The following is a 144,179-nucleotide window of genomic DNA, read 5'->3' as shown; positions in this document are numbered from 1 at the left end:
ACGTTTAATTCTTCAGCCGACCCAGCCCAAAACAATATTCAATTCAACCCATTATTTTAACCCAATAACCCGGCCCACTACCCGGACCCGACCCCGACTCGTTCAAAACAAATGAAACCACTAGGGTTTCTATTCCTTTCATCCGTCGCACACCCCACTTTCTCTCTCTTCTCCCTCTTTCTTCACCCGCTCTCTCTCATCGACGGTCTTAGCAAATAGCAGCGAACCTTTCGCGATTACAGGCCGTGCATGGCCATCTTAGGAAAGAAATTAATGATCGGTTCAGAGGTCAACGGTTGGAGGTTTGGATCTTTGTTCTCTTTTCCTGCCCTCTGCTTTCAATTTGAGAGCATTTTAATAGACTTCGTCCGTTTGCAAAGCAAAAAAAATCTTTTCCTGTTAGTTCTTTTTCATGTTCGGGTATGAAATTTTAATGAGGTTTGTCTTCTTCTTTCTGATTCGAATGACATAGCCAGCATCTCAACGTTTGATTTGAACGAACTTCAATTTAAAATCCCGCTCATTTTTTTTGAACCCTAGAGGAACCCTAGACATTTTTCCTATAAATAATCGTTTTCCAGTCATTTAGGGCAAGTCTTGAACCGCTGAAATTCTCTAAAAAAATTGAGTCCTTTTAGCCGCGGAAATTCCCTAAAAAAGAAAAACAAGTTTGAGCCGCTTTGAATACCCCGAAAATACAAGTCTTTAATCGCTCAAATTCCCCTTTAAAAATACTAGTTTTTAATTTTATTGATATCGTCTCAAAATATTAAATCCTGTTTTGTTTTTGCCTTTGGTATTTGTTCGAATCTGAGTGCCTGAGAGCTCGGAGTTTGTGGTGATTCGAGGTAGTTCGGAGATTCGAAGCCTCACTTCGCTGTACCCGAAGAAGGTAAATCCCATTCCTTTCCCTTCATTTTTAGTTTCGTAGGTTTATATGCTCATATGGTTTAGTTTGATGTTTAGCTTAGTTATTGTTGTTAGATTAGTCATTATTATGTTTTAGCTCAGTATGGATCTTGTTGGATGCGGCTTTTATTACTTAGTTTAGGCTATTAGCATGATTGATTTAGTTTGAATATTGTTCATTTGTATGTTGATAATTCAATCCAGTAAGTTTTATAGATTTATTTAGGTTTCATTCTCAGTTAATTTGGTTGATGATCAGTTAAGCATGTATAATCACTTGTTGTTTATAGTCGTTCATGTCAGTTTAATTGAGTTAAATCTAGTCCAATATGACCTAGTCAATCTAGTATGAATCGGTGAAACAATCATGTGGTTAGCTTAAGGGTATGAAATAACTTGTGTATTAATCTGTCCTTGTGTTAGTTAAATTCAAATCAATTAGTTATTGTAAGTGACATGCTAAGTAGTCTTCTTCCGTGTTTATAAGGTTTGACTGGTGGAATGTGTTCTGAATCTCGTTTGCGATGCACTTGATGATTCACAAGTATGATTAAAGGATGTTATGTCTGATTGCGTCTATACTTATAAATGTGATAATATGAAAAATGAGTCTGTCAACTTGTTTTACAAATCTGTAGGTGTTTACTGATGAGTCGTGAAATTACGCGATATTCGATGCTAATTCCTTAAGTTTTTGTGACTCTTTAAGCACTTTTCTTGTTACTTTTTGTGTTTTTATGTTGTTTTGTAGGAAAAGATGCCCGGAGAGCATAAAAGAGCAAAATGGATCAAAATGTACCAAAATGGAACAAAATAGAGCAAAACAAGCCAAGATAGCTGAAATGAACCAGAGCACCACCTGCGAATCGCAGGTACTGCATGCGAGTCGCAGGTGGTGCAACATCTGTTGACAGAGAATGGCCAAACAAAATAAGACAATGATGCAACACATGCGACTCGTATGTGGAACCTGCGAGTCGCATACTGTGTCGCAGATGCTGCACCTCGGCTGATTTATGAGATATTGGTGCTCTATCCAGTTTTATGTGATTTAGAAGTGATCGGAAGAAACAAGTGAAAAGAAAGTCAAAAAGAGGCCAAACTGGACATTTTTGCAAAACTGTCAAAAGTGGACAGTTTTGCAAAAACGGGACAGAACTGCAAAAAATGGGCAGAACTGCAAAAACTGAAAGTTGGGGCATATTTTGTCATTCTTTTGAACTTGGAAGAATTAGAGGAGCTACAAAAAGAGAGCTTGGGGCAAAACAGTATAATCTTTGGCAGTTTTTCATTAAGTTTGGAGACTAGGTTTTTCTACAGCACACTTTGGGGTTGAAGATTTGGTTGAAGATTTGGTTGAGCATTTCTTAAACCTTTAATTCATTTCTTCAATTCCTTGCTTTGTATTGTATATCTAAGTGTGTATCTTTCTATTCCATGACTTGAATCTTGTTTATGAAAATATTCTTGATTAAAGTTTGGTTTGAAACTCTTGTTATGCTTATGTATTGAATGATTCTTATTGCTATTGAAGTGGGTCTTTGTTGATTTAATTAATCTCGTTCTTGAATGTTTCCAAAGGGATTAGCTAACCCTAGGACTCACCCATTTACTTAGATTGAGCTCGGAAGAGGAAATCTAGGTTGTGAAAGATTAATTAACAAGAATTTGGGTCATTAAACTCATCTAATAACTTGAGCTCGGAAGAGGATAGTTACTTGAGGTTAAATTGATTGTGCCTAATATCACACTCTAAGGCTTGGAAAAGCTTAGAGTGAAATTCATTGATTTGGTTGGAAGACTTTTAGATATCATTATCTATCAACACAAACCCGCTCTTAGTTGTAAAATCGTAAAATACGTTGGATCGTTACTTGAGTGTAATCTCCTATTATCCATACTTGTGGCCATTGATCATTTTACTCGCTTTTTAGGTTAGTTTACATTTCCGCATTAGTTATAATATTCTCAAACAAAAACCAAAATATCATCTATCGTTTGACTTTAGCGTAGTTGGTGAAAGTTCCTTACTTTCTTAATCGCCTAGCATATTGTTCCCTGTGGGATCGACCCCGACTCATAGTTGGGTAAATATATTGCATACGACCATGTACACTTTCTCTTTGAGGAGTGTATTTGGACGTTATCAAAAAATGACGCCGCTGCCGGGGAACAATTTGGCGTATTTGGGTTAGTTTGAGATTTAAGCTAACTTTCTTTGGTCCAAACTTTCTTTGCTTTATTTAAAAAAAAAAAAAACTGATCAGTTTTTGCAAAACTGTCCAGTTTTTGCAAAACTGTCTAGTTTTTGCTTTTGCTAAAATAAATTAAAAATAAAATAAAATAATGGCATCATATAATGAAAATTGGTCGAATGGTAGTTGTTCATACTTTGATGACCCTTGTCTTTATTGTGGAGGACCACACTCATGGCAAAATTGTTTGAATTCTCCCGGGGGCGGATTGTGCGCACAATCCCAAACCTATGAGTGGAGTATTTGTGATAGGTGTGGTGGTCAAAATGGTCATTGGGATAATTGTGCTTATTTGTCCTTCCCTTCCCCGAACCCCCACTATGACTATTCTAGTTTTGATTTTGATGATAGTAGGGATATGGAAGTGGAAGAGGCCTCAAATGCTCAAAATGAGAGGATAATGCTCATGTTGGAGACCATTCTTGAAAAAGTGGAAAAACAGGACTTAGCAGTTAAGGACTTGAGGCAACCACTTGATGACTTGAGGCAAGCAATTAATTGCAATGACAAAGCTATTCACACCTTGGAGGATCAAATGAAATCATTGGTTCATACTCATAATGCTTAACAACTTGAGGGTGTTGAAAGTAGGCAAGAAAGGGGCCAAAACATGAATGTCTCCAAGGGTGAATTTGTACAAGCTTTGAATGACCCTCAACTTGAAGAAAGCCTTGAGAAAGTGGAAATTGTGAGCCAAGATTGGCTTATGACTCAAGCTCAACAACTTGGAGCCTATGGAGATCATCGTAAAGGCATTTCAAGGATGATGGAAGAATTTTTAAAAATCCATGTTGAGCAAAGTCAAGAGTTGAAGTAACTTGAAATTGCTATCCGTGACTTGAATGCCGAATTGAATGCAAAAGTTGAGGTATGCAATACTCAACATCAAATAGTCATGGATAGTAGTTTTAAGTTAGTTTCCAATGAAAAAGTAGTCAACATTGATTTTCAAGAGCTAATGATGAATTGCCAACCGACCAATCCAAAAATAATGCAAGATGCCGAGATTGAATAAATGATACTAGAGTTTCATAAAAAAGTTCATGAAATGGTTTTTGAAGACTCTAATTCATTTTTGGGTGAGGATGTCAAAATTCATGCAAATTTGGAATTTGAGCGCGTTGAACCTCATTCCAACCATTTTTCAACATTATGCTTGGTTAGTGAAATGGAAGTTGAACTAACCGAGCCTAAGGAGAATTTTGGAGATGAAGATCAAAGCGCTTTCATTTTGAAGTTTGCTATGCCAAGAAGACAAAATGACATGCCTCACTTAAGGGCCAAGAAGTGCAAAATGTGACACCCGAGAGTTGGCCTCCTTGTTTTTCTACCACCGCCCCATGAGCGTCATCATAATCTTGATTCAATGTTGGAGCGCAAATTCATATCTTCCAAATGGAAGGAAAAGTGGTAAAGGTAACCGTCGTGCCGCGACATTAAATCAAGCGCTTGGTGGGAGGTAACCCATCGTTTTAAAAGTTTTAAATCGTTTTTGAAATTTTATTTTTTAGAATAGTTTAGTTTATGGTTTTTGACTAATCTGCAAAGTTTCAAAATTTTTGGAGTTATTTTGAGCATATCGGATACCCGGACAGCCCCCAAAACCAGTAAAAGTTGCGATTTTATTTTTCTGGTGTCATAACATGCAATTCGCATGTCGCGTCGCATGTGGTGACAGAGAGTAAAAAAAAAAAAAATTACGGGTGACATCACATGCGACTCGCATGTCATACATGCGAATCGCATGTCACGTCGCATGTGGTGACAGTGAGTAAATTTTTTTTTTTTCCTTTTCTTTTTTTATGTTTTGTTTTGATTATGTGCAGCGAGGACACTGCAATGTTTATAGTTGGGGGTGACACGTGGTAGCGCATTATATTTTGAAACTTGCTCAAAAATTTTGTTCTTTTGACATGTTGTGGATTAGTCACTTTTATTATTTTATTTTCTTTGAGGAAAAATATGAAAACTCTTGGCTTGTTTGGTACTAATAGAGTTAGTCTCTTGCATGTGAAATTGAAATGCGAATACCCCTCCAAATTGTTTGTGAAAGTTAAAAAACAAGGTGCATAGGAAAGAATGATCTTTGTGACAACTTTTTGGCTCATTTGGTGACTCTTTACCTACTAGTTGTGTTTACTTTGGATTATGAGATATTGCACTAGTTGTTCTTGCTTGGGAAGTGAAATTGATCCATCTTAACTAGTTCATATGCCATGTGTGTGAGTGTTTGTTGAATAAATCTTGTGTTTACTTTTATCATCTAGAACTTGCTCGGTTAGTCGTTCAATGCTAATTTTGATTATGTTGGTTGGAGAGATGACCTTGGGCTATCTTTGTGATTTTTGAAAAAGCCTCTTTAGCCTTTCTAGCCTACCATTGCATAAATAATATCACTAGTAACCCCATTTGAGCTTATGACCTTTTCTTTGATTGCCACAGCTTTTACCCTTTTTGATGAAAAGTCTCTCTTTTGAACCTTTCCCTCCTTGAATATGAAATTGTGAATTTGAGGCCAAAAGCCTAAGTTGGGGGTGTTAGTGTTGGTTGAGAGTGGTGAAGGTTGGTGTTGTGGAAAAATCAAAAGAAAGGAAGAAAATTTGAAAAATACAAAAAGGTTGCAAACTTTTTGTGCAAAAATAAAAATAAAAATTGAATAATTGGGGAAACTAGTATGCAAAGGAAGGAGTGATGTTTTGAAATGAAGAGGAAAGTGGACAAAAAGTATGTGTAGTGTTCAAGGAGGGCGTAGTCACTTGTATCCCAAATACTTATCCTACCCTTCCCTAAGCCTACATTAGATGCTTAAAAAGTGCCTATGTGATCTCCAACCGAATGTTCTTGAGTTAGTGATGAACGAAAATAAAGGCAAGCTTATGGTGTGATATTTGTTAGCACTAGAACTTCTTTGTTTAGTGTGAGTGACTTTTGTGTATTTGTCCCTTGCGTTATTGATGTGAATATAGTGATTTTGGGACTTTCTTTCTTGTGAGGGCATATGGATTACGATAGAGTGGTGATGTTCAAAAATTCCAAGTTGAGTCAATTGAGCATATCTAGTAAACTAGTGATTTTGAGTCACTTGTTGAGACTTGAGTGTTGTTGCTTGATAGTTTTAAATCTCTATTGCATTCTTGAAATTGTATTTTGAAATGAGGGAGTTATTTGGTTGAAACTTCACATGCTTGTAGACTAATTGTTGGTACCAACCAAAGTCATGTTTTTGTGCTTAAAGAGATTCCTCATTGAGATTTTTGTTTTGATTTGCTTGAGGACAAGCAAAGACTTTAAGTTGGGGGTGTTGATGAGTCGTGAAATTACGCGATATTCGATGCTAATTCCTTAAGTTTTTGTGACTCTTTAAGCACTTTTGTTGTTACTTTTTGTGTTTTTATGTTATTTTGTAGGAAAAGATGCCCGGAGAGCATAAAAGAGCAAAATGGATCAAAATGTACCAAAATGGAACAAAATAGAGCAAAACAAGCCAAGATAGCTGAAATGAACCAGAGCACCACCTGCAAATCGCAGGTACTCCATGCGAGTCGCAGGTGGTGCAGCATCTGTTGACAGAGAATGACCAAACAAAATAAGACAATGATGCAACACATGCGACACCACATGCGACTCGTATGTGGAACCCGCGAGTCGCATACTGTGTCGCAGATGCTGCACCTCGGCTGATTTATGAGATATTGGTGCTCTATCCAGTTTTATGTGATTTAGAAGTGATCGGAAGAAACCAAGTGAAAAGAAAGTAAAAAAGAGGCCAAACTGGACATTTTTGCAAAACTGTCAAAAGTGGACAGTTTTGCAAAAACGGGACAGAACTGCAAAAAACGGGCAGAACTGCAAAAACTGAAAGTTGGGGCATATTTTGTCATTCTTTTGAACTTGGAAGAATTAGAGGAGCTACAAAAAGAGAGCTTGGGGCAAAACATTATCATCTTTGGCAGTTTTTCATTAAGTTTGGAGACTAGGTTTTTCTACACCACACTTTGGGGTCGAAGATTTGGTTGAGCATTTCTTAAACCTTTAATTCATTTCTTCAATTCCTTGCTTTGTATTGTATATCTAAGTGTGTATCTTTCTATTCCATGACTTGAATCTTGTTTATGAAAATATTCTTGATTAAAGTTTGGTTTGAAACTCTTGTTATGCTTATGTATTGAATGATTCTTATTGCTATTGAAGTGGGTCTTTGTTGATTTAATTAATCTCGTTCTTGAATGTTTCCAAAGGGATTAGCTAACCCTAGGACTCACCCATTTACTTAGATTGAGCTCGGAAGAGGAAATCTAGGTTGTGAAAGATTAATTAACAAGAATTTGAGTCATTAAACTCATCTAATAACTTGAGCTCGGAAGAGGATAGTTACTTGAGGTTAAATTGATTGTGCCTAATATCACACTCTAAGGCTTGGAAAAGCTTAGAGTGAAATTCATTGATTTGGTTGGAAGACTTTTAGATATCATTATCTATCAACACAAACCCGCTCTTAGTTGTAAAATCGTAAAATACGTTGGATCGTTACTTGAGTGTAATCTCCTATTATCCATACTTGTGGCCATTGATCATTTTACTCGCTTTTTAGGTTAGTTTACATTTCCGCATTAGTTATAATTTTCTCAAACAAAAACCAAAATATCATCTATCGTTTGGCTTTAGCGTAGTTAGTGAAAGTTCCTTACTTTCTTAATCGCCTAGCATATTGTTCCCTGTGGGATCGACCCCGACTCATAGTTGGGTAAATATATTGCATATGACCGTGTACACTTTCTCTTTGAGGAGTGTATTTGGACGTTATCATTTACTTATGGATTTTGGGATAAATATGGGTCTGATTTAGGTTATAGTATCTGTTGCGCTATGTGTTTAAGGGATATGAACCTGTCCAGGTCATTCGAGTTTATTAAAGGCTTGTTTTAGATGACTTCAGTCTAGTATAGTTACAACGTGGTCGTCTACACTTGTTCATTTCATATTTCACCCATACGATGCTTCCCATGCGCCTTTTAGTATTTCCTGTGTTCTTTAAAAAATCTGGTTTAAATGAAAAACTTGTATCATAGCCGGGATTAGTAAGTGCTGGATTTGGGAAACTAAAATGAGGTTAAGTCTGTTTTTACTTCATCATAGGGGATTTAGGTCTACTTTGTCCTTCCTACTTATGTCAAGACTTTCACTAAGGCTAAATCACTTAGTTTAAATGTTCATTTATTTAAAAAAGATCTGAAAGGGCTGCTGCACTCATTGAAGTAATGCTTGTTTGGAAGCTGTTAATACACTAACTAGAGGCAGTCCACTGTGATTAAAAGTTATCAAGTTGTTCATAGATTGCTATACTTAGTAAATATTCTATGGAACATTGGGTTGCTATCTCCTTGTCCCTGAACTGTCTCGTGAAAATTCAGGAGTGTAGGAGCAGATCTGTAGAGTCTGTTTATGCTTTGTTTATTCGATCCTTACGATTCTTACATTGCAAGCATGTTCTGTTTGATTAGGTATATGTACGTATATGACTGGTATATCTTAGTAAATACATTTATAAGGAGATTAGCGGGTCATTATGGATTAAGCTTGAACCTTCCCCGGTGTTAGCCATGCGTGAGATTCATGAAATCCTTTGGAACTTGTGCGACATCGGGAAGGCGGGGGCAAAAGCTTTCCGATATTAACCCTCTAAGTATCCGTATGAATGTATATATACGAAATATACTCAAATATACATATTATATACATAATCCACTGGTCTGTTTTTATTTATATTATACATGTTTAGCCTTGTTTATTGATTGCATACTAATCCTTATCTTTCGTTTTTATGCATGACCACCGCGTGCGAGTCCGAGGGACTCGTCTTCTTCCGCATTCGATGTTGAGCTAGAGCCCAACGAAACTCTCTTATCGAGTCAGCCCCATCAGTTGTGTAAAATGATTCTGGGCCGAAGCCCAACAGCAGCAACAGATCGCAGCATCCTAAAATGGGCCAAGCCCATTTGAACTTCTTTATATTTCCGCCATTTTACTATCTTTGGGTATTTGATTGTTTGACTAACACTTCATCTTATTTTTGTTTTTACTTAGCTTAGATGAATTATAGGGGAATTAGTATGGATAGTTTTAGAAATAATGGGTAGTTATTTTAAGGGAAAACTATTAGTTAATTCTACCGGTTTTATTCTCTTTCTTTTGTTTATTTATTTCTAAAAATTATTTATAGTACCTATAATATTCACTTTTATTAAAACAATTGAATTTCAAGGACGTAAAATCATGATTTTATCCAAAGTTCAAATTTGCTAAGTCTTCTCTTAAAAGCTATTACTTATATGCAAATTATTATATTTTCTGCAAATCTTATTTTGAATAGCATTATTATATTCTCATTTAAGGCCTTAGCAACATCTATAAGTCTTATTTTAAAATAGCATTTAAAAGTTTTCTTTTATGCAAATTATTATATTTTCCGTAAGTCTTATTTTAAATAACATTATTATATTTTCCTTTAAAACCTTAGCAACATTTACAAGCCATTTTCTTAAAATTTAAATGCTATATTTGCATCTTTAGCCTTAATTAATTAACCTAAGTTTGGATGGTAACCATAATTAATGAATTCTAAAGGATGCCTAACCCCTTCCCTTTAGGATAATCTAGCACCCTTACCTAGAATCACGCTAATTAAGCAGACCATTAACGGAAGTTTAGTTTAAACTTGGCCTTAGTTAATATTTAGGTGTCCTAATTCACCAATAAACTAATTAGGTGGCGACTCCTTAAAATAAACAAAATAGGAATCACAAATATGTTGTACTCCTACTTTAACCCGTTTAAATAGGATATAACAGGTGCTGTCTTCAAAGTAGATTTTCGTCGCTAATAGCATAGCGACGTTCTAATCCCAAGATACAATGAATCACTCAGAAATCTTCTAATGTGCACTTAAATAGAAGTTCCAGAGAGTCCTTTTAATCTCTTGATTGCTTTTGTGGGAATTCAGAATAAGAAGGAAACATGGACTCTAAAAGAAAATGAAAGATACAAAATTTAAAGATTTTGATCTCAGGATATATCATTTTTCAAAGTGGGATTATAGGTATTTATAGAAAGTAAAACACTTTTTCATGAAAGGATATACCTTTTCACGATGAATAAGTGTATCCTTTAAAGAATGGATAACACCTCTTCATAATATATTTTGTCTTTTCAAATGGTGCTTTTAAATCTTGAATCACTCCTAAAATTGTTCCAACACGTATAACATATCAAGATATTATGTTTCAATTGTGCATCAACTCTGCATCTGTGTTTTATTGTACTCACAATATTAAAGAATGGGACATTTATATTTGAATCACTCCTAAAATTGTTCCAACACGTATAACATATCAGGATATTATGTTTCAATTGTGCATCAACTCTGCATCTGTGTTTTATTGTACTTACAATATTAAAGAATGGGACATTTATATCCTTTGGCAATGAGGACCTATAAATAATGGTTTACGTGATGTTGATTCGTACTTAGAGCCCGTTTGGATTGGCTTATAAGTTGATTATAAGCTGTTTTCAGTTTTTTTGAGTGTTTGGTTGATCAGTTTAAAATCATTTTGTGCTTAAAATAAGTTCAAAAAAATAATTGGGCCCATTTGACTTAGCTTATCTAAAGCAGCTTATAAGCTGAACAACTTATAAACCAAAAACAAATAAGTCAGATTACCCAATTTATTTTTTTTAGCTTATAAGCTGCAAACAGCTTATAGGCATAAGCCCATCCAAACAGGCTCTTAGATGAGTTTGGTTTCAAGGATAATTGTGATTGCAATGTATTTTTTTAAAAAAAAATCAATAAAAACCAAAATAACCAAATCATAAAAATCAACATAGTTTGGTTTGGTTTGATTTGATTTCCCCATCTGAATAACCCACTTAATTGGTTTAGTTATATTTTACATAAAAACCGAACCGTTATGAAACACGTCTAGTAGTGTATAGAATTCTCCAGAACTTACCAGAAGCGAAAAGCAATTGGCTACTTCTCCAAACTCGAAACGTAATTTCAAATTCAAAGCAAGAAACTTCTACAGACTCATCAACTATATATACCCTTTTCACTTTTCTCCTACACATTCAATCAATCTCTTCTCAGCGTTCTTGAAAAACTTGCTTAGTACCCTGTTTTTGTTTTTTATTGCTACATTTGTGTTGTGAGGTTATAATATGGCTGGAAAAGGTGAAGGACCGGCAATTGGAATTGATTTAGGAACAACGTATTCGTGTGTGGGAGTATGGCAACATGATAGAGTTGAGATTATCGCAAATGATCAAGGGAATAGGACTACTCCTTCTTATGTTGCGTTTACTGATACGGAAAGACTTATTGGTGATGCTGCTAAGAATCAAGTTGCTATGAATCCTATCAACACTGTTTTTGGTAAGTTCTTGAATTCCATGCTTGTAATTGGCTTCTTATATCTATTATACTCTCTGTTTTGTTGAAAAAATCGAGCCAAGATTTTGAGTTTATAGAGTTTATGAGTTTTGAATTCTAGTAAAGGTAGCTTATTGAGTATTATTTATATATATTAAGATGATTTTTGAGAACACAAATACAAGGCAAATAGAACTGTAAATCCGCTGAGGGTTTGCTAACTTCATAAATTCCGTTATAATTAAGAGTGTGTAATTTAGCTCTAAGACGTGGTATCTGTCAAATTAATCCAGCATTAGACATATGAGGCTTAAATTGTCGATGAAAAGCTATTTTTTGTAGTATCAAACTCATGGTATGTCGATGTCGTAACTGTAGCTTTGTCCCTTTTTTTTTGTCTTATTTAATAAGATAAAAGGGTCAAAAACACACTTTAAGTATTACCTTTTTTTAGTTTCCTACCTGAATTAACAGGTGTAAACTAACAGGCGTGAGAGTTTTCTACCTTAACTACAACAACAACAAGCCCAGTAGAATCGAAAACTATCACCAATTAATGCAAAACACACCAAACTATAGTTGGTGAACATAGTTCAGGTAGGAAAAGTGAATAACTAATAGTTGAGTTGTGTTTTGCAAATTAATTGATGATAGTTTAGGTAGTAAAACTCTCATACCTGATAGTTCAGGTAGGAAACTCAAAAAAAGTGATACGTGAGGTGTGTTTTTGACCCTTTAAATCTAATAATTAGGAGTATGTTTAATCTTAGCTCAAAGAAGTGGAATTTGTTGAATTTGTCCAGCCTTAGGCATGTTAGGCTAAAATTATCAACAAAAGAACTCTTTTTTTTTTTTTTCGTATGTTGTTCTTTTCTCTGCAGTAGCTACACTTTCAGCTTTCTCTAATTATGTTTCTAAAGGTATTTTCAGCAATTTTCTTGAACTTCAACTTAGATACTGGGTTTTTACAAAATATTGTCTAAACATATGGTTTTGGATTAATAATCCTTATTGCTGGTATCATTTTGTTGAATTTAGATCCACTTTCTGGTGAATTATTCCTCAGGGATATGTGGATAATAATTTGATGATACTACTCTTTAATTATATGTGTATTCATGCTAAATTCATTTATATTTGATTGCAGATGCGAAGCGGTTAATTGGTAGGAGATTTAGTGACCCCTCAGTGCAAAGTGACATGAAACACTGGCCTTTCAAGGTTATTCCCGGTCCTGCTGACAAGCCGATGATTGTTGTCAATTACAAAGGTGAAGAGAAGCAATTTTCTGCAGAAGAAATCTCCTCTATGGTCCTTGTTAAGATGAAGGAGATTGCAGAAGCCTTTCTTGGTACAACAATAAAGAATGCTGTAGTTACTGTGCCTGCTTACTTCAACGACTCTCAACGACAGGCTACTAAAGATGCTGGTACTATTTCTGGCCTCAACGTTTTGCGTATTATCAACGAGCCTACTGCTGCTGCAATTGCATATGGACTTGATAAGAAAGCAAGCAGTACAGGGGAGAAAAATGTGCTTATTTTTGACTTAGGTGGTGGTACATTTGATGTGTCTCTTCTTACCATTGAAGAGGGTATTTTTGAAGTGAAGGCTACTGCTGGTGATACACATCTTGGTGGAGAAGATTTTGATAACAGGATGGTTAATCACTTTGTTCAAGAATTCAAGAGGAAGAACAAAAAGGATATTAGTGGGAATCCTAGAGCTCTTAGGAGACTGAGAACTGCTTGCGAAAGGGCGAAGAGAACACTCTCGTCCACTGCTCAGACAACTATTGAGATTGACTCTCTTTATGAGGGTATCGATTTCTATACAACGATTACTCGTGCTCGGTTTGAGGAGCTTAACATGGATCTTTTCAGAAAGTGTATGGAGCCTGTTGAGAAGTGTTTGAGGGATGCTAAACTGGACAAAAGCGGTGTTCATGATATCGTCCTTGTTGGTGGCTCTACTAGGATTCCAAAGGTGCAACAGTTGTTGCAGGACTTCTTTAATGGAAAGGAACTTTGCAAGAGCATTAACCCGGATGAGGCTGTTGCCTATGGTGCTGCTGTGCAAGCTGCAATCTTGAGTGGTGAAGGGAATGAAAAAGTTCAAGACCTTTTGCTGTTGGATGTTACCCCACTCTCCCTTGGTCTGGAAACTGCTGGAGGTGTTATGACAACTTTAATTCCGAGGAACACCACGATTCCAACCAAGAAAGAACAGGTGTTCTCCACCTACTCTGATAATCAGCCTGGAGTCTTGATTCAAGTTTATGAAGGGGAAAGAACCAGGACCAGAGACAATAACTTGCTTGGTAAATTCGAGCTCACTGGCATTCCTCCAGCACCAAGAGGGGTTCCTCAAATCACTGTATGCTTCGACATTGATGCAAATGGTATTCTGAATGTCTCTGCTGAGGACAAAACAACTGGCCAGAAGAACAAGATTACCATCACCAATGACAAAGGAAGATTGTCTAAGGAAGACATTGAGAAAATGGTTCAAGAAGCTGAGAAGTACAAAGCTGAAGATGAAGAGCACAAGAAGAAAGTGGAATCCAAGAACGCCTTGGAGAACTATGCATACAACATGAGGAACACCATCAAAGATGAGAAGATCGCTTCGAAGCTTTCTCCTGATGACAAGAAGAAGATCGAGGATTCGATTGAGCAGGCCATTCAGTGGCTGGATGGGAATCAGTTAGCAGAGGCTGATGAATTCGAGGACAAAATGAAGGAGCTTGAGAGCATTTGCAACCCCATCATTGCAAAGATGTATCAAGGGGGTGCTGGTGGTCCTGACGTGGCGGGTGGTATGGATGAGGATGGTCCTTCTGCCGGTGGCACCGGTGCAGGTCCCAAGATTGAAGAAGTTGATTAAGTCCATTAACCTGATGAAATCTAGTTCTAGTAGTTAAATATAATAGTAGAACTCTTCAGTTGGTTGTATGCTGCTTGTGTTATCCTTGAGATTTACTCTTTTGTCTAGCTCTTTTTGTGACCCTGTTTAAGTATCCCGTACATCTGCCTTTGCCGGTGCAGGATTGGTAGATGGGTTTGTTTTGTGTGAAAAACTCGCAAATATTAAAATCTTATTGCATTTTTGGTTTCAGCACACTGCAACAATCTGTTTCTATGCTATGGTGCTCAGTTGATGGGTAGGAAAGGCTATAGCGGCAATGACATCAGTTAATGCATAAGGCAGAAAGACATCAACTAAGTTGTGCAGAATTTGTTCTTGCTGCAGTCATGTGAAAAAGTAGATGAGCATGGTGTAATTTTGTCGATAACACACTTATGCTTGTTTTAGATAACTTTAAGCAATAAAAGAACCAGATTTGATGAGAGAATTAGTACAAATCCATGGTGTGCTCGAAGCTTAATTAGTTTTTTCTTTTTTAGAGTGTAGACAAAAATGGGATGAAGTGGTAAATCTTCACTTATGAGCATAACGGACAGGAACTTTGTTCCAGATCAGTCAGAAACTTTGGTCTAGCAGGCAGCAACGGGTGCTGTCACTTTGCCCAGAAAATTGAATTAGACAGCTTATTACTACATGAAAAAAAAACAGGTTGAAAGGCAAAGGCAAAGGCTTGAATGAAAAGAACATCTAGCTTGAATGTACTCAAGCTCTTTTTGGTCTTTTGCAGATCACCTAGGGGCGTAATTGGTATGAAGGAAAATGTTTTAGGGGAACATCTTTTTGATAGAACTGTCTCACTATCCAAACACCAAAATTTAGAAGAACTGTCCCACTACCCAAAGAGCAAAAAATTTAAAAACTTTTTCAGATGTATGAAAATATAAGTGAAAAAATCATCCCTTTATGTTTGGTTGACGGAAGACTAAATCTCCTGGATGCAGGAAATGTTTTCCTTGATACTAGAATACGCCCCTAACTTTTTTTAATTTTACATGACGAAACCACAACCAGTAACGCTAATTGGAATCTAAAACTTTTAGCCAAAGTTGCAACGGCACAAAACTCCGCTATCACAAGAGAAGAAATTTGCACTGGCATCATAAACTACATATAACTAAACCAATATGAGGCAATGAAGAAGGGGTCAGACTTGAATGCATACTTAAGACTCTAGCATGCTCTGTTAGATGTGGTAGGACCGTAGGGAACCAAGTACATTCGAAGCTTCAATGAGGTTTTAATCTGATGTTATGAACAGAAAAGCTATGTGCATTGCTGCAGTTCGAGTGATAAACATTGAACATCACCCTCTCAGGTTATGAGAGATGTAACAGATGACAATCTTTCTTAATGCAGTACATTAGTCAATACTCAATAGTCGATAGTGCCAAACAAAAACTAAAGGCTGGATACATGCATCGGTCAGTATGTGCTAAGTAACCAAAAGCAGAACACAAGACATGAAAAGTTGAGACACAGATTGAAACACAAATACAATCCAACGATAAAAAAACAATATGAAAATGTTATTAAATTTTGGTTAATGTTTCATTATTTAAAAAAAATTGAGAAAGTATGATTTCATGTTCAAAACAAATGACAATTTGAAAAAATAAGATTATTTTCCCCATCTGAAAACAATTGATATGATTTGTGTGCATATGCAAACAGTAAGAAAAAAAAAAGGAGCCTTAAAAAGGACTCAACTTCCCGGCACCTTCTAATGGCCTTTTGACAGTTTTAAAGAGGCGATCTGAGTAAAATGAGTTGGGGATGTGAGGTGGCAATGCCACATGGTATCCACCTCACCAAAATGTCAATGCCACATGTAACTAAAAGTTCACTTTGGACAATTTAACGGGGGAGGGGTATATTTGCGCCTAAAGTATAACGACAGGGGTATATTTGGACCCAAAGTATAACGAGGGGTATATTTAGCCCTTTTCCGATAGTACAGGGGTATATTTGACCCTTTTCCGTTTATAAAATGTATTACTTTATATTTTCATTTCAGAATTAAAATTTGGTGATTAATGATATAACATATATCTTTCTAATTTTGATTTCTTTGTAACAATTTGTTTTATCTATAATTGTTAATATAAAAAATTATAATATATTTTTTAATTAATTTAATAAAAATATTTTATTAGTTTTGCTTTTAAAAAATCCAATATATACGACAATGGTTCTTATTTTGGATCTGAATAATTACTTAATTGAAATGGATACCAACCCGTCGGTATACATATAAAATATTAAAGAATTTTTTAAAAAAAATTAGAATCAAAATATTAATTTTTCCTCATATTCTTACTAATTTTCTTTTATAACTAAAGTGATGGTACATAAAATATATTTTGTATATGTTGCTATATATAATAACAATTAGAATATTTTTTAAAATTATTTTCAACATACGAACCTTAAAGACTGGCTAATTAAAGTGAATAGACATGTTTAGTCAACGCATCGCACGAGCATGTATTGCTAGTATATATATAAAAGAGAAAAGGAAACAATATAAGGGGTGAGAATTTGTACCCATCCGCTTTTTGAGATTTGTATCCTTCCTTTTGTTTCGGTAAATATAAGGGCAATGAAACTCTGTGAGCTTCTGGAGTATTTATGACGCATAAAGTTTATAGCCTGTTTGGCTAAGCTTTTAAAAGCGGCTTATTTGAAAAGTGTTTTTTTCAAAAGTGCTTGTAAAAAAAGTATTTTTTGTCAAAAGCAATTTGTGTTTGACCAATTAATTTAAAAAGTACTTTTGAGCAGCCATTTGTATTTGACTAAGCTTTTAAAAAGTGATTCTAAGTGTATTTTTCTCAAAAGTGCTTTTTAAAAAAGTATTTTTTGGGCAGAAACTATTTTTTTTTAGCTTCTTAAAAATTGTTTCTGCTACTCCTCAGAAGCACTTATTTTCTCCCAAAAGCTTGGCCAAACACCTCACTTTTTTTAAAATAAGCATTTATTGAAAAAAAAAAAAGTACTTTTGGAGAAAAATAAGCTTGACCAAACAGGCTATTAGTTTCACTCCTTACTACTACTCCCATCTGGATCAAAACGAATGTCCACCTAGCCTTTTGTTTTAGTAAAAAAAAGCATTCACTTATCAAATTAAGAAAGAATTAACCAGATTTGCCCCTATTAAGTGCTATGGGTGTTACACCTTGGAAAGTTTCCCCGTTAGCGTACAGTGAATAAGCTAGCGAAGGGCTCGACATACACGATGATTCGATAAGTAAGAGATAGCATTTGATGATCTTAATCGAGACTTGAAGACGATAGACGTAAGGAAAGAAGTTTGACGAAGGAAGTAAGGGATATGTTATGTATCGGGTAGGAATTATGGACGACGAGCCAATGAGGGCATAATGATGTCTTGGAGACAAGTAATAACGTCCCTTAGATTGGTATTGAGGTGCTAAACAAGTGTTAAGAAGGTTCCATAAGGATCGGAGATCCAACGAGCCGACAAAAACGAAATCGCTTCAGTTGGCATTATACGGCCAAACATACGGCCCGTATAAATTATACTGGCCGTATGTTGGACCGTATAATTGGCCAAGAGGAGGATGACATTCTGGACCAAACATACGGCCATACATACGACCGTATAAATAGTACCGTATGTTGGTCCGTATAACATGGTCGGGCCAGATTTCAAGTTTAAGTATAGGGACCCCTTTTCATTTCATTTCATTTTCATTCCATTCTCACTCCACACTTCAAGAAACATCTAGAATCCTCTATACTCTTCAACTACAAGAATTCAAAGGAAAATTAGCGGTCAATTACATGAAACCCACGAAATCAAGTGTAAGAATCACACTAAAGTTCATCCAAATCAAGAAAACCCAAGGGAGGTGAAGTAGGGTTTTGGTGCTAGAGGAGTAATTCCATTCAAGGCTTGTTCAACCATCATCTAAGGTAAGTTTCATGACTAAACCATGTTGTTTAAGGTATTGGAAAGTTAAGATACTTGAATTGTAGAAAGACATAGGAAATGGGTCATTAATGAGTGAATAGTGTCATGTTTGGATGGTAGTTGGATTGAATCATAAATGTTGGGGTGTTGTGATTATGAATACGTCATAAATGACATTTAGACCATGAAATAGGTGTGATACATGAGAAAACGCGATAGTGAGCTATAACCATAAATGTGGGGAAAATGAAGAGAAATGGTGGATTGTCGTCATTGTATATAAATGATAATTGTTGGTTGCAATATCGTGAATGTTGTTGTGAGTGTTGGGAGTTGATATAGAATATGGGGAAAGTAGTATAAACGAAGGAAGTGCTGCCCAATTTTCCCTAGAAGTAGTAGCGCGTTCTTATAGTCGATTAACTAACGTTAGTGCGAATTCTCTCTTGAAGGTAGAAACGTGATATCAAAGGAGAACAAGAAAGCGATAGCTTAGTTAAACGTCAAAGGTATGTGAGGATAGTTCTTTCTTTCTAATGGCATGAATCCTATAGCATGATTTTCTTTCCTCTTCATGAGTTCCTATATTTCGGAAAGCTAAAAGCCTATGTCTATGAGTAACTATATAAGATAAGAGATATGATATGGTGATCATATAACGATAATGATGTCATTTATTTCTTACACTCACCTTATGCACTAATTCCTTCAAGGTGAGACAGAATGTTAATGATTGCTCCATAATGAAATCGGGGGATCACGACCTTACGTCACCCCGATAAAGTATAGTTGATCTTGAGCCTTATGCATGTACTATGATAAGATAAGCATGTCATGATGAGCATATGATGGTTTTACTATTACACCGCGCCTATTTGGCCGGGCAGTCACCGCCAAGGCGGGCAGCTATACACCATGGCCAGATGGCATGGGCAGACACCACTAGTGGGCGGCATGAGATGATACCCCGGACGCGGTAGGCCTGGACGCAGGCTAATCTTATGATTATCACACCGATCCTATATGGATGGGCAGCTTATATATTTATGCATACATGACATGATGATGATTATGAGTAAGCCAGCATGCACTATTTCTTTTATCCTTGACAGTCAGATACAGTTATTCCATATTGATACTTATTTTGCATCATTGCCTTATTTCATTGTTTATTCCTCTCATACTCAGTACAATGTTCGTACTGACGTTCGTTTTCTTTGGACGTTGTGTTCATGCCCACAGGTAGACAGGGAGGAAAGCTCGACCCAGATCCGTAGTAGCTGTCAGCTGATTGAAAGCACTCATTTGTCACGGAAGTGCTTGGCTATTCTTTTGCGTATATAGTCATGTACATGTATTTTTGGGCATGACGGGGTCTTGTCCCGTCCTTATGTTTAGCACTCCAGTAGAGGCTCGTAGATACGCAGTATGGGTTAGATGGTCTCACGAGATGCTATTATATGTATATATTATTTTGATAGCCTAAAATCTTGTGTATATAAAAGTATTTTTACGTTCTCAAATGAAAAGATGATTTTCTTATGTCCTGAGTATAAATTGATAAAAGAGCATTAAATGAGTAAGATGAGTAGTGGAACGAGTGGTGCTCGGTGGCTAGCCCCGGGTACCCGTCGCGGCCCCTAGCTGGGTCGTGACAAAAGTGGTATCAGAGCGGTCCAGTCCTAGGAAGTGTCTACGAGCCATGTCTAGTGGAGTCTTGTTTATGGTGTGTTGTGCGCCACATCAATAAACAAGAGGCTACAGGGCATTTATGAAAGATGACCATATTTCTTCTATGAGATCGTGCGATAGAGCCGTGTATAAGATTTTTATCCTCCCTAATAGTGTGTTGTGATTTCAGAATGCCGCCAAAGGGAAAGGCTACAGCTGCTTAGAAGGGCAAGACTACGGCAAAGAGACGGGTAGAAAGAGAGCCTCTGATGAATATAGAAGAAGGCGAATCACACAATGAGGCCTTGTCTAATACTTCTTCTACCCCTCCTAATGTGGAAGAACAAGGAGGAGCTCCAGCTCCAATTCCTCCACCGATTGCTTCGGGTCAACAAGTGACTGAGGCCATTCAGTTATTGACACAATTGGTTGCCGCACAGGCACAACGACAAAATGCGAGTTCAAGTGATCGGGCATCAAGTACCAAAGCCCGTGATTTTATGAGTCTAAATCCTTTGGAGTTCTTCCGGTCAAAACCAGATGAAGACCCGCAAGGTTTCATTGATGAGGTGTTGAGGACATTGAAGATTTTCCATGCCTCCGAAACTGAATCCGTGGAGTTGGCATCTTATAGACTCCGGGATGTGGCATTTTTATGGTATAATAATTGGGTATTATCAAGAGGAGAGAATGTGCCTCCTCCGGTTTGGCAAGAATTCGTGGATGCTTTTATTCATCACTATTTGCCACCCGAGGTCCGCCGAGATAGAGCGGATAGATTTCTAAATTTGAGGCAAGGAAATATGAGTGCCCGGGAGTATAGCATGCAATTTAATTTCTTGGCTAGATATGCCCCGGCTATGGTGGCCGACATGGGAGACCAGGTACATAGATTCGTGAGTGGCCTAGGGCCACATTTATTCAGAGATTGTTTGATGGCTTCCTTGCAAGACGGGATGGATATTTCCCGAATACAGGCCCATGCTCAGAATCTAGAGGGGCGACAACAACCACAAAGAAGTGACCGCGATAGTGATAGAAGGCAAAGCAAGAGGGCCAGATCTATGGGAGCAGACAGTGATTATAGAGGGGGATCAAGGCAGACATATTCTAGGTACTCAAGCCAGTCAGTGACCAGTGCACCTCCGCGATTCGCAGGTAGGAGATTTGATCGCTCCTTCTGTTCAGGACAGGGCCAGAGTTCGAGGGCCTCAGATTCCCAGTTCAGGGAAGATTATAGCCAGAGGAGACCCCCAGTACCGCGATGCAGCCAGTGCGGTAGATTACATTCCGGACAATGTCGCCAGGGTTCGGATGCTTGTTATACTTATGGCCAGGTTGGGCACATGATGAGAGATTGCCCGTCGACGAGTGGCCGAGTTGGAGTTCAGCCTACAGGTTCAGCAGCTGGTTCTTCCTCAGCGCGCCCGGTAGGGCAGACTTCCCAGATGTCAGCAGGCCGAGGTAGAGGTAGAGGGGCAACATCTACTTTAGGTGCTACTCAGCCCCGTGTATATGCTTTAGCCGGACGACAAGATCTTGAGTCTTCCCCGGACGTGGTTACAGGTACATTGTCTATATTATCCCGTGATGTATATGCACTGATAGATCCGGGCTCTACTCTTTCTTATATTACTCCATATGTTGCTGGTTGTATTGGGGTGAAACCTGAGCCAATCAAACCTTTTGAGGTGTCTACTCCGGTTGGTGATCCTGTAATAGCAAGACAAGTGTATAAAAATTGTGTAGTTGTGATATGTGATCGCCAGACCAAAGCTGATTTGATTGAGCTGGAAATGATAGATTTTGACGTGATTATGGGTATGGATTGGTTGACATCGTGCTATGCTAATGTTGATTGCCGAATGAAAGTGGTTCGATTTCAATTTCCGGGAGAGCCCGTGCTTGAATGGAAGGGTAATGCAGCATCTCCAAAGGGTAGGTTTATTTCCTACCTTAAGGCAAGGAAGATGATAGCCAAGGGTTATATTTATCATCTAGTTCGGGTTCATGACACCGAGTCAAAGCCGCCAACTTTCCAATCAGTTCCGGTAGTGAATGAATTCCTAGATGTGTTTCCAGACGAACTTCCAGGTCTTCCTCTAGAGAGAGAAATTGACTTCGCCATTGATGTGTTGCCAGATACCAAGCCTATTTCTGTTCCTCCTTATCGAATGGCTCCGGCGGAATTGAAGGAGCTAAAGGCGCAGTTGAAAGATTTGCTTGAAAGGGGGTTTATTAGGCCCAGTTCATCACCGTGGGGAGCCCCAGTCTTGTTTGTGAGAAAGAAAGACGGATCCCTACGAATGTGCATCGATTATAGGCAATTGAACAAGGTGACGATAAAGAACAAATATCCTCTTCCGAGGATTGATGATTTATTTGACCAGCTACAGGGTGCCAAGTGGTTTTCTAAAATAGATTTGAGGTCGGGTTACCATCAAGTGAGAGTTAGAGAAGCGGGTATTCCCAAAACAGCCTTCAGAACGAGATATGGCCACTATGAATTCCGAGTGATGTCGTTTGGGTTGACTAATGCTCCGACCGTGTTTATGAATTTGATGAACAATGTATTCAGGCCTCTCTTGGACGTATTTGTGATAGTATTTATTGATGATATTCTGGTGTATTCTCACACGGAATCGGAACATACAGATCATTTGCGAATTGTCCTTGGCATTCTTCGAGCCCGAGAATTGTATGCAAAATTTTCAAAGTGCAAGTTCTGGCTAAGTTTTGTGACATTTCTAGACCATGTTATTTCAAATGATGGCATTCGAGTTGACACTCAGAAAATTGAAGCTGTGAAGACTTGGCCAAGACCTACGACGCCTATAGAAGTTCGTAGTTTTCTGGGTTTGGCAGGTTATTATAGAAGATTTGTAGAGGGCTTCTCATCTATTTCAGCCCCATTGACGAAGCTAACCCAGAAGTCAGCCAAATTTCAGTGGAATGATGCTTGTGAGCGCAGTTTCCAAGAATTGAAAGGCAGATTGACCTCAGCTCCGGTCTTAACATTTCCAGAAGGGTCAGATGATTATGTTGTGTATTGTGACGCTTCCGGTGTCGGATTAGGATGCGTATTGATGCAGCATGGTAAAGTTATTGCATATGCTTCGAGGCAATTACGGAAACATGAAAAGAATTATCCAACTCATGATCTCGAATTGGCTGCGGTTATTCATGCCTTAAAAATATGGAGGCATTATTTGTACAGTGTGCATGTTGATATCTATACGGATCACAAAATTCTTCAATACATTTTCAAGCAAAAGGAGTTAAACCTGCGGCAAAGGCGGTGGTTAGAATTGTTAAAAGATTATGATGTGAACATTTTGTACCACCCCGGAAAAGCGAATGTAGTAGCCGATGCGCTTAGCCGCCGATAAATGGGCAGTTTATGTGAAGTCCCTCCGTAAAATAAAGAGATGGTTCATGAGCTCCGCCAACTAGATAATCTTGTAGTACGTGTAATCGATTCGGGTAATGTGGGGATTAGTATCAATGATCCCACAATTTCGTCCTTGGATATGGAAGTGAAAGAACGACAATATGAAGATCCTCAATTGTGTCGTTACAGAGACACATCTCATGGGAAAGAGAAGTCTTCATTTGAAGTTTCTATGAATGGAATTCTTAGATACCGAGGCAGGCTATGTGTGCCGAATGTAGCAGAATTGCGCCGACGAATTCTAGAAGAAGCACATTGTTCCCGGTATTCTATTCACCCAGTTGCAACCAAAATGTATCGTGATCTAAAGTTGATGTATTGGTGGGATGGCATGAAGAGAGACATAGCCGAATTTGTAGCACAGTGTCCAAATTACCAACAAGTAAAAGTCGAACATCAGAAGCCAGGAGGCTTATTGCAAGCAATGGAAATCCCTACTTGGAAATGGGAAGTGATCAACATGGATTTTATTGTGGGATTACCTCGTTCCCGTGGTAAGTATGATTCTATATGGGTGATCGTGGATAGATTGACAAAAGCCGCCCATTTTCTCCCAGTTAAGACTACATACTCAGCCGAAGATTATGCGAGGTTATATCTCAAGGAAATTGTGCGACTTCATGGTATTCCATTATCTATTATTACAGATAGAGGAGCATAGTTTACAGCCAAGTTTTGGAAGTCCTTTCAAGAAGGTCTAGGCACTCAAGTGAAGCTTAGCACGGCATTTCATCCGCAGACCGATGGACAAGCCGAGTGTACTATTCAGACTTTGGAAGATATGCTACGAGCGTGTGTGCTAGATTTCAGTGGAAGTTGGGACGATCATTTGCCGCTCATCGAATTTGCGTATAACAATAGCTACCATACTAGTATTCAAATGGCCCCATATGAAGATTTATATGGAAGGAAATGTAGATCCCCAATCGGATGGTTTGAAATAGGGGAAGCACAACTAGTAGGCCCTGAATTGATTCAGCAAGCGGTGGAAAAAGTTAAGGTGATCCGAGATTGATTGCTAACAGCCCAAAGTCGCCAAAAGTCTTATGCGGATAATCGCCGATGAGACTTGGAATTTCAAGCTGGTGATTGGGTATTTTTGAAAGTATCGCCAATGAAAGGGGTGATGAGATTTGGCAAGAGAGGGAAGCTAAGTCCTAGATACATTGGACTATAAAATTATTCGCAAGGTGGGTCAGGTGGCCTATGAATTGGATTTACCCTCGGAGCTTGAATCAGTCCATCCAGTTTTCCATGTTTCGATGCTCCGCAAGTGTGTTGGAGATCCCATGAGAATCGTTCCGATTGATGATGTGCAAGTGACAGAAAAGCTAACCTATGAAGAAATGCCTATTGCTATTATAGACAGGCAAGTGCGAAGACTCCGGAATAAAGAGGTAGCATCAGTCAAAGTCTTATGGCGAAACAACAATCGGGAAGAAATGGCTTGGGAGGCAGAAGAGAAGATGAAGTCCAAGTACCCGCATTTATTTCGACCCACAGGAGAGATCCAAGATGAAACGCCAACGATATAAGGTATGTATGCTTACTTTTCATGCTTTTGGTCGTGTGTGGCCATAGATATGTTGATATTGTGATGTAGCCCTGTGAGGCGATGATATTATGGGTTGTTGTGACAGGTTGGTAGTGCCAAATTACAGGGGAAACTCTGGCGAAATTTTTGTAGAATCTTGAGTGTTTAACATTCGAGGACGAATGTTACAAAAGGGGGGAAGAATGTTACACCTTGGAAATTTTCCCCGTTAGCATACAGTGAATAAGCTAGCGAAGGGATCGACATAAACGATGATTCGATAAGTAAGAGATAGCATTTGATGATCTTAATCGAGACTTGAAGACGATAGACGTAAGGAAAGAAGTTTGACGAAGGAAGTAAGGGATATGTTATGTATCGGGTAGGAATTATGGATGACGAGCCAATGAGGGCATAATGATGTCTTGGAGACAAGTAATAACGTCCCTTAGATTGGTATTGAGGTGCTAAACAAGTGTTAAGAAGGTTCCATAAGGATCGGAGATCCAACGAGCCGACAAAAACGAAATCGCTTCAGTTGGCATTATACGGCCAAACATACGGTCCGTATAAATTATACTGGCCGTATGTTGGACCGTATAATTGGCCAAGAGGAGGATGACATTCTGGACCAAACATACGGCCATACATACGACCGTATAAATAGTACCGTATGTTGGTCCGTATAACATGGTCGGGCCAGATTTCAAGTTTAAGTATAGGGACCCCTTTTCATTTCATTTCATTTTCATTCCATTCTCACTCCACACTTCAAGAAACATCTAGAATCCTCTATACTCTTCAACTACAAGAATTCAAAGGAAAATTAGCGGTCAATTACATGAAACCCACGAAATCAAGTGTAAGAATCACACTAAAGTTCATCCAAATCAAGAAAACCCAAGGGAGGTGAAGTAGGGTTTTGGTGCTAGAGGAGTAATTCCATTCAAGGCTTGTTCAACCATCATCTAAGGTAAGTTTCATGACTAAACCATGTTGTTTAAGGTATTGGAAAGTTAAGATACTTGAATTGTAGAAAGACATAGGAAATGGGTCATTAATGAGTGAATAGTGTCATGTTTGGATGGTAGTTGGATTGAATCATAAATGTTGGGGTGTTGTGATTATGAATACGTCATAAATGACATTTAGACCATGAAATAGGTGTGATACATGAGAAAACGCGATAGTGAGCTATAACCATAAATGTGGGGAAAATGAAGAGAAATGGTGGATTGTCGTCATTGTATATAAATGATAATTGTTGGTTGCAATATCGTGAATGTTGTTGTGAGTGTTGGGAGTTGATATAGAATATGGGGAAAGTAGTATAAACGAAGGAAGTGCTGCCCAATTTTTCCTAGAAGTAGTAGCGCGTTCTTATAGTCGATTAACTAACGTTAGTGCGAATTCTCTCTTGAAGGTAGAAACGTGATATCAAAGGAGAACAAGAAAGCGATAGCTTAGTTAAACGTCAAAGGTATGTGAGGATAGTTCTTTCTTTCTAATGGCATGAATCTTATAGCATGATTTTCTTTCCTCTTCATGAGTTCCTATATTTCGGAAAGCTAAAAGCCTATGTCTATGAGTAACTATATAAGATAAGAGATATGATATGGTGATCATATAACGATAATGATGTCATTTATTTCTTACACTCACCTTATGCATTAATTCCTTCAAGGTGAGACAGAATGTTAATGATTGCTCCATAATGAAATCGGGGGATCACGACCTTACGTCACCCCGATAAAGTATAGTTGATCTTGAGCCTTATGCATGTACTATGATAAGATAAGCATGTCATGATGAGCATATGATGGTTTTACTATTACACCGCGCCTATTTGGCCGGGCAGTCACCGCCAAGGCGGGCAGCTATACACCATGGCCAGATGGCATGGGCAGACACCACTAGTGGGCGGCATGAGATGATACCCCGGACGCGGTAGGCCTAGACGCAGGCTAATCTTATGATTATCACACCGATCCTATATGGATGGGCAGCTTATATATTTATGCATACATGACATGATGATGATTATGAGTAAGCCAGCATGCACTATTTCTTTTATCCTTGACAGTCAGATACAGTTATTCCATATTGATACTTTTTTAATTGATGAAGTCAATGTTCTCTCCCAACAGCTCTTTCTCTCTCCTCTGCACTTTCTCTCTCCTCTGCTCTCTCCCAAATCTGCCCACCCACCACTCCGTCCGGCGACCATACGTCACCACTGTTCAGGTGACGCCGGCGACCAGGTAACGCCGGCCACTTTTCCGGCTAGATTTACTTTTCTTCTCTCTTTCCTTTTCTTCTTCTTCTCTTCTCCTTTTTTTTCCTTTTCTAATCTGCTCCTGGCGCTGCCAGTACGCCGCTGCGCCATCGCCGGCGAGTTTTTCCGGCGACTTTTTCCGGCCAGCCCCCTCTTTCTCTCTCCTTTTCCCTTTTTCTTTTATTTTTCTTTTCTTCTTTTTCCCTCCTATTCTCTTCTCCCTTTCAGGTATTTGTGAACATTTTTCCGGCAGTGAACAGTACTCGACCGTGAACAGTGTTTTCCGGCGACAACCAGGTTTAGTTCAACTGGAGTTGGTACCTCCGGTTGCCATATTCACTATTTGTCTATACACTTGTAGTTATATTTTGCTGACTTTAGACCTTTGAATAATTTATTAGTTCATACTTATTTTCGTGGCTTTGGTTAGTGATGGTAGACTAGGGTCATGTTCTCGTTCGGGGACGGGGGCGAGGGTTAGGAGGGGTAAGTGGGTTAAAGGAGTCTCTAGGTTGAGAGTAGGGTCTTGGAACATTGGGACGTTAACGGGAAAGTCCATAGAGCTAGTTAAGATTCTTAAGAAGAGGAAGATTAATATAGCTTGTGTCCAAGAGACTAAATGGGTAGGTCCTAAAGCTAAAGAGGTAGACGGGTATAAGCTGTGGTTCTCTGGTAGGTCGAAGTATAGAAATGGGGTGGGCATTTTAGTAGATAGTGATTTAAGAGACCAGGTGGTAGAGGTTAGGAGAGCCACTGATAGGATGATGTCGATTAAAGTGGTCGTTGAAGGACTCACTTTGAACATTATTAGTGCTTATGCGCCGCAAGCGGGCCTAGGCGAGGAGGAGAAGAGGCGCTTTTGGGAGGATTTGGACGAATTAGTGGGAGGCATACCGCCTACTGAGAAGTTATTCGTGGGAGGTGATTTCAATGGGCACATCGGGCCTATTTCGGGAGGTTATGATGATGTGCATGGAGGCTTTGGCTTCGGGGACAGGAATGGAGGAGGAGTCTCACTTTTGGATTTTGCAAGAGCTTTCGGGTTGGTGATAGCCAATTCGAGTTTCCCAAAGAAGGAGGAGCACTTGGTAACCTTCCGTAGTTCAGTGGCTAAGACCCAAATTGACTTTTTACTCCTTAGGAAGGACGATAAAGGTCTGTGCAAAGACTGTAAGGTCATTCCGAGCGACTATCTTACAACCCGACATAAGCTCTTGGTGATGGATCTAGGGATCAAGATGCCGAGGAAGAAGAGGGTCGTGGATGACCGACCTAGGATCAGATGGGGGAGTTTGACCACGACTAGTGCCGTGGAGATGGGAGAGAAATTGAAGGTTATGGGCGCCTGGGATAGCAGTGGGGATGCGACAAGTATGTGGGATAGGACGGCTAGTTGCATTAGGGCGGTAGCAAGGGAAGTGTTGGGGGTCTCGACAGGTAGTCGTGGCCAGCATCGAGGGGACTGGTGGTGGAATGGAGAAGTTCAAGGGAAGGTGGAAGCAAAGAAGGTGGCATATGCGAAGTTGATAGAAAGCAAGGATGAGGTGGAGCAGTGGACGAATAGGGAACTTTATAAGATGGCGAGGAAGGAGGCGAAGTTGGCGGTTTCGACGGCAAAAACGGCAGCTTTTGAACGCCTTTATGCTGAACTAGAAGAGAAAGGAGGGGATCAAAAATTGTTCAAGCTAGCCAAGGCGAGGGAGAGAAAGGCACGTGATGTGGTTCAAGTGAAGTGCATCAAGGACGAGCATGGCAAAGTATTGGTAGAGGAGACTCTCATTAGACGGAGATGGCAGTCATACTTCTCCAAACTCTTAAATGAAGAAGGGGACAGAGACATTGTGTTGGGAGATCTAGAACATACTGGAAGGCGTCAAGATTTTGGGTATTGCAGGAGTATTAAGGTTGAGGAGGTTAAGGGTGCTGTTCGTAGGATGCGCAGGGGAAGAGCGACCGGACCTGACGAGATTCCTGGGGAATTTTGGAAGAGTGCGGGCCCGACAGGTTTGGAGTGGCTGACTAGGTTGTTTAATGTCATCTTTAAGACGGCAATGATGCCTGAAGAATGGAGGTCGAGTGTAATGGTCCCTCTATACAAGAACAAGGGAGATATCCAGAGTTGCAACAACTATAGTGGTATCAAGCTACTAAGCCATACTATGAAAGTGTGGGAAAGGGTGGTGGAGATGAGGGTGAGGAAAGGCGTGTCTATTTCAGAGAATCAGTTCGGATTCATGCCGGGACGCTCAACTACAGAAGCCATCCATCTTGTGAGGAGACTGGTGGAGCAGTATAGGGAGAGGAAAAGGGACTTACACATGGTATTCATTGACCTAGAAAAGGCTTACGACAAAGTCCCAAGAGAAATCCTATGGAGATGCTTGGAGGCTAAAGGTGTACCTGTGGCGTACATTAGGGTGATCAAGGACATGTATGAGGGAGCCAAAACCAGGGTAAGGACAGTAGGAGGAGACTCAGAGCACTTTCCAGTTGTGATGGGGTTGCATCAAGGATCAGCTCTTAGTCCGTTCTTATTTGCCTTGGTGATGGATGGATTGACGCGGCAAATTCAAGGTGAGGTGCCATGGTGTATGCTTTTCGCGGATGACATAGTCCTGATCGATGAGACTCGTAGCGGAGTTAACGCTAAGCTGGAGGATTGGAGACAAACTCTGGAGTCTAAAGGGTTTAAGCTGAGTAAGACCAAGACAGAGTACTTAGAGTGTAAGTTTAGTGAAGCACCTCAGGAGGCCGGCTTGGAAGTGAGGCTTGGTACCCAAGTCATCCAGAAGAAAAGTAGTTTCAAGTATCTTGGGTCTATTATGCAAGGCAGCGGGGAGATTGACGATGATGTCACACATCGTATTGGGGCAGGGTGGATGAAATGGAGGCTTGCTTCCGGAGTGTTATGTGACAAGAAGGTGCCACCACAACTTAAGGGAAAGTTCTACAAAGTGGTGGTTAGACCGACTATGTTGTATGGGGCGGAGTGTTGGCCAGTTAAGGTTTCTCACGTTCAAAAGATGAAAGTTGCTGAGATGAGAATGTTGAGATGGATGTGTGGCCACACCAGGAGTGACAGGATTAGGAATGAGGATATTCGGGACAAGGTGGGAGTGGCCTCGGTGGAAGACAAGATGCGAGAAGCGAGATTGAGATGGTTTGGGCATGTGAAGAGGAGAGACACGGATGCCCCAGTGCGGAGGTGTGAGAGGTTGGCCATGGATGGTTTCAGACGAGGTAGGGGTAGGCCAAAGAAGTATTGGGGAGAGGTAATTAGACACGACATGGCGCAGTTACAGCTTACCGAGGACATGACCTTAGATAGGAGGGTTTGGAGGACCCATATTAGGGTAGAAGGCTAGTAGATAGTCTCATTACCCTGCCTTATTAATAGTCGCATTATCGTAGTATAATTTCTTGTGCTCTAATTTATGCTATTATGCTATTATCTGTTATTTCCTGTGCTTTGATTATTCTATGTTATCTGTGTCGCTTGCGTTACTTCATTTCCATATCGCTTTGAATCTCTTAGCCGTATCTGACCTCTTTTTATGTTTTTATTGAGTCGAGGGTCTCTCGGAAACAGCCATCCTACCTTGGTAGGAGTAAGGTCTGCGTACACTCTACCCTCCCCAGACCCCACGTTGTGGGATTTCACTGGGTTGTTGTTGTTGTTGTTGTTGTTGCCTTATTTAATTGTTTATGCCTCTCATACTCAGTACAATGGTCGTACTGACGTCCGTTTTCTTTGGACGCTGTGTTCATGCCCACAGGTAGACAGGGAGGAAAGCTCGACCCAGATCTGTAGTAGTTGTCAGCTGATTGAAAGCACTCCTTTGTCCCGGAGGTGCTTGACTATTCTTTTGCGTATATAGTCATGTACATGTATTTTTGGGCATGACGGGGTCTTGTCCCGTCCTTATGTTTAGCACTCCAGTAGAGGCTCGTAGATACGCAGTGTGGGTTAGATGGTCTCACGAGATGTTATTATATGTATATATTATTTTGATAGCCTAAAAGCTTGTGTATATAAAAGTATTTTTACGTTCTCAAATGAAAAGATGATTTTCTTATGTCCTGAGTATAAATTGATAAAAGAGCATTAAATGAGTAAGATGAGTAGTGGAACGAGTGGTGCTCGGTGGCTAGCCTCGGGTACCCGTCGTGGCCCCCTAGCTGGGTCGTGAGAATGAGTTTGTGGTGTGTTGGTCATCATGTGTGCTGCTCGACTAGTATACTAGGTACATCATACCTCTGAGCAAGCTTAGATATTGAATAACTCTATCCAACAAGACTTTATACGTGAAGACATCACTTAATATTTATAGCCTTTCTGGTATTTGCACTCTGGTCTATCGGGAACATTTCAAATTCATCAACCCCTCAGCACCATCCTTGGGTGTGAATATGCCAGGCAAATTTCAATTGTAAGTGACACGTCTACGGTTTACTAGGTACACCTTGATTTCAAACAAGTTGATGTTGACTATATAAATCTTTGCTTGGCGTGTTTCTCCATTTAAATTTATCTCGAGCTAACATAATACAAGAAAAAAAATTTAAAAATTAGAGAAAGAACGAAAATAAAAATAAAAATAGGAAGCACTGGAAGAATAAAAAGTACATAAGATAAAAAGGTACTTGAACAATAAGGTAAAGAATAAAGATGTCGAAGTAGGGACTTGATTTTGCTCTTGCCATTCAGCCTGATGTCCTATTCTCTTCTCCTTTTTCTTGATCTGTTCAACAAATAGTTGAACAAATAATGCAAATAAAAGCAATTGGCTACTTCTCCAAACTGGAAAGGTATTTCAACACAGAAACACCGTCTTTTATCTCCAATCCAACAAATTCAAAGCAAGAATACTTGTACAGACTCATCGACTATATATACCCTTCTCACTTTTCTCCTCCACATTCAATCATATTCTCGAAATGCTTGCTTAATACTCTGTTTTTTTATTGCTTTGTCTAGTGATATATTTGTGTTGTGAGGTTATATAGAATGGCTGGAAAAGGTGAAGGACCGGCAATTGGAATTGATCTAGGAACAACGTATTCGTGTGTGGGAGTATGGCAACATGATAGAGTTGAGATTATCGCAAATGATCAAGGGAATAGGACTACTCCTTCTTATGTTGCGTTTACTGATACGGAAAGACTTGTTGGTGATGCTGCTAAGAATCAAGTTGCTATGAACCCTACCAACACTGTTTTTGGTACATTCTATATTTGTAACTTGCCTCTAATATCTATTTCTATCACTTTTGTTCAATTTTTTGAGTTCTTGATTTTGCTATACCTGTAAACAGAGGCGTAGCTTCGCCCCAGTTTTTGTTATTTCATAAATCTCATAATACTTAAGATTTGTCTAATTTAGCTCAAACAAGTGTGATCTGTAAAATTCACCCATCCTTAGACATGTTAGGCTAAAATAATCGATGAAAAAGCTCTTTCTGCATGTTCTCTACAGTATTTGAACCAGTAAATAAAACTGTTGTCCTGGGCCTGTGTTTGTTATTTCATAAATAAGTACCATTAAATAGCCTAATTTATTATAGGTAATTGTAGTTGGTGATCAAAGTCAAATACCTTTATTTTAGATCAGTTTGTGAAATTTAGACCCACTTTCTGGTAGATTATTTGTCTAGGATTATATATGGTTCGGTCTTTGTGACTGGTATTGCTGGTACTACTCCTTAATCATCTTTATTTTCATGCTAAACTCTCCTATATTTGGTTGCAGATGCCAAGCGATTAATTGGTAGGAGATTCAGTGACCCCTCAGTACAAAGTGACATGAAGCTCTGGCCTTTCAAGGTTATTCCCGGCCCTGCAGACAAGCCCATGATTGTTGTCAACTACAAAGGTGAAGAAAAGCAATTTTCTGCTGAAGAAATCTCCTCTATGGTCCTTGTTAAGATGAAGGAGATTGCTGAGGCCTTTCTTGGAACAACAATAAAGAATGCTGTTGTTACCGTGCCAGCTTACTTCAACGACTCTCAACGTCAGGCTACGAAAGATGCTGGTACTATTTCTGGCCTCAACGTTTTGCGTATTATCAACGAGCCTACTGCTGCTGCAATTGCATATGGACTTGATAAGAAAGCAAGCAGTACAGGGGAGAAAAATGTGCTTATTTTTGACTTAGGTGGTGGTACATTTGATGTTTCGCTGCTGACAATTGAAGAAGGTATTTTTGAAGTGAACGCTACTGCTGGTGATACACATCTTGGTGGAGAAGATTTTGATAACAGGATGGTGAATCACTTTGTTAAAGAATTCAAGAGGAAGAACAAAAAGGATATTAGTGGAAATCCTAGAGCTCTTAGGAGACTAAGAACTGCTTGTGAAAGCGCGAAAAGAACGCTCTCATCCACTGCTCAGACAACCATTGAAATTGATTCCCTTTATGAGGGTATCGATTTCTACACAACGATTACTCGTGCTCGATTTGAGGAGCTTAACATGGGTCTTTTCAGAAAATGTATGGAGCCTGTTGAGAAGTGTTTGAGGGACGCTAAAATGGACAAAAGCGGCGTTCATGATATTGTTCTTGTTGGTGGCTCTACTAGAATTCCAAAGGTACAACAGTTATTGCCGGACCTCTTTAACAAGAAGGAACTCTGCAAGAGCATCAACCCAGATGAGGCTGTTGCCTATGGTGCTGCTGTGCAAGCTGCAAGTTTGAGTGGTGAAGGGAATGAAAAAGTTCAGGATCTTTTGTTGTTGGATGTTACCCCTCGTTCCCTTAGTCTGGAAACTACTGTAGGTGTTATGACTACCTTGATTCCGAGGAACAGCATAATCCCAAATAAGAAAGAACACGTGTTTTCTACCTACTCGGACAATCAGCCTGGTGTCTTGATTCAAGTTTTTGAAGGGGAAAGAACCAGGACTAGAGATAACAACTTGCTTGGTAAATTCAAGCTCACTGGTATTCCTCCGGCTCCACGAGGTGTCCCACAGATCAATGTGCGTTTCGACTTTGATGCAGATGGTATATTGAATGTCTCTGCTGAGGATAAAAGAACCGGCCAGAAGTACAATATCACTAATGACAAAGGAAGATTGTCCAAGGAAGATATTGAGAAAATGGTTCAAGAAGCTGAGAAGTACAAAGCTGAAGATGAAGAGCACAAGAAGAAAGTGGAAGCCAAGAATGCCTTGGAGAATTATGCATACAACATGAGAAACACCATTAAGGATGACAAGATCGCTTCAAAGCTTTCTCCTGATGACAAGAAGAAGATAGAGGACTTGATTGAGGAGGTGATTCAGTGGCTGGATGGAAATCAGTTAGCAGAGGCTGATGAATTTGAGGACAAGATGAAGGAGCTTGAGAGCATTTGCAACCCCATCATTGCAAAGATGTATCAAGGTGGTGCTGGTGGTCCTGACATGGCTGGTGGCATGGATGAGGAAGGTCCTTCTGCTGGTGCAACCGGCCAGGTCCCAAGATTGAAGAAGTCGATTAAGTCTATTACCCGGATTTAAGATGATACCTATAATTCTAGTAGTCAAATATAGTTGTAGTAGTTTCAGTTTCTGCTTCTTGTTGTAATATGCTTGAGACTTCAGCTGTTTGTGTAAGTTATGATGTAAGCATCCCGTACCCTTGCTGGTGCAGTGATCGGTGGATTGGTTTGTTTTGTGAAAGAACCCTTCGACTTAAATCTTATTGAATTTTCTGTTTTAGCACGGTGTAAGTCTTTTTTCTATCCTCATGGTAACACGAAACTAGGGAAGGCTGGAACTAGTTATGCATCAGTTACACATTATTTAACACGAAAACGGTTTAATGGGACAATGAGCCAAGAGGTCCAGCATAATAAGGCAAGAACACAGAGATTGATCGGAGAAGTTTCTTCTCTCTATTTATTTCTATGCTGTGGGCTTTTTGACGATTTAGCAGATAATGAATGCAATTTTGCATAAAATCTTAGATGCACGAGGTCTCGTTTTGTTGGAGCCCAAGCAACGCATTGCTTGTTGCTTCTGTGCATGTTATGTCTCAATAAACATTAACAGGTGAAAGTGAAGTTTTCGATTATGCTAAAGTCAGTCAATTTCTTGCGCGGATTGCTCTTCATATGGATTGGTTTTTAATTTTTGCTCCTGATTTTCATTTAATGATTATTTGTGGGCTAAAGTATCATTATTTCGCTCCGTCTACGAAATCAGAGATCCTTAGCAGAGTAAAAAAAAAAAAAACTTTCGTAAGGTAAAGTTTTATAGAAATTATGCTATTATAGTTTGTGTAGTAACTAATTTGCTCGGTATATGTTTATAATAATTTTGCCTTGTCTTGCCTAAGTTCTGCAGATAACTTAATTTCTATGAAATCTTATTTTGTCCGAATATCTTTTTTTCCTTCTAAACATCCAAATTTTTCCAATTTTAAATACTGCAAACAGCAATCGCGTGAACTAGTGTAGAATAAAAAAATAAAAATAAAAACTTGCAAGATTTGAGAGAACTAGTAACAAATAAATATTCAGAAGTTGGACGAAAATTTGACTACAAATTTGTTCATGTTTAATCAGGTCTAAAATCGGGTGGTTGAGTTGGATTAAATGGGTAGAATGTGTATTAATTAAATAGGTTATTGAGAAAATAAAAATTTTAACATAAATGGCATGTCAACTAGAGAGGAATGGGAGTAGGGGTGAACACGAAAAACTGAACCAAATTAAATCGATAAAAAAGAAACTGACATTTATTTGGTTGGTTTTAATTTTAAAAACCGACTGTATTTGGTTTGGTTTTGGTTTCAAGTTGGAAAAAACCGAACCAAACCGACTTTATATATACATATTTTAAAAACTATATTTATTTATGTGTGTGTGTATTTTTATTTTTTTAATGAAAAAATTACAATGTACACTATATTACAAAGTAGTAGTATTTACTCTGTCCAAATATGAGCATCTTTGGGTCCCATTTGGAGCACATATTGTTGGAAAAAAATTAGAGATGGTCACATTAAGAAGAACAAATAACAAATAAATAAAATACAGTAATAACAATAAAGATAAGATAGAGTTGAAATTAGAAAATCCTGTTGAAGGCTGTCACGACCCAACCGGAGGACCATGACGGGCACCTGGGCACCTCTCATCATACATTCATATCATATCTAGGTGAGCCACATGACTTATTAACAAACTCTATGCCTCACTAATACCATTTCCAACATCTAAAACACTTTTATATCAATGTTAACAACTATGCCCATATACATATACACAAGCTGACGAGGCTAACAAAATGATATACAAAATGTGAGTCGACAAGGCTAAGAGACTTCTAACTGTACACAACTGTCTACGAGCTCTAGAAAGAGTGTGTGACATTATATAGACGGGACAGGGTCCCGCCATGCCCATATATACACAAAAGAATAGTACCCACGGCTGCAGCTCCGGATCAAATGGAGCTCCTCTAAGCAATCTCTGGATAAGCAGCGTAAGGATCAAGTCTATCTCCCTGTCCACCTGCGGGATTGACGCAGCGTCCACAAACAAAAGGACATCAGTACGGATAATGTCCTGAGTATGTAAAGCATAATCAATAACATAATAGAAGCAGGAACGATATCATAAGAAAGAAGAGTCATGGGGTGATAGAGCCATTTATACCTCTAGCGACGTTCATCATATTCGCTTACCCTTTTTCTAATGGGAACCTTCCATTACATACACTTATACATATAGTAGTATCATACCCGACCATAGAGGTTCGGTGTCTTACGTACCCGACCATAACAAGGTTCGGTGTAATACATACCTGGCCCTACCAAGGCTCAGTGTCATCAATACCCAACTGCAGTGGTGCGCGCGCGATAGATATCAGACCCGGCCATATAAGTTCGGTGTTCTTAATAGTCATACTTAGATATATACATGTATATACATAGGAGTACATAAGTATCATCATGATCATCATCGTCATTTTCATTATACCTTTCCTTAGAAGATCAACTATCATAGGAGGGGACTAATAGTGTCATGAGAATATCAAGAACTGTGAGCTTTAATGATTCTAGGGAATGAAGTCATTATGGAAGACGTTATGGAATTCATGTGAAGGTATACGACAAATGGGAACATGCCTTAAGAAGAAGGGTTAGCCTTACATACCTCTTCGTCTTCTCAACTATCTAACGTTCACCGCCAAGGCTTTAGAAATCAACATTTGAAAGGATTCATATCATGGTTAAGTCTTAAGGACATTATTGAATTCAAACTAGAACAACTCATGAGCTAACAAAAATTGGGTAACATTTCCCCTATTTCATCGACTTCTACCATATCGCAAAACAACCCCCAAACAACCATAATAACATCCACAATATCATACTCAAGTAGTCATATTCAAGTAAGTCTCAAAGTTCATTCTCATATTCAACTTACATCCACAACTTCACATCCACCCTTTGCACAATTTTATACAACACTTCCTTATCATCATTAATACCCTTCATAGCAAGATTATATCCACGCCATACTAAGAATCATGACTCAAGTTAGTTTACTACTCACAAACATTATGAAATCTACATTTAGACCTCATCTTCTACTTTCTCCTTTCACCCAAGTTATTCAACAACTAAGCATTCTTAATAACATGAAATAAGCATGAAGACTAACCTTTTACCTCATAAAAATGAGCTTTGGAGCAAGTTATCAACTTGTATGAAAACCGTAGCTTCAATACCCAAGGGATTCTTGAAATCTACTAACCCTAGCAAGTCTTCCAACACATGGATATCTTGATTCTTGCTATTTGATCTTTGATTTCTCTTGGGTTTGAGTGGAATATGCTTGAGAGAAGGTTCTAGACCTTTTAAGGGTTTGGGAGAAGTGGAAAATGAAAAATATGAGCTTGGGTCATATATATATATATATATATATATATATATATATATATATAAAAGGAAAAAATCTGAAAAAAGTGACCCGATTTGGTTATACGGACACTTATACGGTCCGTATAAGTAGCCGTATAATCCCACTAGGGATTGGCCTTCTCTGGAAAGGTTATACGGATCGTTATACGGACTGTATAAGTGGTCGTATAACTCAACTTTTTCGAAGATGTTCTCGTTGATTCGTTCGACTTCCAATCCTTATGGAACCTTATTAACACTTACATAACACATCATTAACCATACAAGAGTCCCCATAGCCCCTCCTCAAGACATTACTAAATAAATATTCGTGTGTGGGAGTATGGCAACATGATAGAGCTGAGATTATCGCAAATGATCAAGGGAATAGGACTACTCCTTATGTTGCGTTTACTGATACAGAAAGACTTATTGGTGATGCTGCTAAGAATCAAGTTGCTATGAATCCTATCAACACTGTTTTTGGTAAGTTCCTTGAATTCCATGCTTGTAATTGGCTTCTTATATCTATTATACTCTCTGTTTTGTTGAAAAACTCGAGCTTATGAGTTTTGAATTCTAGTAAAGGTAGCTTATTGGGTATTATTTATATACATTAAGCTGATTTTTGAGAACACAAATACAAGGCAAATAGAACTGTAAATCCGCTGAGGGTTTGCTAACTTCATAAATTCCATTATAATTAAGAGTGTGTAATTTAGCTCTAAGACGTGGTATCTGTCAAATTAATCCAGCATTAGACATATGAGGCTTAAATTGTCGATGAAAAGCTATTTTTTGTAGTATCAAACTCATGCTATGTCGATGTCGTAACTGTAGCTTTGTCCCTTTTTTTTTTGTTATTTAATAAGATAAAAGGGTCAAAAACACACCTCAAGTATTACCTTTTTTAGTTTCCTACTTGAATTAACAGGTGTGAAGTAACAGGCGTGAGAGCTTTCTACCTTAACTACAACAGCAACAAGCCCAGTAGAATCGAAAACCATCACCAATTAATGCAAAACACACCAAACTACAGTTGGTGAACATAGTTCAGGTAGGAAAAGTGAATAACTAATAGTTGAGTTGTGTTTTGCAAATTAGTTGGTGATAGTTTAGGTAGTAAAACTCTCATACCTGATAGTTCAGGTAGGAAACTCAAAAAAAGTGATACTTGAGGTGTGTTTTTGACCCTTTAAATCTAATAATTAGGAGTATGTTCAATCTTAGCTCAAAGAAGTGGAATTTGTTGAATTTGTCCAGCCTTAGGCATGTTAGGCTAAAATTATCAACAAAAGAACTCTTTTTTTTTTCGTATGTTGTTCTTTTCTCTGCAGTAGCTACACTTTCAGCTTTCTCTAATTATGTTTCTAAAGGTATTTTCAGCAATTTTCTTGAACTTCAACTTAGATACTGGGTGTTTACAAAATATTGTCTAAACATATGGTTTTGGATTAATAATCCTTATTGCTGGTACCATGGTTTTCTATAGTTGTATTGAATATAGAATGTGTAACTCATACACCTATTAGTTATACATTGGTTGAAAAAAACACTTGTTAATAATACCAAAGCTAATGCATGTATGATTTCTGTGATACAGACTCCTAATATTTGTCGTACTCTCTCTATGTGTTCGCTCTGATCTTTTGCTGCTCTTTGTTCAGTTTTTATACTCTAATAGCTTGTAATCTTAAGCCGATCATAGATATTTTTAGTTGATAAGTCAAAGATGATGTAAATATCATTTTGTTGAATTTAGATCCACTTTCTGGTGAATTATTCCTCAGGGATATGTGGATAATAATTTAATGATACTACTCTTTAATTATATATGTATTCATGCTAAATTCATTTATATTTGATTGCAGATGCGAAGCGGTTAATTGGTAGGAGATTTAGTGACCCCTCAGTGCAAAGTGACATGAAACACTGGCCTTTCAAGGTTATTCCCGGTCCTGCTGACAAGCCGATGATTGTTGTCAATTACAAAGGTGAAGAGAAGCAATTTTCTGCAGAAGAAATCTCCTCTATGGTCCTTGTTAAGATGAAGGAGATTGCAGAAGCCTTTCTTGGTACAACAATAAAGAATGCTGTAGTTACTGTGCCTGCTTGCTTCAACGACTCTCAACAACAGGCTACTAAAGATGCTGGCACTATTTCTGGCCTCAAAGTTTTGCGTATTATCAACGAGCCTACTGCTGCTGCAGTCGCATATGGACTTGATAAGAAAGCAAACAGTACAGGGAAGAAAAATGTGCTTATTTTTGACTTAGGTGGTGGTACATTTGATGTGTCCCTTCTTACCATTGAAGAGGGTATTTTTGAAGTGAAGGCTACTGCTGGTGATACACATCTTGGTGGAGAAGATTTTGATAACAGGATGGCTAATCACTTTGTTCAAGAATTCAAGAACAAGAACAAAAAGGATATTAGTGGGAATCCTAGAGCTCTTAGGAGACTGAGAACTGCTTGCGAAAGGGCGAAGAGAACACTCTTATCCACTGCTCAGACAACTATTGAGATTGACTCTCTTTATGAGGGTATCGATTTCTATACAACGATTACTCGTGCTCGGTTTGAGGAGCTTAACATAGATCTTTTCAGAAAGTGTATGAAGCCTGTTGAGAAGTGTTTGAGGGATGCTAAACTGGACAAAAGCGGTGTTCATGATATCGTCCTTGTTGGTGGCTCTACTAGGATTCCAAAGGTGCAACAGTTGTTGCAGGACTTCTTTAATGGAAAGGAACTTTGCAAGAGCATTAACCCGGATGAGGCTGTTGCCTATGGTGCTGCTGTGCAAGCTGCAATCTCGAGTGGTGAAGGGAATGAAAAAGTTCAAGACCTTTTGCTGTTGGATGTTACCCCACTCTCCCTTGGCCTGGAAACTGCTGAAGGTGTTATGACAACTTTAATTCCGAGGAACACCACGATTCCAAACAAGAAAGAACAGGTGTTCTCCACCTACTCTGATAATCAGCCTGGAGTCTTGATTCAAGTTTATGAAGGGGAAAGAACCAGGACCAGCCACAATAACTTGCTTGGTGAATTCGAGCTCACTGGCATTCCTCCAGCACCAAGAGGGGTTCCTCAAATCACTGTATGCTTCGACATTGATGCAAATGGTATTCTGAATGTCTCTGCTGAGGACAAAACAACTGGCCAGAAGAACAAGATTACCATCACCAATGACAGAGGAAGATTGTCTAAGGACGACATTGAGAAAATGGTTCAAGAAGCTGAGAAGTACAAAGCTGAAGATGAAGAGCACAAGAAGAAAGTGGAATCCAAGAATGCCTTGGAGAACTATGCATACAACATGAGGAACACCATCAAAGATGAGAAGATCGCTTCGAAGCTTTCTCCTGATGACAAGAAGAAGATTGAGGATTCGATTGAGCAGGCGATTCAGTGGCTGGATGGGAATCAGTTAGCAGAGGCTGATGAATTCGAGGACAAAATGAAGGAGCTTGAGAGCATTTGCAACCCCATCATTGCAAAGATGTATCAAGGGGGTGCTGGTGGTCCTGACGTGGCTGGTGGTATGGATGAGGATGGTCCTTCCGGTGGTGCTACCGGTGCAGGTCCCAAGATTGAAGAAGTCGATTAAGTCCATTACCCTGATGAAATCTAGTTCTAGTAGTTGAATATAATAGTAGAAGTCTTCAGTCGGTTGTATGCTTGTTATGTTATCCTTGAGATTTACTCTTTTGTTCTTTGTGACTCTGTTTAAGTATCCCGTACATCTGCCTTTGCCAGCAGGATTGGTGGATGGGTTTGTTTTGTGTGAAAAACTCTCAAATATTAAAATCTTATTGCGTTTTTGGTTTCAGCACAGTGCAACAATCCGTTTCTATGCTGGTGGTGCTTAGTTAAAGGGTAGGAAAGGCTATAGCGGCATGACATCAGTTAATGCAGAAAATTGCGAAGAATTTGTTCTTGCTGCAGTCATGTAAAAGAGTAGATGAGCATGGTGTAATTTTGAAGACCACACTGTTGCTTGTTTTAGATAACTTTCAGCAATAAAAGAACCAGATTTGATGAGAGAATTAGTACTAATCCATGGTGTGCTCGAAGCTTAATTAGTTTTTTTCTTTTTTAGAGTGTAGACAAGAATGGGATGAAGTAGTAAATCTTCACTTATATGAACATAATGGACAGAAACTTTGTTCTAGATCAGTCAGAAACTTTGTTGTAGCAGCATGCAACGGGTGCTTTTCATTTTCCCCAGAAAATTGAATTAGACAGCTTTTTACTACATGAAAAAAAAACGGTTGAAAGACAAAGGCTTGAATGAAAAGAACATCTAGGCTCTAGCTTGAATGTACTCAAGGACTTTTTTGTCTTTTGGAGATCACCTAGGGACGTAATTGGTATGAAGGAAAATGTTTTTAAAGGGAACATCTTTTGATAGAACTGTCTCACTATCCAAACAGAAGAACTGTCCCACTATCCCCAGAGTAAAAAGATTTTATAACTTTTTCAAATGTATGAAAATACTAGTTATGTGAGGGTCCGGGCTTAAAGTAGATATTTTAACTAAAGAAATATAATTTGTGTTAGTACAAGTGTACAACAATAACAACAATCATATACCCATGGTAGTATCACAAGTGGGTAGTTATATGAAAGCAAAATTTTCATTCCACTCCTTTAATATTTTAATTTCCATTTTGATGAAATTATTTACTTCAAATCAAATGTGGAGGCAGAATTTGACATTTATAATTTATGTATCCTAATTTTCTGAAGTTCTTTAGTTCTAAATAAATCATCTATACATAATTAATGAACTTTTAAGACAAATACATAATTTAACTTGTGCAGCGGATGGGGCTGCTCCTCTATTAATTAGGGATTAGGGGTTTGAACATGGATATGGAAAAAAAAACTTTGGAGGAAGCGCTCCCCCCGAATAGGCGCGATACAGTGCGAATTATCTGGATTAATTGGGCTCAAATGCGGATATCGAGCACCGATCAGAAAATCAAAGAACGTGAAAAATGAGGTAGGAGGTTCGATAGCTTTTGAAAAGTAGACTTTAAAAACAAAAAACAAAAAAAATTGACTTAAATAAATAAGATTAGGACCTAAAAGTAATTAATTAAAAAGTTTTTAAAAAATTTGAAAATTATTGTGAGGACTACAAAAGTCTCCAGGTTCGATAGCTTTTGAAAAGTAGACTTTAAAAATAAAAAATAAAAAAATTGACTTAAATAAATAAAATTAAGATATAAAAGTAATTAATTAAAAAAAAATTAAAAAATTGAGATTATTGTGAGGACTACAAAAGTCCTCACATTTGCTCTTATATAATATAGTAATAAGTGAAAAAATCATCTCTTTATGTTTGGTTGACGGAAGACTAAATCTTCTGGATGCAAGAAATGTTTTCCTTGATACTAGAATACACCCCTAACTTTTTTTAATTTTACATGACGAAACCACAACTGGTGACGCTAATTGGAATCTAAAACTTTTACACTATGTTTGGATGGTTGTTTCCTGTGGTTCATTAATGTGTAGTATGGTATGGTACAATATGATGTTTTATTATATTGTACTGTATTAATGAACACAATATTTGGATAGACTGTATCGTTTGTTGTTTAATATAGTAACATTTTTTTTTTATTATTGTATGATACTGTATAATAACTTATAAGTTTACTAAAACACCGTTAGCTCTTAATTAGAAATTAATTTATATATATTAATAAATCTCAAGTAAAGGATAAAATAAGAACTTTAAAAAATAAGTAGGTAGTGGGCGGGGGTGGTCATTGGGTGGGTGGTAGGGGTGGTTGTGGGATGAGGGTGGGGTAATGGGTGGTAGGGTGGGGGTAAGTAGTTGTGAGGTGGAGTTGGGTGGTGGTGAGAGGTAGTGCGTGGGGGTGGTGGACGGGTGGGTGGTGTGAGGTGGGTGGGTGGTTGTGGGATGAGTGGTTGTGGGGTGGGGTGGTGGGTGGGGTGGTGGGTGGGTGGTAGGGTGGGGGTGGGGTGAGTGGTAGGGTGGTGGAGGGTGAGGGTATAATGGAGAAATGCAATACGTAATCACGCAAAAACCAACAAATTCGTGGTTACAAAAATTAAACTTTTTCGTGGTTATATAATCATGGAATTACAACGAATTTATAACACCATACCACATAATTTTAAGAACAATGGATACAAACATGGTTTCACGAAAAACTATACATTAATGAACCACGGGAAACAACCATTCAAACAGAGGGTTAGCCAAAGTTGCAACGGCATCAAACTCCGTTATCACAAGAGAAGAAATTTGCACTGGCATCATAAATTACATATAACTAAACCAATATGAGGCAGTGAAGGAGGGTCCCTTGAATGCATACAAAACAGGTTGAAGTGCACATCCCAAAATCTTTACCTTGTTTAGATCAAACAACTTAAGACTCTAGCATGCTCTGTTAGATGTGGTAGGACCGTAGAGAACCAAGTACATTCGAAGCTTCAATGAGGTTTTAATCTGATGTTATGAACAGAAAAGCTATGTGCATTGCTGCAGTTCGAGTGATAAACATTGAACATCACCCTCTCAGGTTATGAGAGATGTAACAGATGACAATCTTTCTTAATGCAGTACATTAGTCAATACTCAATAGTCGATAGTGCCAAACAAAAACTAAAGGCTGGATACATGCATCGGTCAGTATGTGCTAAGTAACCAAAAGCAGAACACAAGACATGAAAAGTTGAGACAGAGATTGAAACACAAATACAATCCAACGATAAAAAAACAATATGAAAATGTTATTGAATTTTGATTAATGTTTCATTATTTAAAAAAGAATTGAGAAAGTATGATTTCATGTTCAAAACAAATGACAATTTGAAAAAATAAGATTATTTTCCCCATCTGAAAACAATTGATATGATTTGTGTGCATATGCAAACAGTAAGAAAAAAAAAAGGAGCCTTAAAAAGGACTCAACTTCCCGGCACCTTCTAATGGCCTTTTGACAGTTTTAAAGAGGCGGTCTCATGCCAATTTCTTCAAATCTGTTATGTTTCTCCGTGTGATTTAATTTGCACTATGTATCTGTTAAGCGGTTTTTCTCGACACCATTGTTTTAAAAGGCAGTGTCAGGACTCGCTCCGGGGCTCGCCTCGGGGCAGGGCAATGGCAAAACGCCCTGGGGCTAACGTGCGGGGCTTAGTACCTATGAGGCTTACGCCCTAAGCGCCCAACCGAACGCCCTAAACACGCCTAACGCCCAACGCCCAGGGCTCGCCTAACAGTTCTTACACAAATTATATTTTAAATTTCTTAATTAAAATCATTCACCCTCATAATTGTTTAACAAAATAATGATACTTAATAGTTTTTCATCTATAGAAATAGAAGATTGGGTGTAACTCATATAACAAGTCGTAGTATTGGATATTTACTATTTGAGAACGTCGTGAGGGTGAATATCACTTAATTTAAAAAAAAAAAAACACATAGCGGAATTGTATATTTTCACTTGTCATTGGTCATAAGTCCTATGTATCAGAATTATAGATATAGATTTTATTTTTTGTTCATGAAGAAGTTATGTTTTAATTGTAATATTGATAAATTTTATTGATTATTTGCTTATAGGGAGATAAAATGAATAGTATGATAGTAATAGTGTTTTAAGAAACTATGTTTTTTTCCTTGTTTGAAAGTTAAAATGTTAGAATTGATTTGCATTTCATAATAGCTTTTATTTCATTGTATTGTTTATACTTGTAAAATTATTTTATATATAATTACAAGTTATAAGCGGTGTATAATGGATTGCTTTGATCATTTTTTTGTGAGGATCAAGCGCGCGCGCGCGCGCGCACGCACACACACACACACACACACATATATATATATATATATATATTTCATTTATTTACAGTTTTCTTTTATTTTTTTTATGTAATTTTACCTATTTAAAAATATTTATTGTAATTATATTATTTTAAGAAATACTAAAAATTAAATACCCATGGGACTTACGCCCCGTGCCTCGAGGCGTATGTAAAACGCCCCGCCTTACGCCCCCGCCTTTTAAAACACTGCTCGACACCTCTTTTTTTAATTTATAGAGATATGTATATTGTAATGGCATAAATAATTAATCAATAGAGTTAGTTTTTGGATTTTCATAAGATTGTGATTTAGTAGGAGATGGGTAATTAATTTGGTTATTCAAGGATAACAATTTCTCTTTTTCTGGATGGTTTGAAGATGAAAAAGAAAATTACAGGTACAACTTATAATATATTTTGAATATTTAATTTTCTTAAAGATCAAAGCTATATATGCATAAATTAAGACACATATTAGATGATAAATCCTTCAAAAGTAGAAAAAGACACTAATATTTAAATGAAAAGACTAATTAAAATTGAATATTTCTATTATATATAAGCGTGGAGAGGGACGAACACCGCTCCTCCCGCTTGTACCATAAGCTTCGCAAATTGTACACGCAATGATTTCTTGTACCATAAGTTATATAACTTTTACATTTTATCCAACTATTTTTATATCCCACGTAGACATATGTCATAGTACTTAATATTTATTCATTTCTCATGTATAGACGTATGCACTTCAAATTTAATTCTCCGACACATTTATTTCCTCCGTACACTTTTACTTGTTCACTTTTGACTTTTCGTGTTCTAGCTGAATATTTATTATCTTCTCACGCATATGCAGTTCAATTTTAATTCTTCTACACAAATTTATTTCCTCCGTATACTTTAATTTGTTCACTTTTGACTTTTCACATTCTTTAAGAATTAATTAATCCCACGTGGATATATGTCATAGTACTGAATATGTATTCTCTTCTCATGTATACACGAGTGCACTTCAATTTTAATTCTCCGACACATATTTATTTCCTCCGTGCACTTTTACTTGTTCACTTTTGACTTTTCACATTTTTGCTGAATATTTATTTTCTTCGCATGTATACATGTATGCACTTTAATTTTAATTATCCGACACATTTATTTTCTCCGCGCACTTTTACTTATTCACTTTTGACTTTTCACGTTATTTAAGAATTAATAAATGAAGTACTCCTTACGTCCCATATTTCTTGACCACATTACTTGACTTTTCATGTTCTTTAAGAATTAATAAATGAAGTACTCTCTTCGTCCTATATTACTTGTCCACATTACTATACTTGACTTTTCACGTTCTTTAAGAATTAATAAAAATGAAGTACTCCCTTCGTCCATATTACTTGGCCACATTACTACAAATATATGTCTGTTTTTCTATTTTATATTTTTCTTCTTTTCTATTTCTAATATATCTAAGTGTGAAGAGAGGACTAACACAGCAATAGAAATTTGTACCACAAGCTATATAAACTGTACATTTTAACCAACTACTTTTTTATCCCACGTGGTCGTATGTCATAATGCTGAATATTTATCTCTTCTCATGTATACACGTATGCACTTCAAATTTAATTCTCCGACACATTTTTTTCCTCCGTGCACTTATATTTGTTGACTTTTCAAGTTCTTTCAAAATTAATAAATGAAGTACTCCCTCCATTTCATATTACTTGGCCATATTACTAAACTACTTTTGTACTGAATATTTATTCTGTGCTCATGTATATAAGTATGCACTTCAATTTTAATTGCCCGACACATATTTATTTCATCCGTGCACTTTTACTTGTTCATAAATGAAGTACTCAACATTACTAAAATATATGTCCAAATTACTTGTTCATTTACAAAACCAAGATAAAATTAATTAAATCTTTCATATCTTATCTTCTCTGTCCCATATTACTTGGCCGCATTACTAAAAATATATGTCCAAATTACTTGTTTATTTACAAAACCAAGATAAAATTAATTAAATCTTTTCCACCTTACCATTAGTAATAAATGTTCTTGAAAATAGTCAATTTTGATTAGAATGTATTTATAGGAGAGAGATAGGGGTAAGATAGTAAAATACATCTTTTACTTTTGATTTCTTAAAGGGTGTGCAAAAGAAAAAGTGACAAGTAATATGGGACAGAGAAAGTATATATTTTAACATAATATTCATATTTATTGGTGTAAGTCTCAATAGCCTTCGAAAATAATTTAAAAATGAGTAATTAAAAGGTACAATTAATAATAAGAACACACAAATTTTCACTCATTAATTCCACGGAAATTAATGGCCAACCCCTTATGCATGATTCTCCCCACTCTTCTTGCGTTGCCTAGCTTGATGGTCCCCATGATAAATAAAGTAATACAAGAAAAAGGATGACATGTATACAAATATGTACGCCTATAATATATGAGTAGTCGTTATCTTTATACACAATCAACATAATTGAAGTTTCATACTAATTACAAATTACTAATTACCATCTTAGTTTCTTTGTCTTGATATGTTAATATGGACAAATAAAAGTAAACAAAGGGAGTGACTTTTATCCCTGTTTTTCTTCTTTGTTAATACTTTAAACGTGAAGAGAGGACGAACAATAGCAATGCAAATTTGTACCAAAAGTTATTTTAATTCTCCTACACATAACTTGTTCACTTTTTACTTTTCACGTTCTTTGATAATTAATAAATAAAGTATATATTTTATCATAATATCCATATTTATTGGTGTATAGTCTCAATAGCCTCAGAAAATGATTTGAAAATGAATAATTAATATGAAGGGTAAAATAAGAAGAACATTTTTTTTCTTGATATGTTAACGTCGACAAGTAAAAGTCAAGGGAGGGAATAACTTTTATCTCCGTTTTCCTTCATTATCAATATTTTACGTATTTACTCTCCTTTGCAGTCTCTGTTAATTGTTTCTTTACATTTATAAAATGTATTACTTTATATTTTCATTTTAGAATTAAAATTTGGTGATTAATGATATAACATATATCTTTCTAATTTTTATTTCTTTATAAAAATTTGTTTTATCTGTAATTGTTAATATAAAAAATTATAATATATTTTTTAATTAATTTAATAAAAATATTTTATTAGTTTTGCTTTTAAAAAATCCAATATATACGACAATGGTTCTTATGTTTGGATCTGAATAATTACTTAATTGAAATGGATACCAACCCGTCGGTATACATATAAAATATTAAAGAATTTAAAAGAAAAAATTTAGAATCAAAATATTAATTTTCCCTCATATTCTTACTAATTTTCTTTTATAACTAAAGTGATGGTACATAAAATACATTTTATACATGTTGCTATATATAATAACAATTAGAATATTTTTTAAAATTATTTTCAAAATACAAACCTTAAAGACTGGCTAATTAAAGTGAATAGACATGTTTAGTCAACGCATCACACGGGCATGTATTGCTAGTATATATATAAAAGAGAAAAGGAAACAATATAAGGGGTGAGAATTTGTACTCATCCGCTTTTTGAGATTTGTATCCTTCCTTTTGTTTCGGTAAATATAAGGGCAATGAAACTCTATGAGCTTCTGGAGTATTTATGACGCATAAAGTTTATAGCCTGTTTGGCTAAACTTTTAAAATTGGCTTATTTGAAAAGTGTTTTTTTCAAAAGTGCTTGTAAAAAAAGTATTTTTTGTCAAAAGCAATTTGTGTTTGGCCAATTAATTTAAAAAGTACTTTTGAGCAGTAATTTATGTTTGACCAAGCTTTTAAAAAGTGCTTCTAAGTATATTTTTCTCAAAAATGCTTTTTAAAAAAGTATTTTTTGGGCAGAAACTATTTTTTTTAGCTTCTTAAAAATTGTTTCTGCTACTCCTCAAAAGCACTTATTTTCTCCCAAAAGCTTGGCCAAACACCTCACTTTTTTAAAATAAGCATTTATTGAAAAAGAAGAAGTATTTTTGGAGAAAAATAAGCTTGACCAAACAAGGCGATTAGTTTCACTCCTTACTACTACTCCCATCTGGATCAAAACGAGTGTCCACTTAGCCTTTTTTTAAGTAAAAAAAGCATTCACTTATCAAATTAAGAAAAAATTAACCAGATTTGCCCCTATTAAGTGTTATGAGTTTGTGGTGTGTTGCTCGACTAGTATACCAGGTGCATCATACCTCCGAACAAGCTTAAATATTGAATAACTCTATCCAACAAGACTTTATACGTGAAGACATCACTTAATATTTATAGTCTTTCTGGTATTTACATTCTGATCTCTCGGGAACATTTCAAATTCATCAACCCCTCAGCACCACCCTTGGGTGTGAATATGCTAGGCAAATTTCAATTGTAAGTGACACGTCTACGGTTTACTAGGTACACCTCGATTTCAAACAAGTTGATGTTAGCTATATAAATCTTTGCTTGGCGTATTTCTCCATTTAAATTTATCTCGAGCCAACATAATACAAGAAAAAATCTTTAAAAAATAGAGAAAGAATGAAAATAAACAAAAAAATAGGAAGCACTAGGAGAATAAAAAGTACATAAGATAAAAAGGTCCTTGAAAAATAAGGTAAATAGTATGATATACTTTACTACTCCTTCATATGTTGCGTTTACTGATACGGAAAGACTTGTTGGTGATGCTGCTAAGAATCAAGTTGCTATGAACCCTACCAACACTGTTTTTGGTACATTCTATATTTGTAACTTGCCTCTAATATCTATTTCTATCACTTTTGTTCAATTTTTTGAGTTCTTGATTTTGCTATACCTGTAAACAGAGGCGTAGCTTCGCCCCAGTTTTTGTTATTTCATAAATCTCATAATACTTAAGATTTGTCTAATTTAGCTCAAACAAGTGTGATCTGTAAAATTCACCCATCCTTAGACATGTTAGGCTAAAATAATCGATGAAAAAGCTCTTTCTGCATGTTCTCTACAGTATTTGAACCAGTAAATAAAACTGTTGTCCTGGGCCTGTGTTTGTTATTTCATAAATAAGTACCATTAAATAGCCTAATTTATTATAAGTAATTGTAGTTGGTGATCAAAGTCAAATACCTTTATTTTAGATCAGTTTGTGAAATTTAGACCCACTTTCTGGTAGATTATTTGTCTAGGATTATATATGGTTCGGTCTTTGTGACTGGTATTGCTGGTACTACTCCTTAATCATCTGTATTTTCATGCTAAACTCTCCTATATTTGGTTGCAGATGCCAAGCGATTAATTGGTAGGAGATTCAGTGACTCCTCAGTACAAAGTGACATGAAGCTCTGGCCTTTCAAGGTTATTCCCGGCCCTGCAGACAAGCCCATGATTGTTGTCAACTACAAAGGTGAAGAAAAGCAATTTTCTGCTGAAGAAATCTCCTCTATGGTCCTTGTTAAGATGAAGGAGATTGCTGAGGCCTTTCTTGGAACAACAATAAAGAATGCTGTTGTTACCGTGCCAGCTTACTTCAACGACTCTCAACGTCAGGCTACGAAAGATGCTGGAACTATTTCTGGCCTCAATGTTATGCGTATTATCAACGAGCCTACTGCTGCTGCAATCGCATATGGTCTTGATAAGAAAACAAGCAGTACGGGGGAGAAAACTGTGCTTATTTTTGACTTGGGTGGTGGTACATTTGACGTTTCGCTTCTTACTATTGAAGAGGGTATTTTTGAAGTGAAGGCTACTGCTGGTGATACGCATCTTGGTGGTGAAGATTTTGATAACAGGATGGTTAATCACTTTGTTCAAGAATTCCAGAGGAAGAACAAAAAGGATATTAGTGGAAATCCTAGAGCTCTTAGGAGACTAAGAACTGCTTGTGAAAGCGCGAAAAGAACGCTCTCATCCACTGCTCAGACAACCATTGAAATTGATTTCCTTTATGAGGGTATCGATTTCTACACAACGATTACTCGTGCTCGGTTTGAGGAGCTTAACATGAGTCTTTTCAGAAAATGTATGGAGCCTGTTGAGAAGTGTTTGAGGGACGCTAAAATGGACAAAAGCGGCGTTCATGATATTGTTCTTGTTGGTGGCTCTACTAGAATTCCAAAGGTACAACAGTTATTGCAGGACCTCTTTAACAAGAAAGAACTCTGCAAGAGCATCAACCCGGATGAGGCTGTTGCCTATGGTGCTGCTGTGCAAGCTGCAAGTTTGAGTGGTGAAGGGAATGAAAAAGTTCAGGATCTTTTGTTGTTGGATGTTACCCCTCGTTCCCTTTGTCTGGAAACTACTGTAGGTGTTATGAGAACCTTGATTCCGAGGAACAGCATAATCCCAAATAAGAAAGAACAGGTGTTTTCGACCTACTCGGACAATCAGCCTGGTGTCTTGATTCAAGTTTTTGAAGGGGAAAGAACCAGGACTAGAGATAACAACTTGCTTGGTAAATTCGAGCTCACTGGTATTCCTCCGGCTCCAAGAGGTGTCCCACAGATCAATGTGCGTTTCGACATTGATGCAGATGGTATATTGAATGTCTCTGCTGAGGATAAAACTACCGGTCAGAAGAACAAGATTACTATCACTAATGACAAAGGAAGATTGTCCAAGGAAGATATTGAGAAAATGGTTCAAGAAGCTGAGAAGTACAAAGCTGAAGATGAAGAGCTCAAGAAGAAAGTGGAATCCAAGAATGCCTTGGAGAATTATGCATACAACATGAGAAACACCATTAAGAAGATAGAGGACTCGGTTGAGCAGGTAATTCAGTGGCTGGATGGAAATCAGTCAGCAGAGGCTGATGAATTTGAGGACAAGATGAAGGAGCTTGAGAGCATTTGCAACCCCATAATTGCAAAGATGTATCAGTATGGGTGATGCTGGTGGTCCTGATAAGGCTGGTGGTATTGATAAGGATGGTCCTTCTGCTGGTACTACTGGAGCAGGTCCCAAGATTGAAGAAGTCGATTAAGTCCATCACCAAGATTAAGATGATATCTGTAGTTCTAGTAGTCAAATATAGTTGTAGCAGTCTTCAGTTTCTGTTGTTGTAATATGTTTGAGACTTCAGCCGTTTGTCTAGTTATATTTGAGACTATGTAAGCATCCCGTACTCTTGCTGGTGCAGGATTGGTGGATGGGTTTATTTTGTTAAAGAACTCTTCGACTTTAAAATGTTATTGCATTTTCTGTTATAAGCACAGTTCGTAAGTCTTTTTCTGTGCTCATGATAACACAAAAGTAGTGCTCGAAGCTTTAATCAGTTCATTTTTGCACTATAGATTACGGGAAGAATCATCACTGTCAATTTCCGTCACCACAAAGAGGAAATTCGCATTGGCATCCGATTGAATTGAACATTCCCAAAATCTTTACATTTTCCAAATCAGCAAATGACATAGGACTGTAGCATACTCTGTGACGTGGTAGAACTGTAGAAAACAGGTTCACTCAAAGCTTCAATGAGGTTTTAATCATATGTTGTGAACACAAGTTATGTGCATTGCTGCAGTCCGAGTTTTGACATACATCGAACAACTTTCTCTCAGGTTATGAGAAATGTATCAGATAGCGAACAATCTTAATGCAGTATGACATTAGTCAGTAGCCCATAGTGCCAAACAAAAGCTAGTAAGTTCACAAAAAGCAGAGCACAAGACATGAAGAATTGAGACAAATTGAAACACAAATACAATTCAACAATAATAAACAGTATGAAAATGTTATTGATACCAGTAAAAGATAAAGACTAGCAGGAACAAAATGGTGTGGACATTGAGGGCATGCAAAAATCAGCATCTATCTGTTCCACATTAGTTGATGACCAGAAAGAAAAGAATCTTTCCTGATGAATTAAAAAGAAAATATAAATATCATTTTCATTTTCATTTAGGTCAGTAAATAATGACTACAACCTAAAGAGAGCATTCCACAACTTCAAGCCATTGCTTCCGTCAAATCAACATACGCATGTGTAGTCCAAGGCGAGGGGCGAAGGCACACTAGAACCTCATGCTCCTCTGGTCCTACACGCTGCTTAGGCACATGAATTTCGAGCATAGTCCCGGTCTCATCTCCATACGCTTCTAGTTTAGCGTCTTCCGGAATGCGAGTCCTAAGAGGGATTTCTCTGACAAATTCCCCTGAAGGGCAGTGCTCGGGAGCTGGATCTGATAGCTTGAAAGTCCTGTTTTGCCTTTTGATGATAGGAATACATCCTGTGCTGATACAAGATATCTTCACAATCCCATGAGAGATGGTGTTCCTCCAAGTAACTTTGACACTTTTTAGATCCACAAAAGGCATGCTAACAAGTATCAAGAACCCCGCATCGTCCTCATAAATAGTTTTTGCAGCTGTAACAGGACCAGACACCATTTGCATAGCACCAGAAAAATCTCTTAGCCATGGTGGGGAAATTGGATGGATATCCGGAAGCCTCTCAGGATGTTGACTATTAGGCGAAAATCCATTTTTCTTCCTCTTATTACAGACAGCCAAAATGTTGTTTAATCCTTCTCCGTTTACATGGTTTGCATGTCGAGTAGATAGATTCAGACTGGAGCCATTTAACAATCTTTCTGGACGGGGAATCGAATTGCTCTTCAATGCAGGGGCTCGCTCGAGCTCAAATTCTGTATTCGGAAGGCACCTCCACGACTCAAAGTCGCTAGCTTCAGCGGGAATCGAAAAGTTCATGTCTCGGCCCGTAAGCTCCATCCACTTTTTTTGCTCCTCCTTATCAAGACCCGTAAGATTAGGTGACCTAACAACTTCAATTCCATGAAGGCACTGAGGGTTCGAAAGACCCCGGTAATGTTTCCTTTGCATTTTATGAGACCGAACGAAACCTTTATCTGCAGTGAACGGAAAGGGACTCTCTCCCTGTCGCGAATGACCGTTCATGTAACTCCTCAATTGCATCTTGCCAAGAGCATTTTCAGGCCTGTCCTTGAAAACCCACATGTACATATTCTCCATATCATGCTGAACAAGAAAAATATCTTGCTTCAAATCCGATTTATCATACCGAGGAGAAACCCCATTCTTTCCCTTTGACTTCTCATTCAGAGCTGGCTTAAAGTAAAAACTGAAGAAAAACCAAGCGCCCCAAATACTATCAAGCCGTTTAGCACACTTCTTCCCGACCTTTGTGACATTAATATTCGTCTCGACCTCGTAATGTTGGGCACCAAGGCCAACATCTAGCATATCACACGTATCATTCCACGACGGAGGAGGAGGGCTAGGCTCGAGCGGGAGATTAATATCAGGCGCCTGTAGATGGTTAACAGTCCGGATCAACTCTCTCTCCAATTCATCATGAGATGATGAACCGGAATCCATGGACAAAAGGGTGGACAAATGATTGCTTTCAATGGTTAACGTTGTTAGGAGATCTTCACCCATTTTCCCCTTTGCAAGCATTTCCTTTCCTATAATTCGGGGTCGAAGTAGAGGCGTCTCTAGCCCTTAGCAAGGGGTTTAATTGACCATGTGTTCATATTCAAAAGGATCTTGAAAATGCATATACATACTATAAGGAATCCACTTCCAACTAACCGACTCTAAATCCTGGATCCGCCTACTCGGAACAACAATTCCACCACAATTAACACTTAGTAACATGACCATGACCACCTCATCAACATATCCACAAAGAATCAAATGACCAAGAATCAATAACCTTCAATCGATCCACAAAAAGAGCCAAAACAGAAAAATTACTACTTTATCAAACAATTCATCATATAGCCACCAAAGATTCAACCTTTCCAAGATCAAAACACCAATTCTTGAAACCAAACAAGCCTTTGAATCTTAGACCACTTCCCAATACATTACAAACACACCGAAATAAGAAAAAACACTACTTTATCAAATAATTCATCATATACCCACTAAAGATTCAACCTTCACAAGAACAAATCACCAATTCTTGATACCAAACAAGCCTTTGAACCTTAAACCACTTCTCAATGCATTCCAAACACACCAAAATCACAGAAATCACTACTTTATCAAGCAATTCATCATATACCCACTAAAGATTCAACCTTTGCAAGATCAAATACCAAACAAGCCTTTGAATCTTATACCACTTCCAAATGCATTTCAAACACACCAAAAATCAGAAAAAAATACTACTTTATCAAGAAATTCATCATATACCACCTAAAGATTCAACCTTTTCAAGATCACATCACCAATTCTTGACTCCAAACAAGCTTTTTGAATCTTAAAACATCTGTCAAATTTAAAAAGACTTAAGTAAAAAAGAACCCCACAAAGGTATAATACATGCAAGTTATAAATTAAAGTAAAGATCCAAAAGAAAAAATTAAAGAATACCTGTTAGAATGCACTGAATCTGCAAAAGTTATTGGAATTGGAAATAAGGCGGTGACGTGAGAGGAGAATGAAAAAAAGGGTCTTTGATTGAGAACTTAAGATAGATAATTGTATAAGGGTTGATTGAAAATGACCTGCACTAGTTACAACCGTTACAAGGGAGCAAACGCTGTTACAATACGGTGACGGTGTAGCAACATAAAGCAAGTCAATTATTAACCTGTCAAATTAAAATTATTGAAACGGCAAAATGAATATAAATAATAAATCATATTTTATCATGGATGTAGAAAGTTTTAAGGGGAAATTTTAATAATGTTCAATCCAGAAATTACATCTACGTAGTTATGTTTTAATTTACATTCGCATAGTCACTTTTTTATGCTACATAATATTATATAGCAATATACAACTTTATACATCTATTTTGGACAATATATCAACCTTGTATAAAAATATGTAATGATATATAAGAGGTGTTTATACACACTTTTACACTTGTATACAATATTATTACAAACTTATACAAGAGGTGTATATACATAAGAGGGGTTTATATATAATGTATAAGTGGTGTTTATACACACTTTTACACCGTATAAAAATGTATAATAGTGTATAAGAGGTGTTTATACACGCTTTTACATTATTATACAAAATTGTATAAGCTTTTTTCTCTATATGCATATAGTAATTTCGGGATGAACTAGATTCAATTGAACCCCTGAGGAAAAAAAGCAAACAAAAGCTACCGGTAGCGGTATAATTGCAGTCCAAAATTAGAAACAAAAACGTAATGTGCACAATATTGTTTCAAATGACCAAAAAAAAAGACAAAGAGAAAACTGAAAAGATAAAGAAGCAACGCCAATGAACTTACTCTGAGCATAAAGAAGCAATGTCAATGAACTCTGGTAAAAAATAGCATCTCGGAGTTTGATATGGGGGACTAGCTCGGGTAACAAAATAAACATGGACTAAAACGGATAATTATTTTGTCCTAATTGGCATAGAGTGTAAAAATCTCAAGGTTTAATGCCCTTTGGAAATTCCTCCATTTCTCCAAATGGTAACAATACTACAATAACAACAATACTGAGTATAATCCCACAAGTTGAGTTTGGGGAGAATAAAGTGTATAGGAGTATAAGAAACTAAGGGGTCGTTTGGTGTGAAGGATAAGCAAAAATAAACTCGGGATAAAATTTTAGTGCCTCCTTATCCCATGTTTGGTTGGAATAAAAATTCAGAATAACTAATCCCGGGATTGTAGCCTTATTTTATCTCACCTTGAGAGTGGAATAACTAATCCCGGAATAACTAATCCTGGGATAACTTATCCCGGGATAAGTTATTTCCCAACCAAACGAGCCCTAAGAATTTACATTGTATTTGTTTTTCTTTTAACTTTCTCAAACGTTTCGGTTTTATGTTTATTTGTTGGATGATATTATTACTCCTTTTTTCCTATTTCCTATTTGACTTGCTTTTTTATTATTTTATTCTGAGTAGAGGGTCTATCGGAAACAGCAAACCTCTCGTGATAGGGATAAGGTGTGCGTACACTCTATCCTTATCAGACCCCACTTGTTGAAATTACGCCGGCCATGTTTTGTTCTTGTTGGACAATACTAAAATGTAAGAAAAATATTGCAAAAAAGTTCACTCTTGAGACTAGTTGTTAAGAAAGAGGCGTAATGTATTATCCACAATACTATCCTCAGTCTCTTTTTTTTAATAGTGTTTGATTTAACACATAATGTTAAAAAAAAATTTTGATTTAAAATAAGCTATAGATATTTGTGTTATTATAAATCATATCATTAAAAATTAAATGAGATGTTTAAAGTTAAATTGCTTTTAGATAGATGAAGTATCATTTTTTTTTTTTTTTGCTACAGCATGAAAAATGAAAATACCACATAAAATGAGATAGAGGGGAAAGGTGACTTGTTTCTTATTTGAGAAAAAAAAAATAGTACTCCCATACTAGTAACATATATATAGACACGCCCAAGTTGTAATTTTATTTTTTTTTCAAAAAAAGGAAATTACTATACTTTTTTGTAGGTTCATAAAAAAAAAAACTATACTGAATAATGTGCGCAATCACAGACGTAAGTGATGGTACACAGTACAACTGTACAAGTTGCGGATTTTTTAGATAGGAGGTAAAGAGCTGGAATTGTTCTTATCAAGATAAGAAGTAGACTTGACTTTGAAAGAATGAATACAGTCTAGAATTCAATGGACAGCTCAACGTGAGCAAAGCAAAGTGGGGTGGTCCAACAAACTTTATTACATTCACATTATAAATAAGTACACTTTCCTATCTTTTCTTTTTCCTATTTTGCCTTTTTTTCTTTCTTTGTTTCTCTCCCGTATTTGATATCCGCATTAAAATCGGATTAAAATTAAATTTGTGCCCAAAAATTTCATATTAGGGGCCAAAACGCTCCCTAATAAAGAAGACTCCAAATCCAAAAAACTCAAACTTAAAAATTCTAATTAGAGATGATGGAGTATTTGTCACTCCACCACAACCCTTCTTGGTACTTCTTTTGTTAGTTAACGTTTCCTTCATTATCTTTCTTTCTCATTTTATTATTATTATTGGGATAAGGTTTGATAATGTGTTTGGTAGGTAAGCAAAACATTTTCTTTAAGATATATATAGTCTAGTCAAACATTATGGACATGAGGTGGGATTGAGGAGGGTGAAAATGTGGGATATGCCGATATGGGGGTAGGTATGTTGAAGGACTTAGAGGAGATAATTTGTGTAGGATGCCATTTATGGGAATTATTTTTTCATACTTTTATTAGAGAAATTATTTTTCTTTCATTTTTAAAAATCTCGTTTTCCTCAAAAAAATGTTTTAAAAAAAATCTGAACAACATATTTCCTCCATATCAAATAAAACCTTAGATTTTGTTAAGATTAAAATATTTAAAGTTGATTATGTAATATTTGATTATTAAGTTTAAAGTATGTAAATCTGAATGGAGGTATCTCTCTTTTTCCCTTTTTCCTTTAAGTCTATGTAAGCAATGAGCATGTGCCACCATGCAAGATTTTGGTCCCATTTTATATGATATTATTTTACTTTTTTATTTATTGAGAGAAAGGTATAGTAGTGTATTATTTGTAGAACCGATTTAATTTTTTTTTTACAGAGGATTTATAAAAGTTACAAAAATATTTATGCTTTTTATGTTTTATTTTAAATCACAATTTTTAAAAGCCTTTTTTTTCTTTTTTAAATAAACACTACTGCATAAATTGAAAAAGAAGGAATAATAAAATGATATCCCGGAGGGTGAGGAGTACAACTAGGCACTAACAGATTCACCTTTGTCCAACGGTAGTAAAATTATACCATGTCGATGAATATTTTGTGTGTGTGTGTGTGTCCAACGGTAGTAAAACTATACTATGTCGATGGATATTGTTTAGTGTGTGTGTGTGTGTGTTTAGGCACTGACAGAGTCACCTTTGTCCAACGGTAGGCAAATTATACTATGTCGATGGATATTGTTTAGTGTGTGTGTCTAGGCGCTGACAGAGTCACCTTTGCCCAACGGTAGTAAAATTATACTATGTCGATGGATATCGTTTGGGCGGGGAGGGGGGAGGGGTTGCAAATAGGCCATATGGGCTAAAGTCGGGTGGGTCAAGATGGGCTAAACCTATAGATGGGTCAAAACCCAACCCTGCCTAAAGTTTGTTTGAGCTAAGATGGGCTGGGTCAATATGGGCTAAATGAAGGGTCATAACCCAACCCGCTCAACTTAACCCACCTTTTCAACATTTTGAGAAACTAAAAATATCGATATTCTTTGATTGATATTCTCGCTCATGCTTTTTTAAATAAACAGTGTTTTGAAAATTAATTTTAAATACTTTTTGGATATAAAAAAACTCAAACGTATGCTTTACTCAAAATAATAAAGATATTCACTGTAAATATTTCCTCATTAGTTATTCCAGTATATAAATTGTAACTATAAATATTTCCTCATAAGTTATTACAGTATATAAATGATATTCGAAACTATTCCTAAGTAAATCAAAAGAAAACTAAATGTTAATTAACGTAATGAATAGTGATTTTGTCAAATTCCTCTCTTTTACCCCTTTGCGTAATTTTATGGTTGTTTTGTACATAAGTAGGAGTGGCAAACGTGTGTCGGATATAAGTGGGTCGAAAATAGGTTAAACAAAAACGGAAAGCATAGACCCCAAGGAAAAAAATAAAAAACTTAAAAATAAAAAATGACTAGTAAAAATTTTAAAATAAGGAAAAAAAATTCTAAAAAAATTAAAAATAAACATTTTAAAAAATAAAAACAATTACAAAAATAAATTTAAATAATAATTAAAATAGAAGTTACTCATGTGTTAATCATGTTTTGTAGCTTTTATGCTTATAAATGAATGACAATTGATGGGTCAGTTTGGGCTCATTTGATGGGCCAGTTTGGGCTAATGATTTGTGATGGGTCAAATTGAATTAGCCCAAATCAGTCCATCTTCAAAATCACTCTAGCCCAAACCCATTAAAGTTTGGGCGGGTTGGCGGGTCAAATGGGTTTGGGCTAGTTTTGCCACATGTCATTTGGCTCATATATTAGTTAGGCATGCAAAAAAATTTTCCCTTTCTGTGTCGTAACGCATAAGGCTAGCGTGAAATAGGCTTGGTACCCAGGTCATTAAAAAAAAAGGAAGTTTCGAGTATTTTGGGTCTATTATCTAAGAAAATGGAGGAGATTGACGATAATGTCACACATCGTATTGATGTGGGGTGGATGAAATGGAGGCTCGCATCTGGAGTCTTGTGTGACAAGAAGATGCTGCCAAAACTTAAAGTCAAGTTCTAAAGAGCGGTGGTTAGACCAACTATGTTGAATGGAGGCAGAGTGTTGGCCATTCAAGTACTCTTACGTTCAAAAGATGAAAGTTGCGGAAATGAGTATGTTGTGATGGATGTATGGGCATACTAGAGAGATAGGATTTGAAATGAAGATATCCAGGACAAGGGTGTGAGTGGCCTCGGTAGATGATAAGATGCGGGAAGTGAGGTTGAGATGGTTCAAACATGTGCATATGCCCCAGTACGGAGGTGTGAGAGGTTGGCTATGGACGGTTTTAAGAGAGGTAGAGGTAGGCTGAAGAAGTATTGGGGAGAGGTGATTAGACAGGACATGACACAGGCCCAGCTTACCGAGGACATGACCTTAGATAGAAGATTATGGAGTACACGAATTAGGGTAGAAGGTTAGTAGGTAGTTGTGTTGTGTCCAACTTATTTGTTCATACTAGTAGTCACAGTATTACTCTTATACTTTCTTGTCATTTGATTTCTGCTAATATCTGTTGTTTCTTGTACTTCAATTATCGTATTAATTTGTGGTAGGTACTACTCCTTTTTTTTTCCACACTGCTTTGTCATGCTTTTATAGTATTTTGTCATAACTTCTATACTGCTTTGAGTTACTTATCCTTGTGTCGACGGTCTACCAAAAACAACCTCTCTACCTTTCAAGGTAGGGATAAGGTCTGTGTACGCTATACCCCCTCAGACCCCACTTTGTGGGGTTTTACTGAGTATGTTGTTGTTGTTTTTTCCTCTTTAACTGCTAATATATATATATATATATATATTTTAAATTATTTTACATAAAAAAATACACAAATTTCCAGCAGAACGATACCAGTACTAGAAATGCATAATTTAATAAGGAACTTTATTTGTTTATATTAGGGAGTCTGTTAGTGAGATAATGGCGTTTCATTAATACACTAAGGGGTCGTTTGGTTTAAGGACTCATTAGTCCCGGCATTATAATCCCGGGACTAATTTATCCCATCTATTGGGATTATTTTATACCATCTAAAAGATGGTATAAAATAATCCCAGTATAAGTGGGTTAAGAAGGTATAAGCTGGGTTATCCCAGCAATAATTTTTATACCATGTTTGGTACAAGGTATAAATTTATCCCAGCACTAATTTATACCTTATACCAAACATGGTATAAAAATTAGTGCTGCGATAACCCAGCTTATACCTTAAACCAAACGACCCCTAACTCCTTTAAGTCCTTATCAGGCATATTTGGACTCGGCTTATCTGGTTCAGTCACTTTCTGTTTTCGTCTCTGAATAATAAAATAGGCCACTTTATTTTTTATTAGTCCTTATATAACTTTAGTGTAAAGGTTCCTAATTTGAAGGCAGCTGTTACTCCAAAAATTAAAAAAAAATAGTAGTAGTATAATTAAAAAGGAGAAAAGAAGAAGAGAATCTTTCGAGTTGGTGATAATTGAATTGTTTAAAGGTTCCATTCCAATAAAGTACGAGGTGGGTTCTTTTATAAGCTATCCCCTTATGTGATATTTCATTGTTAATACAAGTAGAGTGAAAGAACCTGATTTTAGTTTAATGATGTGTGAGCTAGACGTCTATTATAAATTCGAATTTTGTTGAGAACTTAAAAACTATTTATTTGAGTGAATAGCGTTGAAGGAATAAATCTCTTATTGCTATCATGATTGTGGCACAATTCAGTAACTTTTATCAAAATTTTGTGTTTTTATTATAAAATTCACTTAATATGTATGAGTAATTTATGCGGAACTCATTAAACTGTAAACTCAAAATTTTGAATTCAATTCTGATTATTATAGAGAATAAAAGAAATAGTAATAAGAGTGTGGCCTACACAAGCCCTAGGTACAGCTTACTCTATTTATAAACATGTTTAACTTATCATATTGACGCACTGACAGATCTCAATATGATAGAGCATCTTTTCTTCACACATATTCAATGGTCGGTAGCAAATTTTCTTTTACATGTTATATTTATTAATTAATGGGATTACTTAAAAAGTCGGTAACGTCTTATAACGACTTAAGTTATGTTGATGATATAAAAAATTATTATACTATAAACATATATAACTTAAATATTTAATAATTAAGAGACTTTTAGTTCTTATTCGTATCCTCTCAACTAGAATTGCTTCAATGGCGGATAGCAAATTTTCTTTTATATGTTATTAACAGGAGTATTTTCAAATATGTAATTTATCACAACAGATTAAACTATACTAGAAAAAAAAACTATTACACTAGTAATACATAGTATAACTTAAATCCTACAAGAATGGTTCAATTTTTTTTTTACTAGTATTCACTCAACTTTTTTACGTACAATTTCTTGCAAACAATTTTAATAAAGATAGATCCACAAGAAAGTATAGAAAAATCAATTATTAAAAATATTTCCAACGGACTTTCCATCGAATATCCTAGCTTTCCGATGGATTTCTGATGGATGTTCGTGGTAAATCAACTGATTTCTAACAATGACATATACTATAATAAAAATTGACTGAGTATAGTAGATGGAGCTCTCTATATAAATTGTATATACGTGGATAGAGATAAAAATAAAATTGATGTAGAACTCAATTATTATCTCCATTATTATTTTATTCTGATCAAATGTAATTCTTCTTTTTAATTTATGAAAGTTTTAAATATTAACACAAGGAAAAAAAGGATAGTTTTGAATTATCATTTGTTGGATTGAAGCATAGGCAATTGAGCAAAGACAAAGAAACAAGGAAATCTGCTCTAGATCAGTGCACTGTCCCATGTTCCAATATTCATATGAGACACCTAAATATGGTATAATTTGTACAATTTTCCACCCACTTTTTTCTTTTACATATTATAATAATAATAAATCGAGATACAATAATTGATATTTAGTGAAATTGCAAGTATATATTTCAAATGGATGAAAAAGTGTTTATCCTAGTTTTCAAATTATTGTAATATTAGTTTTCATTTTAATTTCAATTTAAGTTTTTATGACGTATTTCACGTTAATTATTTTGATTGATTAATTACGCATAGATCTGAAATTCAAGATTAAACATACGATTCTCCTATATAGCAAAAATACTATGCAAATCAAAATTTGTGTAGGACTATTTTTCATTTAAGGCTTTAAGTTGTTAGTTTTAGAATACAAGGGGTGCATCTACAATCGAGTGATATTATAAGTACGTTTAGTGTTACTTTTACTCAAAATTTTAATATAAAAATTAACAATCAATGAGGGATTTTAAAACTAAAACCAGGAGAAATTGACAAAGTGTATCATCTAAGAGACCTAATTCAGAGCAACCAACAATTCCCGCTCTGTCCAGTGGCAGGATAATGGGCCGGTGTAGGCCAGGCCCAATAAAAATGCCTGATGGGTTGCTCCAATTAAACCTTCACTTTCCAACAACATGTAATGAACAAATAACATGTAATCAACAAACAGTGCATAAGTATGAAAAAAAGAGACCTAATTAACATGAAATATTCATTAATAATGATACCGAATATCCAGGAGAAATTCACATATTTTATGGTTATTTCTCAACCAACATATGCGATTCATTCCCCGTAGAGATTATAACATTCCTTTTGATACATAACCAAAAAACGCCGCTAAAATAACATCTGAAAATTTAAATTTATTATCTTTCTTCCCAAAATTTCACTTAGTTTAATTCATCTCCCAAATCTCTCTAATTATAATAAAAAAATCTCTCTGTGTTATCCCTAAATCCGCTACCAGTATATCTGTATCAATAGGTTTTTTAGTGGGGGAAAAATTGAGGTTTTTATAGCGAATTTCGAGACCCGGGCGATAATCTCTTCAGCGTTTGTGTTAGACTTTTCCAGGAATTCGATGAAAAGCACTCACGTTTTGAAGTTTGAGCAATTTTGGAAGATTTTTCTGAAATTCGACGGAGAAGAGTAGTACCATGTATACATTCCGATATATATATATATATATATATATATATATATATATATCGTGAAGCACCATATATACATTATTATATATATTTTTTAAATTAATCGAAGGACTAGAAAAACTTTCGAATATACGTATTGTGAAGAATCAGTGTCAATGAAATCATCTTCAATTTTGTATACAAATGATAAGAATGTATGCTTCTAGCCCATACATAGACAACAACAACAATATGCCTAGTTTAATTCCACCAGGTGGGGTTTGGGGAGGGCATTCCTCATTGACGGCGGCGTCGCATGACCCTGACCGGCTCGAAAGGGTATGGTTGGGTCCAAGACGAGAACAATCGTCATTAGCCCATACATAGAGTAAGTCAAATTGATACACATATATTATAAAAATATACAAGATATTATATTTCTTTTTATACCCAACAAATTTGTTAGTTTAACTAAACAAGTATTGATTTATGTATATCGAAATCATATAACGTATATCACGCAATGTATACAATGTATTGAGTTCTGAAATAAGAAAGTGAACCGACTTTGGATTTTGCTCCCTATTATTACGTTACTATCATTTTTAAGTGTGCCTACTATAGTGTGATTTTAGGAAAAACTATTCAGCTCAGCGTGGTCAGATGAAAAAATATTCTGCTCAGCATGACTTGATGGGCCGGATATAAGATTGGTTACAGAATACCATTGTTTTTACCCTTAGATAAACAAAATATTGGATAAAAGTATACCAATTTTACATAGAAGTTGTATGTACATTTCAGTACTCAAAAAACGAAACTCATCTTGATTTTCCATAAAAGTTCTCATAAAGCTAAATCAATCAGACAAATTAGTGATCTAAGAGTTCAAATGGGCTCTTTCAGATATCGGCCCAAATTAGAAAAATGGATTTTATAGGCCCACTGGGTGCCGTTTGTCACTTAAAAAGGAGCCCAAATCTCTTATGTCTCTTTAATTTGGTTAGCACTTTTATTAAGAATAAATTTAACAGAATTTGGATTTAATGCGAATCAATTAAATTCAGTTTAAATTCTAAATTTAATGATTCAACAAAATAGAAAATTTAAATATTTATGATTTTTTCATATATGAAATACCGAGAATATGTTATTCATATATTGGTTTAGCTCTTGCAACATAGAAGGTACTTTTATAACCGTGTAGTGCAATACTCCCTCCTGATAAAAAAGAGTGTCCACTTAACCTATTCTTCTTGTGTCAAAAAAAGTATCCACTTATCAAATTAAAAAAGAATTAACCTTATTTTTTCATATTTGCCTTTCTTCAGTGTTATGTGATCAAATCCCAATATTTATTTAATTAGGGGCAGTTTAGTCAAATTACTTATTTTTTTCTAGTAATTAGTATTTTCTTAAGGGGTGTGCAAATGACTATGTGGACACTCCTTTTTATCCGGGGGAGTATTTGATTTCGGAACGAATGATGAAAGACGTAGTTCTTTTGAAAGTAGTAAAACATTAAATGTGTTCAACTAGTTCTAAACTCTTCTTTAATTATAAATGAACGTCTGTGTTTTCTTGAGTTATGAGGAATATGAAAGCCTATCTTAGAAATGATGAAATAAGTACATTAAATACATTTTGGGCTTTTTATCATAAATAAACTATCAATTGAAAAACATAACACATCTATCTATCTAATATCATTATCAAAGTACGAAACTCCTATACAAAATGTTGTTGCCATAGGGCAAACTTGTTCGTGACTTGAGATAAACTTTCTAAGTTTTAGGCTATTTTTAAAGTTATGTAACAATAGACATTGTTAAAATTTGCGGTAACAGAAAATTCTTGTAATTTTCTACGTAATTTTCAATTCAAGTCTGTATTTCTCAACTTAAATTTTCTTTTTCGAGAGTTTGGAGCTTGTATTTTGTTACAATAAAATTGCTCTTCTTTAAATTTTAAGGTATTTCTTTTTCCTGTGAGTCATGTTGTGTGTTTGGATTGGTCATTATTTATTTGAATTTTATCAATAAGAGATAATATCATGTCAATTGATCACATCGTTCACCTTTTTTCTCTACCAATTTGTGATTAATTATGCTATCTCAATGTGCTTCAGCACTTAATCAAGCGGATGGTAAAGATTGATTCAGAATCTATGGGTTTTGTGTTAAAAGCATTACTTTTTTTCTACTGTATGATTTATATTAATGGTAAAATATTTACTTTTGTTATAAAATAATAAAGCAAAGAACAAGAATATTGTAGAGAAAGAGAGAAGAGGGTTCTTATTTCTTATAAGGGATGAAATACAATGAAGAGAACCCCTCTATTTATAGGAGAGAATTGACTTGGTGACAAAGTCACAAACCCTAAAATTCCTCCTAAAGATAGACATCACAATATTATAATAATATTTATAACACTCCCCCTTGATGTCTATTTCGATAGATAATATGCCTTGTTAAAACCTTACTAGAAAAACCTAATGCGAAAAAATCTAGTGAAGGAAAAAGAGTACACATTTCTAATAATACGCTATTTGGTTGCCTCATTAAAAACCGTACAAGGAAAAACCCAATGGGACAAAAACCTTGAAAGGGAAAAAGAGTACAACGCGTATTAACTCCCCCTGATGAGAACTTCAATCCAAAAACTTGAATCTTCACACTCCAATCTTGTGAACCATCTTCTCGAAAATTGTAGTTGATAGAGACTTGGCGAACAAATCAACCATATTATCACTTGAATGAATTTGTTGCATGTTGATATCACCATTCTTCTGAAGCTCGTGTGTGAAGAACAACTTTGGTGAAATAAGCTTTGTCATTTCATGAATCCACTCTTTAGTTGGGCTATGTATGTTGTTGCATCTTCAATCTTTGGATAGAGTTGCATCGGTATATAATATTGTTGAAATCACTCCAAGTGCATTTCTGACTTGCTTTATAATCAGATGTTATCTTTATATGATTTTCACTGTCATGTAGAACAACATCGTATGACCATAATCCCTTAGTCATAGCAAAATATATAAATGCATTAATTGCATAAAGATATGACACTTCAAGACCCAAAAATTCTGCAAGTTTCTCATTTCAACTTCTTTCAGTAGATAATCTATTTCTTTTGAAAACTCTTCAAGAATTTCAATAATTCTCAAGTCATCAACTTGCACTAACAATATGACAGATTTTGATTTCCACAAAAACGTAGGGATAAATAGACCCTTAATCATTAAACATTCATTAAGGTGATTAAATCACATTCACCTTGCTTGACTTAATTCATATAAGAATTATGAACAAATTTCTGCAACTTGTATATGCTTCAGGCATTTAAAATTCTTCAGGAATTTTCATATAATTTTGTCAAGTAATTCATATAGGATGTGATAACATCTATTTCTATTTAAATGGTATGACATCTTCTGGTGTCTAGACAGCAGGTCAAATAAGCTTTATGCTTACCAAGATGCGTCATTTCACTTGATAATAATTTCTACGTCAGCATGCTTTAATAGACGTAGAATTTAGATCCTCACAATCTTTTACAATATTGCGCTATATTGTACCAAAGATATCGTCGACGATATATTATCTTGTATCGGTTTGCCATAGGACATAACTGATTGAGATCTCATCACTTCCATTATTTTTAGGTACCTAAACCTCTCATGAGGTTTCATGAAGTATTATGTCGTAGGCTCTTCAAGAGCACATTGCCTCCTAATAATGATCATTGACCATTTGCTCCTCTTTCTTTTCAATAATTATTGTGTTTGGAACCGATTAGTCTACCACGCTTCATGCATGCTGTAGACTATGTCCTTCAGGGACATGAATTTAATAGGAGCATTTTTCAGCTGAAATTAGAAATTAATTTCGTGTCAGCAAATGCTTCTAGCATTTGAGTTGAATTATCTTTTGAGTGAAGATCATACTAATGATAATTCATAACATATTCCTCAGCTGCTTATTCTCTCCCCCTATGTTAGAAAAACTAACATATATCCCATCTTCTTTGGGGGAATCCATCTTTGTGCATCATGGTAGATTAATTAATCATATACCACACATAAAAACTATTAGATTGAAATATATGGTTCCTAACCCTGAACCAATTATGAGGAGAGAATTTATCATAATTCAGCACATGAAGCATTGTTCTCATAAGCAACGGTTTAGCTTTTTATCGGAGGCATTCAATGCCAAACCAACTTGGATATAAACTAGCATTCACAAGATGAATTATCTTGATTACATAATCTGAAAATTGCGCTCTCAACTCAATCATTTTTTAGCAAGTAACTTTGCATATGTCAAACTGCAGGTTGACAATAAACGCACATGTGACTGTCTTATCGATGCATCTATTTAAGACATCACATAACAGGTGAACGGACCCATATTCACCTTTTCTATATTTTCAGAATTTGGGAAATTCAATCCTAACATTAGCCAGTATAATCCACTTATCATGAGAACAAGCAACAAAAATAAATTCTTGAAGAATCTTTTGGTTCTTCAATATATGTTGAATATTCAATCTGCACATCATATTTGAATCGGCTAGCCAAATTGCTCATGCCAACTAATAAAATTATCTATACTAGTAAACTTCAGGTTTGCCATGCCATGTGCTATTTGTTTTAGTAAACTTCTGATTTACTATGACATGAATTCTTTTCCGCATCGATAAACTTCTGGTTTACCATGTGATTCATCATGCTTATATTTGTATAGTACAATTTGGAGAATAAAGAGGGTAACCATTCATATACATATTTCTTACCCACTATAATTTTCAAGATATTCAATCCTCCAATCGTTTATAGCTTCAATATGATAGCCATTTACTTTAGCAAACTTCGAGTTTACTACAACTTGTGTTTCGATCATAATGCTTTCGTATATTATAATCTAAAACGAATGACATAATACTATATAAGCTCTTCTGGAGCCTTTAATTTATTCTCCGTAATCGCATATATTGGACACTACTAGTGCCATGATCTTCTAGATAAATAGTCAGCTCTTCTGGAGACCTTGATCATTAATTTTGTACTACCAAATATTGCTTAGATACTTCTGGTATCATAAAAGAGTTTTAGTTAGATACTGCCGGTGTCATGAAATAGACAATAGTAGCAATTGGACATGTAAAGACAATAGTAGAGTTCAAAATTGGCTACTTTGGGAGCATATTTATGAGTTTGCTACTTCAGGAGCAGATTTCTGAGTTTACTACTTCGGGAGTAAATCATAGAATATTTAGAATATTTTTTTCTCAATCATTCTACCTCTTCTGGAGGTGACTCGTGATGACATCACAACCAATCACATGTCCGTATTTATAATCTTTACTAAATATCATTACAATGATGACTATTTTTCGTTCCATGCCCATGATCATTCATTTGACTATTTGTCTTATTTCAGACTTATTATGCTTTGCTACCACATTCACTTCAAGGAATGGAGCATATACAGTGGGATATGATTCAATATTTTTCATCAAAATCACATTATTTTGCCTTATTCATCATTATGGTGCATTAGGACTCAAAACCCAACGTCTTACCCATATAAAGACGTGTTACACCATAATACGATGAGACTTGAATCTACCGTCTTACCCTCAACCAATGACATAATAGGCCAATTGTAAATTATCAAATTATGATGATTAAGTAATTTTTTTAAAAAAAATAGAAATGTCTCTACCACGAGGAGTCCAGCAAGTCTGTACAAGATATGTTAGTAACACAGAACGAATATAAAAGAAAGCCAAAAGAGAATCAGACCTTGGAGTCTTGGTGAAAGATGTTCAAGTATCTCGTAGTCTTTTTGTGAGGTTATAATATAAGACAAGTAAGCAGTATACTAACAACTTGATGCGTATTATCCTCAAATAACATATATCTAGAATCATTACAAGGTATAAAATTTGTGGCATCTTTTAATATTCGCACGATAATTTCATGAGAAAATTACTCAAAATTGGACAATATTGAGTTTTCAGTTGCCTAATAATTTAAGCTTATGAACAAATACGCATGTTAACTTCACCAATCTGATTATGTATATTTACAGAATTGATAAAATCATTAAAAACCTTTATTAGGAAAATAAACATAATAATATCCAGTTCTCTTTCTTTCCTTTACTATGAAGGACGATCGCTAAAAGATCGTGTTTGCACTTATTGTTCCAAGAATATATGATAACAGATTGCAAATATAAAAAAAAAAAAAAAAAAAATCCCGCAGAAACCTTTTATAAGAAAAAAAAAAAAAAATACCTGCGCAATACATTTACTTAGAGTAAATAAATTTCCAGAAGTTCAAATGTTATGTAAAGCACCACTGTACAGGAAGAAAATCATATCCAGATGCTGTTACGAAGACATGTACATTTTGTACCAATATCAAAAACATATATGAGATCCCATATATTAAAGATTAATTATTACTTTTTCAATTTGCAAGTCTACCTAAAAGATAGAATTACTTTACCTGTGTGGGATATAAGGCTTGATTTATTTTCACAAACAATAGCACGTTGGCATTTATGATCTTTATTAAATATCATCACATTCACTTCAGAAAATGGATCCATATTTATAACATTTATCAAAAGTTCTTATTCTTAAGAATGAAACATAATCATCTAAACGTGCCTTAACAAAATAAAATTATGATCACTTAGAACCTCTTCTAAGATATTGCCACTTCAGGAGCAAATCAAGACATAATTATAGAGGATTTCTCTCTGACATATCTTCCTTTATAGTCACAATAAGCCAATGAAAATATTATCACTTCTGGTTGTACAATTATTTTGAACTCTGCTGGAGTTCACGCGAACCATAAAGTTAGTGCCATAACAACGGAAATAATTTATTTTCGGCAACTGACAACAAATGACTTGCTAATATCAATAAGACTCACATCGTTTTTATTAATGGCTTTCCAGTAAGTACTCTTTCAATAAGTACTAGATCATTATAAATAATCCTTCACATAATATATTGATATCATTATACCCAAAAGAAGATCATGTTCACGTAAGTAGGATAATCAGATATATACCTAGATGTATTTATTTATAGCAACACAAAGTAGCAAAAGATGGAATATAAAAACCTTAACCACGTCCAGATCTTGATTCTTTAGGATTGACCAAAACACTCGATGTATGTGATGATTTTATCTTCTTCACCGGAACAACAGTGCATCGACGGGGTTTCCACCTTGTAAGGAAGACAATCAAATTCCACTCGATAAATTAGAGACTCGTGCTGATAACGTGTTATAAAATAATAAAGTAAAGAACAAGAATATTGTAGAGAAAGAGAGAAGGGGGTTCTTATTTCTTATAAGGGATGAAATACAATGAAGAGAACCCCTCTATTTATAGGAGAGAATTGACTTGGTGCCAAAGTCACAAACCCTAAAATTCCTCCTAAAGATAGACATCATAATATTATAATAATATTTATAACAACTTTCTTTTTTAGTCTAAGAATATTTACTTCTTTTTAAGTTGATGATTTACAATAACTTCAGAAATCACCCAGTGTTTTTCCTCTATTTGGATTTAAACCTGAGACCTCATGATGCTCAATCCACTTCATTGATTACTAGGCCACACCTTGAGTGCTATTAATTGCAAAATATTTTCTTTTCTTTTATTTTAATATCTAGTATAAGAAAAATATCATATTCTCCTTATTTTATTCCCTTTAATTATCTAAATAGTGATATTATTCTTATATTGATTCAATGCAAGAAATAATGCAGAAATCAATACAAAGAGTTATCATTCATTCTCTCTTCAATTTTATCTCTAGTTTTTCGATTTCATAACAGTGGTATCAGAACCTCCATTGATCTTAATGAACTTGTGAGTTTGTTAGATCAAAAGAGCATTTTTCAACTCATTTTTAACCCGTGCTTATTTTTAACGCACAACCCCAATATCAATTTTCAACCTAGGATTACTTTTAAATCATGAAATGTCATTTGTAACTCGTGCTTATATTTAACGCATGAGCCTCAATATCAACTTTTAACCCATGCTTATTTTCGAGGCATGGGCGTTTTCAACCAATACGATTTTTTAACCATTAATTCATACCTGTTTTAAACAATGAATACATATATTGAAAATTTCACAAATCTTTATTGATGACAAACCATCAGAATTGGTCAGTCAAGAAGAAGCTAGAGAGCAATTTACAAGGCGTTGAAGAAGAAGAATTTAGTGTTCAAACTTTTTTTTTTTTTTGGTGAAATTGATTATACTGACACTAAACTACGTCAAAAAAGTACAGGGAGCTGAAGACAATAGGAGCACATCAGAGTTCAAGGTCTCCTTAGGAGTTACTGTTGGGTTTTAATTAAGTTGAATGGAAAATATTTCTGAAAAGATGCAACTAAACTGAAAAGGTGCAACTCAAAGGTTGCAACTTTTCACTAAACCAGAGCAATGACTATATAAATCTGTTCAGTCCTTCAAATATTCCTTACGAATTTTCTGAAATTTTCTGAAATTTTACTCTTCTTAAAAGTTTTTTTTTCTGTGCGATATACTGCCATTGAGTGGTTCGCTGCTACCAGAATTTGGAGTACTACTGTTCTGGTAAGATAATCGTTCTATCCTGGGAGGGGATATTCCATCAACCTCGAGTACTGTGAGGGGAATAATTTCCTTAAGGACACACTTTGAACTAAGTGGGCTCGATTATATTCTGAAAATATTTTTCTAACACTGTTTCTGTTCATTTTCCAGTTTCTGTAATTTCCTGATTTTAAAATTTTACAGATTGTGTAATCTGGTTTTCCTAAGTGTTTTATAGATTCCAAAACTTTATTTAAACTTATACAGATTATTTTGCCAACAGTTACCAGAGTGTGCAAGTCAGTAGAAGCATAAGGTGCTGGGAGCTAATCTAGAACTCCAAGAACTAGAACTATCAGAACTATTACAAAAAGCTTGTAGAGTTTGAGGGAAAATGCTAAAATTTGCTTTTCTTCTACTTTATTATCTACATTAATGGTAGAATATTTACTTTCTTTTTTAGTCTGGGATCTATATAAGGTAAATATCACATTCTTCTTATTCTATTCCTTTTAGTTCTCTAAAAACAATGACATAGTCTTCTATTTTAACTCAATGCAAGGATCAATACATAGAGTTATTGTTAATTCTCTCTTTGATTTGCTTTCTAGTTTTTCGATTTATAATTTTTTTTTCCAGTGTTTCAATTTATAACATCACTATAATCATTTTGCTTATCGCCATCTGAGTAAATTATTTATACGTATTAAGTGAATTTTTTAATATAAATCTGTCTTCGCCAAGACTATTAGATCATGCTGAATCAATAACTTCAACTGTAGATTCGCCCTAATCCACAGATACGATATGACTGCTTCAAAAATTTACAAAACTATACGGAGCAGAATTATATTTCATGGACTGCATATGTTTTATTTCTCAAATCAATATTTCATAAAAGTTCTATAGGAACAACAAAAGTTTAAATTATGCAAATTTGTTAAAGATGATATCAGCTGGTAAATTGCTTACCATCCTTTTCTTTGAACATCAAACCATCTAAATATCTAAAATTTGTCAAAAGATATTCGAAAATTGTGCCTCAAATTATAAATAAATCTCATCACTACTAACGCTTTGATGATTTGTTTGTTTCTGAAGCCAACCCCGTCAGAATGAAAATCTTGTTTTTGCTCCAAGAGGTCCTGTTTACAAGGGCCTAAACAATTTTTTAATTCATAAAACATACTAGTATTATATTAAAATATATTTATAGCTATTATTTTATAAGAAACATCTTCCGAGATAAATTAAATAAAAATGGCCAAAGAATATTACAGATGGACAAGAACTTAATATATAATAGTGATCACCTAGTTGATCATTCAAGGATGTTTTTTTTTTAGATTTCCTACTTACCGTATGTATAACTATATAAAAATTAAAGGATAGAAGATAAGAAACCAATATATTAGCGCTATTATAGATTCTCTGATTTATATATAGAGTTTAAAGGCGACTCAATTTTGTAATGACAATACAAGAGTCCTTCTGTAAACAAGGAGCAGTATATAATTGGGAAAAGAACACTGTGTGTCCATTCAGCCAAACTAATTTCATATTTAATCACTGTTTGGGCTTAATTTCACTAGGTGTCCGTTCGGTCCAAAATAATGCCAAAAAATGGCCGGTCGGCCCAAAATAATGCTAAGGCTGGCCGGCCCAACACCTAAGCTCTTTAAAAAAAAAAAAAAGGAAAAAAAAGACTTTTTGTGGCGACTAAGTCGCCACTAAAGGTCTGCTAAAGCATATATACATCTGTTGGAATTATGTATACACTTTATATATAATAATTATACATTTTATACACATATGCTGGAATTAATCATACATCTATTTTACATAAATTATACGATAATAATACATTTATTATACACATATTATGCAATAATGATATGATATTTTTTTTACATATATAATAGTGATACATATTATATACCACAATGACACGGTTTCTATTATACATTTTTTATATGTGTGGTACACCGATACAGTTTATATACACATGTTGGAATTATATATATACACATTATATACACAAATGATACATATTATATACAAAAATGATACATACCTTAGTGATTCATATTTTATACAGTTTCTATACATTACAAATAGGTACTGATACATATTTTATACATAAATGACACATATTATATATAAAAATCGCCTCAAATATTTTTGTGTTTGGGTTTTTATTTGAAAATTGTCTTATTTAAGTTTTGGCTAATGGATGAGATTAGTTTAGTGAGTATAATTTGGGTTTAAAAGAATTGTGGCCAGCGGGTGGAATTAGATTCACCCCACCGGCCAATTATGTCCTTTTCCCTATATAATTAGGAACACTTCCTCTTCAAACTTATTGCCTGTTTGGCCAAGCTTATTTTTTTCTCAAAAGTACTTATTTTTTCAATAAGTGTTTATTTTAAAAAAGTGAGGTGTTTGGCCAAGCTTTTGAGAGAAAATAAGTGTTTTAATTTGTGGAGTAGTGGAAACAGTTTTTCAGAAGCTAAAAAAATAGTTTTTGCCCAAAAACACTTTTTTGAAAAGTACTTTTGAGAAAAATACACTTGAAATCACTTTTTAAAAGCTTAGTCAAACACTAATTGCTGTCAAAAGTACTTTTTAAATTAATTAAATTGAAAAATACTTTTAAAAAACTATTTTTAAAAATAAGCTAATTTAAGAAGCTTGACCAAATAGGCTATTAATCTCACCACCATCAGAGTTTACACTGCCGAAATCAAACTGTATCTTTTCCGTGGCAATTGCAAGGACTGGCCGATAATAGATGGTAATCTAAGCTCTAGCTAAATAAGGTGTCCTTTTCTTTTCGGAAAATTTTACTATGTGTGAGGCATGCCAACTCATACTTGTGTGAGGCATTGTTTGATTGACAAATGGACTAGTACGGGTCCCACTTTCCAATCCATCAAAGACCCACTGTGTTTTTTTCACTGCCTACTTTCCTTCCTTCATTATCTTATTCCTTATGCCAATCACCCACCATTAAATTCTTTTTTTCATTCCTTTTAAACTGTCCTGTTTCTCTATTTTACTTAATAAAATACAGTAAGTGTTATTTATCATTTTTATAACACGATTTAGATTCTTTTATTTCAAGGGTTTAGTTTTGAGAATGGTTTTGGGGGATTTTGGTTAGTCGATCTAATTAGTTCTAGGTTTTTTTTTTTTTTTCTTTTTTTTCATGTAGTGAATTTTGGATTGACTATTGTGACCAATATATAAGATTGATAATTTTTGACAAATGGTTCAGCTATGGCAAATGAAAATAAATGTGCCCAGCCCAAGTAGATAACTAGAGGCTATTAGCATAAATAATCCTGAAGGGAAAGATGGTGGGATACTCCGGTGGTGTTTGTACGGAATTGCGCCGGTACTTCTATTATTTGAAAGGAAAAAAAATATTGAGGTGGCTGAAAAATATGAAATTTGAAGGAATTGAAAAACTTAAAAACTGGACAGTGAAATTGCAGCATATAAATTGGTCTGCATCTAATAAAATTGGTTTCAAAGTTGATGAAAAACAGAAAATAAGGAGAGGAAAAAAAAAGGGAAAGAGAATGGCGAGGAAAGAGAAACAAAATGGCAACGAAGAAGAGAAGTAAATGGGGGTAGAAAGAGGAATGCTGACATGTCATGATGGGTGGATCCCACATAATAATTCCAATTTAAAATATCCCCTCACACACCATGTAATATTTGTGTCTCACCCGTCCTAAAACTTCTCTTTGTTTTCCCTTGTTGGTTGATGATGGGATTTTCTTTCACACTCAATTTCTTTCCACCTTCATTTTAAAACGATTGATGTTAAAGCTGAAGCCTTGTCATGTTGACTCTACATGATCCTGCTGAGGTCAATAAGCTGTTCAAAATTTAGAGAGAGAGAGTTGCGTGAAAATTCTAGTAAATATTTTGTTATTCTTATGATTGCATGTTTAATGCTATCATTGTGAGCTCTTTATTAGAAGAAGATACTCCCTCCGTCCCATAATAAGTGTTATTTTAGCCAAATTTTTTTATCCCATAATAAGTGTCATTTTAGGAAACCAATGCATATATTGACTAGTTTTTTTCAACTTTACCCTTGGACAAAAGAAATAGTAGTACTCTAAATGATGATGATTGAATTCCCAATATCAAAAGATGGACTACTTGTGCATCCTCTAATCATCAAGAGGAAAAAATAATTTTTTTACATAAGGGTAATTTGATAAACTTTACACTTTATCATTGATTTCTTAATATGCGTGTTTTTGACTAAGGTGACACTTATTAATAGATCATTGAGGACTCAGTACTGAAAGACCTGGACAGAATTAATCAGAAAACATTGTTATAAGAATCAACATCATGAACTCCATTTACGATCCATTTTCACTTTTTTCAGCTTTATTCCACTATTTCTCTGACAGAAAATCACCTTCTTTCCCTCCTCCTCATCCTTATTCTTCTTCGACAGATATTGGCCAACTTTATTTTCATACGTGTGCCTCTTTTCTATTTTTTATTTTTGTTGACATGTTTTTTTTTAATTAGTCTTTTTGTCCACTTCAAAATTAAAAGAGAGTAGTGTTCAGGCACCTTGTCAAATTTGAAACTTTTAAATACGTGATTAATTAAAGACACACTTTATCTGAAGTTGAAGTGTTTAATAGGTAAAGGCTTTAATTGAAGTGTTAAGGAAAAATTGCATGTACGCGGGTGCATGTTAATTGATGCAACATGTATGAGAGTGGAAACGTACTCTTTGTTTCCACGACAACTTTCACTATTTTGTATGATGTTCCTTTCTTTCTATCCAATCTCTTATATATGGTGCTCTCTTCCTCTCCTATTTTTTATGCGTTTAATCGATGAAAATCAGTCATAATAATAGATAGGGGGTGCCAAATCGGAGGTTGAGCCGAATTTGGGTTAGTTAAATGAATTGAATTATAAACACACCGGTCATTAACGATCCAAATATCATTTCGGCTGAAACAAGTTAGGTTTTTTTTGGCTGAACTGAAGGTTGCATTAATTAAAAGCCCGAAAATAAAGGAGGTTAAGATGTGATTAACAATGGGACATAGTCCACCTCGTCCAATTCTAAGTTCTAACCAAAAATTAATTTTTTAATTACTTTTTTGATTATTTTTACTATGATCGAATTAAACGAGTTAGGTGAGTCATATTTTCATGAATATCCTAAGTCATATAAATTAATTACTGATCTTTGCATCAAAGCGGACACCCATAATTAAATTAGATTTCAACATCCCACTACCTGGATTTTAAATCACATAACAACGTCCCGGAAACAAGAAAAATGCCTTGGAAAGAGGAAAGTTAACCAGAGACGTTGCCAAATGACCATTTATTAATAGGGAAAAGGGTCAAATATACTCCTTTATTTTAATTTATTGGCTAACTTTATCCTTTGTTAGTCAAAGTAGTCAAATATATCCCTCGTTAGCCAAAATATATACTTTTGGTAATTTTAGTTAAATCGGTGAGAATTTCCATCCACTCTATACCCTTGAGTGGATAGAAATCCCCAAATCAGCCAAAATTACTCATTTAACTAAAATTACTCATGACCCATAAGTTAGACCCGACCCGACCCAAAAATTAATTTCACCCCACCCTAATATACCTAAAAATTGGACAAATAAAAGTGAAAATTTATTTTAGAAATTATAGATAAGTAAAAGCGAATGGAGGGAGTACAAACAACCTTACCGATCCTTATATATCATGCACCTGATGAAAGATCTAACATAAGAAGTCTCTGAATCAATAACAGAAAATGAAGATGACATCACAAGCAATTTGGAAAATTGAACTAAACCAGTAAATGAACCAATTCTCAACACTGGAACAATGAACAATTCTGGAAGATGGCCTCAAAATCAATTTGAAAATACAGCAATATGGTAATTACAACAATTCTCAAAACTGGACAGAACTAAACCAAAACTCTTTGCGAACAAAAAAAAACTGCACCAAAACTGAACTTGAGCTAAACTGAAAAACTGGACAGAACCTGTGGGGCATGGGTAAAATTAGGATGGGGTGAAATTATTTTGGGTCGGGTGGGGTCAAACTTATGGGGCACGGGTAATTTTAATAAAATGGGTAATTTTGGTTATTTGGGAATTTCCATCCACTCAAGAGTATATGTGTATACTTTGGCTAACGGAGGGATATATTTGACTACTTAGGCTAACGGAGGGCAAAATTAGCCAATAAACTAAAGTAGAGAGGTATATTTGGTCCTTTTCCCTTATTAATAATACAAGGTAAATATTGTTAAAGTATGTGATTATCTCATTTAAAAGTTTAAGTTGTTAGATAGAACTCTTATATTTACTAAATTATACTTCAGTGAATACAGATTTTGATACAGTTGTTTACCCCGAATTTGAGAAATCAATTGAATTTGTATGCAGGTATAGGATATGTGCTTGGATTTTGATATATGTTTGATAGTGGAAAATAAGCGTGTGAGTATTTAGTAATAAAACGGCTAATAACGATAATTTGCTCGATTTGCTATGGACATGAACATTTACAAGCTCCGTTCAATACTTAATGGAAGAAGCACAATATAAATGGAAATAAATGGCCTTGGCCGAATCAAATATTGAGGGAGAGAGATTGTGTATATGAGCTCTTTTATTATAAATGTTCTTGGAAAGTAAAGGAGCCAACCCCCAAAGGAGGGGGATGTGCTCTTATTTATAGTGGTGCCTCTATGGGCCTCTTCCCATACAAATGATTAGAATAATAATAAAAAGGACAGCTCTGAGCAGATTTTGTGGGATTAGGTTGGCCGTACGATCTGACACACGCATGGTTGGTGGTTGACCATGGCAGGACGCTACCGACGCGTGGCAACCGCGTAACGGATCTCCCGGATCAACGGCCATGACCAAAACGGACTAACGGCCAGGATTTCCCGGACTAACGGCCACGATTTCCCGGACCAACGGCCACGATCAATTCGGACCAACGGCTATGATCAAACGGACCAACGGCCACGATCAATTCGAACCAACGGCCACGATCAATACGGACCAACGACCACGATCAATTCGGCCATGGAGAAATCGGACCAGATGACGATCTTCCCTCTTTTCCTCCGATCTCTGGTCTTACCGGTTCTAACATATGTCCGATTTTTACCGTATACAGATAGCCCCCACACTTTCCGGACCGTAGTTTTATCGGAGTAACGGGAAGTGGACGAATCACGGCTTCATTTCTTTCTTCCTCCATTTTATTTTTCTCACTTCACTTTATTCTCTCTTCATTTCGTCACCTCTAATCATCTTCCATCTCAGGTTTGTTGCTGATTTAACCGTTTATCCCCTTTGGTTCATCGCTTGTATTATGAACGGTGGAAGTCTCGGAGGGTCACCCTTGAGCAAGCCAGGCATGGTTTCGCGGATCCTCTGACCCTGATACTTGAAGCTAAGAGGGTTGAGGAAGAAGCTAAGAGAGCCCTCGAGACTAACTCCTGCGACTCCGAGCGGACAATGTCCAAACACTCCGGATCCAGCCATACCGGATAGACCAGGGGTTGTACTTAACCTTTTATTTTTTGCTTTTGTAGGGGTTTCCAGTGTAAAGACCTTCGCATAAATGGAACACGCATTTTTCTTGATTTTCTTTATTCTTTTGCTTGAATATCTGTTATGACCTTCGCCCGAGTTGTCGGTCCGATTTAAGGGCAAGTAGACTCGGAGTCATTATTCCGCGCTGTGCCTGAATATTGGCTTTTCTCTTCATCTGGTATGTTTTGTCCGGAAATTTGATGGATTTTTTGCCCGTGGGACTTATCTTATGCTTTGTGAATTCAGACGTCTCCGAATCACGATAGGCATTTTTAGGGCCGATATTTTTCGGACACCTGAATCTCAGCCTTAACTAAATTTCGATGTAATAGTCCCCGTTTGTGGGGTTAACGATTTTGGCTCGATTCACTATGACCTTGTTGCCTTTGTCAAATTTCGACCGTAGTGCTCGGAATAGGGTATACGAATGAAGTAATGCCGAAATACGACAATAATCATCGGGGTAGAGTATTTTAACAAGAAGACATTCGAGATATCGTTATCCGAACTTTCGATGATTTTTGTATTGCAAGTATTTGTATAAGATACGAGAATTTTGTTTCCTTCTGTTTTTGCCGTAGCTAATACTGTTTGGACACGATTCATTCTGATCGTTTGGTCCTTTCATCGACACCGAATGCAGAAGGTCCGGTTTTGGTTTTGCCGTAGCAAATATTGGGGGGACACGATTCATTTTGATCGTTTGGTCCTTACACCGAAGGTTATGGCCGGTGGCCGAGCCTTGGATTTGCCGTAGCAAATGTGAAATGGGATACGATTCATTATGATCGTTTGGTCCTTACACCGAAGGCTATGGCCGGTGGCCGGGCCTTGGATTTGCCGTAGCAAATGTGAAATGGGACACGATTCATTATGATCGTTTGGTCCTTACACCGAAGGCTATGGCCGGTGGCCGGGCCTTAGTTTTGCCGTAGCAAATGTTGAGCTTCTCCGTTTGTTGTGATCGGTGTCATCTTTGGTGTGGCATAGTACTCCTCTAGCACTTATCCGAGCTGCAAGATCAGGCGAGCGCTATCAAGCCCCCACTCGTAGGCCGTGACCCCGAGTTCCCGGGCGTTTGTCCTTATCTTTGTTAAGTAACACGTTGTACTTGTTTCCTCATTAAAAACCTTGTCGAGAAACCCATTTTGGGACAAAACCGTACTAAGGAAAAGAGTGCAACACGCGTTTTCACACCTAGATCCTAACTTTATCCGGTACTCGACTTCCTGCAAAAAGAAAAAGGTTAAACATGAGGTGTCCATACCTTAGCAGTAATATCCCTTCAAATGAGCCACATTCCAGTTGTTGCCCAATCGCTGCCCGTCCACGGATTCCAGCTGATACGATCCTTTGCCCGTTACCCCGGTTATCTTGTACGGTCTTTCCCAGTTCGGACCCAATTTTCCTCCATTGGGATTCTTGGTGCTCAAGGTAACTTTCCGAAGCACCAAGTCCCCTACTTATAAATGTCGAAAATTGGCTCTCTGATTGTAGTACCTTTCCATTCTCTGCTTCTGGGCTGCAATACGGACCAACGCGTTTTCGCGAAGTTCATTCATGAGATCGAGTTTCACAGCCGTGGCCTCCTCGTTTGACTCCTCGATGGTATACCTAAATCGGGGACTCGGCCCGTTTATTACCCCTGCCCGAAGAAATGACTCGGGCCACCCCTTGATTTTTCCGACCTGAAGCTTGGTTCTCGAGAGTATGGCCGATACCTTTCCCTCGATGGTCCGGCCTCCGGTTCGTAATTCTTTCGTGATCTCTCCGAGCTTTTGTCCATTTTTACGGCCCCCGGGGGAAGCTCGAGTTGGTCATCCTCTATCCGAATTTTTGACTCGTATCGATTATGGACATCCGCCCAGGTCATGGCCTCGTATTCCAGCAAGCTTTCCTTTAATTTGAACGAAGCCGTCGAGCTCCGAACATTGAGCCCCTTTGTGAAAGCTTGTGCGGCCCATTCCTTCGGAACCGGGGGGAGCTCCATTCGTTCCCTTTGGAACCGGTTGACAAATTCACGCAATAACTCCTCGTCTCTTTGGGCTATACGGAAAATATCCGTCTTTCGAGCCTGCACCTTTTTGGCTCCGGCATGTGCTTTTATGAAGGCATCGGCGAGCATTTCGAAAGAAGTGATTGAATACTCGGGCAGATGATCGTACCAAGTCAATGCTCCTTTTGACAGAGTTTTCCCGAACTTTTTCAGCAACACGGATTCGATTTCATCCTCCTCCATATCATTGCCTTTTATAGCAAAGGTGTATGAGGTCACGTGTTCTTGAGGGTCCGTTGTGCTGTCATATTTTTGGATATCCGGCATTTTGAACCTCTTCGGGATCAATTTCGGAGCTGCACTCGGAGGAAAAGGCCTTTGGATGTACCTCTTTGAATCCGGCCCTTTCAAAATCGGCGGAGCCCCCGGGATTTGATCCACCCGAGAGTTGTATGTCTCCACCCTTTTTTCGGTCGAGTCTACCCGCTTCGCCCACGTTTCGAGCATTCTCAGAACCTCGGTGGATGAACCAGCTCCGGAGCCATTGCTTTCAACCCTCCGTGCCTCATCTCTTCTGGGTTCAGCAGCACCCTTCGCCTTTACCGGGGTCGTTTTATCTCCTCCGTTTTGCAACTGGGCTATTGCGATTCCCTGTTCGGCAATCGCCGCTCTCTGTTCCTACAACATTTCAAAAATTAAACGCAGGTCAATATTATCATTCGGGGTATCCGGTTCTTTCCGGACTTGTGTCCCGGACAAAGTAATAGAATTATTAGTATTTAAAGGGTCAGTGGGGTTTGGCAATCCTCGTGGCCCGCTGCCTTCATTTTCGGCCACAATCTCGTTGTTGTTGACGTGACCAGATTGCCCACTGTTAGCCATTTGGTCCGTTTTTTCAGAGACGAACAATAGATGTTTCTGATTTTGATGAGTGAGATAGAGATCAAGATCAAAGACCACTATTATCCTAACCCCACGGTGGGCGCCAAACTGTTTACCCCGAATTTGAGAAATCAATTGAATTTGTATGCAGGTATAGGATATGTGCTTGGATTTTGATATATGTTTGATAGTGGAAAATAAGCGTGTGAGTATTTAGTAATAAAACGGCTAATAACGATAATTTGCTCGATTTGCTATGGACATGAACATTTACAAGCTCCGTTCAATACTTAATGGAAGAAGCACAATATAAATGGAAATAAATGGCCTTGGCCGAATCAAATATTGAGGGAGAGAGATTGTGTATATGAGCTCTTTTATTATAAATGTTCTTGGAAAGTAAAGGAGCCAACCCCCAAAGGAGGGGGATGTGCTCTTATTTATAGTGGTGCCTCTATGGGCCTCTTCCCATACAAATGATTAGAATAATAATAAAAAGGACAGCTCTGAGCAGATTTTGTGGGATTAGGTTGGCCGTACGATCTGACACACGCATGGTTGGTGGTTGACCATGGCAGGACGCTACCGACGCGTGGCAACCGCGTAACGGATCTCCCGGATCAACGGCCATGACCAAAACGGACTAACGGCTAGGATTTCCCGGACTAACGGCCACGATTTCCCGGACCAACGGCCACGATCAATTCGGACCAACGGCTATGATCAAACGGACCAACAGCCACGATCAATACGGACCAACGGCCACGATCAATTCGGCCATGGAGAAATCGGACCAGATGACGATCTTCCCTCTTTTCCTTCGATCTCTGGTCTTACCGGTTCTAACACATGTCCGATTTTTACCGTATACAACAATGTTTTGGTATTTCTGCAATTGAAAAAAGTAATAACGGTTTTTAAAATTAATAGAAGTCTCGTCTGTGTAAATATAGTGGGAGTAAACTAACTACTTTAGATAGGACTTCCAATTATTGAGACTTCTCAATTGTAGCAATTTCCAGTCTTTGCCATTCGGTAACGTAAGTTGAAGCTCAAACGTAACGGGAAAAGAATATTTGTAATATTAAATGGCAAATCTAATTAATTACTAGGAGTATACCAGAAGGGAAAAGAATATTTGTACTAAACTAATTAATTATTAGGTCAATAAAGCACGTATTGGCCATCTCTCTCATCTATCTGTCTCTTATCGTTTCAAAAATGCCAATTGATTCTTGACAGCCTTAGCTCATTATTATTATTCCATAAAATCACCAACCAAAAAGATGATTACGACCTCTAGCTACCTAGGACATTATCTACCTATTTATATCAAACTAAATAATTTAATTAAAAGTTAAAAGAGAATATATATCATTTAATCACGATTAAGCGATAAATATTTAAGTAACACACCTCTGTTTTTTGTTGGTTTAATATAAACTCTAGGTGCAAATAATTAATTCTTACAATAATATATTAACAACATCCAAATGTATGATTCAGTGATCAATAAAGTGGATTGAGAACTATGTCTCAATTTCACTTTCCAGTGGATGAAAAAAGCAGTAAGTGATCTAATTTCTTCCCAATAGTGGCCCCTCCCTCCGGTATTAGGCGTTTCAGGCCACAGTCCATACGAACCTTCATTATCATGGCGGAACCAAATTTTTTAATAAGATGAGGAAAATATACAAAAAAAATATTATATGTCTAAGCTTGTCTTATGTAAGGTAAATTCAATAGTTTATATATATACAAAAAAATATTAGTTTTTTACTCCACTTACACAATTTATTTATTTTCAAATGAAAAGAATCAAATTGAACTCGTCCTTACAGTTAGTTGCCTATCATTATTAAATCCGCTTATAATTAGGTAAGGCTCTAAGCTTGTCTTATGTAAGGTAAATTCAATAGTTTATATATATACGAAAAAATATTAGTTTTTTACTCTACTTACACAATTTATTTTTTCAAATGAAAAGAATCAAATTGAACTAGTCCTTACAGTTAGTTGCCTATCATTATTAAATCCGCTTATAATTAGGTAAGGCTGTGTCAACCTTCGACAGTGAGACAATAATGAAGATTCTAATGTTCCTTGTTAGTATATGATAAAGTTTATAGCAAATTATGTCTTCATATTAATTTCTAGAACTTGAAATTATCTAGAGAGAGAGAGAGAGGGAGATAGGAAAAATGGGTTGTTTAGCAATTGTTAATCTTTTGTTAAGAGTTCTTTCATTTGTTTGCTTAGCAACTTCTGTCACCATCCTTACAACTTCCTCCTCTGATATGACTGTTGCCTCCGTATTTCACAGTGATGTTGAAGTCAAGTATCGGTTTTCTGATTTCTATGCTTATCGGTAAGTATATATATTTGATTTTTACCTTAACATATATAGTTGCATCTTTCATTTTAGGGGAATCTTGGAGCAATAGTAAATTTGTCTCTGACCTTTAGGTTATAGGTTCAAGCCGTGAAATCAATCACTAATACTTGCGTCAGGATAAGTTGCCTATGTTAACACCTCCTTGGGGGTGTGGTGCTTTCACAGACCCTGTGTGAATGCAGGATGCTTTGTACAATGAATTGCTCTTTTTATAGTTGCATATTTTATCTTTGGGAACCTCGGAGCAACAATAAAGCTGTGTTCATGTGACCTATAAGTTACATGTTCGATACATGAAATTAGTCACCGATGCTTGCAGAAGAGTAGGCTACTTATGTCATAACCCCTTGGGGTGCGACTCTTCCCGTCATCATGCATGAAGTACGTGGAATGATTCGTACACCAAACTTTCCTTTTTATAGTTGCATCCAGGGGCGGAGCTACAGCCTAATAAGGGTGGTCAGGCGAACACCCTTCGCCGGAAAATTACGCTTATATTACTACTTAATATAAACGTGGATAGCTGCTTTGGTCGTCCTCACAGGGGTCTTTCAGGAATTGTGTTTCTTTATTGTTTTATGGGTACAATTTCAAATCCTTGTATGCTTGCTTACACGTGGGTGCTATAATTTGGCTTTTCCATGCCTTGCCCTCATTCATTAATGAAGACCAGACCCTCATAGACCTTTTTAAATTGGGTCCCACGTCCATTCAACTTTTGCTGGTTATTTATTGCCCTTGCTTTCCATTTTATTACTTTAATTGTCTTGTATATTTTTGTAAATAAGTCCATCTTTACATGCCTTTCTATAAGGCTTAATTGATACTCCCTCTACTCCAGAAAAATTGTGTATTTTCCTTATTAATTTGTCCCAAAAAAATTTAGATCTTTCTATATTTAGAAATAATGTAACTTTATGAAATGATTTACAGGCATATAAATATCTAAGATTTATTTTGGACCACACATTCCATTTATTTCTTAAATTTCGTGTTAAATCACAATAGAATAATTTTTTTGGGACGGAGAAAATATATCTTCCGTGTAAGAGATGAAATTACCTTCTGATGTGGGGTTTTCTTTTAAGCCGCCTTTTAAAATGTTTGACAGTAGACAGTAGAGGCAATCCAGCGATCAGCAACCTTAAATTTCTATTTCTAAAGTATTTTTGATCTAATATATAGCATTTTCTTTATAATCAACCATTTTAGAATTACATTTAAAATTTTTAAAAATAATTCTAATCCTTCACCAATTTGCTGCAGCATTATTTTTCATCTACTCAAGTATAAGTTTACTTTGGAGTATGCGTTTAACTTTTATAGTTAGTACAAAATAAATTACTTTTAATATTCTTATTTAGATAAGTAAATTTTACATAACTAAGAACCCATATTAAATTAGTTCTATTTAATTAAGAATAATTTAGTAAAAACGCTTCTTACTTTTTTGGGGTGAGTAATTTCTTAAGGAGTGTGTTCAAGCTAAAAACATCTATAATAGGGACTGAAGAGTACCTTTTTACGTTATTTGTCCTTATACATTAATTTAGATAACTTTGGAGCAAACTTTTTTTTTTTTAACTGATGCATTATTATGTCTTACTTTACATTTAATATGTTCTATGTCGTATGCTTCTCTCCATATTTTACTCTCTATTTGTTTTAAACCTCCAAATTTTTGCTTCTTTAGCAAGCTCATATATATGTGCTTATAAATATAGAAAGGAAAATTATTACATGGTGTCGTAAAGTATTGAAAATGAAGGTAGCGTATCAATCAAGATCAGATTGTCTTTTAAATCTCTTGTTTGGTTAATCAAGAAAAAAAAATTTAAGCATAAAATATAAATAAGAGCTAAATTGATTCTTGAGGTTCGTTTTAATCAACTTAGGTCATTTCTTGAATTTCGTCTAAAACTAAAGTTAAAAACCACATTTAACTAGCATAAACACTTGACGCATAAAATAATGAGTGAAAAATAATAAATAATCAAAAGAAATTAGTTCTATCTATAAATAAAAATTAAATGCTCACAAATTCATTAAAATACAAAAATAATCTTTAATTTATAATATTCGTGACTTATAATTATCATATATACTTAATCATGTTAGTTTATGGAATACCTAATCACTTGCATCCCTTTGGTATTTGCTAATTTTTCTACTAAACGTGCTTCCTCATCAATATATTGTCTTTGAAAATTATCGAATTATACTACGAAGAGACTTTAATATTTATGAAAAATTATCAACAAGATATGTTTAACCTACAATTACATTAAATTATTTATCTGAAAGAAAAATATAACACAAAATACTTATTTAAGAAAAATTACATATTATATTTCTATCTTGAGTTTGGGCCCGGGCTTAGAACGGGCCTCCTGCAACTAGTATATATATATATATATAGGTAAAATGCCACTGTATATCACAATACATAATGTTTTGAACACCCTTCTCAGGAAAGTAATGCCCAGCTGGGCGCGAAGGTTGGAATCCCAGTAGCTGCAAGCGCGGCTGCTGTTTTATTTGCATCTTTAAAAGAGCACACTAATCCAAAGATAAATATTGATCCCTTAATATAAGGATAATTAATTACTTTCTATATCTATTTTCTATTACACGTAAGTAATTTTATGCTATAACAATTAATAAATCTGTTATTTTGTCTTTTGACACTTTTTCTGAAGAAAAATAAACGTATCAGTAGCCGTTGGATTCCCAACCAATTAGTCTTTGCTTTCTTTTTCTTTTCATTAACTTTTCTGAATAAAACTTAAAAGTATTTGTTTTATTGAAAGGTAATAAGCAAATGTTTAAAATTCTCTATAACTCTGCCAAAATAGAAAGCAAAAGGCTCCACAGAGAAATTAAAAATAAAAATACCTGATTCTGCTCTCTGTTCTTCGTGTCTTGCAGCTATCATTTTCGTTGTCAGAAGCCGGTGAAAGTTTGAAGCCTAAAAGTGGTTTCATTCTAGGCTGAATTCTCTTTTCTCTTTCTCTTATTTTTTTTGCTTTGTCCGTTCACTTCATACTAAATTAGATATGAACCCATTAAAGCTAAATATTGTGTTGTTTGATTTAAAATTTTTGGTGCATCCATTCATTAAAAAATCAATTACTAGTATTGTGTAGTTTGATTTTAATTTTTCCGTGCACCCATTTGTCAAAAAAAAAAAAAAATCAAAAAGAAATCTACTTATTCAATACTTTTTTTTTTTTTGAGAATTAAAGACTTTTATTAATTACCCGTGTGAGAAATACAAAACCAGGGGAGAGACACCAGCTCATACCCCTCTCAATGTTTAACAACTCAACAAACTAACGAAAATCCTATGTAACCTTACTAACAAACTACTTACTACAGTGAGCAGACAAAGTTAAACAACTGTCCATTGTTCCGGATTCTCGTGCACAGATCAGTCTTCATGGAGTGTAGTAGATTTCCTGCTGGGCGAGTCTGGCCCTGAAAGACACGTGCATTCCTCTCAATCCATATAGCATATATAGCAGCAGCAAAACTGGCTTTGAGTAGCTTGTGTCTAGCTTGCTTCCCTCCGGATTGCTTAACTACCCATTTCCACTCTAAATCCCAGCTAAGCACACTTCTGGACGATTCTTGGAGTAGGGACAGTCAAAATAGAGATGCTCAGCAGTTTCATCAGCATTTTGACATAGAACACATTTACTATCCACATCTATTCCCCATCTAGTCAATCTGTCCTTTGTCCTGAGCTTCTGATGCAGGCTTATCCATAGAATAAATACCTGTTTTGGGCATGCGACATTGTGACAGACTAAATTCTTCCATGATACATCCTCCACTTCACCTCTAAGACATTTATACGCACAAGCTATTTGGAATTTCCCTCCTTTGACAAGCTGATTGTTCGTGCACATGGTAGTTCAGTGTTTCCTAGCCTTTAAGATCTTTCTCACCATCCATGAGGATTGTTGAGGAATATCCATCAAGTGTATATTCTGGTATTTTATGTAATATGTATGAACCCAAGTAATCCATAACTTCTTTTTTCTTTAACTCAAAGCCCAGAACAACTTGCATATTGCTGCTTGATTCCACACCCTAAGGTTTAGGACATTCAACCCTCCAGCACTTCTAGGTAAACATACAGTATTCCAAGCTACAAGTGCTCGTTTAGAGATATCAGCTTCCCCTGTCCATAGGTATGTTCTACAGATAGCTTCAATGAGTTTCATCACCTTTTGGGGAAGCAGAAATAATTGAGCCCAATAAGCCTGCACTCCAAACAGGACCGTTCTAATGAGTTGGAGTCTTCCTGCATATGTCAATCCTTTCGCCATCCAAGATTGGATTCTTACTGTTATCTTTGCCATGAAAGGCTTACATTGCACTACTGTAAGTCTTTTAGTAGATAAGGGCACCCCGAGGTACTTAAAAGGTAGTTCTCCAACTTCATAACCAAGTGCTTGCAAAATGTTCTCCTTGGTAGTAGCATCAACCCCTCCAAAATAAACTTGACTCTTACTCAGATTTGCCTTTAGCCCAGATGCTTCAGAGAATTTCTCAAATTTGTTCTTCAGTAGCTGTACAGATTTGAGGTCACCCCTAGTGAACATAAGTAAGTCATCCGCAAAGCACAAGTGTGTAATGTTCAACTTTCGGCATCTAGGATGGTAATTATATTCAGGTTCCTTGTTCAGAGTGTTCAAACATCTGTTGAGGTATTCCATGATCAGAACAAAAATATATGGGGACATGGGGTCCCCCTGCCTCAACCCTCTCTTGGCTTGCATTGTTTCGGACAGGTTCCCATTGATCATGAATGTGTAGCTCACTGTTGAAATGCATAGCATAATCCAATCCACCATTTGCCTAGGGAAGCCTAGCTCTTGTAGAATCTGTTTGATGAAATGTCATTCAACTGAATCATATGCCTTCTGAAGGTCCACCTTAATCATACATCTAGGAGATAACTGCTTTCTAGTGTACCCCTTGACTAATTCATGACTGAGTATTATATTATCAGAGATTAATCTTCCTGGTATGAAGGCTGATTGACTGTGTCCCACTATATCATTCAGTACACCCTTAATTCTTCCAGATATAACCTTTGAAATGATCTTGTAAACTGTTGAGCAGCAGGCTATAGGCCTAAAATCTCTCACTGATTCAGGATGAGTCGATTTAGGTATTAATGTAACCACTGTGTTATTTGTGGCTCTTAACAGTTTAAACTCCATAAAGAATGCTTGCACAGCCTTGTAGACATCTTGCCCTATTATATTCCAAGTCTTCTTGAAAAAACAAGCATTGAATCCATCTATCCCTGGTGCCTTATTGTCATCTATGGAAAACAGTGCTTTTACTTCATCGAGCGTAATTTTCCTGCACATGTCCATTTGTTGTTGTCTGGTCAAACTTGGGCCCTTCCTGATGATGTTCAAGTCAATCCCTGGAGTACTTAAAGCAGCTGTTCCTAGCAGTGACTTATAAAACTGTAAGAATGCCCTCTGAATCACCTCATGCCTCTGAAGTGTATTACCTGCCTCATCCTTTAGCACCACAACACTATTAATGCTAGCCCTAGCCTTCATACAAGAGATAAAATACTTGTTGTTTCCATCCCCTTCGGTAATCCAATGAGCTTTGGATTTCTGTCTTAAAATTCTTTCCTGAATGCCAAGCCATCTGTGAAGGCCAGCCATTGCTAACTTCTCTCCCTCAATTAGATCAGCATCAATGTTATAAGACAATTCAGCTTGCACATCCAATAATCTTGTTTTGCATTCTTCCACTCTATTGTCCACACTTCCCATATCACTTTGCTTCAAGGTTTTCAAGGGGTTCTTGCATAGTTTGAGCTTGTGCCAAATCTGGAACATATAAGTGCCCTGGACCCTTTGATTCCATACTGATGCGACTGTGCTTAAGAATTTATCATTATCTCCCAGTACATTGATGAATCTAAACGGTTTTCTTCCATGAAAATTGCCTGTGGTGAGTTCCAGATGCATAGGAGCATGGTCTGAGAAGTAATTTTCTTTATAGTGAGCTGTCATTGCCCCATATTCCATAACCCAATCACTATTACATAGGGTCCTGTCTATTCTGCTCCACACATGTGAATTTGTCCATGTATACACTCTTCCTGTAGTTTTCATGTCCGTGAGGCTAAGGGAATCTATCATTAGCTGAAAATCTCTAGCTACTGGTTGACCTTATTCAATACTTGAACACCCTTTGTGAAATTACTGGCTCCTCCCCTGGTTGCATCTTTCATTTCGCATATACGATTATTGCTAATCTCTAGCCCTGTGAATATATTGATTTGGTGAGAGTTTTCTGTGTATAGACTATTTATAAGATCAGGTTAAGTTAATTTATAAGAACTTGTAACTCGTTATAACAAGTTTGATATGGTAGTATTAAAAATCGAGTAATAATAAGTTACGCTATTGCTAGTAAAATGGTATAAAAATAATTATACTTTTAGATTTTCATGTATATTATTTAAATCTTTAGAATATTTTTCAGAATTATATACTGATGCTATAAAATGATGGTTTACAGTTACATGCTTGCTTGTTCTGCTGCTGGATTTGTGTATTCCCTCCTACAAACTGCAATTGCAATAATCCAAGCGAAGACTGGAGATTGCATCTGTGATAAACTCAGTCAGTTTGATGTATATGCTGACAAGGTATGTTCATCTTCCTCACTTATTTAATACATCCCAAATCAATTTATGTGAATTACGAAGCTTGAACGGGGGAGTTTAAGAAAAATATTTTCTTTGAGTTGATGGTTTTAAATATGCTTATAATATTATGTGGTTATAAAACTTTATTAACTCGTAGTTTTAAACATAATATACTTCCTCCATTCCACTTTAATTTCTTTGGCACTATATCTTTGTTAGTTTATTCCAATAAGAATGGTAGTATATTTTTATATCTTCGTAATGATAAACTTTAATAGTCAAAGGTGTTATGGCATGTTTAATAGTCAAATGCTTTTCGTGCGTAGAGTCAAACTATGACAAACAAATTGAAATAGGAGCAACATTATGACCATAAAAAATTGTCATTATGAAATAAATGTGAAGTTCATATATTTCAAAATTTTGAAAAATAATCATTTAAACAGACCAATAAAAAAATAATGTCATTCTTTTAGGAAGAATAGAGGGACTAAGAAGTAAGAATAGAGAGCAATCTAACTCTTCCATTCATATTCACAAATTTTCATACATATATTACTTGACTTATGTGGAATCAGTCTCTAATTCTTAAACCCTGAGTGATATTTCCTTCTTCGAACCATATGTCATGAATAGGGAATACTTTGTGCATCGAGCTGTCGTCCTTTAAAATTACTTGACTAAGTGACTCATGTTTCATGATATATAAGTTACTACTAGAAATAGAGGTTTTCCCACCGGCACTCAATGGGAAATTTGTGCTACAAAACATAATTTTTCCACCTCATTCCCACAGAACCAACTCATTGAGAAAACGCATAGTGAGAAATATATTCCCATTGAAACGCTTGGAAACTTCCTAATTTTTCCGTATGAAAATACTATTATTTAGGTTTTTCCCACCGATATTCAGTGGGAAATAGCCACTAAACATTTTTCGGTTGGAAAACAGAGATTTTTTAGTAGTGGGTAATGAGTATAATATATCATTATTAATCTTTTTTTTTACGTGATGGTCATAATTAAGCAGATAATGTCGATGATTGTGGGTACGGGTGCAGCAGCAGGATTTGGTTTAACGGTGGATTTGAATCGATTGCCTAGTCGTGCCATGGTTACCGTTGATTTTCTCAACAAAGAAAATGCAGCAGCTAGCTTTTGTCTCGGTGGATTTGTATGCACAATGATTTCATCGTTTATCTCCTTTAAAATTTTTAAGGATGATTACATGTATGATTGCTAGCTACTATTATTTGTTTAATTTCTTTTGTTAAACATCTTCGTTGGAAGATTATCTTTATTTGCTTATTGTAAAGTTTTACATATGTTTTCATTCTTTTATTTTGCGAGTTAGTTGTATCCGCTTTGTAGGTTCGACTAATTTAAATTTATACCGCATAAAATCAATTAAAGGGGACAAGTATTTTTTACTAGAAATTTTTTCCTTTCCATTAAAGGATTAATCCTATATCCCTATCCATCCTGCTAGATCAATTAAAGGGAACAAGTATTTTTTGCTAGATATTTTTTCCTTTCCATTGAAGGATTAATCCTATATTCCTATCTATCGTACCACAACAGTTTAGTAGTAAGATTCATGGAACAAGTCGTACATTGAAACTAAACATGACAATAAGGGTGTGTTTCATAGGAAGGACAATGTGTGTTCCGGGGAAAATGTTTTTCCAAAAAATAAGTAAAACTATTTATTTTCTTTGGTATGTGGTAAAAAAGAAAAAAAATATTATCACAAGAATATTTATATATATACTTTAGGCAAACACTACGAGAATGAGAGGTGGACGAAATGGGGGACAAAATGGGGGTCGGGTGCTGGAGGGTTGGGAATTAAGTGGTTGTGGGGTCAAGTGTCGGGGGTGGCAGGGTACTGGTGGACGGTGTGGGTGGGTGGGGGGACACAATCTGCATAAACTAACACTTATGAAACTTATTTTCCCTACTTCTATTAAGAAAGTCATTTTCGTGATTTTTTTTAAGAGCTTATGTTTTTAGGGAAAATATCTTTCAAAATATTTTAACCAACCAAACATAAAAAAAATTGGTCCACACCAAACACACCTCCATATGAGATATGAAGCTATTCCTCTATTTGTTTTTTCAATTTCACCGGGGGTATAGTTCAATCTCTATATTCCTCTTTCTAGTCAAGATGATTTAGATGAATTCTTTTATATAACCAACGCATGGGCATTGGCATTGGCATTGGCAGATATTTTCATGACTCAAGGAATTAGAATCAAATTTTAAAAAAAGATCACTATTCTTAAGATAAATATTCAAAATTTTGCGCTAGAAGATATGTAATTCTATATTTAGGTCTGAATTTTAATAATTCATATCTCAATCGCTAAATATGTTTGTTCATATTTTAAATTACTTAATGGGTCTGAATAACACTATATCTATCACGACATTCCACCACTATCAACAACTACCCATTCTCAACCACATTCATCACTGCTATCAATCATCACAATCAGTTGTCACCATTTACAATCTTCACCATAAATTACCACAATCAGCTACGTTAATATTCTGCATTTCTATTAGTTATCACCATCGTCAGTCGTCCCACCAACTACTACTGTCAATCACTACTGTCAGCCCTTACTAGCTATTTTCCATAACATCCACCATTCTTGGTCTGAAATGAGCCCAATAGGTGAACTCCCCGTGTTTTACGAGCCCAATATATATGCTATCCTTCTGTAAACACCCTAAGCTCGATGGGGAATAATTTCTTGTCCATGGATTTCTTTTCTTTTCCACTATGATTTTGATCAATAAGAAAAATAAATTTTTCATTATTAATCAATTCTGCACCAATCATAATTTCACGATCAATAAGTTATTGATAAGATTAACTCCACCTTTTGTCATACAGACATACACAAGTTATTGTTTACTAGGCCCTTCTCTTCTCCTACTTCTTCAAGTTTATAATGTAGTTATCAATAGGGCTGGGCGTTCGGTATTCGGTTCGGTATTTTTAAAGTTCGGTTTCGGTAATTGAAAGTATATACCAAATACCGAACTTTCAAACCTCTGTTCGGTAATTCGGGAATCGGTAAATTAAATTTCGATTCGGTTCGGTATTCGGTAATACCATTTTTTTGCTAGCAGCTGCATTCATTCACCATTAAGCTTAGAGTTCACATCATAACTGCCAACTCCCAAAACTTAAAAAATAAAAGTCAGCACCACACAGTTCAGATATATAAGATCTTGACAAGGACATTCATAAGCATAAGAACACAAGAACTACAAACCATCATAAGATCACTCTCAGAATATTATTTTCACACAAGTGATGTAGACGGGACAATATATGAAACCGCCAATAACCAAAATTCTGCAGCACAATGTACAAAATTGGCTACTAAAACAAATTTAAGCAGACATTAGATAATGGTTGAAGGGAATGTTCTCTACAGCTCATTCCCATCATCATAAAATTATTTTACCTTATCATAAAGCAAATGTTCTCTAGAGCTCCTCTTGCTACAATAAATTGAAGATACAATTCACAACGTTGTAGGTACTTAAGAAAGGAAAGGATGCCAATGGCTCAAACCAAGATCACCCGAAAGTAGCAGCAAAGCGCATTAGCAGATTAGGGATTTTTTGTGTGTGGGTCGAAATTGAAGAACTGATGGGTATTGAAGAAAAAAAGACTTGGAAGTTGGAGCTGAGGTGAAGTAGAACTGATGGCCATGAAAGTGGTGAGACTGGTGGATGGTTGGAGATGGGGAGAATTAATAGAGAAGGAGACTGGTGGATGGTGAGTGGTTTTTAGGGATTTGATTTAGTGTGAAGTGATTTAGTGAACTGATGGCATGGGCTATGGGTAATGGGTATAGATAGATTTAGGACTTTTACTCCTATAGTCTATTGGGTTTGGGCTAGACCGGAAATTTATTTACAATGGGCCTTTAGTCCTTTACTCCTTTAGGCCTTATTGGTATTAATTTCGGTATTCGGTAAATACCGAATACCGAACGGTATAATTATAAATACCGAATACCGAAACCGAAATATTAAATTTTATATTTCAGTCCCGAATACCGAACCGAATACCGAATTACCGAATCTCGAAATACCGAAATAGCCGGTTCGGTTCGATAATTCGGTTTTCGGTATTTTATGCCCAGCCCTAGTTATCAAATACGTGCATCTGCACCTAAAAAAACTTATTGGCGCCGATACTTTCACTAAATAAGTAAATATTATACTTAGTGTTGAGAAAGTGGCTAGTTATGCAAAAGGCTGTTAAGTTAACTAATTGTAATTAGTAAGCTAAATGAAGTTAGTTACTATATTATTAGTTGGAGTCGGTTAGTGATAAGATAAATAGAGGCAGTTACCTCTCTTAGTTGTAGCTTTTGTAACAGAATCATTTTTCATCTTAGCTTGTGAATGGAGTCTTCTTCGTTTCCTTCTCTCTTCTCCATTATATTTCCATTACTGTTGAACTCCATTGTTGAGCTTTCATCATGGTATCAGAGCAAGGTTAGGATCGCAAGCTCAGCTAGTTCATGATGAATACATGTGTGTATTGAGTCGAGGTGAATTTCAATCAGAAAAGTTTTTTTTCTTCTTCTTCGCAAAGTTAGGGTTTGCAATTGAAGAATTTGTGAAAATCTGATTGATACTCGATCAATTGCTTGTAAATTCATTCATCTTTTGTTAAATTGAACTTCGCAATGACGAATCCAACAAATGGAGAAAATTCATCAATATGCAGTGCAAACAATTACAAATTCAAAGGACTTAGTTCATCACAATTATCAACTATACATTCATCCTTCAGATACACAAGGTGTGGTTCTGATCTCTATTCAGCTTGTAGGTTCTGAAAATTACTCAATCTGGAGTAAATCTATGCAATACGAAGAAAGAACAAATTAGGTTTTGTGTTAGGAACTTGTCGCAAGAAAATGTATGATCCTAGCATACATGAAACATGGGATAGATGCAATGCTATTGTCCTAGCATGGATAATGAACACTGTTTCTAAGAGTCTAATTAGCAGTGTTATTCATACATCTAATGCACATGATATTTGGGAGGATTTGAAGGAGAGATTTGACAAAATAGATGCGTATAGGGCTTATTATCTTCACAAGGAAATTGCTACTCTTAGAAAAGGAGTAGCTTCAGTATCTGGATAATTCTCTAGACTTAAGGAACTTTGGGATGAATTTGCTGCTATAGCACCTCACCTTTCCTGTGCTTATCCTGAATCCAAAAAATATTCTAATCATTTCCTGAACCAAAGGTTGTGGCAATTCCTCATGGGATTAAACGAGTCATTTGAACAGACTAGGAGCCAAATCTTACTGATGAGCCCTACTCCTAGCATAAACCAAGCTTTGCTATGATTACCAATGTTGAAAGTCAGAGATTGAATGTGAATAACTTTGGAGGTCAAGTTGATGCTAGAGATCACATTGCTCTAATGGGAAATAGAGCACAAGGTGGTAATTTCATAACTACAAATAATCATGGAGAAAGTTATGCTAGTAGCAGTGGTAATTCAGGAAGTGGAAGTCACTCTGGTGGTTATTCAGGAGGTGGTAGTTACTTTGGCAGTAGTGGTTACTCTGGTGGAGGAAGCAGCTCAGGGGGGGGGGGGGGGGGGAGGACATTACAATCCAAATAGTGGATGATATCTTAGAAAAGCACATCTGGTGTGTGACTGTTTTCACTACAAAGGGCATACCAGAGATAACTGCTACAAATTACATGGTTACCCTGCTGATTTCAAACATAAGAAGAAAGGTAAAGAAGGAAGAAATCTTTCAAACTATGCAAATAATGTTATCACAGGATCTGAATGCACTGAAGATTCTCAAGCATACACGCATTCTTCCTCTGGACCAGCATCAGTGCCAACAACTCCATTCTTCACTCCAGAGCAGTATAATCAAATCATATCAATGTTGAAGGATAAGTAACCAGAGTCAGTAGCCAATGTAGCTTCAGTAGGAACTGCCGGTACTGTGAATGCTTTATTATCTAATCTAGTTAAGAATAACTGAATAATGGACATTGGTGTATCTAATCATATGGTGCGCAATCTCAATTTGCTAGACACATATATAACACTGACAGAACTTCACAAAAATAGAGTTAATCTACCAACTAGAGGACAAGGCCCTATCACTCACATTGGTAAAGCATCAATATTCAAGAATAAAACAGTTGAAAATGTTTTATACATACCAGAGTTCAAATATAACCTCCTCTCAGTCTCTTAGATCACTAAGGAACTAGATTGTATGGCAACTTTCTTCCCTGACTTTTGTGTGCTTCAGGAAATCTCAAGTGGGAAGGTGATAACGTCCAAATACACTCCTCAAAGAGAAAGTATACACGGTCGTATGCAATATATTTACCCAACTATGAGTCGGGGTCGATCCCACAGGGAACAATATGCTAGGCGATTAAGAAAGTAAGGAACTTTCACCAACTACGCTAAAGCCAAACGATGGATAATATTTTGGGTTTTTGAGAAAGATTATGACTAATGCGGAAATGTAAACTAACCTAGAAAGCGAGTAAAATGATCAATGGCCACAAGCATGGATAATAGGAGATTACACTCAAGTAACGATCCAATGTATTTTATAATTTTACAACTAAGAGCGGGTTTGGTGTTGATAGATAATGATTTCTAAAATCTCATTGAAAGTCTTCCAACCAAATCAATGAATTTCACTCTAAGCTTTTCCAAGCCTTAGAGTGTGATATTAGGCACAATCAATTTAACCTCAAGTAACTATCCTCTTCCGAGCTCAAGTTATTAGATGGGTTTAATGATCCAAATTCTTGTTAATTAATCTTTCCCAACCTAGATTTCCTCTTCCGAGCTCAATCTAAGTAAATGGGTGAGTCCTAGGGTTAGCTAATCCCTTTGGAAACATTCAAGAACGAGATTAATTAAATCAACAATAACCCAATTCATTAGGAATAAAAATCATTCAATACTTAAGCAAAACAAGAGTTTCAATCCAAACTTTAACAATGTATACTTCCATAAACAAGGTTCAAGTATAGAAATAAAATACTACACACTAAAATATTCAATACAAAACAAGGAATTGAAGAAAGGTTTAAGAATTATCTCATTAAAGTGCTTCAATCTTCTCCTCCAATGGTGTAGGTGAAACCCTAGCCTCCAAAACTTGCAAAATGACCAAATATGATAATGTTTTCCCCCAAGCTCTCTTTTTGTAGCTCCTCTAATTCTTCCAAGTTCAAAAGAATGACAAAATATGCCCCAACTTTCAGTTTTTGCAGTTCTGCCCGTTTTTTGCAGTTCTGTCCCGTTTTTGCAAAACTGTCCACTTTTGACAGTTTTGCAAATCTGTCCCGTTTTTGCAAAACTGTCCAATTTTGACAGTTTTGCAAAAAATGTCCAGTTTGGCCTCTTTTTGACTTTCTTTTCACTTGGTTTCTTCCGATCACTCATTTCAGCTACTTGGCTTGTTTTGCTCTATTTTGTTCCATTTTGGTCCATTTTGATCCATTTTGCTCTTTTATGCTCTCCGGGCATCTTTTCCTACAAAACAACATAACAACACAAAAAGTAACAACAAAAGTGCTTAAAGAGTCGCAAAAACTTAAAGAATTAGCATCGAATATCGCGTAATTTCACGACTCACCAGAAGGTGCTGGGGATTGGTAGAGAGAATGAAGGGATGTATATTCTGAAGTTTGAAGGAGCTTTGGTGAAGAAGAATGTCAACAATAATTCATGTTTGTCTACTATTTCCAGTATCACAAATAAAACTGTCTAGTATTACAAATAAGACCCTGGTTAACGAAAGTTGCAATGTAACTGCTTGTAAAACTGATCTTGTTGTTGATAGTGATATGTGGAATATGAGGTTGGGTTACGCACCCTTGAGAGTGTTACAGAATATTTATGGGTTGCATATTTCTGATTCCAAAATAAAAGATCATCGTTGCACTGTATGTCCTATTGCAAAGCACTGTATACTTACATTGCTAACTCTTTTGATCTTGTGCATACTCATGTTTGGGGGCCTTATAAAGTCCCAACTCATAATTGTAAGAGATACTTCATGACACTAGTGGATGGTCATTCCAGATTCACCTGGATCTTCTTAATAAATTCTAAAGCTGAATCAGTGGTAGTATTAAGAAACTTTATTTTAATGGTCAGAAATCAGTTCAATACTGTAATCAAATGTCTTAGAAGTGACAATGGCATTGAATTCTATAATGCTGAGGTTAATGCCTTGTTGACAGAATTTAGAATAACACATCAAAGTTCTTGTGTATATACCCCTCAGTAAAATGGGATTGCTGAAAGAAGACATAGATACATACTTGACATGGCTAGAGCCTTGAGGTTTCAAGCTTTTATTCCTTTAAAATTTTGGGGTGAGTGTGTGAGCACAGTTGTATATCTCTTGAATAGAATTCCCACTGCATTGCTAGGTGGTAAATCACCCTTTGAAATGTTGTTTCATAAAACACCAAATATGCAACATCTTAGAGTGTTTGGTAGTCTATGTTACACTACTAATATGAGAAAACATGATAAGTTCTGTCCTAGAGCATTTCCAGCTGTGCACTTAGGTTATTCCTCTTCTCAAAAGAGCTATATTTTGCATGAGTTACATTAATTCTAAACAATTTCTAGTTAGCAGAGATGTTGTGTTTTAAGGAGAATATTTTTTATTTCAAGACCATGTCCACAAGCTCTTCTCCCTCATTTCCAGTGTTAGAATTATCAACCACCGATAAAATTACACCTACTCACTCTACCATAACGCTTTCTATCATTCAGTCTGATGAACCTACTTCACCTGTATCTGTAGGGACTCATAATCTTTTACCCTCAGTTACTTCAACTTCTTCTTCTAATCCTACCTCTATTCCTTCTCCTACTTCTACCTCTAACACTGACTCTCCACTTAGTGTTCCTCTTGATCCAAGAAGATCCTCTAGAAGTGTCAAACCTCCTATTTGGATGAATGACTATATTGTACAGTCAAAAATAACTTCTTGCCCTTATCTAGTGTCCTTTTATGTGTGTTATAATAAGTTGTCCCCTTCATACAGGGCTTCTCTTACTGCTTATTTAACTATGCATGAACCATGCTCTTATGCAGAAGTTTGCAATGACCCTCACTGCGTTGGGGCTATGCAAGCTGATATTTCTGCTCTTCAGGGCAACAAAACTTGGTCCATTGTAGATCTTCCTCATGGTAAAGTTCCCATAGGATGCAAATGGGTGTTCAAGGTGAAATACAAGTCTACTGGAGAGGTTGAGAGATATAAAGCCAGGTTAGTAGCCAAGGGATATAATCAACAAGAGGGCCTTGACTATAAAGAAACATTTTTCCTGTAGCCAAGATGGTTACTGTCAGGTCAGTGGCGGCTGTAGCTGCTAGTTCAGGGTGGTTGGTTCCAAATGGATATCCACAATGCCTTTCTTCAAGATGATTTGGTGGAAGATATGTATATGCAAGTTGAAGATGGATTTCCAAGCCCGGGGGAGTGTAAGAAAGTTTGTAAGCTGCATAAGTCCCTATATGGACTCAAGCAAGCTCCCAAACAATAAAAGTTAAAGCTTACAAAAGCACTTGTAGACATGGGATTTCAACAGTCTCATTTTGATTACTCCTTGTTCACTCAGAGATTTGGCAGTGCTATGGTAGTTATTCTCATTTATGTTGATGATCTTTTGATCACTGGGAGCAGCTTGAAGTATATTGAACAAGTAAGGCATGATCTTCAAGAAGGTTCAAAATGAAGGATCTATGGGAAATGAAATATTTTCTGGGAATTGAATTCCTAAGTCTGATAAGGGGATTCTTGTGGGTCAAAGGAAAGATACACTTGAGCTTGTTTCAGAAATGGGCTTGTCTGGTAGCAAACTAATGTCTACACCCTTGGAGTTTAACTAAAAGCTTACATCTGTGGAGTATGATGCATTTGTGAATGAGGGTGTAGCATCAGAGGACAAAGAACTTGAAGATTGAAGAAGTTATCAAAGGCTAGTTGGCAGACTCGTGTATTTAACCATGACAAGACCTGATAATGCCTTTGTTGTTCAGGTCTTGAGTCAGCATATGTATGCTCTAAAACAATCACATTGGGAAGTTGATTTGAGAGTTGTCAAATATTTGAAAGGGACAACAGGATTAGGATTGTTTTTGCCTGTTGTTAAGACTCAGCAACTGGTGGCATACTGTTACTCTGATTAGGCAACTTGCATGGAGACAAGAAAATCAGTTACATGTTATGTTGCAAAGTTTGGTGATGCTCTTGTGTCTTGGAAGTCAAAAAAGTAGGGAATTGTATCAAGAAGCTCTGCTAAAGCTGAATTCAAGAGCATGGAAGCTACAGTAGCTGAAGTAACTTGGCTAACAGGGCTCTTCAAGGAACTGGGGTGAATGTTGCACAACCAATTGCTTTATACTGTGATAGCAAAGCTGCTATAGAAATTGCAGCTCATCCCATCTTTCAGGAGAGAACTAAACAGTTTGACATTGACTGTCATTTTGTTAGAGAGAAAATTCAAGAAGGAAAGATACAAACACATCACATTAGAACAAATGAACAACCAGCAAACCTACTCACTCAGGGACTGTGTAAACCACATCATAATCATCTGCTGAGCAAGCTGGGAATAAAGGACGTGTTTCATCCCTCAGCTTGAGGGGGAATGTTGAGAAAGTGGCTAATTATGCAAAAGGCTATTAAGTTAACTAATTGTAATTAGTAAGCTAAATGTAGTTAATTACCAGATGATTAGTTGGAGTCGGTTAGTGATAGGATAAATAGAGGCAGTTCTCTCTCTTCGCTGTAGCTTTTGTAACAGAATCATTTTTTCATTTTAGCTTGTGAATGAAGTCTTCTTCGTTTCCTTCTCTCTTCTCCATTTCCATTACTGTTGAACTCCATTATTGAGCTTTCATCACTTAGACGTGTTTTATATGTTTATTTAACGGTGAAAATTATATAAATAAAGTATGTTTTTATACATTTATTTAAACAATTAATATGGATTGGTATATCAAAATAAAATTAAAATGAAGAACAAATATCCAAAGAAAACATAATTGAAAAATATGATTATACGATCGTTGTAAATGAAAGGAGACCAAACTAATTGAGTTTGACTTTTTTTTTTTCTTTATCCACCGATTCAAAATTCACAGACTATTTACGATGTATCAAGTTTTCTTTTTTTGAAAAAAGATGCTCATTACGATTTATTTTATTTTTTTACTAATAAGGCTCGAATTTAAAATTTTAGTTAACGGACGGAGGTCGGAGGATTTCATCAATCTCATGCCACTTTCCTTGGTGGTGAGTTTGAATCTTCAAGTAAGTCTTGTTTGCATGTCCTATAGTATTTGAATAGTAAACATAGGAAGGTGATTGGCTTTAAGGTCCTCATCTTTTATTCACATAACTCATTAATTAATTTGATACTCCATTTTTACTTAGCAAAGAATACTTGGTATTCGTGGCCAGCCTAACTCATCAAAAGTCAATGAAATACCAGCTAAACTTAGAAGAAGTCCACCTTTATTAGTAACTTAAAACCGGTTCTTTAAGGTCAGTATTGACCATAGAATGATGAACTGTTTCTAGGAAAAATAAATACAACTTGCTAGATTCATCAAGGTATAGTAATTGCAAGATGGGGGCGCACTAAGAATTGGGGCATACAAATGTATTTTTTCTTATATTTTTTTCGCATTAGTTCTCCCATAAATAAATTAGATTATTTATGGAGTGTTTGATACGAGGAAATTTTTTATTTTTTTATTTTTATTACATCGGGTAGGGGAAGGGAAAATGGGAGAGGGGATTACACAATGTGGGGATTTTTTCGCATTAGTTCTCCCATAAATAAATTAGATTATTTATGGAGTGTTTGATACGAGGAAAATTTTTATTTTTTTATTTTTATTACATCGGGTAGGGAAAGGGAAAATGGGAGAGGGGATTACACAACGTGGGGATTCGAACCCTCACCAACAAGGTGAAAGTTCAGGTAGCCAACCAACTGAGCTACTAGATCCCCACGATACGAGGAAAATTACTATAAGATCGACTAATCTTTTAGTGTTTGATTGTCTCAAAATATTTTTCAGGAAAAGCATTACCAAAAGCGGTAAACTATACTTCCATTCCAATTAATAAGTCATATATACTTCCATTCCAATAAGTAAGTCATATTTCGAAAAAATACTGAAAACTAACCGTCGTACCAAACGCACCTTTACGAGCTAAGTTTTTCAGTATATTAAGATGAACCTATATATATATGCATTATTTAAGTGTCGGGTTCCAGACACTTCCAGTCCACAAAATATCATTCATTTTTAAATATATACTTCCTCCTCTTCTACTATTCACAGCTCAACCTCATCCCAGAGATTTAAGATAGAATGTTTAAAAAAATATATATGACATGTTGGCAAGTCGGTCCAAATTGAGTGATGTTCATTAATTCCTCAAGTCAACTTCTTATTTTCCATGTCAATTCCTAATTGTGTAATCGACAGAATCGCAATTGTTGATTCAACGAATATCATAGAAAATGACAAAAAGTACCAAGTGCATAACTAGGAAATTTCCATTCCTTGATAATTGTGAATGTATTTACTATAAAATCCTCCTAAATGTGAAGGTACTTGTTAAGTCATTATATAGAAAATCTTCCGATGAATGCGTGATTATATCGTTATTTTCATTATTGGATCAATATTCGTGAATTGATAGTTGATTATCTATAATGAAATCAATTAACGAACTCCATGAGTACATGCATGTGGGTGTTAATTAATTAGCTCGTAACCTCGGTGTGACTGCCTAACTTAAGAAGAATTAATATCCTTATGACAAAATAATGATCAACAAATGTTAAGTGCAACTATGCCTATTATATTGACCTCAATATGTCTGGAAATACTTCCTCTTTTGTTTTTTGTTTGTGTGTTTTTCATCCAATGTTTGATATCCGCTTTGGGTCCGACTAATTTATTTGAAGGCATAAATTCTCAATTTTGAGGTAAAACATTTTCTACCAAAGGCTACGAACATTATAAATTAATGAACATAAGAATTATTTTGTTTTTTTGTTTATATATCTTAATTCATCTAGTTCTTGTAATAAATTTTTGCATGTGGAACTAATAAAATTAGTCCCCCCAACCCCCACCCCCACCCCCACTCCCGCGGATTTTGTGTTTTCTTTCTTGCATTTTTTTTTTTTTGCAAGTCCCATTGTTTTTAATACCGCTATGTCCGAGACAACTTACTTGCATGTCGTTTAATTTTACAGAGTCACCTGCTACTATTTCCAACAAAGCACGGATACTTTATTTAACTTACACATCATTTAGGGTAAATCTAAAGCAAGCAAAAGGAATATATGACCCCCAAAAAAATTCAAAGTAAACTCTCTTGCATGTGGAAGCCGAAATATGAACTGAGTATCAAAAACCCAATGGAACTTCTGACCAAGACAAAGTCAACCTTTTCTATGCATTATTCTTTTCTATATAACACCAGTATGCAACGCATATCAAAGTATATCACTACAAGAAAACCTTTTGTTATCACTGAAGATTAATAATTACTTCTTGTACTATTGTTATTTTGAGAAGAATTTTATAGTTCATCGGAAAGTGAAATGGCACCACCACCATCCACCACTATCCCACCGTTCGTTGGCCTCATCGTGAGGATTCTTACGTTGATTTGCTTGTTGATTTCACTCATTGTGATTGCCACCAACACTCAAACTACTAGTACTGATTTTGTTGATATCAAAATCAAGTCTACGGACTTTTATGCTTACAGGTAAAAAAAAAAAAAAAAAAAAACTAATTTTCGATGAAATTTCTTCAGAGATTTCTCGTCAATATGATGGAATCCGCACTAATTTTTTTAGTAATGAGTTTACTCTAATTCATTTAATTTATTTTTTGAGTGATATATAATGGTACAATTAATAAAATGACATGACTAATTTTAATGATAACATACAGATACTTGATTTCAACTGTGGTCATTGGAATAGCATATACTCTTCTTCAAACTGCCTTCACAATTTTTTTTGTGAGCACTGGAAATCGCCTTGGTGGTGAGGGTCTCTGTCTATTTGACTTCTATGGTGACAAGGTAAATTTTCCTTCTATATCCCTTTTTGTTCCTAGATGGTAAAACTAGAAAAATATATTGAGAACATCAAAAAGAAGAGAGAAAACAAGGGAACAAATTAGTTACATAAAGAAAGTAACTTAAAGATTTCAGTCTCTATAGATATTGATAGTCTACGGAGAATTCAAGATTTGGATTTTATGATTAGAATTCGAAATTCTATAGCAGCCAGTTTAATTTACTGGGTTTGAAATATATCATGGTATGTACTTAATTAATGAGTTTTTAATGGATTTTTACACTGCACAACAGTCAAATAGAACGAACAAATACATAATAATATTTACGTATGTCTCTGCCAACAACTTAAAGATTTTATTTAATTTTATTTAATTTTATTTACCTGCTAAGAGTACGTAAATATTATTATACTTTTGCCTACTTATGTTTTTCTCCCTGTCTGTGCATATGTTCGGGTAAATGATTTTTTCTTAAAAATGGTTTTGTGCAGTTTATTTCCTACTTCCTTGCTACTGGAGCAGCTGCAAGTTTTGGGATGACACAAGATTTGAGGAGACTTGTAGGCAATGATGAAGGCAGTAAATTTATCAACACTGCAAATGCTGCTGCCAGCCTTTGCCTTATAGGATTCTTTTTTTCGGCTGCTTCATCAATTTTCTCATCTTTTGCTCTTCCAAAAAAAGCTTGATTTAAAAAAAAAAAAAAAAAAAAAACTCTAATTAGTTTGATCCAATGTTTTGAGAGATTATGTTTTTCTTTTTGACACGTACGTTTGGTCAGTCATGTAGTACTGTTGAGTTGCAATTTGTGTTTAAAATGTATGTACTTGATTATGTAAGGTTGTGAAGTTGTGTGAGTTTTAGGGTGGTTACGTTTAGTATTATTTCTAAATTTGTTTTGAGAATTGTAATCGTCAATTTGGGTATTTTCTTGTGTATCCCTTTAGAAATTGTATTTTCCAAAGTCAATATAATTAGTCATCTGTGAATTGCAGACATTTCTATTATTTAGTATCCATAATGCCTCGAAACGCCGTTAACAGTCGAGGAGAGAAAAATATAATAGTGTAAATAATATGTATATATACACTTGAAGGTGCAAATGTTTACACGATTGGGTAATTTATAAGATAAAATATAGGTACATCTCTTGATAAACATAAATTGATAATTAAATAATAGGTTATCACATGTTAAAATTCACTGACATTATCGGTGCATGTAACTTAGATGATGCAGTTGTGTCCCACGTCTTCTTCGCGTTGGGTTGGTCATTACTAATTACTCGAATTTTCGGATCCGGTAAATGCAAATGGGCATGTGAAGTAAAACTATTCAACGATCTTTATACGATTATGGGAGAGAGAAAGAGATGAGGATGTGTAGACTTTTGGGTAATATTTTAGTGGTAAGTAAGACAATTCTTTGAAACTAAAATCACTCGCTAATTAACACAGATCTATCGCTCTCTATAACCCCTTGAGCTAACTTGTTATAATCCCAAGTAAAAGAAGAATTGCTCTTCTTTCTGATTTAGTATATAAAATTTCTTACGTGCCATAGTTTTTTTTAGCAAATAATATGTACCAGAAGATTGACCTTTTGGATTTTAATTCTGAGGTAGGTAAGACCAGGTAATATTCGAAATTTAATGTTATTGGCAACATCTCATTTGTCCTTTTCATATCCATATTTTTTGATAGTTATAAATGAGGAGGACGAGCAAGCACGAAATCTCATCTATGTTAGGTGAAACAAAGACTCAGACAAGTCATGCAAAACAAAAGTTTAAGTTTTCAACGGCTACTCGCTGAAATTGGTGGTCTAGAATAAAAATTTGTATATGATTTTATCTGAATTTTCTTATAAAGATGATGACATGATGTTCTAATCATCTTGCATGCACATGTATCGACCATGAAGGCACGACATCTCTGGTATATAAGTAAACAAAGACTCAAACTTGTGGATCATGCGGAGCAAAAGTTAGGTTTAATTTTCAATGGCTCAGTGAAATTACTGGTCTAAAGCCAAAATTTATATTTGATTTTATCTGAATTTATTATAACTCTATTATTCCAACCGTCTTGCATGTATATCGACCTTGAAGGAACAAGTCAAAAATATCTCTTGTATAGTGGTATATCAGGAAAACAAAGACCCAGACCTTGTCATGCAGTAGTGGGTTTTTGACACACTTAAGGAAAATTGTTTACCCCAAGGGATCAAAGCTTCCAAAAAGTTTTAGCTCGGATTCACTTACTTTAGGGAGGAAAAAGGATTTCTTTTTCCCCTCTAATTAGAAGTTGCAGGTTTATGTGTGAAAAGTTTTTTTTACTTTTTCAAAATTGGGGGTAGGGGAAGGGGAAATGGGAGAGGGGATTACAAGTCGGGAATCGAACCCTCACCAATAAGGTGAAAGTTCAGGTAGCCAACCAACTAATCAGCTATCAAAAAATTAAAAATGATCTCTTCCATGTCTTTCGGAGTTCTTTGAAATTTATGTTGTAAACTTTCAATAAAACTTAAGCTTAGTTTGATGATTTGTTCAGAGGTTCTGAATGATTATCTGGTCATATGTACACTGCAGAGATATGTGTTTTGATTACTTTGCTATTAGGGAAAAACTAATATTGAAAAGATGACAATGAAAGAAAGAAAAAGAAAATTACTTAAAATAGTGTTTTATACTAAACCAGTAGTGGCTTTAGCTCGGGCCCAAAACTAAGATTGAAAGTTAAATTTGTAATTATTTTTTATTTTTTGTCCTTTTTTTGTGACATTAAGTTACTATAAGATTAGTTCGATATATTCTGCAAACTCTAGCACGGGCCCAAAACCAAGATTAAAAGTTAAATTTGTACGTTTTTTTTAATTTTTTCCCTCTCTTTGTCACATTAACTTATATAAAGATTAGTTCGATATTTTCTGCAAACTCTTAAAAATTAAAGGCTTCTCATATATTTAAACTGCATAAAAATATTTGAAAATTGAAAAAAAATCTTTTTTTCCCCTTACTTTAGACCCTTTTTTTTTTTTTTACGTTCAAACAAATACATGACATAAAGTCTCTTAATTTTTTAACAACATCCAATATGAACTATAACATTTTCTTCCAAAACAAAGAAAAATAGTTTGGTTCTAGAGACATCAAATAGATATGCTATATTTATTCTTTTGTTGAGATTTTAATGAGGTTACATATAAACAAAGATAACTTTCAAATAAATAAACATAAAATTTCATACTTTGCAAATGTTTGTAGATGTTAATTCAATTATACAAAGTATATTGAAAATATGAAGAAAATTAATTACTTTTCTTAATATAATTAGACTTTCCTTTTACTTTCTAAAAATTTACGTGATGAGAAAATGACATTTTTTTTTCCTTTTGTTAGTTTAAATGGTACATTATTTTATAAAATATACATTTTAATTATTTTCTCAAACGGAAATGAAGATTCAATGCCTCATGATTCGTTTAATCATGTTTCCCTATGCTAACAAACACCGCCTAACAGATTTTTTACCCGCATAAAAAAATGATACTCAAAAAACATAGAAAGTTTACTCCCTTTTGTCACAAGATGTTTGACATTACCACGACCGTAAAACTATAAATTGTTTCATTAACTACATATTTGGGAAAATACATAAAAAAAAACCCCCAACGTATAGCCAGATTAATTATGACGCACCCAACCTTTGCGGGCGACCTATTACCCCCCTGGCCTTATTTTTTCTGTGTTTTTGTACTCTTTTTCGGCTGACATGGCACAAAAAAATTTAATACCAGTTGCACAGGGGAGAGTGTTGCACACTCTCCGCCACATCAGCGCCACGTCAGTGCCACCTCGACGCCACGTCACTAAACCCTTCTTCTTCTTCTTCTTCTTCTTCTTCTTCATTCCACCCACCATTAATTTAATCCTCTTCACCACTAACCCCCAACTTTAATTCACAGAGCAATTGTTATTTTCCAGACACATCATAAACCACAACATAGTACTGCCTAAAAGCGTCAATTTCATCAAATTCACAGCAGCTTTCCCATCAGATTTTACTTGCAAACCAATTTTTACTAACAAATCATCAACATACAAAAACTTCAGATTCAAAATTGGTAACCCAACCCCAACCCATTTCTTGGTTAAATACCTGGTTGATTCTCTCAGATTCTCCGAAAAAGAAGCAATGTTGGCATCTTCCAAGGTAACTTCATGTAAAACCTCAAAGAATCCTGATTTAGTCATCGATTTCTTAAAACAAACTGGTTTAGACAAGACCCAGATGAAAAAAATGATTTCTACTGTACCCAAATTGCTATTCTCTGATGTTTCCAAGACCTTAAAACTCAAATTCCAATGCCTTATGGATATCGGGCTATCTGGGTCGGACCTGGTGAATGTAATTGCTAAAGATTCACAAATTATAGAAAGAGGTTTAGATACTCAATGAGACCTACCATTGATTTGCTTAGGAGAACTTTGGGTAGTGATGATAATATAGTTAAGGCTATAAATAGATTTCCTTGGTTGCTTACTTTTGGTGGTCAGCATATTATGGAGACTAATCTATTGTTATTGAAAAACTCTGGTGTTCCTGATGTGAGAATAAAAAAACTATTGCTTAGAATTCCTAGATGTATTGCACAAAAGCCTCAGTGGTTTAAGGGTTTGTTGCTTAAGGTAGAGAACGAATTTCGAGGATAAAATTAATGGTGGGTGGAATGATGAAGAAGAAGAAGAAGAAGAAGGAGGAGGAGGAAGAGGGGGGTTTAGTGACGTGGCGCTGAGGTGGCACTGATGTGGCGCCGATGTGACGGAGAGTGTGCAACACTCTCCCCTGTGCAACTGGGTATTAAATTTTTTTGTGCCATGTCAGCCGAAAAAAAGTACAAAAATACAGAAAAAATAAGGCCAGGGGGTAATAGGTCGCCCGCAAAGGTTGGGTGCGTCATAATTAATCTAGCTATACGTTGGGGGGGAGGGGTTATGTATTTTCCCCTACATATTTTCAAAGATGTTCTCAAACATTTAAGCTACTCCATCAAATTCATATTATAATTTCTTTTTATGTAATTTTCAAGTGTAAATAGAATATATATGAAAAAATATATTTATGAATTCATACCAAAAATTGAACTGACTGACCGCGTAATACGCCTTGCATTTTTTTTAGATGAATATAAACTACAACTTACATTGTTCGTTATGCATAGAAATATAATTAAGTATCAAATTTAAAAAATAAAAATCATATGATTTTTTTGCTAAAAACACAAGTACGATTTTGAAAAAAAAATCCTTTCTGATTTGCTTTAGCTTTTCCAGCATTCACCGCCCCTTCAATAACCTTTTGCACGGATCCTGCACCTGACATATAAAATAAGGTAGATACTATCCCCAGATGTGTGACGAATGAAAGAGGTATCATAGGCACTGCCACAGAATCCCTTTAGAGCACAATATAGTGCTGAAACAAGTAGGAAAAGCTCTGGGAGCTTGCTTCAGTCCATAAAGAGCTTTGTGAAGTCGGCAGACATATCCTGACTAAGCTATATCTAGAAAACTAGGAGGTTGAGACATACAGACCTTCTTAGGATTTTTTTCGCTTCTTGATCAAGCTTTCGAGCAGCTCTTTCAACTGCCACCTAATCCCCTAACATGCTCAAGAACTGAGAGCCGAGCAGCTCCCGCTGAAGCAACTGTAGCAGCTCTTGCACCTATTGATTTTGCACCTTCTAACATTTCGAGTTTCGAATTCTCCTCACACTTTTTTCATCATCATCATGATTTTCTCTTTGAGAACACTCGCCCCATCGATAGCGCTCGGCAAAGGAATGATTTTTTCCCAAAGCCTACTTCCTTTATCGAGCGGCTTTCTCTGTTGACGATAAAAGCGATGGTCCGGGTTGGGCTGTCTGAAATAAGCAGTCATTTTTTTCGGTCCTAATCCTAATAAATACCACGTGAAGCGCATGATCACCTACACCAAATAATATTCAAAAAATAAAGTTCATTTCTTAAGCATGAACGATATGGGTAATCAACGTACAAACAAACAAAACATGCCGTTGAAAAGATTCAAATTTCAATATTTATAACAAATGATTAGATAAAAATAAATATTTTAGGTAACAATATCTAATCCAAATAAAGACCAATTTTATCTATTAAATTTTCAAAGTTTCACACTGAACAATTAAAGAACTGTTAATTAGAGAAATTTCAATTTTTGTGTGCAATACATGTTTTAGTTAAGTTAACAACAAATATGGTGTATTCTCTCATTAAAATTATGCATAGTGACGTGTTTTTTTTAATTGACATCGTCACAATTCACAATTTCTTAAGCGTTTTAAGAGAACCTTAAAATTTTCTAAATTTCCCAAAATTGGTGTGGCACCTTAAGTAATAAAAAAATAAAGTAGGAGTAAAAATAAGGCATATGAAGAAGTTATAGTACATGTCACAAACTTCAAACAAGTTAGTCAAAGGGATTTTCTATAATAAAAAAAGGCTTGCAAGTGCCTTAATATTTCTAAAACATCACATAGTAGAGGAAACAATAAAAACAAATATAGGGGTAAATTTGGAAGAAGAAACCTTTAGTTGGCAACCCTTAGTTGTAATGTAACTAAGAACTCTAACTAAGTACTACAAAAAAGTTAGATTGACCCTTATTATATATAGTAAAGTAATATTGGTTTAGTACCGAGTATAATTTATACTTTAAAAGTGATAAATTGAGGTGATTATATATGTATATATATAGTCTACAGCAAACATCATAGCTTATAATCTAATAATATCATTGAGAGTTTGTGTGCGCTCATCATTTCTCTTCGACACTATTCATTCTCCAGTTTTATACCAAATGGCATTAGTTTACCAATGTATAACTGATAAATTGAGATGATTATATGTACTTGTTTACCTCACCAATTATCCGACTGATTCGATCGGTTTTTTATACGACTAACCTTTTTTGGCTCACTATATTCGATCGGTTTTTTGGTTGGTAATTCCTTAAAATCGGCTTTTCGCTTATTAAATAACCTTGCATGTTTTTAATAGTCTCCTATGTGAAAAACAACGGAGTATATATATATGAGGGCACCCAGCTAACTTCCAAATTCCCAAAGACATCAAGGACAAAATTAACTGTCATATGGAAACTCAATTATTGGAATGTCTCAAGTACAAGTACAAGTACAATTAATTTGGTTTTTTTTTTTTTTTTTTGGTAACTAAGCTTTGTATTAATCACCAAAGTAGGATTTTACATATCAAGGCATAGCTATACACAGCTTGGCATTCCAAATGAAACAAAAGGAGGCTACATAATCAGGCTAAAATTGGAAACTAGCAACTATATCACTAATCCTGTTAGGGGCCCGTACACAAACAACGTATGCAATCTCTCGTGCCACACTACTCCAGTCGCGACATTTCTTCGCAAATATTCTATTGTTTCTCTCCATCCAGATACCGTATATAGTTTCTGAGTATATCAGTTTGAACACTTGGGCTTGTTTTGTGTTTCCTCGTGAATAACTCAAAAGCCGGGTCATGTGTTGCTCCCATGTGGTAGCTGTGTATTGTGGAATTCCCATCCAGTGTTGCAGCTTTGTTCAGGTTTGCTTTGCATAAGCACATCGCACAAATAAATGTTCTCTAGATTCAGCCTGTTGATGGCATAAAGAGCACTCGGGATCCACTTGTAATCTCCACCTTATCAATCTATCAGTTGTTGATAACCTCCCTAGCATGAGCAGCCAAGTGATAAATCGTGCTTTAGGTCTTGCTGCATTATAATACATCATTCCCTTCCATGGAACTCTAGGCAAAGGCGTCAATAGTTGGTAATAAATTTGTCTTATAATACCTTTGTCACCTCTGATATGCTGCAGTTGTTGGAATATTTTTACACTCAAATATTTTCCTATTCTTACACTCAAATATTTTCCTAATCAGCCAGCAAGTTTATTTCGGCACCTATATCTCTTCCATCATTTGGTTCTTTATATAGTACACATGAAGCCATTTTATCCACAGCCTGTCTTGCTTGTGAGCTATGTCCCAAAACGTTTTGATTAGAGCTGCTTTGTTCCACAAGAAGACATTAATGAGATTAAGTCCTCCAACATATTTCGGGGTGCACACTGATTCCCATGCAACTAATGCTTTTTTTGTTATTGTGCCACTGTTTGACCATAGATAGCTTCGACAGTGAGCATCAATAAGGTATAAAATCTTAGCTGGGATGGTGAAGAGCTGGGCCCAGTATGCTAGGATACCAAAAATGACCGACTGAATAAGTTGTGCCCTCCCTGCGTAGGACAAGTTCTTGGCAGTCCATGACGAGATTCGGGATGTGATCTTGTCTACCAAAGGCTGCCATTGGATGAGGGAAATTTTCTTAGTTGCCAATGGAACTCCGAGGTATTTAAAAGGAAGCTCACCATAACAGTAGCCTAATTGTTGCAAGATTTGATTCTGTTCACTCACTGGTACGCCATCAAAATACACAGCACTCTTGCCAAGGTTTGCTTGAAGGACTAAACATAAGGAAAATTCAGTAAAGGCTTTATGTAAGGCAGTGACTGAAGCTAAGTCACCTCTGGAAAATAGTAATAGATCGTCAGCAAAACAGAGGTGGCTAATATGGAGTTTGGCACATCTTGGATGAAACTTAAATGACTTAACATCTGCCAATCCATAAAGCAGTCTACTAAGATTTTCCATTCCGATAGCAAATAGGAATAGTGACATGGGATCACCTTGCCGTAAACCTCTAGCTGCCTCAAAAGGTTGTGTAGGTTCACCATTAACAAGGACACTATAACTCACCGTTTGCATACACTCCATGGTCCATTGAATGAATTTATCAGGAAATCCAATTTCATGCATAACTTGTTTCAAGTAAATCCATTCTAGTGAATCATATGCTTTCTGTAAATCAATCTTAATCATACACCTTGGAGATATAGCCTTTCTTTTATATCCTTTGATTAACTCATGCGCAAGGATAATATTATCTCTTATCTTTCGACCCGGTATAAAACCTGCCTGCGCCTCACATATAATGCTAGGCATGATCTTTTGTAACTTGTTTGCAATTATTTTACCAATCAGCTTGTACAGTACTGAGCAACAGGCAATTGTCCTATATTCCTTGATTGTGGCAGGTTTTGAATTTTTTGGGATAAGGGTGACCAGTGCACAGTTGATAGGTTTATACATCTTTCCTGTTGCAAAAAATTCCTTGACTGCCTCTGTGACTTCTGTTTTGATGATGGGCCAAGATTTTTTAAAAAACACTGCATTATACCCATCCACTCCAGGTGCTTTATCATCCCCAATAGCATTGAGACTATCCAGGATTTCTTTATCAGTGACCTCAGTAATCAGCCCAAGTCGTTGGATCTGATTGAGTCGCGGTCCTCTCTTCATGACTTGTTTATTTATGGCTGGTAAAGATGGTGCTGAAGTACCCATAAGATTCTTATAGAAACCAGTAATTTCATTTTTGATAGTCTCTTGATCTACTAATCGCACACCAGTAGTAGAAATAATTTCAGAGATTTGTTTCCTTTGTGTCCTTTCTTTTAGTATTGCTGAGAAATACTTGGTGTTAGCGTCTCCCAACTTGATCCATCTTGCCCGAGATTTTTGTCGCATTATACTCTCCTCTATCAAGGACCATTTCTCTAGTGTTTGCAATGTTGATTTCTCCTGATTCTTGAGGCTGTCTGTGTACCCTATCTGAATTTGTCTTTGGATGTTGATCAGATCAAACCTTGCCTTATCCAGTCGCTGCGTAATATTTCGGTACTCCTCATTATTCAGCTGCTTCAATTTTAGCTTTAAATCTTTTAATTTTGCCCAGACGTTCCGCATTTTGTACGCAGTAGTTTTCTTGCACCAGGTATCTTCGACAATGGCAAGAAATTAGTTGTGTTCAGCCCACACGTTGAAGAACCTGAAGGAATCTTACTAATGCTCTGAGTAGCTTGTATATCCATGACCATAGGTGAGTGATTAGAAATATTGGGCAGCTCATATTCGACCATGACATGTCCCCATTTCATCATCCATTCAAGATTGCCAAATGCCCTATCCAGTCTACCACAAATTCTGTCCCTACCTTGTTGTTTATTAGACCATGTATAGTAGTCTCCTCTCCAGTGCAATTCATTTACCCAATAACCTGTCCTGTGCATATAGTAGCGCATTGAAGTCACCGGCTATCATCCGGGGTGTTGAGATCCCCTGTGCAATATCCCTAAGTGATTGCCATAATTGTTTTCTAAGTTCCCCTGTGTTAAATCCATAAATAATAGTAACCAAGCATTCAAAATCCTCTTGTATCCCCTTCACCTGACAGTTTATTAGCTGGTCCTCCTCTCTAAGTTTATGGATTTGGTATATATTAGTATCCCACATTATCCATATTCTCCCATTAGTAGCAGATTGGTAGTTGTCTAGATGACCCCAACCAGGTGCAATATTTGCTAAGATCCCTTTAGCCCGATGGTGCTTTACTCTAGTCTCTATCAACCCAACAAAATTAATCCTCTTTATTTGAAGCATCTTTTTGAGTTCTTTTTGTTTGTGCTTCTTATTCACTCCTCGGATGTTCCACATCATCCACTTCATTTGGAGACGATTACTCTCCCTCTGTCAGGAGGGTTAGCATGCTTCCCATGAATTCCACTCTGAAATCTAGCCACTGTGGTTTTAACAACACTAGTACTCAACAAAGGAAAGTTATCTAATGTGTAGCCAGTAGTTGAGTCCTGAGTTCTTGTATTTGTAATTGTTTGTATCTCCTCACTCGCCTTCTCAGGTGTAGCATTTGTTTCCATTACAACATTAGGCAGCGACTCTGCTATCCGAGTCGCAGGGGCTTCCATATCACCACCCTGTTCCTGAGGTACCTTATGCTCAATTTGTTCCACTACAGGCTTCATAACAGGTGTAGGATCAGCAACAATTCTTGGATCAGGTCCCTTTGACACCCACGTTGGTACCAACCTCTTGGCAACTATTTCCCGCTTGCCTTTGCCTCGTCTTCTCCTTTGTTCATTCCTTTGCTCATGATCACATATATGCCCCAGAGTTTGACACTTCCCACAATACATCGGCTTCCAATCATATTCCACGGCCTGAGAGAAAATCCTACCAGTTGGATCCATCACGTTAACTTTATCAGAGAGTTTTTTAGTGACATTCACCTCGATGAGCATCCTAGCATAAGAAATCCTTGTTTGCTTGTTCGTGCATTCATCCGCATACATAGGAGTTCCAATTGAGCTTGCTATCCTACTCAAGGAATTGCTACCCCAACAGTTCATAGGAAGTCTAGGGAATTTCACCCAAAAAGGCAATTCAGTGGGGAATTCTTCAGAGAAATCAAAAGTTGCAGTCCAAGGTTTTAAAATTATGGGTTTATAATTGAGTGTATAGGGCCCCGAATATAATACCTCTTGCATATCATCCATGGACTGACATTTAACAATAAAATACCCTTCTTCGTGCAGATATATATCAGGCTCAGCAATGTGGCTCCAATTCTGGGTCACAAAACGATGCATTGCATTATACCCAGGTTTTTCTCCTATAACGTACACGATAAGGGCACTTTTCCACTTTAGTGTCTCTCTATCAACCTCTTCTTTCTCGAGTTAGACCACAATTTCACCGTCAATGATTTGCGGCGGAATATAATTCAGTGCTAACCCATTCTCCACTGCTCTGTTACGCTGAAATAGATTATCCCAGGTAGTCTTCACTGCTTGTTCTTTGTTTTTTGAAGCTAGGACACCTGGATCTGGGCTTCCGATTCCTCTAGGATTGCTCTGCTCAGTTCCCTTGCAGCTGCTCACTTCACTTTGTTTTCCCGGTCTCGATGGCAGCTGCAATTGTTTGGTTACCCCATTATGTGAACTAGATCCCAGATCTAATGGAATCCAGTCGTAATCGCAGGTGGTGTTTTAATTTCTTCCGTTTCGACGCAGTGTTCCACATCAACACGGGCTCCAACTGAACTCCCAAATGTCGCTATTGGTACTTTCCGTGGTCTACCTCGACCCCGTTGTTGGTCGTTAGGCGGTGCTTTGGCTGGTGGTTTCTTTCTCGCCATGGATCTCACTGGAGCACGTGGACTGACGTGCACCGTCACGGCATCGAGAGAAATTTTTTCAAGTTTTATTATTATTGGGTGGGTTTTTTTGTTTATATACCTTAATACATCTGGTTCTTGTAATAAATTTTTGCATGTGGAACCAGAGGCGGATACAGGATTTTAAGACGGTGAGGGCACCATTATCTTAACATACATAGTAACAAAAATTTTAATGTCGACTGAGGGATAATACCGTGTCGGATCGGTCACTAATAGCGTAGCAGTGTCGAAAATACAAGTATATAGGTGGAAAAAAATTGTGTTGGAGCCGAGATTTGATCTCAGGTGATGACCAATAAGCACTTAGGGGCACTCCTACCAACTGAACTACTTTTGCAATTATATTTGAGGGGTCTTTTAAAAATATATCATAGTTTTTCAAGGTATATATATATATATATGGGGTATTTTTCGAAGTTAGGGGGGGCACGTGTCCCCCACCCAACACATTGGAGAAAAGGTCATAAATAGTCCCTTATCTATGGGAGTAGGTCTATAATGGTCCCTTTACTATACACTTACCAGTTTTAGTCCTTTAGCTATTCAAAAACTTATCAAATTTGATCTCCATCTATTTTTCATACAAACAGCGTACAAACCCATAAACCTTTGTGAGATTAATGTTCCATTCTTCAAACCTGTCTCTCTCTCTCCCCCCGCTTCTTTTTCGTCAAGTTCCTCTTGTTAAAAAAAAAACAGAGCATCCTAGCGCTGGTGTCGCTCTCGAGGCTCTGAAATTCAAAAAGACAAACTCAGGCACACAATTTCTGTAACCATTCTTCTCAAATACTACTAAAAACTGGGAAAAACCGACGTACTGCGTCGGTTAATTTTTAAAATTATTTTCTAAAATAAACCGATGGAGTCCGTTGGGTTTTTTTTTATATAAAAAAATCGTCAGACTCCGTCGGTTTTTAGAGTGAAAAAACAGTATAAATTAAATCAATGTAAGTATATGAACAAAGAATATCAATGGTCTAGTGGTAAATCCCTTTAATGCCAAGGAACATAGCCGGGTTCTATTCCAAGTTCCTACATTTCATTCTTTAATTTTCAAAAAAAAAAAAAAAAAAAAACTCGTCAGTTTTTTAAATTTTTTTTTTTTACAAAACCGATGGACTCCGTCGGTTACGAAAAGCGACAGAGAACTTGAGGAAAAAAATTGAGGTTAAAGAATGAACTTGAGGGAAAAGAAGTGAGGAGAGAGAGAGAGAGAGAGAGAGAGAGAGAGAGAGAGAGAGAGAAGTTTGAGGAAGGGTTTAACATTAATCTCACAGAGGTTTATGTGTTTGTACGCTGTTTGTATAAAAAAATAGACTGGGACCAAATTTGATAAGTTTTTAAATAGTTAAAGGACTAAAACCGGTAAATGTATAGTTAAAGGACCATTTTAAATTTACTCTCATAGATAAAGGACTATTTATGGCCTTTTCTCCAACACGTTGGGTCCGCCCCTGTGTGGAACTAATAAAGTTAGTTCACAAACAAGTTATCAAGTCCAATTCCCCTCCCCCCACCCCCACCCCCCTGTTGCCCGTGGGGGCTTTTTAGTTTTTTTGCAAGTTGTTTACAGAGTTACCTGCTACTATTTCCCACAAAGCACGAATACTTTTTAAACTTACGCATCATTTAGGGTAAATCTAAAGCAAGAAAAAAATAATATATGAACCCCAAAAAAACTCAAAGTAAACTCTCTTGCATGTGGAAGCCGGAATATCAACTGAGTATCAAAAACCCAATGGACTTGAGTTGTACATTGACTTCTGACTATTAAGACAAAAGTCAACGTTTTCTATGCATTATCCTTTTCTATATAACACAAGTATGCAACGTATATCAAAGTATATCACTACAAGAAAACCTTTTGTTATCAATAAAGTTTAATAATTACTTCTTGTAATATTTTCATTTCAAGAATAATTTTATAGTTCATCGGAAAGTGAAATGGCACCACCACCATCCACCACTATTCCGCCATTCGTCGGCCTCATCGTGAGGATTCTGACGTTGATTTGCTTGTTGATTTCACTCATTGTGATTGCCACCAACACTTATACTACTAGTACTGATTATGTTGATATCAAAGTCAAATCTACGGACTTTTATGCTTACAGGTAAAATTTATTCTCAGCCACAACTAAATAAATACAAATTCCCGACGGAATCTCCCATGATTTTTTATTTTTTTTTATGAAATTTGTAGGAGATGTTCTCAAACATGGTCATGAAAATTTTTCACTTTTTCCGGAAAACGTTTTCACTGTTTGGTCATGGAAATTCCAAATACAACTTAAAACACCAAAAAAAAAAAATCACTTTTTTAACTTTCAATACATTCAACAATCAAATATTCTTAGCAAAACTATAACCAAACACAACTCCATCTTCAACTCCAACTCCAAAATACCAAATAAAGTGAAAAATATTTGATTTTCATGGCCAAACGCCTACTTAGTTCCCCATCACTACTTAAAAAACATGAATTTTCGATGAAATTTCTTTGGACATTTGCTTGTCGGGAATATTTTCGACGGATTCTCCGTTTGAAATGTGAAGGAATTCGTGTTTTTTTAGTAATTAGTTTACTCTAATTCATTCAAAAAAAAAAAAAAGTTGAGTGATATATATAGTGGTACAAATAATGAAATGACATGACTAATTTTAATGATCATATGCAGATACTTGATTTCTACTGTGGTCATTGGAATAGCATATACTCTTCTCCAAACTGCCTTCACAATTTTCTTTGTGAGCACTGGAAATCGCCTTGGTGGTGAAGGTCTTTGTCTATTTGACTTCTATGGTGACAAGGTAAAAAAAATTCCTATCCCTTTTTGTTCCTATAGCTATAAGGTAAACGTAGAAAAAAAAAAATACTCCTATTGAACAAAAGGGAGAGGAAGAGAGAAAACAAGATATTTGATTAAATTAAGTTCTACCACAACTTTTTTTGATTTATTGGGTTTGAAATCTATTACAAGTATGTACTCTTATTTAGTGAAATTTTAGGAGATTTTTACACAACACACAACAGCCGAACAGCCCCTACAACAAAAAAGAATCTTAATCTTTTATTTTTTTTAACAAATTTTAACCAGCATAAATCGTTGTATAATCAGTGTATACATTGATTATATACTTGTTATATACTACTGAGTATACACCAACAACTGCTGCAATCTGTTATGGCTAAGCGGGTGAAATATTATTTAGCAGGTTGGCTAAAATGTTAAAATCTCATTTTTCTTAACACGTGTATAGGTTATGAGCTAAAGATAGCTGGTTCTGATCATGAACCCATATCTTCTACCCTACCTTAGTCTATGTTGATTGTGTAAAATTTTCTTAACAGAATTAGTGTAGCTTAACCTATGGTAGTAGTATGTTCGAATACTACCATTTTTATCAAACTACAAATTACACCTTATACTTATGAACGCGTAGATATATTTTACATTGTCATTACATATGTTTGGGTAAATGATTCTTTATTTTAATGGTTTTGTGCAGTTTATTTCCAACTTCCTTGCTACTGGAGCAGCTGCAAGTTTTGGGATGATGCAAGATTATAGGAGACTTATAGGCAATGATGAAGGCAGTAAATTTATCAACACTGCAAATGCTGCTGCCAGCCTTTGCCTTATAGGATTCTTTTTTTCTGCTGCTTCATCAATTTTATCATCCTTTGCTCTTCCAAAAAAAGCTTGATCTAAAAAAAATAAAAAATCTTTGATTAGTTTGATCCAATGTTTTGAGAGATTATGTTTTTCTTTTTCACACGTTTGGTCAGTCATGAAGTACTGTTGAGTTGCAATTTGTATCTAAAATGTATGTAATTTATTAAGTAAGGTTGTGAAGTTGTGTGAGTTTTAGGGTGGTTTTTTATTATTTCTAACTTTGTTTTGAGAATTGTACTCGTCAATTTGAGTATTTTCTTGTGTATCCCTTTAGAAATTGTATTTTCCAAAGTCAATAAAATTAGTCATCTGTGAATTGCAGACATTTCTATTATTTAGTATCCATAATGCCTCGAAACCCCGTTAATAGTAGAGGAGAGAAAAATATGACAGTGTAAATAATATGTATATATATATATATATATATATATATATTGACGGTGCAAATGTTTACACGATTGGGTAATTTATAAGATAAAATATAGGTACATATCTTGATAAACATAAATTGATAATTAATTACTACTTTATATAAGACTATTACATGTTAAAATTCATGTGAGGCTACATTTTGTGAGAGAAAAAAATGAATCTAAAACTTGTGGACACATAAGTGTAATATGTGGGTCTAGTTTTTTCTCTCAACAAAGGGAGACTCACACAACTAATGTCAGTTATGTGAGGCACATAATAAAAAAATTCATTGCTTTCCTATTTCTACCCTTTCCCTTCATTCTCCTTTTACGTCCATTCCTACACGCTACATGGCCCTATGTAATGTAATTGGTACATTATAATATATATTTATGAATTTTTTTCTTGCCCCTTAGTCTATTCCATTCATTTTATATGATATTTTTAGCTTTTATATTTAGTTCGAAAAAATAATTTTTTTATATAATCAAGACGGTTTTAATAGTTTTTTGTTTCAACTTTATTCATATTTTTAGTTAAATGAATTTTTACATAACCAATAATCCATATTAAATTGTTATTATTTAATTAAGGGTAATTTAGTAAAACTACTTTTTACTTTTTAGGGGTAAGTGATTTTTTAAGGAGTGTGCCCGACTAAAAACATTATATAATATGGGCCGGAGGATGTATTAGATTATCCTTTTCATCATTTGTCATCATACATTTTGGTAAAGTTTAGACAACTTTTGAGCCACATATTCGTTTTCAACTTGAGCATTTAGTAGAACTTATTAATATAATTATTCTCCCTCCTTTCCAACTTATGTGACTATTCATTTTTCGAGAGTACATTTGACTAAACTTGAAACTGAATCGAATTAGATCAACTTGCAATTTTAATTGAAAATTAATATTTTTAAGCATAAACTATGTATGAAGAACTAAACTAATTTTTGAAGTTCATTATGTTTTTATTCCTTAATTTCGTCTAAAACTAAGCTCAGATCACCGCATTTAACTAGCATAAACTCTTCACACATGAAATATCATGAGTGAAATTAAAACTTAATAAGTGTCAAAATAATCTATTTTTATCTAATACATAAATTATATTCTCCCAAATTCAGAAAAATGCCAATATTTTTTCAATTTGTGATTCTCATTGTGTTGCAATTATTTTTACATAATTTAAATCACGATACTTTACATAATCTCTAGTCGTTTGTATCCTTTTGATATTTGATAATTCTCTTGCCAAACTTTCTTCCTCATAAATAATTTTTTGTTTAAAAATTATCTAATTAGGTGATCAAGAAGGCATTTGACGATGGACTCTAGATATTTTTCACTTTATTTGGAATTTATGGAATTGGAGTTGGAGTTGAAGATGAAGTTGTGTTTGGCTATAACTTTTGCAAAGAATATTTGAAATAATGTTCATGCTTGAATGTAGTTAAATACAACTTCAAAAATGAAAAGTGAATTAGAAAACAGGTTATAAGTTGTTCAGAATTTGAAATACAAAAGTTGGATTTGGAATTTTCATGACCAAACACTTTTTTTCCTCAAATTTTTTTTATTACATAGGTGGTGGGGAAGGGGATTACAACGTGGGGATTCGAAACTCTCACCAACAAAGTGAAAGTTCAGGTAACCAACCAATTGAGCTACTAGATCCCTGCCAAGACCAAACACTATTTTCAAATAAAGTGAATATTTTTTTGGCCAAACGGGTCCTAAGAAATTTTTATGATTATGAAGACATTTCAGCATACATGTTGCAGTAATAAATACAAATAAAACTTCTTTAATTAAAATAATATTACTTTATATCTAGAGTTTGGACCCGGACTTAGCACGCGCCTCGTGTAATTAGTTAAATAATATATTATCACATGTTAAAATTCACTAACATTATAGGTGCATGTAACTTAGATGATGCAGTTGTGTCCCACGTCGTCTTCACCTTGCGTTGTTCATTACTTATTACTCGAATTTTTGGATCCGGAAATGCAAATGGGCATGTGACGTAAAAATTATGCCAGAGAGAAAGACATGAGGATGTGTAGACTTTTGGGGACTATTTTTAGTGGTAAGTAAAGTAAGACAATTCTTTGAAACTCAAATCACACGCTGATTAACAAATCTATCGCTCTCGATATCCCTTGAGCTAACTTGTTATAATCCCAAGTAAAAGAAGAATATGCGTCCATTTTTATAGGCGTGAGTTAAGCTTAGGGTAGAGTAGCCTCTAAGAAACTCTAACAGATATTGGGCTCATCTTGTAGAGTCCCACAAAATTTCCATAGCTACAATGATAAATATGTGTAGGGATCTAGTAGCTCAGTTGGTTGACTACCTGAACTCTCACTTTATTGGTGAGGGTTCGAATCCACATTGTAATCCCCTCCCCTATATACCCTACCCCTCCCCCGCTATGTAATAAAAAATAATTTTATAGGGATCTAGTAGCTCAGTTGGTTCGCTACCTGAACTCTCACCTTATTGGTGAGGGTTCGAATCCCCACATTGTAATCCCCTTCCCCAACCCCCTATGTAATAAAAACAATTTTAAAAAAATATATATATGCAAAGTGAAAGGTAGGTTTTGATCCATTAAGGAAAATGCTTTATCCCTAGGGATCAAATCTCTTTCAAAAAGTTTTAGCTCGGAGTCACTTACTCTTGGAGGTAGGAAAAGAGATAATTTTTTCCTCTAATTAGAAGTTGCAGGTTTATATGTGAAAAAGATAAATGATCTCTTCAAAGGTTGTAAACTATCAATAAAATTTAAGCTTAGTTTAATTTGATGATTTCTTCAAAGGTTCAGAGTGATTATCTGGCTCATATTTACACTGCATTGATCTATATAATTTGATCACTTTGCTATTAGAAAAAAAGAAGCTAATCTTGGAAAGAACACAATGAAAACAAGTTACTTACATCTAGTGTTTTATACTAAACAATATTAATTTACCATAATCTATAAGTTATATATATATTTCTACTATATAGAAGACTGGTGAGTGAGAAGACCAAGGGTAAAGTGATCATTTCAAACGAAAATTTAAGAATCGATCGCATATCTCTAGGTACATTCAGCATATTATGTATGTACAGTTTGACTGATTTGACATAAAAACCAACTATCTTTCAAAGAATTTCAATTCATTCTCATACCACCTCTTTCTAGCTGACACATGTTCTTAGTGGGCCCATCGATCTCTTTATGATTGCGACCGACAACTTTTTGTAGTAACTTATTCAACTTTAGTCCAATAAAAATTTTAAGTTGTTAACTTCTTTTAAGATATCTTTTTCCCAGCTACCAAAACATTTTACAAAGAAAAACTATTAACCCATTTTGTAAACGTTTTGTGATTAATAAAAGTAATTGTTGTAAAAGCTGATCTTTACATAGTTGTATCAAATATATGACAAGTTGATCATCAACATTGGAGTTCTCATTTCCTCACTCCATTATTAGGGCCAATTTTGGAAACACCCCCCCCCCCCCCCACCCTAACTAAATATATCCCAAATAAAAAATATTATATTTCTATCGTTTCAATTTATATGATGGTATTTGACTAGACATAAAAATAAAGAAAGAAATATTTTTTAAAAAACTTGTGTTTTAAAATAAAAGATAGATATTTGTGTCACTAAGAATTATCTCATTATAGAAAAATATAATTTTTTCTTCGAGCTGACTAAAAAAAATGCCTCTTAGATTAGGACGAACGAAGTAGTATGTAATTTTATAATATTTAATTCGAACCCACTTCATAACTTTTGAAAGTTTGTAATTTCTCTATTTACTTGAATTAATATGAATATATGACATGACAAATAATGTTAATTTGACAAGAGAACTAAATTCAACATATATTAAACAATTTTTAAAACTTTATCACTGTTACATGCATAGTTGGAAATAAAAGATGTGACTTAGATTTCACCTAATAACTAGAATAATGAATTTTTAACTTAAATATACTCCAATAATACACAAAACACTCGATGTACTTGATATATTTAGGCTTTTTTATAGTTAATCCAAAGAAGATTAGCACATAAAGTATCATGAATTTCTTTGATATTATTATATTGTAGAATTTAAGTGAGGAACTTTTAATAAAATATACAAAGGTAAGTAAAATGTACATTCTCTTCACATATTTTAAGAAAATATATGAAAATTTGTACTTTAAATTGAGAAGAAAAATTTTATAAATATTCATTTTTATTTCTTTTCTACAGATGATTAATTTATCTTTAGGTGTCTTTACTCTCTCTCTCTTTTTTTTTTTTTTAACTTCTACAGACAATATAATATAATAATAAAGAGGGTAACATATACCCCAACAAACAAACAAAACTATTTTGAAAATCTAACGATAAATTTCTTTGATATTATTATATTGTAGAATTTAAGTGAGGAACTTTTAATAAAACATACAATGGTAAGTAAACCGTACATTCTCTTCACATATTTTCAGAAAATATATGAAAATTTGTACTTTAAAATGATAATGGAAATTTTATAAATATTCATTTTTATTTCTTTTCTACGGATGATTAATTTATCTTTAGGTGCCTTTACTCTTCGTCTTTTTTAACTTCTACGAACAATATCTATCTATATATAATAGGAGAGGCAAAATGCTCTGAGAATGCCAAGTGTAATCACGTTATGATGCCAAGTGTTAACATTTTTTTTAAAAAATGTAATTAAAACAAAATAAAAACTCAAAATTAAAAACTGCCAATGTGTGATTACAACAAAAAATGAAATTAAAAAAAATAAAAACTGTCAGTGTAATCAGCATTAAAAACGTAATTAAAAAGTAAAAACTGCAAATTTGACAATCACCATTCACCATATTAAAAAGCCACATGATTTTCGTTTCTAAAAGGAAAAATAAAAAAGAAAAGGATTAAAAAAGACCAAAGAAAAATTAACTAACCCAAAGCCCTTGCCACGTATGTTAACTTCCCCTGGCAGTTTTTAAGAAATAAATTACGTATGGATCTGTTCATTTTTCTTGATCTTTTTTTGCACCCGATTAAGTGAGAATCTTCTTCACTGTTCTTAATATCTTTTTTTATGCTTACTAGTGCTTTCCAACCTGGGCAAACATGCCTGAGGGATCCTCTCAAGCAGATATTTATTGGGGAAGACTTCGCACAGGTTAGATCTGAAGCTATTTGTTATGTCATTATCTATTCATTTTTTTTTCTGGTAATAAACAAATTAAATACCCAAACATACATTTAAAGGGGTAAAGGAAAACGAGAAAAAAAATAGAGAGACATATAATATGACATTATATGAAAAATCATATTTGATAAATTTAAATAACAGAGAGAGTACGTTAACTTAAATAAAATAAACAATAATAATAAAAAATATAATTGATAAATTAAATCAATGAAATAATTTCGAGCAATAGAGTAAAAGCCGATAAGAAAAGTCATACTAGGTTAATAAGATCACGGAAAAATTATTAGATAAAGCTAAAATTGGGACGTAAAGAGTAAGAGATAAACCTAAAATACAAATAAATAGAAATTGAACAATGAAAGAATTCTACATAACAAGTTAAAATATAAAATTGAAACTCTCATGTACGTAAATTTAATAATTAAAATTAAGAATCAAAATTACACGTTAATACTAAAGAAAATAAAAATGTAATTGCTTATTACACGTAATGCTAAATTATCAATTATTTGGCTATGTAGAAGGATTAACACTTATTCCAATCAACAATGAAAATTGGTTGATTGTTTTAGAATTAGGGTGACAAAAGTCATACAATGAATAATATCATGTAACTAAGATCTTAATAGATAATGAAATATTTCTAAACAATAGAGTAAAATTTAACATATAATATAAAATCAAAATAAAAATTATTTAGAATATTAGTAAATTAACAAATTAATAAAAAGACCCCTCTTCTGGGAGGAATTAAAAATCACTTTTAGTATTAAATACATTATATTGTAACATATATTAAATACTAAATGAGAAAAGCTATTGAAAATGTCACAGTAGAAAAAGGTACCTGGGGGGGGGGGGGGGGGTAAGGGAACTAAGATAATTTAAGATATTTAAAATTAGAAAAATAAAACATAAGGATAGACTTATTTAAATTTAAGATGTAAAACGTTTTTGACTTATAATGATAAAGGTCATATTATGAATAATATCTAGAGAAAAATATAAGAAAAATTTAACAATGACAAACTTCCAGCAACATATGTTGGTATTAAAGTATAAAATATAAAATATTTTATAATATTATGATGGGGCATGTAGATAATCAGTTCCTATTCATTATCAAATATACTTTCTTGACTCACCGCGCATCGTGCAGGTACTAGTAATATAATAATAAAGAGGGTAACATATACCCCAACAAACAAAAACTATTTTGAAAATCTAACGGTTAGTTAATTGTACAAGTTTTTTTTTTTTTGAACTAATTAAATAAAAATTCAAGATGAATAATTAAAGAACTTAGAAAAATTAATCTTTTTTGTTCTTCGAGATATATGAAATCACTAACTATAGATTAACTTTTAATTGTTTAATACATATTATGTTAATCACCTTTGATTATACAACAAATAGAATAATTGATAAAAACTTTTTACATAGACCAAACAAAAATACAATAATGTAAAGATTATTAACCAACTTATTTTTATATATAATATTTTTACTTGATGAGAACTTTCTTATAGTGTGTTAATTGAGTATATATTACTAGAAATTTGCCTATGCTAAAAGAACACAAAAAGAAAAGGAAAGGAAAAAGCAATATCTATCTGTTAAATGAGCAAAAGGTGCAGTAATATAGTAATTTTTTTTTTTAAACCAGAAATCATACGTATTCAGTCACCTTTATTAATAAAGGAAAATTTTACCCTCCAAAATGAGACTTTCTAACATAAATTCGAATTAGTATGATTTTAAAGCAAATATCAAACATCAAGTGAAAAAATAAATATTTTGACTATCAAAATCATTGGGCCCGTGCCATGCACCGGCAAACCTTATATATATATATCCGCAATATTTTTGTCGGCAATAATATCATCAAAGCTTATAATCTAATAATATCAATGAGAGTTATAGTGCGAGCACTGTTCTCATCGATCGTGACTACTCGTTCTCCTGTTTTATACCAAATGACGTTACCATAATTTATAAGTGATAAATTGAGATGATTTATAAATTAGATTGAGAGATATGTGTCGTGTATTCCACTCCATGTTCGAGCAAATGTTTTTTCATGAAGGGAGGCTACTTAAACCAAAAAGAGAAAAATATCGGCTAGATTTTTAATATCGGCTGGATTTTTGTTTTCACTTTCTAGATTAATATAGAATCAAGTATTTTCCCTTAATTATGGTTATATCTGACATTGTTTAGAATTCTTTTTTGTCGGCAGCAACCACCAAAGGTCATAACTTAATATATAACATCAACATATATTTATGCCTGAGTTCAATTCTTATGGTCATTATTCGTTTTTTTCCCAGAAAAAACTACTACGGAGTAAAAGAAAGAAAAAGAGTTCGTGAGGTGTTACTGGTAGTTTGGTTAAATAGGTCATTGATGTAACTCTTGACAGCGGATGATGTTGGTTACACTCTCCTGGTTTTGTATTTTCTTATTGGTGATTAATACTCCCTCCGGGTCAAAAAAAAGAGTCTACTTAGTCATTTACACACCCCTTAATTAAATATTAATTCCTAGACAACAATAAGTAATTTGACTAAACTATCCCTAATTAAATAGGCATTAGGATTTGATTAGATAACACTTAATAAGGGCAAATATGAAAAAACAAGATTAATTCTTTCTTGATTTGCTAAGTGAACTCTTTTTTTTATCCAAGAAAAAAAGGCTAGGTGTACTTTTTTTTATCAGGAGGGAGTACAATATTTCAATTGCCAAAAACAAATATATGTCGGTGGTCTTAGTTAACCTTACAATTCACGATAACTTATGGACTTACATTTTATTAGGGCACCTAGCTTCCAAATTCCAAAAGCCATCAAGGACAAAATTGACTGTCATATTCCAAACCAATTAACGAAATGTCTCTTTCTAATGGAATATTTAATTGGTCCAATAAAACCTCTTCCAAGGTTATAAATGATCCAATCTTACATTATACTCGTATCTTAAAACAATCGATGGGATTTCTTAAAATCAAGTGGAACATTCCTCAATACATACTTGATTTGCAGCCACACATTGAGCTTGACACAAGCCGTAAAGGATGAATTTAAGATATTTGGCATATTCATATAAGACACACGGACATTCACCAATAGGAAAATCATTCCAAAAATGTTCCTTTCAATGTATTCTTTCCACACATGTAAACATTAGAACTGTGGTTTACTAGTGGTTTGAAGTGATATTGTTGCAAAATACGTAATAGTAGAGTTTGTAGATAATTGGAGGAAGATGAAATTGGGGTGTTTGGTTAATGAGAGAAAATGAAAGAACACTTAACACTTCACGCCCCTTTTGTCCATAAATCTTGTTTAAAAATTTGAGATATTATTTGGGATTATTTGAAATAAGTGTTTCTTTATTAAATTGACCTAATATTTTAACTTTAAACTTGAAATATAGAACTTGAAGTTTGAAAAATAGGTTATATGAGTTTATCAAGTTTTCACCCACAAAACTTCTATGGTATTTTCATGTATCAAAACACAACTTAATTTTCAAATATTCTTTTTCAACTTAACTTCAAATACTACAATTTTCAAATATTAACCAATTCTTGTTCAAATGCCTACTTCATTTATGAAAAGATATATATAGAGAGAGAGATAAAAGTGAACCGTCCAAACAGATCTATATCCCCCTTTAAAATGCTAAGTAGGCGTTTGGCCATTCGATATGAAATCATGATTTCATATTTTGATTTCAAATCAGCGTTTGTTTATGCGATTTGCACAAAATTTCAACTTTAACTTCATATCGTGATTTCAAATCCCAAATCCTCTTAAAAGTTGTGATTTGGGATTCCAAATTAAATCATGATTTGAAATGTTTTTTAAATGTAAAACTTGACCCATAAGTTTATATTTTGTAAAAAAAAGATCCATAAGTTGGTAGATATATTTACCAACCATTTAGATCAAATATTAAAAGATCCGCAAGTTGGTAGTATATTAAGATATTGTCCATAACATGTGGGAGGGAATTAAAGAATAGTTACACCACAACTGATGTTTATTTTTTATTTTTTTATTGAACTAAAGTTCGATCAATTGATGTTGTATTTTCTAGAAAGGCATTCCAATAGATAGCGCATTAATTTTGTTATGAACTATGATTTGCTCATTTGGTAAGATTGTATAAAAATTGAGAAAAATTTGATGGTTTTCACAACTTGTGAGGTTATTATGTCTATGAGAAAAAATACAGCTTAAGAAATCCAAATTGCATGTCCAAATAAAACTTCAACTTCAAATTATCATGATTTCAATTCATGTCCAAAAGGCTCCTAAGTCGTCAAACTACTCGGTAAATCAAATACACTTACTTATAGTTTGGAGGAAGAAAAAAAAATACAGAAAAAGGAGCTCCATCTGTCCCAATTTTATTAGTTGAAGGAATTTTGGGTATGATGGTCAAAATTCAAAACATTTAACATCTAATTTTTAATTTGAACGATAGATTTTTCAAGTTTTTAAGAAAGAAATTTATATATTTAAAATTAGGGAAAATACATAACTCCCCCCTCCCCCCCCCCCCCCCCCCCCTCAACGTATACTCGGATTAATTATGACGCACCCAACCTTTGCGAGCGACCTATTACCTCCCTGGACTTATTTTTTTTGTATTTTTGTACTTTTTTCGGCTGACATGGCACAATCAAAATTTGATGCCCAGTTGCACAGTGGAGAGTGTTGCACACTCTCTGCCACATTGGCGCCACGTCACTGCCACTTTTCCTTTCTTTTTTTTCATTTGATTTTTCTTTTATTAATTATATTTACACTAATTAACATCTAATTAACCATTAAACCCTCCACTAATTTTTTCTTCTTCATCATTAAACCCTTCTTCTTCTTCTTCATTTCAAGAAATCCATCAACCCATTTTCTTCCTCCATTAACACACACACATTCAACCCATTTTCTTCCTCCATTAACACACACACACACATTCAACTCATTTTCTTCCTCCATTAACACACACACACACATTCAACTCATTTTCTTCCTCCATTAACACACACATTCAATTTCTTTCATCAATCATAAATATCTTTTCAAGAAATCAATCAACCCATATTCTTCCTCCATTAACACACACACATTCAACCCATTTTCTTCCTCCATTAACACACACACATTCCACCCATTTTCTTTAAAATAAACAATGAAGAAATAGCACGAACTGCCCTTCAAATGGACTGGTTGCTCAAAAATATTTATTGCACGAATTGCCCTTCATTGTTTACAAAATAAACAATGAAGAAATTGCACGAACTGCCCTTCAAATGGACTGACTGCCCTTCATTGTTTACACGAATTGCCCTTCAAATAGACTGGTTGCACGAATTGCTGATAACGTCCAAATACACTCCTCAAAGAGAAAGTGTACACGGTCGTATGCAATATATTTACCCAACTATGAGTCGGGGTCGATCCCACAGGGAACAATATGCTAGGCGATTAAGAAAGTAAGGAACTTTCACCAACTAAGCTAAAGCCAAACGATAAATGATATTTTGGGTTTTTGGAGAAAGATTATAACTAATGCGGAAATGTAAACTAACCTAGAAAGCAAGTAAAATGATCAATGGCCACAAGCATGGATAATAGGAGATTACACTCAAGTAACGATCCAATGTATTTTATGATATTAAAACTAAGAACGAGGTTATGTTAATAGATAATGATTTCTAAAATCTCATTGAAAGTCTTCCAACCAAATCAATGAATTTCACTCTAAGCTTTTCCAAGCCTTAGAGTGTGATATTAGGCACAATCAATTTAACCTCAAGTAACTATCCTCTTCCGAGCTCAAGTTATTAGATGGGTTTAATGACCCAAATTCTTGTTAATTAATCTTTCCCAACCTAGATTTCCTCTTCCAAGCTCAATCTAAGTAAATGGGTGAGTCCTAGGGTTAGCTAATCCCTTTGGAAACATTCAAGAACGAGATTAATTAAAGAAACAATAACCCACTTCATTAGGAATAAAAATCATTCAATACATAAGCATAACAAGAGTTTCAAACCAAACTTTAATCAAGAATATTTTCATAAACAAGATTCAAGTAATGAATAAATACTACACACTAAAATATTCAATACAAAACAAGGAATTGAAGAAAGGTTTAAGAATTATCTCATTAAAGTGCTCCAATCTTCTCTTCCAATGGTGTAGGTTTCCCTAGCCTCCAAAACTTGCAAAATGACCAAAGATAAAAATGTTTTGTTGCCCTAAGCCTCTCTTTTATGCCCAGATTTTTCCAAGTCCAAACAATGACAAAATAAACCCCAAAGTTTCAGTTTTGCAAATCTGTCCCGTTTTTGCAAAACTGTCCAGTTTTGACAGTTTTGCAAAAATGTCCAGTTTGGCCTCTTTTTGACTTTCTTTTCACTTGGTTTCTTCCGATCACTTCTAAATCACATAAAACTGGATAGAGCACCAATATCTCATAAATCAGCCGAGGTGCAGCATCTGCGACACAGGATGCGACTCGCGGGTTCCACATGCGAATCGCATGTGGTGTTGCATCATTGTCTTATTTTATTTGGCCATTCTCTGTCAACAGATGTTGCACCACCTGCGACTCGCATGCAGTACCTGCGATTCGCAGGTGGTGCTCTGGTTCACTTCAGCTATCTTGGCTTGTTTTGCTCTATTTTGTTCCATTTTGCTCTTTTATGCTCTCCGGGCATCTTTTCCTACAAAACAACATAAAAACACAAAAAGTAACAACAAAAGTGCTTAAAGAGTCACAAAAACTTAAGGAATTAGCATCGAATATCGCGTAATTTCACGACTCATCAACACCCCCAACTTAAATTCTTTGCTTGTCCTCAAGCAAATCAAAACAAAAATCTCAATGAGGATCCACTTTAAGCACAAAAACATGACTTTGGTTGGTACCAACAATTAGGCTACAAGCATGTGAAGCTTCAACCAAATAACTCCCTCATTACAAAATACAATTTCAAGAATGCAATAGAGATTTAAAACGATCAAGCAACAACACTCAAGTCTCAATAAGTGACTCAAAACCACTAGTTTACTAGATATGCTCAATTGACTCAACTTGGAATTTTTTAATGTCACCACTCTATCGTAATCCATATGCCCTCACAAGAAAGAAAGTCCCAAAATCACTATATTCACAACAACGACGCGAGGGACAAATACACAAAAGTCACTCACACTCAACAAAGAAGTTATTGTGCTAACAAATATCACACTATAAGCTTGCCCTTATTTTCGTTCATCACTAACTCAAGAACATTCGGTTGGAGATCACATAGGCACTTTTTAAGCTTGTAATGTAGGCTTAGGGAAGGGTAGGATAAGTATTTGGGATACAAGTGACTACGCCCTCCTTGAACACTACACATACTTTATGTCCACTTTCCTCTTCATTTCAAAATATCACTCCTTCCTTTGCATACCAGTTTCCCCAATTATTTACACTTTTTTTTTTAATTTTTTTTTTTTTGCACAAAAAGTTTGCAACCTTTTTGTATTTTTCAAATTTTCTTCCTTTCTTTTGACTTTTCCACAACACCAACCTTCACGACTCTCAACCAACACTAACACCCCTAACTTAGGCTTTTGGCCTCAAATTCACAATTTCATGTTCAAGGAGGGAAAGGTTCAAAAGAGAGACTTTTCATCAAAAAGGGTAAAGGCTTGTAATGTGGCAATAAAAGAAAAGGTCGTATGCTCAAATGGGGTTACTAGTGATATTATTTATGCAATGGTAGGCTAGAAAGGCTAAAGAGGCTTTGAATTTCAAAAATCACAAAGATAGCCCAAGGTCATCTCTCCAACCAACATAATCAAAATTAGCATTGAACGACTAACCGGGCAAGTTCTAGATGATAAAAGTAAACACAAGAATTATTCAACAAACACTCACACACATGGCATATGAACTACTCAAGATGGATCGATTTCACTTCCCAAGCAAGAACAACTAGTGCAATATCTCATAATCCAAAGTAAACGCAACTAGTAGGTAAAGAGTCACCAAATGAGCCAAAAAGTTGTCACAAAGATCATTCTTTCCTATGCACCTTGCTTTTTAACTTTCACAAAATAATTTGGAGGGGTATTCGCATTTCAATTTCACATGCAAGAGACTAACTCTATTCTAACTCTATTAGTACCAAACAAGCCAAGAGTTTCCACATTTTTCCTCAAAGAAAATAAAATAATAAGAGTGATTAATCCACAACATGTCAAAAGAACAAAATTTTGAGCAAGTTTCAAAATATAATGTGTTACCACGTACCACCCCCAACTGTAAACATGGCAGCATCCTCGCAGCACATAATCAAAACAAAACATAAAAATAGAAAGGAATTTTTTTTTTGTCTCTGGCACGACCTGCGACCCGACCTGCGATTCGCAGGTAATGTCACCCGAGATTTTTTTTTTTTTTTTTGCTCTCTGTCACCATGTGCGACGCTACATGCGATTCGCAGGTGTAACATGCGAATCGCATGTTATGACACCAGAAAACATTTTTGCGCAGCTTTTACTGGTTTTGGGGGCTGTCCGGATATCCGATATGCTCAAAACAACTCCAAAAATTCTGAAACTTTGCAGATTAGTCACAAACCATAAACTAAACTATTCTACAAAAAATAAAATTTCAAAAACGATTTAAAATTTTTAAAACGATGGGTTGCCTCCCACCAAGTGCTTAAGTTAATGTCGCGGCACGACGGTTACCTTTACCACTTTTCCTTCCATTTGGAAGATATGAATTTGCGCCCCAACTTTGAATCAAGCTTATGATGACGCTCCTGGGGCGGTGGTAGTAAAGCAAAGAGGCTAACTCTCAGGTGTCGCATTTTGCACTTCTTGGTCCGTAAGTGAGGCATGCCATTTTGTCTTCTTGGCATAGCAAACTTCAAAATGAAAACGCTTTGATCTTCATCTCCAAAATTCTCCATAGGCTCGGTTAGTTCAACTTCCATTTCACTAACCAAGCATAATGTTGAAAAATGGTTGGAATGAGGTCCAACGCGCTCAAATTCCAAATTTGCATGAATTTTGACATCCTCACCCAAAAATGAACTAGGATCTTCAAAAACCATTTCATGAACTTTTTTTATGCAACTCTAGTATCATTTCTTCAATCTTGGCATCTTGCATTATTTTTGGATTGGTCGGTTGGCAATTCACCATTAGCTCATCAAAATCAATCTTGACCTCTTCTTCATTGGAAACCAACTCAAAACTACAATCCATGGCCCTTTGATATTGAGCATCACATGCCTCAATCTTTGCATTCAATTCGGCCTCCAATTTTTGGATAGTAATTTCAAGTAGCTCCACTTCTTGACTTTGCTCAACATGTATTTTTAGAAATTCTTCCATCATCCATGAAATGCCTTCACGGTGATTTCCATAGGCCTCAAGTTGTTAAGCTTGATTCATTAGCCAATCTTGGCTCAAAATTTCCATTTTGTCAAGATTTTCTTCATTGTGAGAGTCGTCCAACTCTTGTAAAAGTCCATCCATGGTGAGATATACCTTTTGGATAGTTTCATCATCTCCATGTTGAATTTCTTCCCACAATTTGGTCAAGACTTGCCCATATTGTTCATTCCTCCCCATTATGCCTTTCAAAATTTCCTCAACTTCTTCTTTTTGAGAATAGGAGATTTCTTCTTCAAGATTATGCTTTTCTTCTTCAAGTTGAACCATTTCTTCATTTTCACAACTTTCGTTGTGGACACAAGGATTTTCGGGCTCATCTTTCAAATTTGAAATCTCTTCTTCAACCAATTCATTTTGAGGAGTAGACACTTCCATGACAATTGAGGAATTGGCATCCTCAAATGAATCATTCATTCTTGTCATAGCTTCTCCATTTTCTAAAATAGATAGTTGGACGAGCTTTCGCTCTTCCTCCATTTTAGCTTCCCGATCTAAGTATGTTTGGAGCATTGCCATGATGCCTTCATATCCGACACTTTGTCCTTCATTTGCCATGTCATTGTCCCTGTCAAGCTCAAAAGCACAACTAGCATTTTCGTTAGAACAACTTGGGGGAGGGGAAGCGAAATAATTGGGACAATCACCCCAATGTCCACCTTGACCACCACATATATTACAAATACTCTCATCATAGGATTGAGACGGTGCACACATCTCTCTCCCGGGAGCATATTCACAGTCTTGCCAAAAGTGGGGTCCTTCACAATATAGACATGGGTCATCAAAATATGGATTGCAACCATCAAACCCATTTTCATTCCAAGATGCCATGTTTTTTTTAGATAAAATAAAGCAATGAAAGTTTGAACCAAAGCAAGTTAGCTTAAATCCCAAACTAACTCAAATACACCAAATTGTTCCCCGGCAACGGCGCCATTTTTGATAACGTCCAAATACACTCCTCAAAGAGAAAGTGTACACGGTCGTATGCAATATATTTACCCAACTATGAGTCGGGGTCGATCCCACAGGGAACAATATGCTAGGCGATTAAGAAAGTAAGGAACTTTCACCAACTAAGCTAAAGCCAAACGATAAATGATATTTTGGGTTTTTGGAGAAAGATTATAACTAATGCGGAAATGTAAACTAACCTAGAAAGCAAGTAAAATGATCAATGGCCACAAGCATGGATAATAGGAGATTACACTCAAGTAACGATCCAATGTATTTTATGATATTAAAACTAAGAACGAGGTTATGTTAATAGATAATGATTTCTAAAATCTCATTGAAAGTCTTCCAACCAAATCAATGAATTTCACTCTAAGCTTTTCCAAGCCTTAGAGTGTGATATTAGGCACAATCAATTTAACCTCAAGTAACTATCCTCTTCCGAGCTCAAGTTATTAGATGGGTTTAATGACCCAAATTCTTGTTAATTAATCTTTCCCAACCTAGATTTCCTCTTCCAAGCTCAATCTAAGTAAATGGGTGAGTCCTAGGGTTAGCTAATCCCTTTGGAAACATTCAAGAACGAGATTAATTAAAGAAACAATAACTCACTTCATTAGGAATAAAAATCATTCAATACATAAGCATAACAAGAGTTTCAAACCAAACTTTAATCAAGAATATTTTCATAAACAAGATTCAAGTAATGGAATAAATACTACACACTAAAATATTCAATACAAAACAAGGAATTGAAGAAAGGTTTAAGAATTATCTCATTAAAGTGCTCCAATCTTCTCTTCCAATGGTGTAGGTTTCCCTAGCCTCCAAAACTTGCAAAATGACCAAAGATAAAAATGTTTTGTTGCCCTAAGCCTCTCTTTTATGCCCAGATTTTTCCAAGTCCAAACAATGACAAAATAAACCCCAAAGTTTCAGTTTTGCAAATCTGTCCCGTTTTTGCAAAACTGTCCAGTTTTGACAGTTTTGCAAAAATGTCCAGTTTGGCCTCTTTTTGACTTTCTTTTCACTTGGTTTCTTCCGATCACTTCTAAATCACATAAAACTGGATAGAGCACCAATATCTCATAAATCAGCCGAGGTGCAGCATCTGCGACACAGGATGCGACTCGCGGGTTCCACATGCGAATCGCATGTGGTGTTGCATCATTGTCTTATTTTATTTGGCCATTCTCTGTCAACAGATGTTGCACCACCTGCGACTCGCATGCAGTACCTGCGATTCGCAGGTGGTGCTCTGGTTCACTTCAGCTATCTTGGCTTGTTTTGCTCTATTTTGTTCCATTTTGCTCTTTTATGCTCTCCGGGCATCTTTTCCTACAAAACAACATAAAAACACAAAAAGTAACAACAAAAGTGCTTAAAGAGTCACAAAAACTTAAGGAATTAGCATCGAATATCGCGTAATTTCACGACTCATCAATTGCCCTTCATTGTTTACAAAATAAACAATGAAGAAATTGCACGAACTGCCCTTCAAATGGACTGGTTTCCTTTCAATGTGTGTGTGTTAATGGAGGAAGAAAATGGGTTGAATGTATGTGTGTTAATGGAGGAAGAAAATGGGTTGAATGTATGTGTGTTAATGGAGGAAGAAAATGGGTTGGTTGATTTCTTGAAAAGATATGTATGATTGATGATGAAATTGAATGTGTGTGTGTTAATGGATGGAGAAAATGGGTTGAATGTGTGTGTGTTAATGGAGGAAGAAAATGGGTTGAATGTGTGTGTGTTAATGGAGGAAGAATATGGGTAGGTTGATTTGTTGAAAATAAGTTTTTTATAATTGATGATGAAATTGAATATGTGTATGTTAATGGAGGAAAATTGGTTGATTGATTTCTTGAAATGATGAAGAAGAAGAAGAAGAAGAAGAAGAAGAAGACGACGACGATGTAGCAGTGACGTGGCACTGACGTGGCGCCAATGTGGCGGAGAGTGTGCAATACTCTCCACTGTGCAACTGGGCATCAAATTTTGATTGTGCCATATCAGCCAAAAAAAGTACAAAAATACAGAAAAAAAATAAGGCCAGGGGGGTAATAGGTCGCCGGCAAAGGTTGGGTGCGTCATAATTAATCCGAGTATACGTTGGGGGGGGGGGGGGGGGTTTATGTATTTTCCCTTTAAAATTATATGAAATGTAATATGGACCAACATAGTAAATAATTAAATATCTTAAGAAGTTTGAAAAAAATATAGTCACATATAAATTATCTGACTTCCCGAATAGTCTAACATAAAATGAAATCAAAAAAATATCTAAATACAAAATCGTGCGCCGAAGCACTAATACGAAATGATAATGTTTTGGGCTAAGTGCGCTCACGAGTTGTGTTGGGATCATACTTTGAACACATAAAAGTGATTGGGAAAAGGACACTGTGTGTCCAACCGGCCCAAACTAATCCCACATTTGGCCAATGTTTGGGCTTAATATCACCAGAAGTTCACTCGGCCCAAACTAATTCCACCCCGTAGCCCAGCGGTTGAAAGCCCACGCCTAACGTCTTTATTTCCATTAAGCTAAGGGAAAAGGGTAGAATTGGGGTTTCCATCATCGACGTCTTCTCTTTTCAACATAACTGAAAGGGGTTTCGTCATTATCTCCTATTTTTAAGCTCGATTATGTTCGAAATTGACACGTTCTCTTCGGATAATAATGCCTATTTCCATTAAGTTGTATCTATTTTGTGTATATACACATTGTATTGTATATATTTTGTATATTGTTTGTATAGTGAACTTTGTTGTATGTATAAAACTTGAAACTAGTTTGATGTGCTCATGTATTGTGCGGCTGAGAATCTGAATCGGAGGCTATTCCTTTTTCTGACACACACAAAAGATGTGTATATAAGTTGTATATTTTTTGTGTATATATACACAATTTTGTATATATATGTATATTTTGAACCTACTCTATACAGGGCACTGTATTGATACATATTTTATACAAAAATGATACATATTATATACAAAAATGATACAATTTTCTATTCTATACAGGACACTGTGCTGATACATATTATATACACAAATGATACATATTATATACAAAAATGATACGATTTTCTATTCCATACAGGGAACTGTGCTGATACATAGTATATACACAAATGATATATATTATATACAGAAATGATACATACCTCAGTGATTCATATTTTATACAGTTTCTATACATTACAAATAGGTACTGATACATATTTTATACACAAATAATACATATTATAAACAAAAATGATTTTTACGGCTATTGTTTAGGTGTTATATAGGTTGAAGTTTCCATGTTTAAAAGTGATTGAAGGAGGAAATCGCCTTAGAGTTTTTTGCGTTTGGGTTTTTATTTGAAAATTGCCTTATTTAAGTTTTGGCTAACGGATGAGATTTGTTTAAGGAATTTTTACTTGGTGTAGCTTTTTCTAAGAGGTAATTATTGATAATAACGACCTTTTAATTTATTTATATTTAGTAGCTACAATGATTTTCTAAATTATCATTCGTAGCTATATCAAAATACATCAAGTTGGAGTGGTTTAACCCAGGTTCGAACCCAACCAACAACATTACTTTTCTTATATATTTTTTCTAGCTTCTTCTCCTTATATTTAAGTGTATTTAACTGTTTTTCGTCATATATATAATCAAGTTGGACTGGATGAAGTGGTTATTGGGCGTTGCTCTACCTCTTCCCACCCAGGTTCGAACCCAGCCAACAACATTACTTTTCTTACATATTTTTCCTATCTTCTTCTCTATGTATTTGGCCAAGTCAAATACATTAGCTACGAATTATAATTTGGCAAATGGTAGCTACGTATAGTAAGAACCTCATATAAGGTAATTATATTTGTAAGTTTGCCTCCGTTTAATGGCTACATTTTGGGTTTGGGGAAACTTGGGCCAGCGGGTGGGTTTAATTTAGGCCGAACGGCCAATTGTGTCCTTTTCCCAAAGTGATTTAGAAATGAAATTGCACGAATCGACCTTCTAATGGGCTGGTCTAGTCTTTAATTTTTGTCCCTTAGTACTTGGCATAAGTTTTTTGAGGGAAAAAATTATGCGGAACATAATTTGTGGATATTATAATACGAAAATATAAACTTATGCCGCGACTATCACAAAACAGGGGCAAAAGTGCGACCCGTTTAAACAATCAACTTGCGCAGAAAACGTGATGGACAGCTCCAACAATGACTTGGTGAGAATATCAGCCAATTAATTGCATATTTGCAGTGCTAGAAAAATTGTACCTTAATCATAATGACCCATCTCCTTATCTGGTGGGGGATGAAATAACAATTAATTTCAATCTGCTCACTGTGTTCATAAAGAAATTGAATTATACATAATATTTAACGCAACTTAATTATCAAAAATTTCATAAATTTTTTGAATTACACACAGTATTTAAAGCAGCCTAATTATCACAAAAGAGCATTAGCTTGAACATATAGTCACGATTTCAGTCCCCGCTGAAGCAATTGTGTCCAGTCTCCATTCAT

General features: G+C 35.5%; 6 protein-coding genes and 2 pseudogenes across 6 annotated transcripts; 7 read left to right on the top strand and 1 right to left on the bottom strand.

Moving 5' to 3' along the window:
- Positions 1–11,210: 11,210 nt before the first annotated feature.
- On the top strand, positions 11,211–14,700 carry LOC132615619 (heat shock cognate 70 kDa protein 2-like). Its single transcript, XM_060330228.1, has 2 exons — positions 11,211–11,598; positions 12,743–14,700. Exons 1-2 carry the CDS (start codon positions 11,385–11,387, stop codon positions 14,479–14,481), a joined length of 1,953 nt encoding a protein of 650 aa, XP_060186211.1. The 5' UTR covers positions 11,211–11,384; the 3' UTR covers positions 14,482–14,700.
- Positions 14,701–32,036: 17,336 nt separating this feature from the next.
- On the top strand, positions 32,037–35,089 carry LOC132615025 (heat shock cognate 70 kDa protein 2-like; annotated as a pseudogene).
- Positions 35,090–38,606: 3,517 nt separating this feature from the next.
- On the top strand, positions 38,607–99,230 carry LOC132615028 (heat shock 70 kDa protein 4-like). The gene is made up of 3 exons (XM_060329580.1): positions 38,607–38,765; positions 40,151–41,991; positions 99,219–99,230. The coding sequence occupies exons 1-2, from the start codon at positions 38,741–38,743 to the stop codon at positions 41,887–41,889; spliced, it is 1,764 nt and encodes a 587-aa protein (XP_060185563.1). The 5' UTR covers positions 38,607–38,740; the 3' UTR covers positions 41,890–41,991; positions 99,219–99,230.
- Positions 50,710–53,299, top strand: LOC132615026 (heat shock cognate 70 kDa protein 2-like; annotated as a pseudogene).
- Positions 53,820–56,628, bottom strand: LOC132615027 (uncharacterized). The gene is made up of 2 exons (XM_060329579.1): positions 56,477–56,628; positions 53,820–56,372 (listed from the first exon to the last, which is right to left on the bottom strand). The coding sequence occupies exon 2, from the start codon at positions 55,550–55,552 to the stop codon at positions 54,062–54,064; it is 1,491 nt and encodes a 496-aa protein (XP_060185562.1). The 5' UTR covers positions 55,553–56,372; positions 56,477–56,628; the 3' UTR covers positions 53,820–54,061.
- Positions 86,617–94,810, top strand: LOC132615029 (CASP-like protein PIMP1). Its single transcript, XM_060329581.1, has 3 exons — positions 86,617–86,783; positions 93,375–93,504; positions 94,535–94,810. Exons 1-3 carry the CDS (start codon positions 86,617–86,619, stop codon positions 94,745–94,747), a joined length of 510 nt encoding a protein of 169 aa, XP_060185564.1. The 3' UTR covers positions 94,748–94,810.
- A 7,861-nt stretch (positions 99,231–107,091) lies between the features above and the next one.
- On the top strand, positions 107,092–108,802 carry LOC132614485 (CASP-like protein PIMP1). The gene is made up of 3 exons (XM_060328943.1): positions 107,092–107,385; positions 107,574–107,706; positions 108,197–108,802. Exons 1-3 carry the CDS (start codon positions 107,216–107,218, stop codon positions 108,392–108,394), a joined length of 501 nt encoding a protein of 166 aa, XP_060184926.1. The 5' UTR covers positions 107,092–107,215; the 3' UTR covers positions 108,395–108,802.
- Positions 108,803–121,758: 12,956 nt separating this feature from the next.
- Positions 121,759–123,765, top strand: LOC132614864 (CASP-like protein PIMP1). The gene is made up of 3 exons (XM_060329415.1): positions 121,759–122,013; positions 122,578–122,710; positions 123,410–123,765. The coding sequence occupies exons 1-3, from the start codon at positions 121,844–121,846 to the stop codon at positions 123,605–123,607; spliced, it is 501 nt and encodes a 166-aa protein (XP_060185398.1). The 5' UTR covers positions 121,759–121,843; the 3' UTR covers positions 123,608–123,765.
- Positions 123,766–144,179: the final 20,414 nt, after the last annotated feature.

The sequence above is a fragment of the Lycium barbarum genome, chromosome 10, assembly GCF_019175385.1.
Source record: "Lycium barbarum isolate Lr01 chromosome 10, ASM1917538v2, whole genome shotgun sequence".
NCBI classification, from domain to species: domain Eukaryota; kingdom Viridiplantae; phylum Streptophyta; class Magnoliopsida; order Solanales; family Solanaceae; genus Lycium; species Lycium barbarum.
The sequence above is the reverse complement of the archived record's forward strand: the minus strand, read 5'-3'. Positions and strand labels throughout refer to the sequence as shown.

Coding starts and splice junctions, on each gene's coding strand:
- LOC132615619 (XM_060330228.1), top strand. CDS start 11,385: ATGGCTGGAAAAGGTGAAGGACCGGCAATTGGAATTGATTTAGGAACA. Junction 11,599..12,742: donor TCCTATCAACACTGTTTTTG/GTAAGTTCTTGA, acceptor ATTTGATTGCAG/ATGCGAAGCGGTTAATTGGT.
- LOC132615028 (XM_060329580.1), top strand. CDS start 38,741: ATGAATCCTATCAACACTGTTTTTG. Junction 38,766..40,150: donor TCCTATCAACACTGTTTTTG/GTAAGTTCCTTG, acceptor ATTTGATTGCAG/ATGCGAAGCGGTTAATTGGT.
- LOC132615027 (XM_060329579.1), bottom strand. CDS start 55,552: ATGCTTGCAAAGGGGAAAATGGGTGAAGATCTCCTAACAACGTTAACC.
- LOC132615029 (XM_060329581.1), top strand. CDS start 86,617: ATGGGTTGTTTAGCAATTGTTAATCTTTTGTTAAGAGTTCTTTCATTT. Junction 86,784..93,374: donor TCTGATTTCTATGCTTATCG/GTAAGTATATAT, acceptor GATGGTTTACAG/TTACATGCTTGCTTGTTCTG. Junction 93,505..94,534: donor TTGATGTATATGCTGACAAG/GTATGTTCATCT, acceptor ATAATTAAGCAG/ATAATGTCGATGATTGTGGG.
- LOC132614485 (XM_060328943.1), top strand. CDS start 107,216: ATGGCACCACCACCATCCACCACTATCCCACCGTTCGTTGGCCTCATC. Junction 107,386..107,573: donor ACGGACTTTTATGCTTACAG/GTAAAAAAAAAA, acceptor GATAACATACAG/ATACTTGATTTCAACTGTGG. Junction 107,707..108,196: donor TTGACTTCTATGGTGACAAG/GTAAATTTTCCT, acceptor GGTTTTGTGCAG/TTTATTTCCTACTTCCTTGC.
- LOC132614864 (XM_060329415.1), top strand. CDS start 121,844: ATGGCACCACCACCATCCACCACTATTCCGCCATTCGTCGGCCTCATC. Junction 122,014..122,577: donor ACGGACTTTTATGCTTACAG/GTAAAATTTATT, acceptor GATCATATGCAG/ATACTTGATTTCTACTGTGG. Junction 122,711..123,409: donor TTGACTTCTATGGTGACAAG/GTAAAAAAAATT, acceptor GGTTTTGTGCAG/TTTATTTCCAACTTCCTTGC.